Source organism: Equus quagga, chromosome 15 (assembly GCF_021613505.1).
Source record: "Equus quagga isolate Etosha38 chromosome 15, UCLA_HA_Equagga_1.0, whole genome shotgun sequence".
Classification (NCBI taxonomy): Eukaryota; Metazoa; Chordata; class Mammalia; order Perissodactyla; family Equidae; genus Equus; species Equus quagga.
Genome location: NC_060281.1, coordinates 7644172 through 7788350, shown reverse-complemented (window position 1 = coordinate 7788350; position 144179 = coordinate 7644172). Strand labels below are relative to the sequence as shown.

At 39.3% G+C, this 144179-nt stretch overlaps 1 protein-coding gene across 1 annotated transcript; it reads right to left on the bottom strand.

Moving 5' to 3' along the window:
- Nucleotides 1-33593: 33593 nt before the first annotated feature.
- On the bottom strand, nt 33594-118575 carry LGSN (lengsin, lens protein with glutamine synthetase domain). Its single transcript, XM_046639783.1, has 7 exons — nt 118525-118575; nt 113140-113244; nt 105005-105136; nt 46912-47041; nt 45995-46192; nt 40121-40287; nt 33594-35768 (listed from the first exon to the last, which is right to left on the bottom strand). Exons 1-7 carry the CDS (start codon nt 118573-118575, stop codon nt 34569-34571), a joined length of 1983 nt encoding a protein of 660 aa, XP_046495739.1. The 3' UTR covers nt 33594-34568.
- Nucleotides 118576-144179: the final 25604 nt, after the last annotated feature.

Below are 144179 nucleotides of genomic sequence, written 5' to 3'. Positions count from 1 at the left end.
AAGAAGTATGAGTTAGTAATAGAGAAGGAATACTAACTAGGTGCTAAATTCCTCAATGAATGTGGGTATGCTCGCATTCAAACGATGGCAGTGATGGTTCATGGTGATACACACAGAAGGCATGAGACTTGCCAGGGCCAGTGCAAATCTCCTGTCACATTTCCACTAAGGCAAAGTGGCAACAGATAAATAAGCAGAACACCTCCCAGTATGACTGACATGGAACATGGAGAATGAGTAGCTTACATTCAAGGGAACCACAAAGAATTACTCTCTTCAAGAGAATGCCACTTTCTAGTTAAAGTAAATACGTGACAGATGAAAGGATATGTGTGTATAATGGAACTGGGACCACACAGAACCTATTCACTCTATTATTAATTTTTTCAATGAATATGTTTTGATTACTGTGCCAAACATAAAGGGAATTGTTGGGAGAGGACAGAAGATGACTCATGGTAGGGAAAGTACCAGGAGTCTGAGAACAAGAGTCATGCTAGGAATCAAGGAAATATAAGGAGTCTACCTTTTGTGTGATGTCTGAGAATAATAGAGAGGAAATGGTGAAACTCACGTATGTAGTAGTTTCCTGAAGGCACGGGCTGTGGTAACTGGTGTTGCCAGAGACCTAAGGTTATGGGACAGACACCAGAGGCGCTCTACTAGAATTCATTTTCACTTGCTTCCAGAGTTGTGGGATTGTAGCAGACACGTGTATCACTCAATGCCTTTACAGTTAACTTTGTGACTTAAATTTCGTCCAGTGGAACATGAGCAGAAACAGTGTGTGTGCCTTCTGGGCCAGGACTCGTAGGAGAGCAAAAGTGCTTCCTCCACACTTTCCCCTCACTTCCAGCTGGTTCTCTTTACCAATCCAACTGCAAAAAATGACCTGCTCTAGGGGATGGTGGAGCTTCACGATGAAAACAGCCTAGATCTCTGAATGACCACAGGGAGGAGAAGCACCCTACTCAGTTAATCGCCCAATCTGGACTGTTACATGAGCAAGAAATTAACCTACATGGCACCATAGCATAATACATTTTGCAAGGTATTTATTACAGCATTTTGGTCTGTGCCAACTAATAGACACAAAAAGAATATTGTTTAAAAAACGTTTTTGTGAACTTGAATAGATTTCTTTCCTTGGGAGCTAAGAAGTGAATATCCTTGACCTCTGAAGATGTTCTCTCCTTGCTGAAGCCAACTGTTTTCTGAAATGTTTTTGAGGGCCAGGCCTCAGCTGATGAAACTCCAAGCAGCTTCTCTTGGCTTAAAAGAACGGCATCTCTAAAGAAACCTTTCAGTAGTTGACAGTAAGAAATTAGCTCACTCCAAAAATCCTTCAGATTTCCTGTTCTGCAGAAAAAGATTTAATTATTTTCTGCCTGTGAAATAGGAATGTGAGAAACTGCCTTTTTCATCCATAATGGAAATTATTATTTCATAATATTCGTGTGAAGAAAGAATAACCTGCTCATTTTAAAATAGGAGCTAGGGCCATAGGGGACTATTACCAATTCACATCTTTACTGATCAATGTTTATTCAGCAACCGCTGTGTGCTAGGCCCTGTACTGCCCACAGGATCCCTGTCCACGTAGAACTGGGAGCTGGCAGTGGATGACGGTATGTGAATAGATAAACACAGTATAGAGTGACGAGGGCTGGGATGGGAAGAACAGAAGCTAAGGGAGCACAAAGTCAGGACACCCAGCCTGGACTGGAGATTCCAGTAGGACTTAGAGGAAGCTTCATACAAGCTGAGAATAGAAGGACAAGTATCAACAAGCTACTTGGAGTCAAGGAAGGATCAGAATGTTCCAAGAAGAGGGAAGCGGTGCCAAGACCTGAAAGCATCAAAAATGAGGGACTTACCAAATCTTCAAGATGATGGGGATGGATGCCAGACACTTATTTCATCATGTGACGTGTGGAACTATTTTTTTGCCTAGAAAGTTGCTTTAAAAAGTTATTTTCTTACTTGACATTTCTTTAACTACACACTCGGCATCACTATTAATAAGGCAAAAAATTATGAATGAAATTCAAGCCCTGTGTTGAATGGGCATGTGAAGGACTAAGAAGAGGTGTGATATTGATGGGCTGAAGGGGCCAGAGAAAGGCGATAGTGGACAGAGCTTTCGTCTCTGCTGGGATCATTTGTAGGACAGATTTTGGTGAATCTCAGAGACTCTTGTTAGAAGGAGCTTTCTTCTATTCTGCTTCAGGTACCAGCGACAGCCTCCAAGGGGTGAGTCTGCTGACTTTGAGACTATCTGAAGCTCACTCTACATGGTTCTTCCAAAGGCCAACACCAAAGGAGCCAGCACAGTCCATCTGGGGCCACTGCAGATCCTGAAGTGTCCTTTTCACAAGGAAATTTTATATTCCGTTTACCTTCTCTGGCTGTGTGATCCTTTCAAACTCACTCTCCTTATAGGGCTTGCCGATGTAGCAAATTAAAGGACACCCTCCCTAAATTTGAATTTCAGACAAACAACAATCATTTTTTAGTATAATTATGGCCCCAATTTCTGGAACTCTACTCCCTAGGGTTGGGAGATATCCCGGCAGGAAGTCTGGAAGATTGTCATAAATTAGTATTTTTCCCAGCCCTTAATGTGTGCTTGAACCCTCATTTCATGGTTGCCGTGAAACTGCATGCCTTGTTCCCATCCCTTATAGGACTGGGAACATCAGGCTGTCTGCCATCACGACTCACGGAAGTGCCCTAGTGGAAGTGCTGGGGCAGAGAGAAACAGGCAGGAGGAGCTCAGCTCTGAGCACTGTTGAAAGCCCTGTTGACCCAGCTGATTACATCTAATTGGTCGGGACAAAGGAGATGCATGAAGTTCCTCAGAGATAGGCTGTCACACAAAAGTCTCTATTCATCTTTAAAGGGATAAAGTACTCATCTGCAGATCGGGATGCTAGAGTAATGCTCACAGGGTCGTATGTGGCGGAAGGAAGGCATATCCTCCCCTTTGAGGCATAGCTCAACTTTTAGTAAGAACAATACAGATAATAGCAAACATCTAATTGTTCTTGCTATCGACTTGACACTGTTCTAAGCACCAAACACACACAGTATCTTTCTGAATCTTCACAACCCTCAAGTACGAGCCTACATGAGGAAACCAGCCACAGAGGGTGAATAATCGACCCAATTCACGCATGACAGTTTAGGGCCTAGGTTATCAGGCTCCTGAGCCTGTGGGGTTTTGTTTTTTTCTTTGCCTCATATCTACATTTTATTAAAAATATTGTACTTAAAAATTATCGTAAATCAGAATTACAGTAAGATTCGTGTTTCGAGATATAAACATGAAGCAAAACCACACAATCATAAGTACTATTGGGAAAGAACACTTTGAGTGGTTCTGCTAACAATTTGTCATCCTGTGGGAGTCACCGTCATCCTTACCATCAGTAGGACCCAAATGCCACAGACCTGGTAGCCAACACTATCTTCAGCTCTTTTCTATCCACACTTGAAAAAGACAATGAGACACTTTGCTGGAAAATAATAAAAGCACACTTATATTTGATTAATTTAGTCTATATATATCCTTTTCTTTTTTTAGTAGAATCTTTTTTGTTCAGAAAAGAAAACACCAAAAAACAAGAAAGGTTTTCAATCACACACAGGATTAGGTGGGGGAGGTGTCTGTCTATCCGGGCCTGGCCCCCAGCCCATGTGGTTTTGGCAGCAAGAAAGGGTGTGTAGGGAAAAAGCCCCCAAAATAAAAATGGTACATGTGTGTACGCAAAGGAGAAGTGCACAAAGGCCGTGGGGAGTGGTGGGTGGACGGGACAGACGAGGTCAGTACTGGGATGCCACAGGCAGGAGCCCATCTCATATCACTTGTTGTCGATCATACCACCATGGACACTTGCATTGCCCATCAGCAGGGCTGACGTCTTGGCAGTCCTGGTGACAGTGATAGTGAAGTGGAGGCTCCGCCCGTGCTCCTGGTAGGAAGATGGAGGGTAAATTCCCCGCCCTGCGGCAGCGAGCCCCACATCACATAATATTTCTGGCCCCCAAGTGTCAGCCCATTCACGGGAACGCTTGACCAGTCTTTGCCAACCAGGACGCCAACCTCAGCTGGCGTGATGTTGATGAAGGTTTTGCCTGGACGATGGCCCAGACCAGAGGTTGAGTCCTTATAGCCCAGAATAGTCTTGTCCTGACAGATCCCATAATACTCTGCTGTGAAGTTGTGATTTAAAGGAGCAGCATCTCCTCCTGAAGAAGCTAATGAGAAAACCAAAATTTCTGTTCAGATTCAACATGAATCTCTCTTTTCTATCTGTACTGATGTCACTTTCAGTTTAGTGTGTAATATCAATATTCTAACGTTGTGCCACTCTGATCTGGGCAGTTTTTGGAATTTTATACTTCAAATCCTCAACACTCAATGCTTCTTTAAACAGTGACTTTCATTTAGTCGGGTCTATTGAGGATTTGCTGGATGTCCAATATGCTCCACTCCACACTGCCTTCTGTCAGTCAGGAAAGGACTGTGGGATTCCCTTTGCTGAATCTGTGTTCTTAACTACACACCATGCACCTCTCGTATCAAAAGCTCATTTTGAAAGTCACCAAATATAGACAGAAACCTGCGGTACCAGACATGCCCTTTCACAGCCATTTTTTGCCACTTTCCTAGTGGTGACTTGGAGTATTTAGGTCATCTCTGGAATATTCCAGGAATCCAGAAATACTTAGGATTACTTTAGGCTCTTGAAAGCTGGCAATCCCAAATATGCATTACATTATTTGTGATGTTAGGTATTTTATACATTTAATTCTCATGATCTATGAGAATTTATTATTTATCTCTCTTTTAAACAACAAAACTGATTATGAGAAAGTTTAAATAAATGACCACAGGGTGCCAACCTGGTGGTGTAGTGGTTAAGTTCACACTCTCTGCTTCGGCAGCCCAGCGTTCACAGATTCGGATCCCAGGCGTGGCCCTATACACCTCTCATCAGCCATGCTGTGGCAGCATCCCACATACAAAATAGAGGAAGATTGGCACAGATGTTAGCTCAGTGACAATCTTCCTCAATCAAAAAGAAGAAGATAGGCAACAGATATTAGCTCAGGGCCAATCTTCCCCACGAAAAAAATAAAATAAAATAAATAACCACTTACCAAGTGAAATAACTAGCAGTTGAGCCCCCAGACTCATGCCCCAACACCTCTGGGAAATTCCTCTAGAAATACGTTACATTTACACTTACATTTAGAAGGTTTTAGTGCTCAGAATGAGCTGTGGCTTTTTGAGAATTTATACTCAATGACTATAATATGTATGCTGTGAATCCCTATTCAGATATTTTCTTTAAAAAATTGACAAGCCCTTTTCTCTTCCAATTAAAGCAGGTGTGCAATTTGAAAATAGACTATTTCCTCTATCTGTCGTATCTTGTTTTAGTCATGTCTGACATTTATTGGCATTGCATAAAGCAGCATAATTTAAAGAGATGAGCACATTTTAAAGGTAATATGCATAGATTATTCTTATTTATCTAAACAGCAGGTGTACTCTCTAAGGCCGTATTTTCACAGACAGACCGATTTCACTAAATTTTGTTTAAAAAAATAAAAAATACTTGAATTTCAATTACCCCATGTATATTCATGTACGTACACATGTATACATAAATACACATTCAGAAGCTGACAGCTCACCCTGCTCTAACGCTATGAATGCGTTCTCAAGGAATCTCAACTGAATAAAAATCTCGTCTACTTATCCTATAATATAAAAAGCTGAGTCCTTATGGAGGAAAGAAGGTAGAGGCTAGGAATGTTAGACTTTCCTAACAAAATTTTTTTTCCTACAAGAAGTCAATAATATTGGGGGTTTTTTACACAAGAATTACATGAACATATTATCTGTAAAACTCCAAACAATATACACAAAAACAAAGAGCAAGTATAGTTCAAGTCCCCTCCTTTCCTTCCGCCATATGCCCCTTTGCCAGTTACAACTCTTAACTATCTGGTGTGTATCCTTCCACATATTTTTCTGTGCATCTATATGCGTATATACATTTATCATGTGATCCAACCATTCTGCTGCTAGGTATTTATCCAAGAGAAATTAAAGTAGCCTATGTCCATACAAAAATCATATGAAAATGTTCATAGCTGCTTTATAAGCCATTGCCAAAAATTTAAAACAACCTAAAAGTCCATCAACGAGTGAATAAACGATTGTAGGCTATCCATACTGTGGAACACTACCCCACAATAACGAGGGATGAACTATTGTTATATGAAGCCATCTTTTGAATTTCAAAATAATTATGCTGAGTAAAAGAAGCCAAACAAGAAAATACATACTGTATGATCCATTTATATAAAATTCTAGAAGGGGCAAACTAAGCCCTACGGACAGAAAGCAAGTCAATGGTCACCTGGGGAGCGGCATTGGAAAGGGAAGGGAGAAGAGAAAGAACACGTGGACTAAAAAAACAAACTTCTTGAGTCATGAAATTGTCCATTATCTTGATTATGGTGATGGTTTCATGGGTATATACAAATATAAAACTTTATCAACTCTACGCTTTAAAAATGTGCAGTTTATTGTCTGTCAATTTTACGTACACACACACTTACACAGTTGTATGAAGAACAGACCAAGAGATCCCCTGTGAGTTGGAATTCCAAATGTTCTGTGCCATCCTATCCACAAGAAGACTACAAAAGCAATACAAAGTAATTACACCCGGGAATTAGGAATAAGAATGGAAAGACTTTATTTTTCATATCAGAAACTTCATTTGATTTTTTTTTTTTTTTGCTATGGAGGTGTTTGTCTTATTTCAAAACAATACTTTTAAATGGTCAGAAAATTTACAGAAAAGAAATTCCGCAAAAATATTTACAGTTAATGTCGCTGGTGTGAGGAATTGTGGGTAACTTTTTTCGTTTTTCTATATTTCTAAGTTTTCTTGCAAACTTTAATGATTTTCTAAATACTGATTTTCAAACTGCTTCTTAGCAGTAGCACTCTTTGTTCAAATAAAACTTTTCAAGATTTCCAATCTATAAAACAGATAAAAGTTAAGTAATTCGGGCCTTTGTCACTTTTGTTCTCGTCTCAAGTCTCAGTATCTTGCAATCCAGCCTTGATTCTGATGCCAGAAAGATATTTCTAAATTTACCCCCTACATACACTCTTATAGTGCAGCAGTCCTCAACTTTATCAGACCCAACATCTTATTTTTACAAGTATTTTGTTACTTGCTTTTACCATCTGAAATGAAATTTATAATGTTACCTGTGTGTACATATATACAGTGTGTGTGTATATAGTATATAAATATATGTAGTGTATATGTTTGATATATATGTCTAAAGTATATATTTCTAAGTAAATCCACATTTTTATCTCTAAAGAAGTTATATTTTTAAAAACATATATATTTCTGAATAAGTTTCACTATGATCTCATCTAATATTTCGGTGGACTACTAGAATATTGGCACCAAAAACAATAAAGAAGTTAAGATGGAAAAAATATTTTTTTCTTTATTGTGATCAAAGCAGAGGATAATGGGTCAAGCACGGCTTCAGACACACGATTTCATAATTTCTCTTAGTTTCTCAAACTTTTCCTCTTTCATCCCTTCACTGACCAAAGCTACAGTCCTTGGACAAGGAGTTTAAAGTCTTGCACTCTGAAGAGATTGTTGTGGCCTGGAGGCAGCTTCCATCATGTAAGTGAAATTTTAACAGGGCCTTGAGGAAGGAATAGGATTTAGGTAGAATATTAACAGAGAAGGCATATGTTTAGGTCAACTTTGATTTCCCTTCCTGAATAAAAAGTTAGTAAAGCATTAGGATGAGGATGGAAAGGGATTTTTTTAAATTTGGCTGTTTGCAAGTAACTGAAACTGATAGAGAAAAGGACCCATTTCTCCAACTTAATTTTCTAATGAGCCTCAAAACCCTGCTCTCTAGCAAGACTGATTGATTTCTACAAATGCCTTACACATGTTTTTGAAAATTGTAATATAACTTAAGTAGTGGCGCAATATAAACACGTTCTTATCTGCACTAAATAATCCATATTTTAAAGCGACACAAAGCCTGATTGCTTTCTCAACTGAGACTGTGTGTTGTGGGTGAGATTTCAGAAGGGGAGCAACAGACCCACGTTAACATGATAGAAACACTTCGACACAGATGAGGAATGAGGACAATGGCCTTTAAATGCTCAACTGCAACGTACTGTTAGTCCAATCAGTTGGTACACAATTTTTAGTTGATAATAATAATAGCTTATTCCATGCACCACGAACACTTGGCTGCAGTAATGGTATTGTTTGCTCACAACGATTTATCCTCTTGCCAATTTAGCCATACAGAGTTTCATTTCCTGGCCCGCAGATTTGAGGCTTGTCACGTGACAGGCTTTGGCCACTCGGATGTGAGTGGACATAACATTGGCCATATCTGAGCAGAAGCTTCAAATACGATTGTATTGTTTGGATTGGTCTTTCTTGCTCCTGTGCCCCTGGACAGGAAACAGGCCTGTCCCAGAGAGAAGCTGCTGTTCCCATCTTTCTTTCTTTTTTTTTTTGTAATTTTGTAACATTTATTTTATATAAAACAATTTTCAAAGAATACATTTAAGAACCATCTAGATATTGACTTTACTGCATTACAAAAAAAATTGAGAGGCACAGCTGAAGTATTCAAAGAAATTGTGAAGGGTGGAAGTGGGGGTCTAAGATGGGGCCATCTCAGTCCCAAAATGAATACTGAACCTGCCTTACAGCCTCGACCCTGATCCAGCTCAGGACAACCCACAGCCGAACTCTAAGCCCTCACGTATGTGAACAACAGAAAAAATTATTATTGTAAACCAGGGAAGTATTGGGATTTGTTATTACAGCAGAAGCTGACAGTTAAAATTACATTTCCTATTATTTTTGCATTTTTTTACTAAAAAAACTGAGAATGATCAGCTATTTCTAAACATAATAACAAAATAGATATTTTTCACCTTTCTTAATATTGAAAAATATTCGTGTCTTTTATTTATACTACATGTTAAAAATATCAGCTGAAATTTCAGTTTCTTTCTGTTGCTTTTTATCACAGCATCATAATTTCTGCCAGTCAATGTCTTTTGATGTTGATTTTATATAGAGAGAGAGTTTGATTTTGTGTATATATGAATATATATGTATACCAGTTTAAAAAATTCTAATATGCCATATTAATTTGTAGGATTCTAAATGTTTAGTAATTTTTTTATCTACAAATATCTAGTCCATGATCTCCTAAATGAATTTTTTATGCTTTGGTTCATTATCCAAAAAATGTTAGTTTTGCTACCTACCCTGATTAGGTGTGACCTATTTCTTACCCGAGCAGTTTTAAGTGGGAATATGTCTCAAAACTATGGAACATAGATTTTTATTAATCAATTCTTTATAAATGCAATCAAATAGATCTCAAAATACCAACTCTTTTTAAAGACTCAGCTGTTGGAGAATAGTCTCTTAATTCTTTTAATAGGACATTCACGATATTATAGGCTTAAAAGTACAAACTAGGCCTTGGATATTTAAAGTGCATCGGGAAAATGTAATAAAATGATATATACCTCCTTAATGAGCAAGTATATCATCAACCATTATTTCTAATTGAATAGTATAGTTATCGAGAACAGCAAAGTGTTTGAAATTATTCCCTACTTCAAAGACAACAATTTCATGGATGCTATCAATGTGAGAGGAAGAGAACTTTATCACTCACAGCCCATCGAGCTTTCTGCACCTAAGCATAATTGCATTGGCTTCCTTTGCCCCTGAGTCCCACAGAGGGAATGCAAATGGTCCCAGATTGGTGCTTGTGAGCGTAGTGGTTTGCACTACAGGAGAGAAACTCTGAGTTTAGGGAACCTTAATATTTTATAATCTTCAGCAGGCATGCCTGCCCTTTGCTATGGAGAGAGCCACTATGTCTGTCTTCCAATGCAAACATCCTTGAAAAGAGAGTGTGAAACAAAAGGTAGTTATTGCGTCTCATGTAACGTGTGCAGAATCGTGAAAGATTTGTGGAGGATTGTCTACCAACACACTTCCAAACACATTCTAAGTGGACTCAAGCCAATATAAAATAAATCAATAAAACCAATCACTTAAAATCCAAATTTCCAAGCTACAAGAAAATGTAAATGAATATTTATCTAATATCTGGAGGGAAGAGCTTTCTAAGACTAAAAATAATAAAAGAAGTTACAACAGAAAAGATTGATGGATTGAACTACATAAAATTTGAATTTCAACACAGCAAAACCACATAAATGGAAAAAAAGACAAATGAGGGACTGGGAAAATATTTGCAATAAATATGATAGATAAGTAGTTAGTATCATTATTATATAAACAGATCAAAAACACTCGAAAAAAATTGATCTTCCCATCCCTAATAATGAACAACACATAAGTCACAAAAGAAGTTCAAATAAACAATGAAAACAATTAATTCTCAACAATAATCAAAGAAACAGTGTTATTAATCAATAACGAGTTACCATTTTTTTCCTATCAAATTAACAAAGCATTTTTAAATAATATTCAGTTTTTCAGTGGTGTAATGAAATAAGGGCATTCATAACCCTGCTGATGAGAGATGCGAATGTTACAAGTTTTCTGTAAAGCAAAGAAGCATTATGTATCATTTTTTTAAATGCATTATGTATCTTCTGTAAATGTTCAAAACCTATGATTTAGTAATCCCTCCTAAAGAAAAAACTACAAAGATAAATGAAATTCCATTCATAAAGAAGCCACGGCAGTGTTATTCATAGCAGTAAAAAATAGGCATCAATCTAAATGTCTAAAATAGACAAAGAGCTGAGTAAATTATGGCAAATCTATTAAGAAGAATGGATATATATTATTTATATGCCCCCAAAGTCTTTAATTCAGTCTTTATCAAAATTAAAGTTTATTCTTTTCACAGAAAGCTTCGGAGAATGAGAAATTGCTGACATGAGGACTTTTGAGAATATAGAGCAAAGTATTATGCATTCGTTTTTATTTAGGTAGCTAAGAAAGAGTTGGAAAATGTTCACCTCACATATACAACAAAATCTAAACCAAACTATTCTTATTCTCCGTCTCTTCTAAATTCATTTATTTAAAAGGTCAAAATATCTTATTATAATATTGAACACTTCTTAACGTTGTCATGAACTCTTGGCATTTTTCATTAACACTGTAAATGCTAAAGAAAACCCTATTTGTTAAATTCTTTGTTAGAGAAAATTGGGTTTGTTGGCTGAAGGTTGTAAGCTTTAAAATTGATTTTCTTCACTAACTTAGTAATAATTAATATGACTACCATGATCTAGGCCCGCTTAACTTAACATGTATGCAAGGATTTTCAGATCTTAGAAATAAAAATATATCTAAAGGTTTTCCTCCTGTCAAAACAATTAATTAAATATGACCCTTCGTTAAGAAAACAGTGAAGAATTTGACTTCTCCATTATAGCAGAATACTTATGAATTCTCACTGGCATGCAAAAATATTCATGACATAACGTTAAGTGAAAAAAAGCAAGATTAAAAATATAAACTCTAGCATGAGATATATTTAAAAGAATACCTGAAATGATATCAGAAAAAAGCCACTGTTATTAGCAATTATTAATATAATTTCTTATTATAAAAATACTTATTTTCATGTACTTACCTATATTGTAAATTTTCACTATATTGAGAAAAAAATTATTGTTGAAAAATTTTAAAAATTCAAAATATATCAACTTCAAATTTATATTCTATGCAAAGTATGGTAAGATACCAGACCCTCCCAGTGGAGTAACAGTTGATTCCGTGTGTTCTGCTTTGGTGGTCCCAGGTTTGCAGGTTCAGATCCCTGGTGCTGTGGCAGGCATTCCACATATAAAGCAGAAGAGGATGGGCATGGATGTTAGCTCAGGACCAGTCTTCCTCAGCAAAAAGAGAAGGATTGGCGACAGATGTTATCTCAGGGCTAATCTTCCTCAAAAAAAAAGTATGGTGAGATACCATCACATCTTGCAATTTGAGAACTCCTCCTCACCCCCCAGCCTCACTCAATATCTCTTCCAGAAACATGTCATGATGCCTAACAGTCTCCCATTGGTGTTTTCTTCCCTTGGGTTTTTTTTGAAATATATGAATATCTCTCCAAAAAGATAAGTATCTCTGGTTATATTCCACAAGTTAAACTGAGCCATAATAATAATAATTTACCAGATGTTTTACTTTTGATGGGTGGAACATAAGGCAGAGGTAAGAATCAGATGGAGGAAGCACCACTGATGATAGAAGACCCCAGAAAGGTGTAGCAGTGGACATCAACAATGAGTTTTGCTTCTTTCCAATTTTCTTTTCATGAGGAAGATTGGCCCTGAGCTAACATCTGTTACCAATCTTCCTCTTTTTGCTTGAGGAAGATTGGCCCTGAGCTAACATATGTGCCAGTCTTCCTCTATTCTGTATGTGGGATGCCACCACAGCATGGCTTAAAGAGAGGTGTGTAAGTCCGCACCCAGGATCCAAACGTGCAAATCCCGGGCCTCCAAATCAGAGTGTGCTGACTTAACCACTATGCAACCTGGCCAGCCCCTGCTTCTTTCCAATTTTAATTACAGCTATCTCCGACATCTTGTTTAAACATAACCTCCAGGATAACCTAAGAGATTGCTTAACTGTTGACTATAACTGTAATCATGTATTCAAAAAGATTTTTTGAATAGTCCTCAGCTCTGCATTTATATTAATTACATAAAAACAAAACTGAATGCTATTTCTTACTCTGTTTTTTCGTACTATCAAATATATTGAACATACATATTGGTATGTTATTAACTTTTTGAAATGTAGATTTGTTTTAATTATATGGCTATGCATTCATTGTTTCCTACTGCTGCTGTGACTAATTACCATAAATTTAGTAATTTAAAACAACACAAATATATTTTATTACAAGTCTGGAGGTCAGAAATCCAAAATCAGCCTCACTGGACTAAAGTCAAGGTGTGCCCAGGGCTGGTTCCTTCTGGACACTCTTGGCCGGGAATCTGTTTCTTGCCTCTTACAGCTTCTGGAGGCTGCCAACACTCCTTGGTTTGAGGTCACATCACACCAACCTGGTTCACCCAGATAATCCAGGATAATCTTACCACGTCCTGATCCACAGCTTAATCTCATTTGCAAAGTCCCTCTTGTGATGTAAGGGAACATCACAGGTCGCAGGGATTAGGATGTGGGCATCTTTGGAGGACCATTATTCTGTCTACCATGGTGTAGTATAAGTATTACCAAACAACTTACTAGTATTTATTTCTTTGAAACTAATTACAGAGATACAAACAAGATTATAACTATGTTGACAACGGAGTAAAATCTAACGTTCTTTTCACTAAAGCAAATACATTGTCAATATTTTTAAATAGCACAAAATAAGTTTTAGAGAAGCCTGTCAATTGATGGACCTACGATGTGTCAATAAAGTGCATTAAATGATTTTAAAGATAAAGGTATTTAAACCTTTCTTTTGTGAGCATTTTCTAAATTTGTCAAGGGCTTTTTCCTTTTCAATTTTTAAAGATAATTTGAAGACTAACTGTCTGTGCATGTCCGTAAGTTATTCAGCAAAGAATGTCATTTAATTAAATTGTAGCTAGTATAGCTGTTGTGACCGTACCCTCAGGACCCTTTGAAAATAAGAAAAGAACGATTCAAATTCTTTCTTCTGATTAGAGGTAAGGAAGTTGCTGGGAGAGAGTAGAGAAGAAAATTAAAAGCTCTGTGAAGGTTCCAACTGAATCGGATTTCTTTTTCTGATGGTGACGAGCAGCAGGGGTAACAGAGAGGCCTGGGTTAGTGGTTTGAGCTAAAGGAACACGCAGTGCAGCGGAGCCCCAAACAACACCATAAGCACCGTGAAATCACTTCAGTGACTAGAGAATGAAAAGTCTGTCTTGTCATTTCTGCCAGATATGGGTCAGAAAAATGCGTCCTCACAGAAAAAGAGTATTATTTTTAAGAAAAATAAAATGCTTTAAATTCTCCAAAAATTTCTCATGAGTTTCCAGGGCACTTAAGAAGAGAAGACAGGAAATTGTATACTGACTTTTATAAAAGCCAGGGTTTGTTCACTTTCTAAGCACCAACTCTTTGGAAAATACAAATCCAAATATTTCATGAATAATATTCAGTCAACCTAGACGGTTGGCAATAAGCTGACAGAAATTCCCTTTTCACTGTTTTATTTTGTTGGCCACATTGGCATACTAGAGATGCAACCAAAATTTTACTCCCGTTAAAGGAAATCATAAATAATCATTTAAAAATATGACTTTCAATTCATAAGCACCATCAGATGTGCATTGGGTGTCCTCTGTGTTCTATGCACTAAATGTGAATAAAACAGAAGTCAGACCATGTCGTCTTTGCTCAAATTCTGCATCGACACCCAGTCTGACCCAGAGGAAAAGCTGAAATATCCAGGGGGCTACAAGGCCTGGAATGTTCTGCCGTCCGGCCCTCTTATTTCTCTGACTTCATCTGCTGCTCATCTCCCCTCCCCCTCACCTAAGGACAGCCTCACCAGAGAACCCTCCAGGCTGGCTGCTGCCTGAGGACATTGACCAACCCTGGAAGCCTCTTCCTCCAGGTCCCCACTTAGATACCTCCCTCACCTCCTCCAAATCTTTGCTTCCATGTCGCTGTCACAGGTGGCCTCCTCAAACCACCCTCTTCTGCACTGTGATATGGCCCCTGCCTCAGCACCCCCACGGTCCCAATCCCCTCCCCTGCCTTTCTTTTTTCTTTCCATGGCCCTGGTGGCTTTCCAACCTCCTCTAAAACTGCCTGACCGGTGGATTGATTGGCTGGTTAATTTTATTTTTGTTTATTGTTTTCATCTCTTGCATTATAATACAAGTTCTGTGATGGCAGGAATTTTTGTCTATTCTATTTACTGAGGTATCCAAGATGATAAAACTATGCCTGAGACAGAGCAGGCCTTCATTAACGGTATATGGAATAAATGAATACAAACTAACAGTTTATATTCATTCAAACAGTTACTAAACGACCAAGCCGAAACTCAACTCGAAACCTTAAACGTTTTCCAACATACCACACAGCAAAACCAGTTTTCATTCTTCAAGTCAATAATTATTTCCTGAGTGCTGAGGCCGTACGAAGCATCATGCTGCAGGAATGATACAGGAGAACGAACGGTGGAACTGGTGCTCAAGGAGCTTGCTGCCTGATGGATTTGCAAAGAGAACGCTCAGAGTGGGATAGAATCCGTCTGGTCATCCAGCTAAACACGCCGAGCCCTTAAGCTTTACCCTGGCCAGCTCGTCTCAGCTCCTTTTGTGCTTCCGGGTTAGAAGTTTTTAGAATAAATAACATCTTCTCTGACGTCCTACATCTTGTCATCTGAGAAAATGACAGGCCCTCTGAATTCTGTTTGGTCCTGAAATACTTTACCCCCTATAATGAGAGGATAGTCAGGTGGTCAGAAGTGCTTCCGTCACTCTTATCCCATTGTTCTGCACAGTTTCTGTAAGATGGGCTCTCATTTTCCTTTGATCTTTGGATTGTGGATGTGAGGAGAATAAATAACCACTTAAGTAGGATAGTTCAGGCCAGGATCTCAGATATTCTCCAAAGTATCTAGAACTTATACTGGAAACTAGGCAAGTGCGAATATAAGACAAGTGTCATGGACTGAATGATTGTGTCCTTTTGAAATTTCATATGTTGAAGCCCTACTCCCAAATGTGACGGTATTTGAAGTTGGGGCCTTTGGGAGGTAATTAGGTTTACACGAGGTCATGAGGGTGGCACACTCATGGTGGGATTAGTGCCTTTATGAGAGGAGGAAGAGAGAGTGCTCGCTCTCCCTGCTGGTGCGCCCCCAGAGGAGGTCATGTGATCGCTCAGTGAGATGGCTGCCCTCTGCAAGTCAGGAAGGGAGCTCTTACCAAGAACCCAATCTGCTGGCACCTTGATTTTGGACTTCCCACTGTTGTTTAATGCATGCCTGTCGGTTAAGCCACCCAGTCTACGGCATTTTATTATAGCAGCTTGAGCTGACTGAGACAATAAGACATTAAGAAATAGCAGCACCGGCTCAGCCCCGTGGCCGACTGGTTAAGTTCGCACACTCTGCTTCCGCAGCCCAGGGTTTCGATGGTTCGGATCCTGGGGGTGGACATGGCACAGCTTGTCAGGCCATGGCTGAGGCGGCATCCCACATGCCACAACTAGAAGGACCCACAACTAAAAATACACAGCTGTGTACCGGGGGCTTTGGGGAGAAGAAGGAAAATTAAAATCTTTAAAAACACGAGATGAAACACCTGAGGAGATCTATCAAAGCCTCCTCCATCTGCATCCCCTGACTCTGAATACCCGACCTTCTCACAACCAGGATTCAGGTTTCCCTGCTGTGGGAGGGGAGCCGAACCAGTAAATCTTTTAGAAAAGACCCTGTGGCCACTGGCATGGGAATCGTCCATATGAGGTGTGGGAGGATGTCTCCTCCTTTGGGTCTGGATGTCACACTGATTACTCATGAGGTCCTGGTTGGGTTTGTGAGGTCCATAAAGTCTTCTCCTAATGTGCAAGGCAGACCAGGTGTTAAAAGAAAAAAGTATTTTCAATTTAGGGTGTGGCTTGAAAGAAATAAGAAATGGGGTGGAGAAGACTGTTGGAGCTAGCTTGTGAGGGAGAGAAGATTTGGGCAGACAGTGACGCGAATCATTAGCAGTTTAGGTAAAAGGAACGCCAAGAGCAAAAGTAGGCACAGTGGTGCGAAAATACCAAGTGAAAACAGGAATTGTGAACAGTTCAGTTTCTGGGGCTATGGGGTCTCCAGGGGAGCGCAGACTGTGGATAAAGCTAAGGAGCATGAATATTGGTCTACAGGCAGCTGCGAACCACTAACGTTCTTTGTTCAGGGGGGTGACCATATCCGAACTATGTTTCAAAAAGATTCATCTATGTGTAAGAAGGATTAACTATCCATATTAGTAGCAGAAAAAGTAGTGAAAAAAAATATATTCTGTGTATAAGATGTCAACACATAAACACATCAAACTCATTATAAGATGTATACTTCTTTTGGCATCCAAGAACCAAAACAGGGAACACAGGACTGGACTTGTGGACAGGTTGCCTGAATTACCGCTTCTTTTCAAGAAGAATGACCAGATGTGTGCCACCCTGCCAGACGTCAAATGTTAATACGTTTTTGAATTATTCATTATTCTGCCAGAAAAATTCTCTGGAGAACCCACCCACTGAGAAGACCTGAATTCTCCAGCCCAGAAGAATCAGTCTTTTTGTTAATTATGTGAGTCCAGTCCTCAGAGATATCACTGTTTTGTGTGAATAATGGAAAGCATGTATAATAATGGAAAGCTCCTACCAACACCTGCTATTCGGATACTGAGAAGAAGGTCTGGGCCTCTTAGCGAATCATAATGCCTAATTGCTCTGGTCCAGCCCACTCTGGTCTCTAGTGTGAGCCAGTGGAGAAGAAGCCACATATTTGGCTAATTATTCTACAGTTCTGATCAAATACAAACTACTTTTAGTAAGCTATTCCCCATCAGCTTTATAAGGTCATGAACCCGATAAATTTCCTCATTATAGAAGTCTATTGGAAGTCTACATTCCTCCTTATCTTTGAAACCGTTAGTTTCCTATGTTTGCTTTGCAGTGTCTCTTGAAACTCGAAGCTCTCATCCCACGACATTAAGCTATTGTGTGAATTCCATGTCTTTCGTCCTTTCTCCTACTGGAGTTACTCACCTTGAGAATATATGTCATGGTTCCCACATCCCTATTACCATTGGGCCTTGGCAGACTTCTTTCTCTGTTAATTCTTCTTTTGTGCTTTTCTGGGCCTGTGGTAGTTACCAATGATACTTTTGGAATAGGTCACAATGCTAGATTTTTTATAAAGGGATAACTGTATCATGACTCATTTACAGGTCTTGGGCATTGTATGTGGGGTTCATAGTAAGAAAGGACGGAACTCCTGCACTAAGAATATACCTTCCCTATTCTCTCTCTCTTTGAAGCTAGGCTACAGGGATAGTAGACGGCATGATTTTCTATTGCCAGATCAGAAGATCTTTTAAGTCTTGCAAATGCTTTACCAATGAAGCAAAAAAAAAAAAAAAATGTAGCCAGCCTGTTGCTCATATTCACATAGTCTACATTTTCTGTAAATATAGATTATTCAGAGGTTTGAGTATATTAAAATTGATATATCATATCAAATAGATACCCCGTTTAATAAATATCTGAGTCGTATCGACTTATTATGTTTTCCTATAATTTAAGAAATAGCATTTTGGGGAAGAGAAAAGAAAACTCAACATAATGAAACAAAAGTTGATATTGTAGGCTATTTTTGCATATCTAAGATAGAAAAATAATTCTGTGGATGATTATAATACTGGTGATAATAGGAAATGTTCTTGGATGATTAAATAGAAGACACTAATGATCTTAAAAGGAAATCTTTCAAAATAAAATTGCATTCATGAGACCACTTACATTGTTTAAAGCAATATAATAAGTAAGACTAAAATAAAAAAAACCTTGAAATTTTTGTTTTTCTTAATAGATGGCAATTAAGTTTTACGATTGTTCCAGGCTTGATATGCTTCTGCTTAATTATCCTTCTCTCCTTGTCATCCTCTCTACATGTATTATGGCTCAGAAAAACTTTATGTATATACTATAAAAATAATGGTTGCCTCTTACAGAATATCTTCCCCATCAAGACTCTACCAGGCACCTTACATACGTTGTTTCACAATAACCCCACAAAACAAGTGGTCTTATATCCATTTCATAGCTGAAAACACAGGTCTCTTGAGTTTACACAATCGTAAGTGTCAGCTCCACGCTGCAAATCCAGCTCTTTCTGTGTCATTAGAGAGTCACTTGGCTGATTTATACTTAAGCCAAGATAGGCTTAGCAATAAATGGCATTAAACTTGCACAAAAATTCTCTCCTGCTTTTCTATATTTCCTCCTATTCTTCTTCCCACTTGGATGGTGTTTTCAGCGCAACTTCCGCTTCTCTGCGAACCCCCCTGGCCTCCTCAGCTGTGACTAGTACCGTCAGCAGAAGTTCTGTGGAACGCTAAGGACATGAGCCAATAGAAATTATTTAGCAATTGTCAGAGCAGATAAATAATTCTCTGTTTCTCAGTTAGCTGGCTGCATAAAATATCACTGAAGCGATGTTTTCTTAAAAGCAGATTTTTCGGACCCACCCTTAAATAATTCTGTGTAGCTGAGCTGGGACGAGCCTAGGAATCTGTGTCTTTGACAGCCTCCCATGGTGATTCTCATTTGCAGGTAGGTTTGAGAACTACTGGCTAAAGCAAAAGCAGAATTGGTAGTCAATAATTCCCCAGGGGCCAGCTCCGTGGCCGAGTGGTTAAGTTCTCGCGCTCCACTGTGGCGGCCCAAGGTTTGGATCCTGGGCGCGGACATGGCACCGCTCATCAGGCCACGTTGAGGCGGCGTCCCACATCCCACAACTAGAAGGACCTGCAACTAAGATATACAACTGTGTACAGGTGGGGTTTGGGGAGATAAAGCAGAAAAAAAAAAAAAAAGAAGATTGGCAACAGTTGTTAGCTCAGGTGCCAATCTTTAAAAAAAAAGTAAATAATTCCTTCAGGCCAAGGTTGAGAACAACTCAGCTGCACACAAGGATCACCTCGGGAGATTTTTAAATCCTGATGCTCAGGCACCACCCCAGACTAGTCACATCAGGATTAAAGCCCCCAGGGAACTCCAGTGTGCAGCCAAGGCTGAGAACCACTGCTCTGAGGGGTGGAATAAGCAGTCAGAGTTTGTTCTGTTTTGTTTTTCCTGGGTTCACCTCGCTCTGTTCCTTTTTCCACTCGCTGGGCTGCAGTGTAAGCTGTCCCCCTGAATGTGATAACATGTGAACATCTGTCTGCAGCTGGAGTACCGTTCCAACAAGGAGCAGAAAACTTGGCCAGCAGCTTCAACTTGGCCTGTCTTCCACTAGGTCAAAATATCTAAGTGTCCAAAACTGAAATGTGAAAGAAACTGTGTCCTAGTTTCGTTCATTTACGCTACAGATCTTTAAGCTGCATGTAAGCGTTACCTTTCACTCATTTAAAGAAATGTGCATGAGGTTCTGTTTCTAACTTGCTTAACCACATCGACACACAAACTCTGACACGCACACACACATACCTACTCATGTAATCTGCATTGCAAACTCTTCCTTAGAACTTTGTGCCCTTGTGTGTTTCCAGGCTGTGACAGACAGAAAGAAAAGCAGAGGTGCCAGGAGCTCCACGCTCGTGTGCAAGACTGGACACAGAGAAGATCAAATCTCAAAGATTATGGAAGGTGAGAGGTGAAGGTACAGAAAACAGAACCCATGTGTTTACAGAGCATTTCGCTGCCACTCCAGGGCCCGAAGGGCATTGTTGGTGAAAGCTGTGAGTTGAGTCGGGGGATCATTCAGATTCCTGAGAGAAAAGAGGAAGCCAGCCACTGCCATTGACGTAGCTGTGAGCACACAGGGTCAGGCACTCAAAAACTAGTGAGGTCACCACGGACTGGAGGACCATGAGTCATCAACACCTGCTGGCTTTGTCTCTGGAATAGGCTCGAATACACTTTTGTCTAAAATCTACTGTCACTCCTTTTTTTTTCCCCTTAATGTGTTTGAATCTGGTCCAAGGGACTCTAAAATCACCTCAAGGGTTGAGATGCTTTCATCAGTTTTTGTCATAAGAATGTAAAACAGGACAGCAAGAGTCTGACTGATGATTGGGAAGTAGAGAAAAATTGGAAATTATCTCCAGTTTATGTCCAAGTCCATTTAAATAAGGGGATGGGCTCAAACTTAAGCAGGACAAGCTCATAGTTTTATGAGCCAATTCAAAATGAGTTTAAAACAAATTTAGAACCCAAAAGGCAATTTAATTCCAAATTCCTCTAGGCGGAAAACCAATAGGACTTTAAAACATGGTAAAATGCAAATAAAAGGGCAGACTCAAGGGTAAAAATATTTTACAAGTTCCAGTGACACCACAAAAAGTCTATTTAAATATGAGATAGTAGGAAGCTGACATTGTAAAGCATTAAAAACAAACCAAAAAAAGGCACTAGACTGGAAATTAGCAGATCCTGATACTGTTTTGGCTCTGCCAGTAACTAACAGCCCTGGGCAAGTCGTAGAACATTTTCCGGGCCTTAATTTCCTTATCCTTGAAAGAAAGATGAGGAATAATTGGTATCTTTCACATCCCCAAAATGCTTGATTCTGTGTCTTCTTGGAAACCTCACCCTTTGGATTGTCTGAAAGGTCTACACTATTTGATTATCTCATGAGTGAAATTAAAATTAAATTTGATGCTTACAATTCTTTCTCCCTACAACAGACTAAAACCTAATCTGAGGGGCCAGCCATGTGGCCAAGTGGTTAAGTTCATGTACTCTGCTTCAGTAGCCCTGGGTTGGCCAGTTCAGATCCTGGCCACAGACCTACGCACCGCTCATCACGCCATGCTGTGGCGGCGTCCCACATAGAAGAACTAGGATGACTTACAGCTAGGATATACAACTGTGTACTCAGGTTTTGGGGAGAAAGAAAACGAGAGAAAGAATGGCAAGAGATGTTAGCTCAGGGACCATCTTCTTCACCAAGAAAAAGCAAACAAACAAACGAAAAGCAATCTAACCCGAACTCACCCTACTTAAATTTAGTTTATAGAAAATGAATTGTGTTGTATTGAAAAGGCAAGAAGTTTCCAGAATTGAGAAAATATTTTGAAGTTGGTAAAATATTTCCCTAGAAATTGATTTTCTTTAATCCCAAAATGTTATAATTAAAATAGATCATGGAATCAAGTAACTATTTCTCTCTGACAAGAAAGAAAGAATTTTTTTACTAAGTGATGGGTGGGGTTTTTCAATCAATGCTTGGCCAGCATCCCATCCTCTTCCCTCCTACAACTTCCTCATTCTCTCTGTGTCCTTTTTCCCACCATCGTCTTGCCTCCTACCAACAGAAAGACTGCTCTTAGCCCACAGTTTCTTCCTGAGTTTGTGGTTCCAAAAATTGTCTTGTCCCTTGCCGTAAGTTTTGCTTCTTTCCTCCAAGTGACTCTAATATTTGACATGATAGAAGCTATTACCTCTATTCGTGAGAAAGTCGTTAGCTATCTTAAGGCAAGTCTTTAAAAACAGGACTTCGTTCTTCTTAGAAATGGTATGCCTATAGCTTTATTGAATAATGTGATGGCAACTATCCAGCTTTAAAATAAATAAAGACACTTGATTTACCATACAATTCATAGGCTAAAAGGTGGATCCTATTATGAATAGCCATTGATTTCAAGCAAAGCACAGGGAAGCTTACCATGTAATTCTGCTATAAAATGCTATTGATTTACTCTACAATATATGGAAAATCATGGTGTAGCTTTACTGGGGGACTCTTGTTCATCGTGCAGCAGCATGAAACCAACTGAGTCACCTGGTGGTGACTCTCTCTGATTTAACATGTATCTCAGAGGATTTTATTGTGTCCATCTATGGCAACAGAACTTGAAATTTCATTCATTCATTGTGAATTTCTCAGTAGAAGCCCTTCTGTAGCCTGAGATGCAGCTCTGACCAGCCATGAACACTGGCAAGCACGGTCTTCCTGTATGGGATTCACGAGAAAGCCACCTCAGGAGAACAGCTTCTGGCACAAGAAAGGTGTGTTACTAATCTTTCTCTTAATAAAAAGGGTGAAAGATTTTACCCTCGCCAAAAAATCATTAAACCAAAGATCATAGAATAAATATGCCAAATTTGACAGGAGAAATCACAACATAACAATCTTTAGTGTCCCTTAATTTTAAGATTAGTTAGCCACATTTTATAAGTACTTTGAGATTGCTTGTGAATATCTAAATTTGCCCACATTTTATTTTCTGTTTAGAAAAGTCTGTTAATCATTATTTGAACTACATAGAACTAAACAAAGAAACACAGCATAAAGTATATTATTATTCTGGGATGATTTTTTAAATCTTCAGAAAAAAAGTCTTGCAAGGTTTTCAGATTTTAAAGTGATATGGAAGAAGCCATAAAATGAGTAAAATTGTATGATGTTTCTTGTTCTAAATATCGTTATCAATTTACAATATTTTCTTTCTAAATTTAACTAGAGATATTCCTCATTAGGAAAGAATTTTTGTTTAAAAGGTTATCATAAAACTGTTACTCTTTAGAATAAGCTTACTGTCCTTGAAATCTAATAAAATGAGTTCTTTTCAGAAGAAACCCCAGTGTCAAACATCATTTTCTGTATATGTTAGGTTTTTGTCCTTTATATAAATTATTCTAATCTGCCTGTCTTAACCCTGCATATTTCTTCTTTGACTTAACATGAAAAATATGCTTAGTGCTAAGAAAATGAGTGACTAGTCCTACATTTCAGTCCTTTGTATTGTTCAAGAACCACATTGTGATTTGGCATGCTAGAAAGACTCCTTCCAACTTCACAGGCAGATGAAAATCCATGCTACATGAGATTTCTTCCAGAAAGTTCCACTTGCGAACGTTCTCTTCTTCTTACATGTGTATAGAATGTAACTATGAAGAATGACACTTGAGGGACTGCTTGAATCTGATATGCTATTATATTTTCTGTCAGTCAAAGACTAACTACCTCTGAAGTGTATTATAAGTTATAAAGTAAATTTTTAAAAATCATACACGCTCAAAAAGGAAGCAAGTGCCCCTGATCCTGTCCATACCAATAAGAATTATTTGTGATGAGAAGAAGGAAAACAAACCTGGAGGCCAGAAGACATCAGGATTAAATGCCTAAAACTGGTCCTTCCAGTTGCTTCCTCTATTCACTCTCCACCATAAAATTCTCCAGAGGACCTCCTTTTTTAAGCAACATCCCCATGCTGGGGAGGTCTCAAACCATATGGACAGGATAAAAGGAAATCTCTGTTTTCTCTTGTCACAAAAAATAAATGATACTGTAGTTGCCTTGCAAATATCTACTGCAAGCTTAACCGATAGGTACTATTTGGGGGGCTTTCCATGCCTTAACTAATTTAATCTTCACATTGACTTCCAAGGTTTTATTATGAAGCTCACTTTACAGATGCAGAAGTTGAGCACTGAAAGTCGACAAAACCTTCCTGAGGACGCAGAGCTGGGACTCCAACCCGCGTGGTCTAACTGCAGAGCCTGTGCTGTGTAAGGCTCCACGCTGGCCTGCCCCAACAGGCATAATGACTATGCTTTTTCAAATTGTACAGTTGTGTGTGTTTTTATGTTTAGATCTATTGTGGGTAAATACAATGTTTCTCTTTCCCATTACCGTGTGTGTGTGTGTGTGCGTCAATCTGATATAAATAATGCGTTCCAGAATCCTTTACAGGAATATGGACAATGTTTTCCTATTGTGAATATATATCCTGACATAGCTGTTTCTGTCCTGTAAAAAAATGAGCTTATTATTCGAGAGAATTAGAGGTATTAAAAGACTCGAGAGGCATTGCATAACCCCACCCAGTACCGAACAAAAACCACGTGACTTCTTGATTATGCAAAAACTTTGCCTCCTGGGAATATCAGGTAACTCAATAAGGTTAAATGTGCTGCCAAAATTGTATTCTTAAAAATATCCCAAACCCAGTAAGTTGGAAGCCATTTAACCAGAGACTATTCTTTATAGAGTCTCTCTCCTTCCTTAGAGGAGTAAGTGATGGAGTGAAGTGAGATCATTCACATGTCAAGAAGATTTTCACTGTCTTAGCTGCAAACTTGATTAATAGTCATCACATTCCACCTAATAGCACAGCAGATAACGTCCTTTTCTGAAGCGTGTAAAAGCCTTCCTTGGGTATTAAGAAGATACCCTAGGTGTGTGAACAGCTGTTTGGCTTCTGTAGCGGTTTAGAATAGCAAATGTTAGCCCCAGGGGCACAAGAAACTCGAAGCATGGAAGGAGCATGTTGAAAGCAGCAGAAGCCTTTGTGAATTTTTTTCCCTTACATTTGGGGCTTATGGAAATCTCTGAGAACTATTGGACACGGCTGGATCTTGCAGGGCAGTGCTTCTCAAACTTAAGCATGCAGAGGAATCGCCTAGAGCACTTGTGAAAACTCACATTCCTGGGCCGGAGAGTTTGCATTCTGAGAAGCTCAGAGAGGATGCTTGAGCGGCTTGAAGCAGCGCATCCTTGCAACCACAGTGATTCCAGAAGCTGCCTCACTTTCTCACTATTTTTCTTTCTTCTCTCATACCAGTGAGACAGAGAAACAGCTCTGGCAACCACAGATCATGCAAAAGCAACTACTGTCCCCTGACCAGAAAACAAAACAAACTGTAAGACCACCGTGCAGCGTGGGGCTTCCTCAACTGGGTACATGAGTATGAAAAATAGGTACCCCTGAAGTGGGGGAACCATTTATCCTGCCCTCTCCATGAGCTTCCGGTGTGTCAGGTGACCTTGCCAATGGAATCCTTAGTGTGTTGTTTCATACTCTACAGAGAAGCCAAGAGGATTTGAAGTAGACTGTACATGTGTCCAATTCAGATGCTCCCTGAAGATTTCAGTCAAGACATTTCTTTATTCTCCATTCGGCTTTAGGTTTCTGTTAATCCAACTGATAGCAAAGTTTTCAGTAACTGTTAGATGATGAAATCATACAACTGGGGCTGGGCCAGTGGCTGAGCGGTTAAGTTCACACACTCCGCTTCGGCGGCCCAGGGTTTCGCCAGTTTGGATCCTGGGCGCAGACATGGCACTGCTCATCAAGCCATGCTGAGGCGGCATCTCACATGCCACAACTAGAAGGACCTACAACTAGAATATACAACTATGATACTGAGGGGCATTGGGGAGAGGAAGAAAAGAAAATTGGCAACAGTTGTTAGCTCAGGTGCCAATCTTAAAAAAAAATCATACAATCATTCATTTAGTGTCACGTTTTTAAAAGAATGTCCAGAGGATCTTACCACAATATATTGGTGAGACTTCTTAGCAATGTGATCTAACTTTATGTGTAGCATTCTTAGGTTAAAAAAGGGGGGAGGGAGGAATTATCGTAAGAGTTTTGCTGCTGTGGATAAGGATGTGCTCATTTTATCAATAGAGGAATTGTGGCTCAAAGAAATTAGGTTGCTTGCCCAAGATCACGTGCCAGGAGCATAGAGAGAGACAGCAGGCCTGCTGTGGGCCTCAGTGTGTGAGGTGAGGTGAAGCCATAGCTGAAGCTGCCCACTGAAACATGTAGGTCCTTCAGAGAATACAGGACACAGCTGAGACTCAGAGGACCTATCAGGCCAGAAAGAGCCGAAGCAGGACTGAATCAGCAGGTGAGAGAGATCTGGGGGATGCCATGACTATGTGAAGACAGGAGACCACGAGTCCCATCCGCCCTCCTGGGCTTGAACAATGGATGGCGGCAGAAGACCAGTGACCAGGCATGACAAGGGACTTCTCCTAGAGGGAAGCCAGTGAAGACTTAAAAAAAGAGCAGGAAACCAATCTGTAGATTTTGAGGCCAAAGGTCATGAGTTAAACACGGATGTATTGAGTTTGAGATGCCTGGGGGACATTCAAGTGGGGGTGCATTTTGAGAAATCAATTTGGCAATCAGCTGCTTGTAGCTGGAAAATGATGGGAATTACCAGGAACACTCACTGGGTTTCATGTCACCGCACAAAGATTCTCCTTCTCCGTCCCATCCACATGAGAATGGAGAAAGGAGCCATGAGTGCACAATGTGGCTTCTCCCTTCCGGGCCACAGCAAACTGGATAAGGAGTGGGTACAATGCCCAAGGTGAACCAGGCAATTTGGAATTAGAACTAGGAAAGTCCTGCTTCAGACAGGTTGCTTATCGAACATAAAAGATAGAAATTTGATCTGTTTCAGCAGCCATTTTCCATTGTATAGAGAAAGAAACAGAAAGCCAGTCTGCAGCTGTAGAGAAAGTATAATGCTAGCATGAAGAGAAACACAGAGATGAGAACAAAGAGATAAGATGTTCTGGTTTAATCTACAGTGCTTTTGGTCCCTGGTTAGATACAGTCCTGAAACCTAGCTGCATCATTACCAAAAAAAACCTTTCATTTTGTTTAATCAAGTTCAATTTGATTTCATGACTCCAAATCAAGAGTTTGAATTAATGAAAAGTAATATTAATGATAGATAAGATGTTATGGGGACACTTTTAAGAATGAGGAAAGGACTTTTCAGAGAGAAAAGAAGGATCTTGAATAAGAAGCAGCATAAAATATCAGACAGAAGAGAGGAGTTCACATGAGATTGAGAAGTGGCCAGAGAGAGAAGAAAACCTACAGCCTATAGTATCTTACAAGGCAAGAGAAACCCATTTCAACAAAGAGGCAGAGGTCAGCTGTGTCAAATGCTGGCCTGTCCAGTAGTCATGAAACATAAAGGATGAGACATGGCCAGTGGATTTACCAAGAAGGAGGGCACTGTTAACCTTCGTGAGAGCAGTTGGAGTGGATTGGTGCAGAGCTGCAAGGACTAAATAGTAAAAGGAAGTAGAAAGAACAAGGATGTGTAACCCAACCAATAAACTGGATTTTAAAGAGAAGGAGAGAGAGTGTGAAGGGTATTTGGGATTAATACAGGTTTTCTCTTCCTCTCAGGATGTGTGTGTATATTACACACAGTGGAAACATGTCAACATGTTTAAATTCTGATGGGAAAGAAGCATCAGGAGAGAGACATGCTGGAGCTACAGTAGAGAGGAGGTGATTGGTAGCATTCCAGCCTGAGAAGGCCAGAAGGGTGTAATCCTGAGAACACCTGAGTGACGCCTCTTGCATTGCAAGTGGCCATGATGAGGCAGAGCTAAGATGCCAGCTCACTGTCAGGGAATTAAGCAAGTGGGACTGACTGCTACTGTTGGTTGTCTTCTCTCCTTCCTGCCTTCACTTCTCTTCCTTCCCCGAGTCTTGGAGACACGGGGTCTGATACCCCTGCCTCCCTGGGGGAAATGAGGTTGGAGCCCAGGAAGTCTGTGATACAGACATGACCTTAGTATTATTTGATCAAGTTGTCCTCCTGTATGCTGTTTTGTTCTCTTCCACAACACATATGTGCTCCTCATTCCATAGACGTTTATAAATATACCTTATTCCCACGATTAAATTGAAAGCTCTTTGTGGAAGAGAAATATGTATTGTCCAGTATTGTACCTTCCTGAATCTTCAGTAACTTACAGACAAATGGCTTTCATAACCAATTATTTAGTACATTGAATAAAATGCTACTTGGTATCTAATATCAATAACAATTTAATATCCAACCATTCTTTTTCACTTCGGACACCAACATATCATAATTTCTGATTACCCCAAAAAAACTGAGTTGGCATATATATTTTCTAGTGATCTCAGGAAGAAAACTAGCACTTTGTAGAATTTATTTAATTTGTAGATGTTTTAGAGGCTTTTACAATGCAATTCATTTAAATGAACCTCCAAATAAATAACAAATTATAGCTATATTTTTTATCATTCCTTTCATACTTTATTAAATATTAAACATTTCTCCTTTAGTCCTTTTCACAACTATTTATTCCAAATCCACTGCAGAGTCATCCAGAATTTTTAAAACGTGGATTAATTTCAGGCATCACATAATGCAGCTAATGTTTCCATGGTTTCCTATTTCTAATGGCTCTGGAACATATACTTCAGTATCAGTAATATTGTATCCCTCCAACGCTCCTCTCTCCTTTTCCCCACAATATTGAGCCTGCACTTAATATCTGTTCACCTCAATATATTCAAATGTAAGTCATGTGATTGGAAATGCATTTCTACTCTTAGTATTTCTAATACATTTTTTTCAATTTTCATTCATTTAAGATCTGGTTATTTTCATGTTAAATATTCGGTTTTGTGATGAATTCTGAGTTTCCAATCCTGACTGTTTCATGGTACGCTGCTGCCCTCTAGCTTACGTTTGAAAATTTCTCTACAATGTAACAAGTTATTCAAAAAATCTCTTGTATACGCCCAATAAATCGTTATCCATTCATTTTCAATGAATCATATATTGGTAGTTCTACAACAATTAAATTCGTATGGTTATTAATTAAAGTTACACATTTCTTTCCTTTCCAGATAGTCAACTGATCATATTAATCTTAAAAGGAAAAAGCCTAAAAAGGAAAGAAAAAGCGGTATTATCTCATTGTGTGCCAAGTTCTAAACTGATTCTCTTTTCGCCTTGCTGTATACCTTTCCCCTTCATGTGGGCTCACTGTTCTAAAAAATCAATGTGCTTTCTTATCTGTTATTCCTTAAGCAGCCAGAGAGAAGTATCAAGTCTTTTATGCTCTTGGTGAATGCTGAGTACTTGTCAAAGGATATTTCTGGAGATGGAACAAAATAATTTCAGTTCAAATTCCAAGGACTGTCAGAAATTTCAAGCAGGTGTTTTTTACGTTCAAAAAAATTATAAAACTGTTTAAGGCTTGAATTGCTATTTTTCTCCGAGAGCACATCTGAAATGAGTGCCGTTATGGCATATACTCCTTCGTGATGAGATTTTTTGGCCTGAATGGAGTTATCAGGCGGGGGGCTGTGACCTGAAAAATTCCACGTCCGGTTGGCTGAGATTTATTTGTAGTCAAACATATTGACTAAAATTCAATGAAATACATTAAATTGAACTGCATATTAACAAAAAGGAAAGGTCCAATTATTTAACTATCTGCCTGCATTCTGGTGCTCAGATGTCTTAAAATTGAAATATAACGAGCAGCACAATTTGCAGCATTGTCCTCCGCTGAGCTGGGTCGTGAGCTGCATGTTGGTGTAGCCTGGAGAGCAGGAGACGCAGAGCGCGCAAACCTGGATTGGATTCTCAGTTCTCTCAACGCTTGACCTCTCTTACTTTTAAAACAATGAGCATGCCCTTGTCATGAAATCGTAGAGGGTCTCAAATAAGGCAATGAATGAGACAGCTCCAGCAGGATACATGCTCTTTATAAGGAGCTTAAGAACCTTGCTTAATCTAAATCTAATTTAAACATTCAATCATGCTTACATTTCTGATCAAGGAGTACTCCCTGCCTTTCTTTCTCCCTTCCTCTTCGTAAATTTCTCTTGCTCCTTTTGTGTCCTTTTATATACTGTTTTTTGGTTGGGCTTCTCTTTGCAAATTCTAACTAGAATGAACTTATTAAATGACATTTAATAAATTTATTAAAAGATATTAGGTAATTCACGGAACCTGGGAGGGTCAGAAAATCAGGTTTGGAAGCTACACCTGACTACTCCAGAGAGAATCTAAGCCACTGCCATGGGGCAACAGTACCACCATCGCCACCCCAGGATGCTACCACTGGGATACTGCTGCCTCCCTCGGGCTTACCCAGGGCGGAGTCCGTGAGGGTTGAATGATGGCAGTGGATTGGCAGAGTCTGCACCATGGCTATAAGAGAAACTGGAACGGTAAGGTTCTGACTTCTACCTTGGGAGATAGGAGGCAAAAGCAGGGGGATTCCATGAAAATAAGAAAGCTACTGAAGGGTTCCATGCAGCCAAAAGTCATGGCCACTCTACCCGGCTCTCAGTTTTTTATGATCCCGATCAAACTGATCAAATTTTGTTTACTCAGGAGTTTCTAGAAACAGAGAAGCTGAAGACATTAGTCTAATGGCAGAAATTTTAGGGCCAATAACAAGCCAAGAATCATTGATTCTCTCAGTCGTCTGCATCCCTATTTCTCGCTCCCTCTGGGTATGTGAATGCGTGTGAGAGTGTTATACCGCACAAGCGTAGAGTCGCACTATGTTTACACCAATATGCTGATTGCTCAATCAATTGATTGATTAAAGATTTATTCAATCCAGAACATCTGCAAGGAATAAGAAATACAAATGCAAGTATGAATAAGATCTGTGCTTTTCATCTTGGGTCTCACATCCTAATTAGAAATCTGTCATGTAAACCAGTAATTACAGGCAACACGAGAGGAGCTTTACCAGGGAAGAGGCAAGCATGGTGTACGTGTGTAATGTTTAGAGATACAAGTTCCGACACTTGTAATAAGAAATCCAAGATTAGAGGTACTGTCCAATAATACCTATATCACAAACATGTTGGTAAGTCTATTCTGTTAAACAGCTGACTAGAGATATGTCAGTAGACCATTGTACGTTGCTGATAAGTTCAGACTTTACTGTGTGCTTTCAATTTTTATTCATATTAAAGTTTTTATATCTTTCATTGCCTTCAAATCACCATTTCAAACCTCGTTGTTATTCAGACACTGTAAAATGCAATTTTAGATCATAATATGTCCTTGAAAATAGAAACTTCTTACTATGATACTAATGTTTTCGTCTCTAGTCTTAAAACATTATAGTTTTTAATTTACATTTCTTGTGTGTACTCATTTAATAACCAACTTTAAATTCAGTAATCACATTTTCCCCTAAGCTTTGATTAGAACAATTACAGTAAATGAAAATAAGAAAGTAATTTCTGTAAAGACATTCATAAAGCATCCTTTTCAAGCCATAAAGCAGCCTTCTAAGTAGTTTTTTCAACATCAGGCCTACAAACAAAAAGAAAGAAAGAAAGAAAGAAAGAAAACCTTTCTCTTCTGCTTAGGATACACAGATCCAAAATGCGTTCATTGTCTGCTCAACTTCTCTGTTTTGGTCTGGCACAGTGCTACAGCTCCCAGCAAAAGGCTTAGCTTTCTAAGCTTGCCAAATGAATGCTGATGGATGAATGTATGAAAAGGTGCCAAATGAATGCTGATGCATGAATGTATGAAAAGGTGCCAAATGAATGCTGATGCATGAGCGTCTGGCCCTCTTACCTAGACTAAGCAGGGAGAAGCATGAGCTGAATGTCCCCTCAAAAATAGAAAACCTGTGAACAGATGAAAGAAATAGAAAAGAAACAGATAACTGAATTTTTACCTCTACCTCCATTTTTCTGTAGGCCTAAACTCCTTCCGCCAATGCTTACTTTGGGTGCCTTAAAGAACAAGAATCTACACAGCACGCACCTACAGGGAATCTCTGTGAAGATTGCCGCACCGGCTTAGGTTGTATATTGCTTGGTAAGACATGGCTGAATATTTTCTGTCAACTCACTATGCTACACTTAGCATGGAAGACAATATTCCCAGTTCCATAATTCCCTCACACTAGCATTCTGAATACTGCGGTTTTTTAACTTATGCTAATATAATGTGTAAGGAAAAAAAAAATAAAGGCTACAAACCCTGTGATCAGCAGCATTTTTATAACATCTTTTACCCGTTGTGGTAAAACCTTCATGTTTCGTGAAGACCCATGGACTATGAAGGGGTCTACACAGCTCTGCAAAGGTGAGAGAGAAGACAATTTTTTGACTGTGTGGATCCCTCCAATTCAGTCTTCTCTCTAGAAATGGAAATATTGAGGAACTGGTCTTTTCTTGGTTCTTATATCTTTATTCTTTCACCCCTAATTCCCTCAAATGTTCCTCCCAACACACTCAGACACACGCATTCACACACACTCAAAGTCACACTCACATATGCATGAGAAAGAAGGTAAGTTTTGTCACAAGTATCAAAGACCCAAAATCATTGTGCCTTAGAGGAGATCGAAGTTTGTTTTTCTCTAGGGTAAAAACCTGGATGTGGGCAAATCAAGCTGTGCTCCACAAAGTGGAGTTGCCACCTTGCTACTCCTCCCCGTGTGCACCCATTCCCAAGGGCGCGACTCCAGCCACCTTATCTGCAGAGCAGCCAGCAGGAAGGGCACAGGCAGGAGGACGGGGAAAGGGCAGGGAACCAAGCATCTGTCCTCCAAGGAAATTTCCTAGGGCTTCACAAGGCACATCTACTGACGCTCTTGGCCTGAATCTAATAACAAGACCGCGCTCAGCCTCAGTGGAAGCTCAGAAACGTCATTTTGACTTTTCACAGTGTGTTCCCAACTGATACAGTTAGGTGTTATCACTGATAACAGAGGGGAGAATGAATACCAGCAGACAACTAACAAACCGCCATGGGGGGGTCCTCCTACCATCCCTCTGGTGATATAACGTGGGCGGTTCCATTCTCAGAGGTTTCCGGCACATTCCTTTCCTCCTCCTCCCACTCTACAGTACCTTTTCCTCTCCCTCTCAACGCACCCAAAAACCTTATTCTGATGTATCCAAACACAGTTCTCCAGCTCAAAGGAGGAGAGAGGGGAGCAATTAGCGAAGGAGAGACCAACTTTCATTATTGAAGCTGCTGAGTGTTACAGCTTTGAATAGGAGGAACTGAGCCAGATTCTAACCCTCTGCTTGTGTGTTTGTTATATAAACGGAGGCCACAGTTGGCTTTCATTGAACATAAAGTCTCCCACTTGATCCTAAGCAGTAGAATAGAGTTTTCATTTGTTAGTAAGTGGATTTTGGGTTTCTTCCCCAAAGAAGGTAAACGTCAGTGATAGTTACAGTATTATCTCATTCAAACAAAGGTCTGGAATATTTAATATTCTCTGGGGAGATAACAACCTGTGGGGATCGCAGAATCAGTAGTTTAAATACAAATTTGAGCTGCAGACATAGCCTGGGTACATAAGCGGCTGTTCACATCCTTCACAAAGAAGTAGAGGTGGCGTTGAAATCTCTAGTTTCAAAGAACAGAGTGAAGCAGGCAGGGCCCGCCCACCCGCATGCACATCGCCACTTCACCTATATTGTTTGTTTCGAGCTTCCACATGAGGCATTGTTTGAAGAGAGGTTTTGACTGCTATTAAATATCTGACCTCATTGTTCCCAGCCCGAATTCCATGTCTTGTGGGTTTGCTTCTTGGGGACACGACAGCCTTGAAGTTCCTAATCCTTTCAGGAGCTAGTGAAGAAGGAGAAAAAGAGAAGGGACCTATGCGAAAACTTCTGCTGACTTGTCCTCATGGTGTATTTTTGCAAAGCTAGACTTATTTAGAAACGTCACAATAATGATTGCAAAATAGATCCTCAATATATCTTGATTAGTGAGATTATATTAGTAAGTATTTTTGTCTCCCTGGAAGTCACAACCTATGTGAATAAATAAAATTATTTCCTCTTTTTTCCAGTCCTTTAAATTTTGCTTTCTAATTCTTGGCTTTTTTATTGTGTGAATATATTTATTGCCTGAAAAAAGTTGACTGTTTCTATCTAGGTCAACACACACGGAGAAAATGACGACTAACTGACAAGACCTGGTAAGTTTGCATATTACAGCTTCACCACAACTTTATTGTTTGTTTCTGTTATCAGAATCTTCTCTCAGCAGTCGCACTTCATCTGTCAAATATTCTACAGGGGCAAAAAAGAGCAAAAGCGTTGATAGTCTTGTAGTTGTTAATTACAGAAGTCCAATCTTTTCTTTCTGGTAGATTAGCTACTTAAGTAAAAATCACATCTCTAGAGGAATATTAAGGATTCCATTCTAAATAAAATACTCTAAGAATTTATTCCTCTCAGCATCTGTTTCTTCATTTTCCAACTCATATTTCTTCATGGCAACAAAATACCGAATGAAAGTTTCTCCTAGAGCCTCTCTCAGACACTCATCTTCCTCCAGTGCCACAAGGGCATCTTCCAGTTTCAAAGGGATCTCAGAAGGATGTGACTGAGAAAGGTCTGTGCTGTCATCTGGACCCACCAAGACATCATCACTGCTTTGAAGTCCATCCAAGCCGGCCGCAACGGTGGCGGCCAGCACCAGGTAAGGATTTGCTGTGGCTGAGCCCAGTTTATTTTCTATCCGGGCGCCTTTCTCGCCATGACACTTGATATTAAACGCACAGCTGTTATTGTTGTAGCCCCACGTGGTGGGCACGCTCTCCTTCAGGTCTTTGCTCTCCTTGGAATAGCGCTTTCGGCAGCTAACAGCGGGAGCCATCAGGCAACTGAGGGCAGCAGAGTGCTTCAGGAGCCCCGCCAGCCATTTTTTCCCAGTGATGGTGAGCTGCTCAACTCCAGAACTGCTGCAAAACATGTTTGTCTTCCCACAGACATCCCAGAGACTATGAGACAAAATTCCTGAATTGCAGACTCCAGTCTCAATGAAAAAGCTGGCGATGTAATTATATTTCCTTGCCACTTCTTTGACACCTGTTCTCAGGGTAAATGCATTATCGGCTGAATTGATGCCAAATTCGGGCAGAAAACAGATTTCCATCTGACCAGGCCTGGTGGAGGAGGAAAAGCTCTCGACATTGGCTCCAGTGTGATACAAACCATCTACGAGTTCCTGGATGAAGGGCTGGTCATGATTATTTAGCAGTGTTGAAGCAGGAAAAGATATGGTCTTTGAATTGATAATTTCGGGCACACCAAAAATGCAAAAATCGTAGATGAAGGCGGAGAGCAGGGAGAAGCCTGCGTCCTTCAGCTGGTTCAGCTGTGTCTTTGCGATGTACCTCGGAGAAGTCAACAGAGGCTCGCCGGTCACAGTGAATGTGTCACAAATCACTCTCGCAGTTCTCTCAGCCCAGGGCAAAACTCTAAAGGTTGATAGCTCAGGCATCAGGACTATGTCACTATTGAAACATGTGGCTCTTATGTGATCCACTTCATTGTCCTTAGGATTCGGTATCAATTCAAGATAACCTCGGGGCATGCAAACCCCATGGATCACTTTTTCCTAAAGAAGTTAAAGGAAAGAGCAATCAGATTTTGAAACTTGAAAATAAACTAAAGGTGGGGGAGAGGGCCTTGCTAGAGAGAAAAAAATGTGTTTAACATCTGTTGGTTAACACTAGCTTAATATCAGATCAATTTTAAATATTTTCAAATAAAACCCCAAATGCACTTTTATAAACAATGCTTAATATTTTTAGTCTTGAAGCCTTTATACGCTCTTGGATCTGAAAGTAGCAGTTGTAAATAAAAGGTATAATGATAAAGAAAATGGCTTTAGAGCAAATGACAAGGTAACCCCTTACGGAATTATTTGAAGTGATCATAACAGAAGGACTTTTTAAAGCATATCTTATTATATGGCATAGTTGCTAATCCTTCAGATAAGGCTTTCTTTTGGCCTATTTCTATTGTAATCCCCATAGTTAAGTGACTTTCAAAAGCGTACAGGAAAGAATCCTCAGTCCTTCTCAGAGAGCTGACTGTGGTCAGTCCTACGACATAGACACAGCAGACACAACAGTCATCCTAGCACCAGAGGAGCCAGGTGAGCTGACGGCCGCTCTCCTCTCTTCATTTACTTCTACAACCCACCTAAGAATGAACTACCTCACTGTCTCACAAAGTCCCAGAAACCTGGCCTGGGACTGTGGGCCTATACCTCCAAAGTTATAGTTTCCAAAATATTGTAGCTGCAAGTCAGCATGAACTGGGCATCACCAAATCGGACTTCTAGTCCTGGCTCTTTCCTTAATTTCTTGTGTGAAGGTAGGCAAGACGCTGGACTATGTGCCTTGGCTCCCATGTCTGTGAAACGAAAGTATTAGACTAAATGACTAATCCACGCTTCCTAGCCGTGTAGCTCTGGGTTCAGTGGATTTGCTCATCTGTTTGACTGTTGCTCTGTGCCAGACAACGAGGAAGTGGTGAGGTTATAAAATTGAACAGACACATTAAACCATTTTTAGAAGTTGTGTAAAGGGAATATCAACAAGGCTTCATGTGTTAAAGTTTACGTTAACAAGTGGAGAAAAAACTGACTGTAAAGTTTGGTTCCCATGATGTCAGTGAGCGTTATGAGGTTAATAAAACATACTAACATTCTACAAGCCAGATTATTTCCTATATTACTTCCAAATCCCAAACAGCATGGCTGCAAAGAGGGGCTGGTGCTGGCAGAGGCAATCTACGAGGCCACTCTTCTGCCTTTGACCGTGGCCACTGCCTCCTTCACCCTCCACCCCCTACACGTATTTTCAAAGGCCATTCAACTTGGCTGGTCCAAATTTGCCAGTAATAAAGTTGAGTAAGTTGGACACTATTCAGTGCCTGCTTAATTTTTCTATTCACTCAAAGACCTCTTTATATAAACTTTATGCAAACACACACATTGTGAGATTTTAAGGTCCTTTAGTATGAAATCCTTTAATTTGAATTTTCACCGTGAGGAATAATGTTATTTCTCTACTTGTCAATTTTTTAGTTTGCAAATCTGTATGCTAGCTCTGTATGTATCTAAAATGAGAGGTAATGTATTTTATTCATGAGACTTCCAAGAGTTCCTGCAATTTCAATCTGTGTTTATATTCAATTGGTTGGCAACAATAGAGAACAGCTTTTTACATTTCACTCCAATAGTCCTTCAAGAATTTAAAGAATAGTAAAAAGTCACACTTTATTCTTCAGGCTATTTAATCTGTATTTTTCTGAGCACTTCTTTCTAAGACTGTCATTTTCTTTATTCTTTTTTGGACATTCTGAATTCAAACTACTCTTTATTAGTAGTGGGAAATATATAAATATATGTAAACATATCTCGTTTCTGGCAACAAATTAAGTTATCTTAAACTGTGTTTATAAATACAAGTACTAGGACAACTTCACTCTCCAATATAGATCACCAGGGACTCAATAAAAATTCTTGCAAAATAGTTCAATCTCTACGATAACTAAAATTTGGACCACAGTAAAGGTCACTTTTTGAAATAACCAAAGAATTAGTTATGAGTTCTATAACAATATATCATGTTTTGATTAGATCAAAGATAGAAAGAACTCACATTATCTGCATACAGTTTAAGTAAAAACCTGTCCTTTGATAGAACAGAGACAGTATAAGTTGGTCGTCAGGTTTAAAGAAAATAATGTCTGTAAGGCCTTCAGCACAGGGCCAGGCACACAGTAAGTTCTCTAAAAAGAAGGAGGTACAATCATTTCAGAGGCTCCCCATTTGACCTTTTCCAATTATATAACAGTCTTTTCCTCTATTCCTAGTAGATGCTTGTTTTTAAAAAATCAATATTTTTTTAGATTTAATAAGAAAGAATATTTAGCTCAAATGAAGGATAAAAAGAAATCTAAAAGCTGAGCTGGAGGCAGCAGGTGCAGTTAAAAAAAGCACTGGGATTGGAAGTGAGGAATCACAGACCGATCCTCGCTCTGCCAGGAGCTGTGGGTACCATTTTAAGAAAGCCTTCCTTAACCTCTCTGAGACTCAGCCTCCTCATCTAGAAGGGAAGAAGATGGATTATATTATCTCTTATATCCCTTTGTAGTTTATCAATAATTTTCATGTTGATAGTTTATTTTCCACAAATACAAAAATGGTTTAAAAATTATTTTATAAAGATTGAAATTACCTTTCACTATGCTATAGGCAAATTCGTATTATTGACTCCACTCTGTCTAATGAATTTCCCATATGGAGTTGTGTGTGTGTATACATGTACACACAAACATGCATTGCTGAAATTGTTTTGCATAGATGAACCTATTTTTAATGTCTATTCACAATAAATTTTCCAAAATGAATTATTTAATCTGAAATTGCAAATACTCATTACTATTTATACCTTTACAAATTCCAAAATGAATTTAGTATTTTGTTAAAAAATATATAAATATAAATACTGTATGACCACTAAATAATAATAAAATAACAATAAGTAGGTAAGGAAATGGGTGGGAAATGTACTAGAAAATGGGCTAAGAATAAATACAGCAATTAAGAGGAAGTACGATGAGTTATACTAAAATTCTCATGATAGATAAACTTTTTCCCAGCTAAACTCCAGGAAAAAAAAAAGTGGTACTTATATGTGGGACCTTGACCAAGATAATGGAAAATATTTTCAATAGTGTTTTTTAAAAAAAAAAAAAACCAATGCACGTTTTCTCTTTACGCTAGTTACATCAAGTCTCAGTAAACATAGGGAGCATATTAAATTATATTTTTGTAAAGGAGTTCCATTGAGGAAGAGAGTAATGTTTTAACTATGTAGCTTTCAGATGCCATTAGTGAAATAAATTATTAGCATTTGGCAAAAACTGACTAGCAAACAGTTTTATATTGAGGTCTCTGGCAAGTGCCTGAAGTGCCAGTTATGTTTCTTATTGACTGAAATAAATTCACGTGAATTAGATTCTGGGCTTGTCCACAGTAAATTCCACATATTGTTATCACAATTAACCAGCGTGTGTTCCTGCCTGGATAAAGCGGGAACAATATCTGTAGGCAGACCTGAAGAATTTCCTACGAGACAAATTTTGAGTCCGTTGGAATTCTTTTAAGAAGTCTTTTGAAGATGCCCAGTTTTTCTCAACATAAAGCAAACAAGAAAAATCACAATTTGATATTCAAGTGATAAAAGTAAGATATATTCAAAAAATAAACTCAGAGGATATTTAATTTTTATACTTTCATATTTAATACTGACTGATGTTTGTTCCTAAGAAATGATGTTTCAGTAACGTAATAAATCAGTCATTAAAATAAATACATCACATAAACTGAAAAAAAATCACAGAAAGTCTCAAAACATGTCCAAAAATACAGTATTTCTTGATATCACTACTTTCAAGAACTTAATAATATTCATTAAGTTATCCAACAACAATAGGGTATTTTCTTATCAGAATTAAAGACTGAAAGGAGTGTGCTTTTTATCTAGCAAATTCTTTCTGTTTAATCATTTTTTCTCCTATTTGCTGTTGGGTCTTCAGTTGCAATTGTCTCATGTCAAGCAAAATATAATCTTCATAATTGCAGTAAGAGAGAAAAGATAATTCTGTGGAGGGAAATTATTCAAGGCAGAAGGACTAAAATTCCCGGTCTTAATTAGTTTTATATTTCTATTGGGTAAAGGAATAGCTGTTGGGGAGCCGAAAGCATATGTCCAGCTCCTTGGGGGGCAATAATGTGTTTGGGGAAGGACAAGGGAAGAAACAAAAGGAATTATTGCTTTCGGCTTGAATTGCTGTATGGATTACAATAAAATGTGGAAGAGTAATGGGGACTATTGGCTTGTTAAGGGTCATGAAATTACATTCAGTCATAACTCTACTTGTAAAACTCACTTGGAAAAAGTGTGCCGGGATGCTCTTAGACCTGGACACACCATGGAGGTCTGTGGCTTCAAATCGCACAAACTGAAGGTGATTTTTAGCCATCTCTTGTTTAATGTGCTTCATTCTAGAGGAGAGTTGAGGTGCGGTCAGAATTTCAGTGCTGTCCTTGGTGTTATCTGTAAAATAAAGGGTGGTTCAAAATCAATAGATCATGATGAACTGAGAGGCGAAAGGAGGCTAGAGAGTAGGGAATTGCACATTCTGATTATTAACAAAAGCATCTTCTTCTATTCATGTCATTGACTCAGGATTGGAGATTTTACCCTTCTTGCCCCGCCTTTACCATATTCCCAAGGACATCGTCTCTAAACAGCCTAAGAGATTGTTTAATCACTTGGGACTAGGTGAAAGTTGACATTATTTACATAAGTGTATAGCAATATTATATGTAAGTACTTACTGAAAGTGCCTTTGCTTATGGAAATTAGAATATATTTGCATAGCTGGACAGCCTTGCACCATATAAGTCTGTATATAGATGACTATCATTGAAAAGATTTTGAGTTTCTCTCAGTGGTAATCCCCAAGTTAAAAGTTCCTGTATGATTAAAGGTAAAATTGTTTGTTTATTTTGGTTTATTTTCTGTGGATTTGCTTTTTTTGTTTTTAGTTTTGTTTTGTTTGCCAAAGGGCTTTATACCTTTGTAATGTCATCTGAATCTAAGACATCTACATCTCTCTGTCAAATTTAAAATTTGTAGAAATAAGCAAACAAAAGAGTTTTTTTCAAGAATGAGAGTGTAGGAGATGAAAAATCTAGACTGAGTACTCAATTTTAAAATTAGAAATCTAAAAAAAATGTGTTCTTTTCAAGACTTTTAAGATAGTCTACAAATTCTAACACGTTAGAGTTAGAAGAGACTTTGGAGGTAAATCATCTACTCCAACCACTCACCAGCTTGGTCCCAGAGAAGTACAGTGAGGTCCCCCGTCACAGTCTCAGTTCACTGCCAAAACCGAAACCAGCTTCAGGGCATTTTGATTCTCGGTGGTGGCTCATTACCGTACAACGACTGAATATGTCTAAGGCATGTGGAAGGGTCAGGCACAGAATGCATATCATAAATGTCAGCTGTTGTCCAAACTTTCAGGAGAGACAACAGACTGCAATGATAACACTGAAGCCCATCTGTCTCCCTCCAACTCCTGCCTTGGCCGTGGTGATTATCTTACCCTCTCTGTGCCTCAGCTTCCTCGTTGATACTCTATTTCCTACTTCATAAACTTGTTCGGCGGTATAAACTTGTATGGCGATTAAACAAGTTATTTAACAGTTCCTGGCAGACAGTAAGCACCATATAAGTGCTTCTTAAATGCATAAAGTGAGCACAATTACTCTACCACGGTAATGGTAATGGTACCATGATCATGTCTGAGTCTGAACAGCCGTCAATCTGTCACATCACTGATGGTGAGCAGCTATAATTTTAAAATGATACCTGAGTGTCCTTTTTCAAGATATAATTAGGCTTTAAAAACAAGCATAAAGATTGACAGTTTAAAAACATAGATGAAGTAGATTTTAAGTCCATGAAGCATGAGGAAGACAAATGACTGGTTCCACCTATGCAAATATATTAGAGAAAATGTCCCGTCAGTGATCCATTTGGCTGCTCTGAGACTCCTGCGGCTGTATAACGACCTTCTACCTCACACAAAGAGTTCAGCTGTAGCAATTACAATGTTTTGGGCTAAGTTAGCAGTTGCTGAGTTGCAACCTATTCTGAACTGTTGGGTGTTCTGCCCAAGCTGAATAATTCTCCTTAAAGAAAATAAAATGTATAAGCATTTTAAAATATGGAAAATGTTAGATAATCAGTATTCTAAACATAATAAGCAATTATATATAAGCTATCAACATTTTAACAACATAAAAAAAAAATCAGAAAGCATCTCCTACTAAAGGAGTAAGGTCATTTTATTGGTTCATCAGTAATATGACCACAGGTAATCTTATTAGTTCTTTGCCTTACCTGTATCTTCTAAAGTTTCTATGGTAAATATGTGTTATTCTAAAGTAAGAAAAATATTTATCCACTCAAGATAGATTTTTTTTTTAGTTACCACATACTATTTATACTGGACATATATCTAGAAAGCAGCCAGAAAAAGCCCTGCCCTCAAAGACCTTTATGTTATTGAGTGAAGGGTCTATAGACAATAAACATGCCATCAAATGCAAAGGTGGGATAATTTACCATGGTGAAAAGTGCTGAAAAAAAAATAAAACATAATCACCTGGCGTATTAATTCTATGAGATTCAACCACAATGGGGACAGGCCTAACCACCGACTCTTTAAGATCATCAAGTTGCATCATGGCTGGACAGTGAGTATACGTATGCGTTTGCTAGGGCTGCCATAGCAAATACCACAGACCAGGTGGCTTCAACAGAAATTAATTTTCTTACAGGGGAGGAAGATGGAAGTCCAAGATCAAGGTATCAGCAGGTTTGGTTTCTTCTGAGACGCCTCTCCTTGGCTTGTAGACAGACATCTTCTTCACAAGGTCTTCCCTCTGTGTGTGTGTCCTAGTCTCTTCTTATGAAGACACCAGTCCTATTGGATTAGGGCCCACCCTACAGAACTCATTCAACATTAATGACCTCTTTTAAAATCCCATGTCCAAATGCAGTCACATTGTGAGGTACTAGGGGTTAGGACTTCAATATATGAATTTTGACGAGACACAGTTCAGCCCATAACGGTATATCATCCTGTTTCCGTTTTCTTCAGAGTCCTTGCTGCCCTCTGCCATACTATATGATCACATGTGTGCTCTGTGTCTTTCCCACTTGCACGTCAGCTCCAGGGAGCAGGTGCTCAGCTCTATTTGCTTCTGTATCCCAGTACCTGCAGCAGTACAGGCGTTCAGAGGTTCCCACTGACTCTTCCTTCAATAAGTGGGTGTGTGATCTAATTAATTAGTTAATACAGCCTGTGTGACTTGACCTTGTCTAATTAACATGGAAAAGTTGGCGCCACATATTTTGGTATATTTCCTAAGTATCAATTTGTTATTTAAAAGGTCTGTTCTCTCACCAAACATGAGAACCCTATCTAATCTAATTTCATTTTCAAGGCATCAACTGATCTTGTGCATCATTGTCTGAACTTCTTTTCTTCAAATAGATCGCCCTGGTTAGTTACAGTTAAACCTCTTGGTCAGCCCGTCCCAGATGCGCATGATGAACAGCAGGCAGACAATTGCCAGTTCAGGGGCTTATTTGTTTTTCTTACAGTGTGGTTCCTGGGAGGTGTTCTCCTTTCCCATCCACTCAGAGGACTAATAAATTAAATCAATGTGCTTTTATAGAGGACGTTTTACTGCTCTGAGTGTTTAGGGGAAAAAATAAGAAAACTGAAAAAGAAAAACCCTCAAAGCACCACAGCAACTCGAAGACTTTGGAGAAATGTTGTCTGTGTTCATTCAGTGACAATGAGGATATATTTCAGTTATAGAGAACAAGCCATGATTACTTACAAAAGGCAGATTGAATAGGCATTTGGGATCTCAGAAATATCAATTCACAGAGGGCAAAGCACATTGGAGAGTACACTGTGTAACACGTTCAGCTTAAGGGATGCAGGCATGATCTGTCACACTCCTTTCCCAGGCCTGCCCTCCGTCATCCACATGGCCACTCTGAGAACCACCCTGTTATCACAAAGGCGACCCAAGCCTCCGTCCACATCACGTTAGCCCAGTGGGGTTGGCAAGCCCAGGAGGCAGAGCGACTTGATACAAAAAAGGGACGAAAGAAAAACAATAAAAGGAGAGAAAGGAGCTTTGCTTTGAAAAAGTATATTATTTTTAAAATATATATATTATTTTATTAAGAATAAAAAAATTATTTTAAAAAATATATTCTTTTTCTTCTCACAGAGAAGAAAATACCATGTTGAAATTCCTTACACATATTTTGGGGGTTGATTTTTGTATTTATTTTTAAATTAAGTGTGGGTGGTTTGTTTGGTTGTAAACTTTTTGGTCCTTAGGGTCTGGAAGACTTGACTAGCCCTGGGCCACAGAGGGAGCTTCTGAATTAACCAAGCTGAGTCAATAATGGTACCCGCACTCCTAGGCATAGTTTACTGGTACAAACAGAGCTCATAACACAAGTTGTTTCCTTAGATTTTTTGACTCAACACTAAGAAATGGTAAATTCTGTCTTTCTTTCATGGCTAAAACTGTATAAAACAAAGGTCATAAGCGGTTTGTGGAAAAGCCAATGTAGCCAGCAGCTGTTTCCTTATTAGTCTTGCCAGTGTTTGGACCTGAAGAAGGGATGCTGTCTTGAATTATCCAGGTGAGCCCTTAAAAACAGAGAACTTTCTCTAGCTGTAGGCGGAAAAGAGGTGTGGAAGAAGGGGAATTTGGAGATTCCAAACATGAGAAGAACTTGAAACACTGCTGACTCTGAGATACAGAATCAGAGAGGATTCTGGGAGACAAGGGTCACCCTGGCTGACTGCCAGCAAGGAAATAGGAACCTCAGCCCTACAAACACAAGGAACTGGATCCTCCCAACAAACTAAATGCACTGGGAAGCGCATTGTTGCCTAGAGTCTTTGGCTAAGAACCCAGATGGCCAACACCTTCATTTTGGCCTTGCAGAACCTGAAGCAGAGAAATAAGCTAAGCCAACCCAGACTCTGGCAAACAGAACTGTGAGAGAATGGGTTGTGTTCTTTTATGATGCTAAGTTTGTGGTAATGTATCATGGTGGCAATAGAAAACTCATACCTATGGAGTCCCAATAGTGTTCATGTCCGGGCTCTACTTCCTCCTTAGGCCTGTGTATAGTGAAGAATTTAACCTTGACCAAGGAGAGTTCTGGCCTTTACCTTTGGGCCCTGGGAGGTAATCTCTAAGCCCTTGGAACATCCTACCTGAGAAGAGTGTCTTTATTTACCTGGGGCCTCTGGCCACACTAGTAAGTCTAGCAATGTCATTTATTGTTGAGTCATGTGGTATCAGCTTGATCGCCAGCAGGGCTGGAGACTGAGGTCAACAATGTGACCAGTTGACTGTGGAGACCCTATAAAGACTCTGGACAACAAGACTTGGGTGAGCTTCCCTGGTTGGTAATACTCCATTCATATTGTCACACATCGTTGCCAAGAGAATAGTGCAGTCTTTGACTCCACTGAGGGAAGACGAGAGGAAGCTCTATGCTTAGAACTTGCCAGGACTCTCCATCATGAGTCTCTTCCCTTGGTTGATTTTAATCTGTATTCCTTCACTGTAGTGAACCATAACCTTGAGTATAATAGTTTTCACTAGTGAGTTTGGTGAATGCTTATAGCTAATTATTAAAATTGAAGTTAGTCTTGGGAACTCTCAAACTTGCAATTGGTGTCAGAAGTGAGAGTAGCCTGAGGGATGCTGTCCCTCTACCTTCACACCCGGCTATATTTCCAAACCTTGTTTGTTCAACTCTTTCATCACGGATTCCCTCATGGAATAAATATCTCTTTTTAAGTATTTCTTATCACTTGGATCCCAGAGACTTTTAACCAATACATTCAAAGACCATACTAGCTATATCACTATTAATAAGCCATAAATTTAGAATAACAGAATTTCACTTTAGAAAAGACTTGAGAGACCATCCGTTGCAGCCCCTCCACTTTCCAGATAGCAGCCTAGTGGGCAAAAAAAACTGTAAAGCACTTTATACATGATAGGTGCACAAATTCCTTTAAGTATCCTGACTCCCAAGCTAGTATTCCTCAACCAACATCACCTTATCTCTAATTCAAATATAAATTTGGAATTAGTGGCCAGAACCATGTGCCAATTTGTCCCAGAGTCCTTACCAGTGTAGCTGGAGTCTGAGTTAAAATCGCCACCAGAAGCGTTGGCTGGTGTTTTGAGGTGCGATGGTTTTACCACTATTGTCTGATCTTGGGAGTCTGGGTCATCTTGTGGCAGATGAGTTTCAGCAGAATCATGTCCCACAACTAGTCTGCTCATATCTGCCAATTTCTGGCACACCATTTGATTTCTGATCCTTTCTGGAGTAATAAAGAAAAATGTTAAAACATTTTGCCATTGCTTTCAACTGTCTTTCCACACTGTATGGAAAGGAGTACTTGAGAAAATAACTTATGCCTAGGCAGTGACATACAAAATAAGGGGCAATGGATGTAGTCTGCACTGATTGCAGGCCATAGAAAATTTAAAAACAATAATAAAATCTACAAAAGTTCTGATTGCTTTTTATTGTTGCCGTGCACTGGCCATTCCCACTGCCCCTGCCTTGGAATACTACTGTTCCTAGGCCTGAGCCTGTCGTCTAGAATAACTCTTAGCTTCAACACTGTTTCAGGTTCCCTGGAGTCTAGTTAGAATTCCAACATCTGATATGAAGACTTGCCCCACAGCTTTATCATGGCTGTCCCAAATCCTACTAATGATCTTTGTGCTCATTCTCAGAGCAGAAACGGACTTCTCCTCTTACTCGTATGTTTCTTCTCTTGTCCTCTTTCTTTTTTCCCACCACTATCCTCTTAGCTCTACCCCCTTTAAATTCTGAACGTTTTGATTGATTATTTTTATATATTTACTTTGTAAGCCTGAATTGGCCATCTTTCATGTTGCCTGTGTAGGAATAAATTTTATTTCTATGTTTTTGCTTCTCCCATAGAAGAAAAGAAAATGCTTTATGAAAAGGAAGACCAAATAGAGATTGTCATTGACCACATATTCTTGAGGGATCATAGTAGCAAGATACCTTTTGAGTTAGATATATCCATTTCTCCTATTTCAGTTGGAAAAGCATGTGTTTTAGTGACTTTCTTTCTGGTCCTTCTTAATTTACTCATCTTGCTGGCTTCCGTATCATTACCTTCATCTCTTGCATCCTGTAATAATTAACAAACAAAAAGCCAAATAGCAGATCATGCATACAACTGAATTTGGATGTCAAGAAGGTATGATGATTGGATAGGTATATTTTAAAATGAGTATGGCAAACTCTTATAATGAGGTAAATTTTGTCATTTCCACATTCACGTGAATAATTTAAAATTAAGAAGCCCAACGTTCTGCTGATAGACTGGATTCACTGAATCTTCTTTTATATGTGGCACAGAAAATATCATGAAATAATTTAACATCTTGTCCAACTAGTCAAGATTTCTATCTTTATTTTTTTACTCTGGGATATTTTATATTATTTATTTGTAAATATTTTTTCCAAACTCACTTCAGCTAGAAAGTCTTCTTTTTATGATTTCTTTCATTTTTGACCAGAGGCATAAGTACCTGAGGAATTAGATTCTCTCCTCTCTTTTTCCTAACCCTCATCCCTATTGCATCAATATTTACTTTAAGAAATCACTTGCATTCATAAAATGTTTCATGACTGTGTTTTATATGTGCAAAACCAACATCATAGGCAAGCTGCTTTATAGCTTGGGAAAACCTAAAGAAAAACATTTTAAAACAAAATAAGCTGACTTCTACACTTTAGTTCTAATCTTTGACATGAGCCCTAGATGGAGCTTCCCAGCAGGCAGCTGGGCAGTGAGGCAGGGCTGGGGCTGGAGAGATGGGGAGTCCGCACCGATGGTGGACAGAATCCCCCTGCACTCCCAGAGCTAACACTGAGAAAACAAAAATGTCCAGAAAAAAACACTGACACTGGTATTTTTCACTGTTTTTACAAACTTCTCATTATGGTTTGAGGGAAGAGGAAAATAGCAGGGTCAGTGTCAAAAACTACATTTAAAATGTTCTGAGCCATTGTCCTTTTCAAGAGCCAGCTCTGAGAGCTGCCGTATCTGGCAACAAGTTATATAAATACATGTCCAGAGTGGGTGCTGGGGAACAGATCTACTCATGGTCAATAACACCAGTTTAGCCTCCAAAGGCTAAAAGAAGAAACAAAGAATTTCACTTTTTTGCACTTATACGTAATTATGATACATTGTTATTATTGATGCTATATTAACAGAGATATATTTCACAGGATTAAGACTTTTTTGTTACTTTAAAGTTTCACTTAGAAAATTGTGGTGTCTTTCACTCCAGATAATCTTTTTTTTTTAAGATTTTATTTTTCCTTTTTCTCCCCAAAGTCCCCAGGTACATAGTTGTGCAATTTTTTTAGTTGTGGGTCCTTCTAGTTGTAGCATGTGGGATGCCTCCTCAGCGTGGCTTGATGAGCAGTGCCATGTCCACGCCCAGGATCCAAACAGGTGAAACCCTGGGCCGCCGAAGCAGAGTGCGCGAACTTAAACACTCGGCCATGGGGCCGGCCCCCCAACTCCAGATAATCTTATATTTGAATCATATGATATTTATTGTGAGATAGAGTAGTTTATTTTTTTCTAGTAGTTTATGATTTTATTCAAATATTTGAGTAAATTTTCCCAACACATTTCTGATAGAATTCTGACAGTGATATACTAGCCTTATTTTACATACCCACCATTTCTAAAATTGCATTGTCAGAAATATACATTATATGATTGTATTTTTGGTAAATGTTTTTATATGTACACGTCTCTGTTTTTTCCTAAAGAAATCTCACTTAGAAAAGGAAATACTTGGCCAGGCATATTAATATCAAGGGAAATGAAGCAGACTAACATTGGTAGTAGGTTGACCTATTAGGGATTTCCTCATCTGCAGATTGAAGGAAATCAATTGAGATGAATTTAAGATTTCTTCTAGGTTCAAACTCTAACTTGCATTTGAATAACAATGTGCTAAAACTGAGCTCTTTGTCAGGCACATTTCTTCAGCATAACTCTTAAGGTAGGAGAATCTCCATTTTACAAACAGAAAAGTGAGACCCAAAATAACTGGCCCAAGACCACAAGAGGGAATGAAAGACACAGTTTACAAACGGGTCCTCTGATGTCCAAAATGCCATTCTGCTTCCTAAACACCAGAGACTCAAGCCCAGAGAAAGTTCATTTTAGTAACATTCACCTGTCTTCATATAAAGCAGACCAAAAGGGAAAGTTTCTTAAGAAAAAAACAGACAATTCACCTATGTACTAACCTGAGAATTTCACCAATAAAAGCCCAAGAACTAAGTCTACAACCTGCCTCTGACTCCATAATAGAGGCTCAAAAAACATTTTTTTATGAAGAATACATTTAGCTCAATTCTTTCATTTTCTTTTATACACTAGGGTGATCAGACTATAGACAGAGCTATAATAGCCGAAACAAATTAGTAGCCCCCTGGTTTATTCCACCTTCAGTAGAGTATTTCTATTCTCCTTAATCCTTCAATTACGTTTAGTTACAATGCAAATGATGTTTCATTAAAAAAGCTACTAGCCAAGATTCACACGATTTGGGTTCTAATTCTGACTTCTCCACTAAGTAGCAAGTCCTTGTGGAGCCTTGGGATTTTCACCTGTAAAAACTACTATAAATATAATCATTCCCAGCAAGTATATTAACATTTTACAGGCATGTTCATCACCACACAATATTTTATATCTCATTTCATATTCACAACATCCAGGGGACATTTATTATTACCTACATTTTTGCCAAGTAAGAAATAGGTCCACAAGGGTTAAATGCTTTATTCAAGGTCGTATGACTGCCCAGGAAGAGCAGTATCTGCGGAGCTTCCCACATCACCACAGCCAGACAGTTGAATGGGATGGAATTCACTTCCCTTATATAATGTTATTTGTGTGACTCATAAAACTTGTTCACTCAACTTCCTCAATTATACATTCTTTCACAGTTTTATGTTTTCTTATAACTGTTGCCTGTGAAAGGGTTAAAACCATCTTAGGTCAAGTCACCACCAGTTTAAACTTCATCAGTCCGAACAGTGAGGACTGTGGGTAACCTCCTGTGAGTCAGGCAAAGTCAAAGACATAAAAACAAACGCAATGTGGTCCCTTTCATAAAGAATCTTACGGTCTAGTACACGCAACAAAGTGTTGTTGTGGAAGTTGAAGGCTTCTATGTTGTAGAGAAAGAGACATGGTTAGGTCACCCTAGTTCAGAGACAGCAAACTCAAATAGCAGGCAGATAACAAAGAGATGCAGTGGACTGGATGGTGGACACCAGAGTTGATACTCCTGCCCAGGAAGGAGACAACACAGGGCTCCAGCTGATCATCGCCGTGACAAAATGTGACCCCAGTGTCGCCAGTTTTCCAAATATCCAAGGAATGCCAGAAATCTGGATTTTTATGTACAATTTTATGATTTTTAAATGTTGGCAATTAATTTAAAGTGTAGGGTAAGGAGCAAAGAAGGCAAGAAAGTTTCTTAACTACCACAGAGCCAGCTCTCCAAAAGACTGGAATGCTGTTTGGAATATGGAGCAATTCTAGAGGGCCCCGGGGCACAGTGAAGGCAGCAGTGCCCACCCATCTTGTCCCCAGCAGCGGTAGTTAGTGTGGTACTGAGAGGTGATGGTCAAAACATTTAACTGTTAGTACAGCTAATGAAAATAACAAACATTTTTATTGTACCTACTACGTGTCATGCATCTTCTAAATGCATTGCATGTGTTAATTCATTTAGTCTCAAAACAACCCCTTGAGATAAATACTTTATCATCCTAAATTTAGAGATGAGGAAGACTGAGTCAAAGAACGACTAATTAACTAGCTCAAAATCACACATCTTGTAAGTGGTGGAGCTAAGTTTTGAACTCAGGCAATTGGGCTCCAGAGGGTTAGTACTTAATGCAACTCTAGTGAATACCATCGACCAGAATGCCCCTGCAGGTCAGATGCTGACTCTTTAGTTGATGGATTGTGGAGAGTTCCACAGGCCCCAGGGGAACAGTAGGACAGCAACGGAAGTTTGGAGGGTTGGGGGGGACCACTAAGGAACTCTTGTCAACAGCTGTTTACCAACCAGTTTAGAAAATTTTCACTATTTATCAAGCAGCCAGCAATATAGTTTCAACCGACAAATCTCCTAGTTGCATCATTATGATAGGCAAGCAGTGCCTGATGCATAGTTAAGTACTAAATAGGTGTCAGTCATGATTATTATCCAGGTGCCATGCATTACTGGGGTTCTCTGTTGGGAAAATGCCTCATTCTAGGTTACCTCATGGGAGATGGCTCTCACTGACTCAGGCTCTAATCCCTAATCTAAGCAGCTCTAGATTCTGAACACGATAAACCAGGGGAACCTCTCGGAGAGGTCAGAGTATGTCAAACAGTCTGAGGGTTCTCAGAGGGGGCGCTGTGACCAATATACTCGTGCTTGGACTTTACTAAACAGGCAGAATATTTTATAGTAGAGTCTTCAGACAGCCAGGGAAACTAAGCCAAACTTAAACAGAAGAGGGAACATTTGAGCTGAAGATAGAGAGGGGTGAAGCAGGCAAGGTTGGAAGAACCATGAGCATGAGCACAGATATGCAATTTCATTTTGATGGCATGGCATAAATATGCAAATCTAATTCATGCTTAATTTAGACAATCTCAAAATTCTACTGCAACAGGTTGATTCTGATTTCTTTTGACATTTCCACCAGAGAAGCTTTCCCCACTTCAGAAAATTTTCTGCTATCATTTCATCAGATGGCACCCTTGTCTCAGACACAGGAATGGCCTTAAAGACTGTTTTATATTAAAAGATATTTTCATAATTCATGTTTTTCTCATTACAGTGTTTCTTTTGAAAGCTGTTTTTATGGCTTAATATAAGTTTGTCATTTTGCATTTCAACTCAGTGGCTTGAACGAATTAACTAAAAGAGGCTTAACCTAAAGGCATTCCGCCAAGCATTAAATTTCGACCCTAATTTGACCTAATAAGTTTCCTTCCAATATATTAATCAGTGTTATTTAGAGTGTAAATATCACTGATTTTATTCATTTACTTTTAATTATCTCTAACAGTTACTTTTCTAATGTCAGTATTTTAAAAACATTTGTTTTGACCCATGTGTACTGGTTATAGTCTGAGGTATAATTGTTAATGCATTTACCAAACACTCTGATTTCGTTAATGATGTTGATGCACAAAAAAGAAAGCAAGCCCAAAAGATCTCATCAAATTTTAGCCTCTGTTAGAAATGATGGGAAAAAAGGATCAATTATTATCAAATTTAAAAGAATATGTCACAGAGAAAAGAAGGTACCTTCAGTTTCCTTAAAGTGTGTTCCTTAAAGAAAAAGAGAAGAAAATGTACTCAAAATATTTACAGAAGAGATATTTCAAAGAACACATCACAAACTTGCATCAACTAATCTAAACATATCAATACCCATTCACCACTATTCCTACTTCTGGCAAAGTGGTCTAAGAAAATGACCCAAAATACATAAAGTTAGATGCATGCCCATTGCCGCCTTTGCTATAACAGTGAAAACTTGAAAGCAGAATAGATTCAAGTAGGAAGAGTTAAATACATTGCAGTAACTCTGTTCAATGAATTCACCATTTAAAAAGAGCATCCATTTCCCACCTTTTGTCACATGGGCCACCACAATCCTTACCAAACTGTTGTCCCTGCTTTCTGTGTTTCCATTCTCCCACCCACCCTGCAGACTACTGCCCATGGTACTTCCTTAAATCACAATTTTGGTCTTATTGCTCTGCATAGGATACTTACACAATTTCCCATCACCTTCAGGAAAAGTTCAGTTAGCATCCTCTGAGGCCCTGCATAATCCAGGGTCACCCACCTCTGCAGGCTCCGTAGCTGGCCATTTGCACACACAAACCGTATCTCCATCTGTACAAAACTAGTTTTATCATTCTTCTGGCCCACGTTGCTTCCTTCTCCCAGAGTTCTTATTGATTATCTAGCCTATCCCAGTGAGACAGTTATCTACTCTTCTGGTCACAGCTCAAAATTAACCCCCTGGACAATTAGCTGTAGTGACCCCACTCAAAGATGATTCATTTTTTTAAATCTCTATGAAAGTCGATGCCTTATTAAACCTTGTAACCTCTTCAAAAAACTCATAATTATTGTCTTCTTCATCACAATTGGCAGACTGTCTTGTTTCCTCTTAGAGATCTCACTTCATGCTTCATGTAAAATACTTCTCATGTATCATTAAAGTAGTTTTCTTTCAGTTACATACTTTTTTCCCCAAACCAAAAGCAACGATTAGTTTAGCCCAAATATTGTGATTCCTTAAGTGCCAAGTATATATTTAGGTGCCCTTTCTAGAATTAAGAACCACCACAGCCATGAAACAAAGAACTACATAAACCCCCAGTACCCACTTGGACAATCTAGGGTAGAGATTATACTGATCTGAACTAGGACAATGGCTGTGGGGATTGGAAAAAATGAGCGTACTATAGACATATTTGGGAGGTAGATTTCGCAGTTTGGTGATTGACTGGATATAGGAGGTAAAGGAGAAAGAAGGGTCGAAGATAACAGTCAGGTTTATCACTAGGAAACCTGGAATAAGGAGGAGGCCTGACAGGGGAGTTGCTGGGTTCTGTTTTATGCCAATGGAATCTAAGCTAACTGTGTCATCTGGAGGCATCCAGCAAGCATTGGTCATATGAGTCTGAATCCAAATGATAAAATGGAGGGGAAAAGCATAGCCCTGACAGTGGTTGGAATCATTAAGGAAAGAGCAGAGGCTAAGAAAACAAGAGGACTAAGATAGAACTGAGAAACAACAATATTTAATGAGTAAACAAAGGAACAGAATCCTAGAGAGTAGTCAGAGAAGAAATGACCAAATGACCAGAAGGTGAAAGAAAAAGCTGGGACAGAGTGGTTTCATTGAAACCAAGAGATACAAGCTGTGTTAACAGAAGAGAGGACCAATAGGCCATGCTACTGAAATGATAAATAAGGTTGGTATTAAGACTTGTCCATTGTATTTTGCAACCCAGGTCACTAGTGACCTTGGTAAAAGCAGTTTCCATGGAAAAATGTGAGCCAGAATGCAGTGAGTTGAGGAAGAACGAGAGATGCTTTGCCCAAGAAGCACATCAGAAGTGTCCTTTATTATCAAGTGGAGACAGTCTGTATATACAACTCAAAAGTACGAAGAGAAGAAGACAGAGAGGATGGCCACTGGGGGAGTACACAGAGGTCCAAGAAAAGTTTATGTTGCTTTTAGGAACAAAAGACTCACACTTATTTAAATGTTTAATGAAAGTTGCCAATAAAGAAGATGTTGAAGAGAGGAGAAAAAAGATCAATCAAGGTCCCTGAAAGGGCAGAAAGAAGGGAAACTAGAGTTGAAATAAAGGGATTAACTTCAGTATATCTTCCTCTCTAAGAGGAAGAAAAGAAGACAGAATGTTAGAAGAAAGAGGAGAGGAGAGGGAAAATAGGAGGAAGAGGAAAATTAGGAGGAGGAGAGGAGGAAAGGAATCATTAACATTTAATGAGTGCTTTTCAGATGACGTAGACTCAGGAAGATTAAGTTCTCCCAATAAGTGGTAGAATCTGGTAACAAGATGCTCTGCAATGACTCTATCTCTTTACCCCATTATTCTCTCCCTTCCTTCACGATTTTTTCACTATATTTATCGTCAAAACCACATCTTATCTTTAAGATTATGATCACTCCCTTTGTGACATGGACAAATTCTTATTTCCTATGCTTCCTCATAACATAGCAAAAAATGCTGATATTTCAAAAGAATTTTCTAAACATTAAGAAACAATACAAAAGAAAATAAAGAAAACTCAGAGACATTAAAAGGAACCAAAATTACATAATATTTACTGTCTATAGTCCTGGTAGTTAACTACATTTGTACACTCTGTTCTATTCCGTGTCTTACCCAAGACTCTGCCCAAAGTATTCTCCTTGTAGTTATCTGGGTCACCAACCACATAAATAAGCATCATTTGGAGCTTATTTGAAAACTTGATAATCCTCATTGCAAAAATTCAAAGGTACAGACACTCATAAAGTAAAATGGAAAACTAAAAAAACAATAAAAGTCCTTTGTTTTTCCCTAGCCTTTAGATTTTTAACAAGTAAATATTTTCAGAACAAGCTTGTTACTACAAATTATTCTTGTAATGGCTCATTTTCTATTATAAGTTCTTTAATAATTGTCTCTGGTAAAGATTTAATGTGTCAATACTGATTGGAACTAGACAAATTTTGAAATATACTGAAAATAGAAGTTGAGGAGAATAGCTATGGTATATTCATACCCCTTGTTAACAAGTGGCCACTCTGCTTTGTGTGAAATTCATTACTTTATTCAACAAGTACTTAGAGAATACCTAGAATAGGCCAGTCATAAGTCTAGAAGTTCCAGGAGCAATAAATTATTTCTTGTTCCATGGAACATAAATTAATCCAGGATAAAAAAGCGTATGAGGACACGTGTTAGATGAATGAGGAAGGTACTACTGGCACCATTTTCCTGATGAGGCACCTGAGTCTCTGGAAGACGTAGTAACCCAGTTGACTTCACACCTAGAAAGTAGCAAAATCCGAATGTGCGGTTTGAAACTCTTCCTTCATTTCTTTGTGCTGCTTACAAACTTTACAGGCAACAAAATATTGAAAACTAAAAATATGTCATCTTTAAAAATACTAAATGCTAGGGCTGGCCCCGTGGCCCAGTAAAGTTCCTTGGGCTCTGCTTCAGCAGCCCGGGTTTGCGGGTTCAGATCCTGGTCGTGCACCTTCTCCACTCATCAGCCATGCCGTGGAGGCATCCCACATGCAAAACGGATGAAGATTGATACAGATCTTAGCTCAGGGCTCAAGCAAAAAAGCAAAAAAAAAAATAGGAAGATTGGCAATGGATGTCAGCTCAAGGCTAATCTTCCTCATCAAATAAATAAAAATACTAAATGCTGAACAATTTTATATAAAAAGTAGCAGGAAATTCAAGGCTTTTTTTTAAACTTCTCATTTCAACTTAGAGTTCAGTAGCGTCCCTGTCCTTTGAGGTAACTAAGCACAGAAGAAAAATGTAGATAAGTTTCTTGAAAGTTACAGAGAATCAGAATTTTACCTCAAATAACCGGCAAAAAAATGGGATGGGCTATTTGGGAAAGTATCGGCTTTCTCATCCTCAGGCACATTTGTGGAGGGTTAGATAGTCAAATGTCAGGGATGACGTAGAGAGTTTCCGGTTCTACCACCGAAGATGCTCACCACTTTTGCAAGCAAAGAATTAGATCCACGTTGGCAGTTTAGGTGGAACAGAGTTCCACCACCTATATATCCACATCCACCCAGAATCATAGAGACACTGTCGCTGTGGAAAGCCTCTGCGTGAAAGAAGTGTCACACCGGAAAAACACGCAGCTGCTCCCCCTGTGAAGATTTGGGATCTCGCTTCCATTCCCAACAAGATGGCGAAATACACAACAGCAGCACCAAACCCAGAGCAAACTCACCTGAGGACAGGGGAATGCAAAGTCTGGAACAGAACATTCTATATGAGAAACGCATGCCTAACCGATAGCTTCTGAGAAGAGAACAAATGCTTTCATAAAGGTCTAACACCATGTTATTTTCATAATAGGAAGCTAAAATAAGAAAGGAAGCTAAAATAATAAAGGAAACCAAAAGTTGGGTCAATTACCTGAGCTTGGTGCTAGTCCTGGTCTTACTTTACATTTTCATAAGTGAACTGAAAAAGAAATCTTCATATTTTCCAGGGAAATTAAGATTTTGCATCTAAAAATATATTTATCTGTGTCGATAGGATCAAAGTAATTTTTGAAGGCTTTGTGGATGGGCTGGAAAGCAACAAAATGCTTCAAAGGTAAGAAGACCTTTGTAGACTTGTAGAAAACTTTAAATATACATATAGTTTATAATATATATTTATGATAGTGGGTTCTGTAATCCAGTGTAAAATAAGATCTAGCAATGTCATAGAGCTGTCGGTGAAGATACCAACAAAGAGGCTGCTGCAGATAAAAATCCTGGGCCTCATCAAAAAGAATATTTTAAATATGACCGGAGAAGGTATTCTATCTTTTAAAAATATATAATGTGCCTGTAACTAGAATACTAACTATGGTTCTTGTTACTGTACCTCGGGAAAGCCTCAATGGGCTGGAAGTGAGTAGATATGTGTTTATTTATATAAGTGTATACCACATATAATTGCTATTATTATCATAAAGAAAGGCAAATAAATTCTACCGTGAAAAGGGAAAAGTGTAAGTAAAACTTTTCAAGGCTGTAAAAATGAAAACTCAGGGGAGATATTACTGGTCAGCCTACAACATAATAAAGTACCTCTTATGAAGAAGTCCTTTTTAAGGAGTACTCACCCTGTTTTAAGCACTATTCTAAGCACTTAACACATAGGAACTCACTCTCTTCACAAAATCTCTTCCAGTTGGTACTATTTAATGTCCAAAGGAAGCACAGAGAAGTCTAATAATTTGCAAATGTCACACAGCTGGTGAGCAGCAGAGCCAGGATTAAAACACGGCATTCTGGTTCCAGGGCGCGTGCTCCTACCCACTGCCCGTGAAACACAAACCTCACTTTTAGTCTTGAGAGAGGCGTTGAATGAACTGGAAAGAGGTCGATTTGAAGCAAATAAAAATAAATATAAAATGAACTATAAACTTTGAAATCTGAAAGTGAAACTCCTGCATCCTAAGAGACAAAACCCATTTAAAATATGTAAAGAGAACCAGGAGGTCTTTACAGAGTTGCACAGAGGATGGCAGACAGCAGAGAAAGTAGGGTAAATTGGGGTAGGTCATCTCTAGCCTGAGTTCTGTCCTGGAAGGTCAGGCACAGCCTCCCTCAGAGCGGCACTTAGGGCCCGATACACACACACACACACACACACACACACACACAGACACGGGCTGCAGAGCAGGACGACCTTGGTCCCAAGCCAGAGGGCGTCATTCCTTCCTTGAGGTGGACAGGTCAGCCCTTCGTGGCCACCTGCGCAGGCGTCTTCTGCGTTGGGTCGCAGCACCTACAGGGCAGCGACTAACTCTTCCCCGCCTCACCTGGGTACCACCCAGCTCAGTCCCACACACAGACTCTTAATACATAGATTTTAGTTTTCACGATGTGCTGTCATTTCCCCCAATTTCACAGCTTCAGACACCCATAGGGTCTACTTTGGGGAATAAGAATGTGTTTTTGATCTAGTTTCTGTTCACTGCTAAGGATTTGGCTGAACGCCTGACTTTATGACATTGTTTTGAATAGGGAAGCTCAGTAAAACGTTCTTTAGGGAAATACCAAATCTGAGATGAGTGACGGCATTTTTACTGGAGATCCTGCCGAAGCGTGGACTCGGTGGGGCAGTGGCCTGCGGGGGCTCGTCACACGCACTCCGCCCTCCGAAGCCGCCAGCCCGGGCTCAGCGCCACGTGACTGCAGTTAACCTCAGGCGGCCGCTGCTCCTGTCACCACAGCATCTGGGGTGGAACACAGTCACTGGACTCTTCCAGACATTAGTTAACTGGAAAAGGAATGTCACAAGCCGCCTCCCTCCCTCGTCCCTTATTCTTTCTCTTCCTGAGAATATGACTCCACAAGGGAGAGCACCCGGGGGGTCACTCAGTGGAGAGTGGGGTCAAGTGGAGCCAAGGCTCGGCTTTATTACATCCGTTAAACACGATGTTCCCTCCTAGTCATCAAGGAACTTTTTCCCAAAGGCCAGAGGATGATGCTTGCTGTGAAAATTGGGTACTTTAAAATCTTATTGTTGGTTTTTCTCTTCTCCTGAGTCAACAATCACTGTTTGGTCTAGACTGGTCTTAGGGATTTTTACCAAAGCTGTGTCACCAGGAATCCTTGGCTAAAAATGCGGGAGGTGGAGGAGAAAACGCAGTTCTGCCATGGGCTCAGGAGTAGTAAAATCTAGTCCAAGAAGTTAAAGAGTTAGAAATCAGAATTTCAAAAAACTAATGAGGCACATACTAATTACCTTTACTCTCCCTAAGCCATCATTTGCAGCTACAAATTAGCTTTCAAATAAATTTGTTCTCTTACACAAACACGTCCATCATTTGATGGCTCTGACAATGACAGGGCAGTACTGGATAAGCCGCAGCTACTCCTCGGTGAATTCCTTCTTCACCGAGCATTACCTAGTTTCCTGGTGGAAAGTACACTTGTTCTCGTCTCCACCCCAAAGCACACTGTTTGTGCTCCTGATGCATAGCAGTGACGCCATTTGTCCTTAGATTTTTAGCTGTCTTGTGCTCTAGGTGGAGGAGTGGGGATCAGACCTATTCTCTACATGCCACTATTCCAAACACAATGAACTGGTCTACCACTCTGTCTTGCACACATAGTAGGTATGCTTCCTGCATTTTATCTTCTTAACTTCACTTGAGGAAAACCTACATCCTCCCAGACTTGACCGCAGCATGCCTCCCACTCCACATTTTCAGTCTTTCGGAATGGGCTATCAGAAATACAGGAGTAGAAGTTGGATACATACACATGAAGAACTAATGAGAAATGCTGTCTGCTGACAACCGAGTATTTTAATATATTCCAGTGCAGATGAATGGCAGTCACTATTTAAAATGCCGTGCATTTCAAACATAACTTGAAAATGGGTTCTCACCTTCAGTCATTTAACCTCAAAGCATTTTTATAAAAATGAGACAAAAGCTTTGAGAAAAACAAACATTGTGCTGTCAATAACCACCAAAATAGGCATAAAAATTTTTATAGCATCCTTACGCTTCTGAAACTCAGTGCTTAATGAAATTATTTTAAATGATTATTCATACTAAATGAACTTTCCTAATGCAATTTCTGAATTTAGTTTTTATTATATTTATAAACTTAACGTGTAGCAGAGAATTTCCTCACAAACTTCTCCAAAGCAGACATAAAAAAAATATAATCCTGCTGCCCCTATTCATACTGGCACTCAAATAGTTGACATAGGATAAGAAGAAGATTTGCTGTCAGTATTTTGGTAAATAATGTTTTAATTATTAACTTCATACCTCCTCCGGAAGGTCCCCTTCATCATTCATCTCACACTTTTTTATTTGTCAGCTTGGGAAACCACAATATCCCCAATAAATTCTTCAACGTGTATTTATATGTGTACCGGAAACAAAGCGGCAGAGGCTGAATTCCATGGAGGTTCTTTCCAGAGGGCTCTGGCAGGTAATAAAAGGTAAACACCAGAGTCTGATGTGTCATGCCCAAGGCACAGTATGCCAGCAGCGCGCTAGAAGAGTCGAATGACAAATGCTCATTTATGCCTGACTCCCTACGAACAAAGGACATACAAAGCTTAAAACTGTTGATTGACTTTTTCTCCGACCTACTGAATTTTGTTAGATACAATTGTATTCTAGAATGAAATCTATTGTGATGCTCAGACGATGACACATTTATTAGACAACAATGCTATCAAAGTCCACAGACAGAAAGACAAATGGAAAAATACAGCTGTAAGTGACCCAGATTTTTACCACTGGCAAAGATGCATTCATTTGTAATTCCCATTTTTATTTTCTTTTCTAGGGTCCCTTCTGGCCTCTAAATTAATACTGGTCCTTCGTTATATAACTACAGCCGTCTTTCTTTAGCCTTTCCAATTCTCTAAACGTCAGTCTCCGACAAACCCCAGCCCATCTCAGCTGTCCACAATGAACATGGAATCATCTACAGGCCGCCCCACGTAGTCCCAGGATGCTCCTAACTCAGAGGAAGTGAGGAATGCCTTCTCAGAGGGAGTTCACTGCCTTCAGTTGTGATTTCAAGTCCAGCTGGTGGGGCATGGAAGGTGCTTTTTCTGAATCAAACCAAACCCTCTCTAAGCATTTTCCATGTGTGAGTGCACAGTCCCCATAGCTGATCGCTGCTATCTGGGAATCCAGGCGAGAGGAAGCCCAGGCCCACACTTCACCCTATCAGCCAGGCCTGACTCTCTTGTTCTGTTTCTGCAGCGGCATAGTCATTATTTCACGTTTGCTGTAGTGACTCTGCTTTTTCGTTTGTTTCTTTGTTTATCTTTCCACCTGTCTCTCTTTTCTACCTTATGAATTTCAGTATCTTGTCAGTTTACCCTCTTTGTCTCTTTCTAATCAAACCATAGTATTGAATTCTAACATATTGTTTCTAACAGTTGCTATATGGCTGACAAATTTTGTTCTCTGTTCTTAATTACAAAACTTAGTATCTGAAGAGTTTTCCGTTTCTCTCTTAAAATTCCACAAACTAAATTGGGCCTATTTATCTGTTCACTAGATTGATTTTTCATAATTTCCTGGAAGTCCAAACACTGATTCTGTTTATGAACTGTAATAACTCATCTATTTATTTTATAGAATCAAGATGAAATAAAAAATCATAGATGAACTTTCCAGATAATCAATATTATTTATATAAACACAACAATTTAAATGCTGTTTGCATCCATAGCCACACCCTCTTTCCTTAACCCTCCAAATTAATAGTTAATCTTAATTCTAATGTTCAAGATAAAATGGAAAAATTGTATCGTAAAACATGGAGTTGGTACATTTCTGACAAATAAATTAGATAAACAATTACATCTTACCTTTATATCTTTTTAAGTCTTCTTTTATAAGAGTTTTTGGGGGCCAGCCCCGTGGCCGAGTGGTTAAGTTTGCACACTCCGCTTCAGTGGCCCAGGGTTTTGCCGGTTCGGATCCTGGGCGTGGACATGGCACCACTCATCAGGTCACGGCGAGGCGGCAGCCCATATGCCACAACTAGAAGGACCCACAACTAAAACGTACAACTATGTACTGATGGGATTTGGGGAGAAAAGGGCAGTAAAAAAAAAGAAAAAAGAAGATTGGCAACATTTGTTGGCTCAGGTGCCAATCTTTAAAAAAAAAAAGAGTTTTTGTGTCACATGCAGAGCAGTGTTATCTGCACAATAGTGTCACAAGCTGTACATCATAAGTCAGACAGATCTTAATTCAGAGATTCGCATTTCCAGTGATAACCCCCACTGAGCATCTTTCCAACTCTGTGGTACTCGTTGGGGCTGTAACCCATCATTTCTAACCTCCCAGTCAAATTGTCTTTAGCCCCCTCCTCATTATAACTGGACTCCTGCTTCACTCTAAACCTCGAGATTAGCTATTTTAACAAGTCCCCCCCAAATTTTTCTCCCATCAGTCTAGTTGTATACTTACTAAAAATCAATTGTAGTTATTTTCAAAATTGTTTTATCCTACTTGCACAGATTATTGCACATATGCTGTTTAATTAAATATTATGTGAACCAATACAAATAAAGATATTTAATATTTCTTAAAAACTAAGCTGAATGTTTTAGGAAAACTTGAAAACGATATATGTTTTAGCTCAGGCTGCTGTAGCAAAATACCGTGGACTGGCTTATAAACAATGGAAATTTACTTCTCATAGTTCTGGAGGCTGGGAAGTTCAAGATCAAGGTGCAGCAGATTTGGGGTCTTATGAGGGCCTCCTTCCTGGTTCGTAGATGACTGTCTTCTAGCTGTACCTTCACATGGCGGAAGGGGCAAGGGAGCTCTCTGGGGCCTCTTTCATAAGGGCCCTCCCGACCTAACCACTTCCCAAAGGCCCCACCTCTAAACAGCATCACACTGAAACTTAGATTTCAATATATGAATGTTGGGAGGGCACATTCAGTCTGTAGCAGTACCTGTCTCATAAAAATTTCTGTAGAACTTGGTTCAGGTGATAGAGCTATAAAAAATTAAGAAAATTTTTTGAAGTTTAGAATTTCCTTTTAGATTGTCTTATAATGGTCTTTTTAAAGATCTTGTGTCATGAAAAAATGAAAATTGTTTTTTTTTAATGATGAGGGTTTTTTTTTTCTTTCTTTCTTTTTTTTCCCTTTTTCTCCCCAAAGACTCCCGGTACATAGTTGTATATTCTTAGTTGTGGGTCCTTCTAGTTGTGGCATGTGGGATGCTGCCTAAGCGTGGCCTGATGAGCAGTGCCATGTCCACGCCCAGGATTCAAACCAATGAAACACTGGGCCGCCTGCAGCGGAGCACTCGAACTTGACCACTCGGCCACGGGGCCAGCCCCGAAAATCTTATATTATTGTTATATAATGCACTACAATAATATTTTATGCAAGAAAGACAATGGATTCAAATCAATGGATATATACATACACAAAAAAGGCACAGTTCCAAAATCAATACATTGGCTAATAAATTATATACAATGTAATTATATGACTTATTTTAAAATAATGTTTAAAGTATGTATACTTTTTTATGATTCCTTATTTCAGAAGACTTCCATGATTAACCAATCAATTTTTTACCTGATTGTTTAGGATAAAAGAGCTCCTTTATCTTTATAGACTTTTCTTTAAAAGTACATGAGGGCTTTGGGGAGAGATGTTAGATTTAATAAAAGCACTTACTTTTGCCTGATCAAAAAAAAAATCTAACTAAAGACATAAGCAAAAAAGGAGAAAATAAAATGAAAATGGGACAACAGAAAAAAGAATTGGATGGTACAAAGCTAATTCTAAATAGTCGATGAGGAAAACCGAAAACCAATCCAGTGTACATCACAGAACTTTCCAGAAATAAGAGAAACAAGAGAACGAAATGGAAAATAGGATAGAAGAGATTTTAAAAAAATGAGAGATGGCAATCCAGGAGGTCCAACATGTGAATAATAGGGGTTTCAGAAAAAGATAAGAGAGAAAATAGAAGGGAGGAATGCTTCAAGAATATTAATTTCCCAGAATTGAAGGGCATGAGTTTCCAGAATGAAAGGGTACACTGAATGCCTAGCTAAATGGATTAAAATTGATACACATCAAGACTCACCATCATAAAATTTAAAAACACTACCATACACAAAGGATGAGGAATCAGAATAAACTCAGACTTCTTAATGGCAACACTGGAAGCTGGAAGACAATGGAGAAGTTTTCAAAATCCTGTGGGAAAATATCTAACCCGTAGTTCCATACTGAATCAAAACTATCAGGTGAAAAGCAAAATGAAGACATGTTTCACATGCCACTCTTATACCCTTTCTCAGAAAACTAATGAAGGATATGTTTCTCCAAACAAGGAAACCAATGCAGAGGAAAACCAGAAATCCAAGTAACAGGATATCCAACATGGAGGAGAGTAAAGGGAATCCCGGGAAGTGATAAAGTGAGATCTCAGAATGACAGCTGAATCTCAAGAGAAAAGTATTATCAGATATTTTCAGGACAAAGGCCAAGAAACAATTTTAAAGAAGAATAAATTAACAAAATACCTCATGTCTGAATGTTTTGGGAATAATTGATATTGAATTTCTAATTTAGCCATAGGATACTAAGCAGCTAAAACAAAGAGACAATTATTAACTCCATGGAAAAGAAAAAGCTATATGGGCAAGGAAAAATAATCATATAATAATAATACATGGCTCAACTGTGAATAGCTTTACATAATCATAACAATGGAAATACTAAATGTTGATCCTACTAAAGTTGCAATATTATTTTATTGAGATGATTGGGGGAATTGAAAGTGTGCACGTGTGTTCAGTAAGGAGGGAGGAAAGAGGGATAAATTCTCATTTATCCAAGGAGAGAAGTCAATAGCTAATGCCAAAAACTTAAAGCATAGTAATATAAGTACAATTTTTAGAGATTATGAGTTAAACCAAAAAGATCCAGCTATAGAAATTGAGAATGGATGTCTTGGAAGGGGAAACAGAAGTGGGGTGAAGAACTATTTGAGTTTTTAAACCATGGGCATATATAACTTTAATAAACATGAAAATTGGGGGATGGAAATGAATGAATTGTTGATATTCTTTCTCAAAAAGCAGCTCTTTCAATTGTTGTATTTACTTGATTTTTCTTTCCTTTTTTTTTGGATGAGAGGTCTTATTTATCGATAGTTAGTCACTCTATCTTGTGACTCTCACATAGCTTTATATAGTGCTTACCATGTCTTACTGTATTTTACCTGTCTTTATATCTCCCACCTACACTGTGAATTCTTAGAGCGTTTGCATTCTATTTTGTGACTTGGGTACCTGGAATACTGCCTATTTCATAATAAGAGATTAATATACTTTTGTTAAATAAATGAAATGATGTATGAGGGAGATCGAATTTATTATCTAGACAAAAATGCCAAATTTCTATGATGAGAATTAAGTATGTTTTGCCAAAGATCAAATCGTCTCTTATGCCATGCTATATCAACTTTTTATGATGACTTAGATTCAAGTGATAGCCTCTGTGGTCCAGTCAATCACCACAGCCACTGACGTGATCATAAGTGCTTTCTTTTATTAGGAAAAGGACTGAAAGCATCTATTGTCGGACATCTTCACCAATAGGTAACAATTTATATTTATGATTATTTTTTAGGTAAAGTCAGAGCCCTTCACACATTTACATGATTCACAAACAGAACACAATATTCCCAGCACATTGCCTCCTAGATGGTAGACAGAATTAGAGGTAAGTTGTATCTTCTACCCATATCTAGATGACTTAGGAATAATTTTTTCAGCAGAACAAATCATTGTAATCTAAACACAAAATTTACAGAAACATAAAGACGCTATACTCTGAAGTAATAGAGTCCAAGTCCATTTGAAAAATTTGGTTTCCATAGCGTACTGGCTATCATGCAGGATGGTGGGTGATAACCTAAATAGCACATAACGCATGTCCATTGGTATGTCTTATGTTATATCACAAATACATAAATTTCTAATGGATCAAAAATTTTAAAGTAATATGTTTTTAATTAAGTAAACATACTTTAGAGAAAGAAACAAATAAAGAAACCTTCCAAAAATACCTCTTTCCTTGGCTCATTAATCGAGCTTCTTCAGTGAAAGCCCATGTGCCTAAGGTGTGTATCAACCTCTTTACTTCGAGACTGGGACCCAGATGAAGCTGAAGTGTCCACACTGCTTCCTCTACTCCAGTTGTGAAAGTGTGTGATTACAACAAAAGTTTTAGGAATTTTACAAGTATCTGGCACTGCTACATTATGGTAGTAGATAAAATAGGATACACTTACAGTTCTGAGTGTGTACAAGTGAACTTCTAAGTGCCTTACAGACACAAACTCATTTAATCTCCCCACAACCAAGAAGGTACTACTCTTACTACTCCTGTTTTACAGATGAGCTAACTGAGGGACAGAAACCTGAAGCATCTTGCAGAAGCCCCACAGCTAGTAAGTGGCATAACCAGAATCGGAACACCAATAACTTGGCCCCAGAGTCCACTCTCTCAACCAGGAGGGCAAGATGGGAAGGAATTCAGGCTTTAAAAACAAATGCAGCACCGAAAAGAAGCTTAAATATATGCATAAATATATGGATGAGGCAATTTCACTAACCCTTGTTCCTTTGCCTTAGTGAGAGCCTATCGGGTGACACACAATTAAAGGAAACTCTATTGATATCATTTCTTAGCCTAAAATTGCCTGATCTGAGTAGGAAGTTTATTTGATGACTTGCAGCAAAAATCAGATTATCAGTCTGTTTTAGGAGGGCACCAGTGATTTTTAGTTTTTAGGAGTGATGTTTGCTATCATATATTTATCATTCCTAAATACTGAAGACTTCAGATGGAAGAAATAGATGGTTCTCCCATCCATAGACAGTTGATCTTTTGAGAAAAAAGGAAAAAAATTTAAATGGCATTTGTAGAGAATTTGAAATGAAGATATATTTCACATATTTGTGTCTCTCCTTTTTCAGAAATTGCTAATTTAATTTTTTTTTCAATTTTGTAAAGAGAAAAAAAATCCTTGAGGGCAAAGGAATGCTTAAAAGAAACCATTTAAAGATAATTAACGTGCACATGTGAATTTAAAGAATAAACCTGGGTTCTTAACCAATAACGGGGATCAACAAGCTTTTTTTTGTATAGCCCAGACAGTAAGCATTTTAAGTTTTGTGGGCCTCAAGGTCTGTATCTCGAGTATTTAACTTTGCTGTTATAGGATGACAGCAGTCGTAGACAATATGTAAACAAATGACCACAGTCGGGTTTCAATGAAACTTTATTTACAAAAACAGCCAGTGGCCAGTTTGCCAACCCCTGATAGAGAGGATTTGATCAACAAATATACACATTTATACTTCACAATATCCCTTAAGAGACTTTGTTTTCATTTTGTTATATAAAAAGAAAGTATGTAATAATATATCCTATACATATTATATGCCATTTTGAAACTAAATGTAAAACATTTAGAGAAAACACATGAACAAAAATAATCTTAGTTTTCAAAAATCGCCTTTCGTCAAGGTCTGTATTCCTGGTAGAATTCTTACTTGGGAGATTGCCTCATATTCTGTTTAGAGTCAGCAAAAGCAAGAATAAATGCTATTTGCTTAATGCAGTTTTCTTTCTTCTGATATGCTTTGCGTCTTTTATGAAGCATATACATCTTTCTCCTCAGATTGATTTATGATTTGTTTTTTAAAATATTGATTGAAAAACGTACTATTTAAGGTCCAAGAAATCAAATAAATTTTCTGGAATAATTGTAATTTTAATGAGGGAATTTTATTATATTAAGAATTTATGAAATATTAAACTTCACTCAAACTAGAAAGTATTGAAGAATAAACAAGTTGCATGAATAAGAGAGTCAATTATTTTACTTATTTATATACATATACATATATTTTATGTCTTACTGGAAAATTCTTGGTGCTTTGCTGGTTCATTCATTCATTCCTTTATCCATATTGCCAGTCCAGTACACACATGGCTAATAGCTGCATCACAGGCTAACTATGCGGGCAGCCACCATAATCACTTGTTGTGTTTGGACATATGGTATGTAATCAAATCCATGATATTAGTATGAGATCCATTAAAAGTCTTACTGCTACTTAAAATCAGTTTTCATGAAATCAAATGTTAGTAAAGGTCTTAGGAGATAAATGGGAAAAAATAATAAATTGTCAGTATGTCGATATTCAACACTTTTCATTCACAAGCATTTGTTCAATGCCTCCTACGTTCAGAGGGCTGTATCAGTCAGAGTGATCGTAGCTGTTGAGCCATGAGTGGAAGATTCAAGTCTGCCTAGCAGTCTCTGAGACAGCACACAGGAAGACTGTTCAACCCAGGGACTTCTCTTGCCAGAAAGATGTAATCTAATTGAACGGATCCAGAGAAGAGTGACTAAAATGATTAAAGGAATGCTGGGATTCATTTTATGAGAACAGATTGCAGAAACTAAAGTTTACTAACTACCAACAGGGGGAAACAGTATGTTGTTTACCACTAAGTTACTGCCTTCTGATGAATTATTTAACGGGACTAGAGGAGCGAAAGATGCAAATTAAGGAAAAGATTAACCCTCTTCTTTCCCTGTTGGAGAAACAGCAGCAGTAAATTGTATCACAAGGATTCTGGTTTTATATCCTGTTTATCTAGGTTATATGTAACAAAACAATGTATGAGACACAAAGTTCTTGCCTTCCCAAAGAAATAAGTGAACACAGCGAATGGGACTAAGGGAGAACTGATTTGTGAAAAGAATAGATGAGGCCAGAGAATAGTTTGTCTCACCACTTCCGTCAGTCACCGGAACGTGGTTTCGGGCCAGCACAAGACCAGGACAACAGTGACAGAAGGATGCTTCCACTTTATCTTTCTCCAGATTTGTGGTTGTTCTAGAAGCTGCATGGGTTTGCTCCTCTTACATGTGCATCCAATTATGACACAGACAACCAGAAGACTGCCAGGGACACTCTTCACCAAAGAGAATGTGGCGCAAAAGTTGTAAAGAGTAATACTGGGACTTTCCCCGTAGCTCTCGAACCCCTGATCACCAAAGTTCCTGGAAGCCCCTCCATTCACCCAGGCCCCACCTCTTTCCAGCTCTGCCTCAAACAGCTCATTTTCTAGGGAAACAGTAGATCTGTTTACAGGATTGAGATTTAAAACCCATCATTATAAAAAATATAGTTTGGGTGCAGCTGAATAGAGGATCATTGAATTCATGGATGAGCACAAATACACATGGGTGGGGACAGAACACGAGAGATTTTTTGTCCTTTTCATTTGCTCTGGAAAGGGAATTTCTTCTGTCATCTGCCCCTTCTATAAACCTAATTAAGCAACATGTAGAAAACAATGCCCCTGAAAAAAGTCAAAGACAATTATGTAGTACTGATACGATAAAAAACGGGTTCAAAGCGTTTTAATCTAGCATTTTCAATTATTGGCATATATCCACAAGCATTCATATATTTAGCACAAACTTCATAAAGTTAAATGAAGTCAATCGTGAATGTGGAAGCATGAAATTCTGAGTTCCAAGGCACATAAGGAGCTTGCAATCACATATAATGAGTTAAAAATTATCTGAAACAGCCAGAGCTATATTTAGGAAAAGATAAGGAGTGACACAGAATACATTTTCATAACACTGTTAATTTAACTGATCTGATAGTTGCTGTTGTCCTTGCTTCCTTCTCTTACTAGGGACATCATTCTAATTACTGGGAGGGTGCTTAAAAATTATTGAGAACCCCAAAACCTTTCATTTGTGTGGGCTATGTCAATCAATATTTGCCATATTTAAAAATAGAATGATAATGAAAATAGTACATTATTATAAATAACATATTTTTTAAGAAAAATGACTATATTTTCAAAAACATTAAAAAGTATAATACAAGTATGACTAAATTTTTGCAAATCTTTTTAATATCTAGCTTAATAACAGAACCACTGGAATCTCATGTCTGCTTTAGCATTTATCCTGTTAGAATACCACATGTCATGCAGCCTCCAGAAAACTCCATTGTACGCTCATGAAAGAAGGAAAGAGAAAAAGGCAAATAACATCTCAGTATTATTATGAAAACAATTTTGACCTCACAGTCTCGTCAAACTGTCTTGGGGTCCCCAGACCACACTGAAAACTGCTGCTATCGTGAAACAGCCAACAGCTTAAAGACTTGAGCTCTGGACAAAACCTCATTCCTCAAAGGCACATCATGTAATTTTCTTGATCTCGGTTCTCTTAGGGGCAAGATGAGGTTTGGGACCAAATGATCTCTCAGGTTCCTCCTAATTCTAATATTCTGTGATTCTGTGAGATATGAATGAAAGGGAGACCCACCGGCAGTCTCCTACACTTATTTATGCCCCCTGTGGTTTTCCAAGTTGTACGTGCCCCCTTCACTCCCACACTGTAACTGTCATAACAGGAAATTGACTTTATAAATTAATTCCAGCCAAGCACCTAGCATGACTAGCCCAGGCAAGAAGGGTGAAGTTTCTCTGTGTAACTCTACACACGATCTGCAATGATAAGAAATGACAGCATTCCTAAATGAAGGTGGGATCTGAAACAGAAAAAGGACATCAGTGGAGAAAACTGGTGCAATACAAATCAATTCTCCAATTGTACTGTGGGGGATTGGGATTGGCCATCCAAGTATGCCTCTTTGGCATGAGGATTTTGGTCTGATTACTTTGAAAAACTGCAGACATGAGAGAAACTCTGAAAAGCAGAAGTTACCCTTTGTAAGAGATATTTACATTTATAAGGGAAACCTCTATCTGTAAAGGTGTCTCCCTCTCTGTACAGGAAGAAGGGGCGATGACCTTATCTCTAGAAACTCTTATCAATGCAGAAGGCAAGGACTTAAATCTGCATGATAACCTTACTCTTGTTTACTGTGCTTTTCTGGTAATCTCTCATAACCGACTCCCCCCCGCTGCCAACATCCCCCTTTGTAGCTGAAGATGGTATTTAAGATGAGAAGCTCCGCCATTTTGGCAAGCTGTTCAGTTTTCCTGAGTCTCTCCCGTGTATACATGTTATAAAGCTTTGTTTAATTTTCTCCTGTTATTCTGTCTCATGTGAATATGTCTAAGAAATAAATATTAGACCTTATGCGTATGTATATACATAGGTATATGTATATGTAATAAAGTATATGTATTTTTTTAATTCAACCAATTGAACTTGAATGTCAGTGGCCAAGAAATACTAAAGAGAAAATCGCTCAATAATTTCATTTTATTCTGGTCCATGAGATCTCATTAAAGGCATTAAAGTATTATCATATACAGGGAAGTTTGATAATCAGATTTTTAAAATATCACTCGAGAAATAACAGGAATTAATACTGTCTTTTTTTTACATAGATCAGAAGCAACCACACACTGAGAATAGATACAATACTCGCCTCCCAGATCCCGGTGCAGGCCTCTATCAGCCTGATTGCGCCAATCGGCAGGAATCCGTCCTTCACCCCGCGTGCTTCTCACAGCGACACTAACAAACGAGTTCATCTCTCCCGCCTCCATCCTCTCAGGCTTATTCAGCCTTCTTTTGAGCTGAAAGTTTTTCCTAGTTTGATCAAAATATTGCTCTCTCAAACATATAAGAGGCCTTTTCAGATTCACATCTTGATTTTGATAATATAATAAGATTCATTTAATATAAAAGGCTTCAAATTTCTTATACTTTAATTGTAATAATGCCTTGCCTATTCATATCATAGTTGGAAATATAATAAATTAACAGTGTTAATTATGACGTCATGCCAATAGAACAGTTGAAAGAAAACGGTCTGTAAGCTAACTCATTATGAACAGTGACATAATTTTAATTGTCTTATTCACATTTTTACCTGAATCTCTATAAAAAGGTTAAGCATTCAGTTACATATTTATTATTTTCTACTTACTTTAATCAGTCTGAGATATGACCTGGCATTTAACAGTTCATATCACTTTGAATTTTATGTTTATAAAAAAGAACAGTCAAAAGTATATAACTTGAATAAACGCTTATGTCACAAAATGGATTACCCAGCTCACAATTCCTCGATTTACAAATGACCCTGTCACTCGCCATGGAATCTGTAACGGAAAGCTTGGCTCTGGCAGTAGTGACTTGGAACTGGCAGATGACCATAAACAAGGGAGGAGAGTATTCCCTGAAAAAGCAGCAGAGGAGAGAATCAGAATTTCCAGGAGGGGGAGGGCTCTTTTGCAAAGTACACACGGTTACTGTGGTATGCAGAATTCTAAAGATGGGCCCCCCCAGATTTCCATTCTCTGGTTATTCAATCAAACACAAATCTAGGTACTGCTATGAAGGGATTTTGTTAATGCAATGAAAATCCTGAATCACAGATTTTAAGATACTGGGATAGTGGAGGTGCGTCTAATCTAATCCCGGCAGCCCTTTAAAAGCTGAGTGTTTTCTCTGGCTGGCGGCAGAAGGAAAAGTCAGAAATGGAAAGCACGAGAAGGATCCAGTGCACCATTGCTGGCTTGAAGATAGAGGAGGTCACGTGACAAACAATGTGAGCAGCCCCCAGCTGACCAGTAGCAAGAGAGTGGGGCCCTGAATCTCACAAATGAAGGCCAAATTGGGCCAAATTTAGAAAGAGCTCGGAAATGAATTCCCCAAAGGCTTCATATGAGGGCCCAGCCTGGCTGAGACATTGATTTGGCCTTTTGGGACCCTAAAAGCAGAGAGTCCAGTCAAACTCATTCTGACTTCTGACTTACACAATTGTGAGATAATTAATAGGTATGATGTTTTTCTTTTTCTTTTTTTTTTTTTTTGAGGAAGATCAGCCCTGAGCTAACATCTGCCAATCCTCCTCTTTTTGCTGAGGAAGACTAGCCCTGAGCTAACATCCGTGCCCACCTTCCTCTGCTTTTTTATATGTGGGACGCCTGCCGTGCCATGGTTTGATGAGCAGTGCCATGTCCGCACCTGGGATCCTGACCGGCAGACCCCAGGCCACCGAGGCGGAACGTGAACACTTAGCCACTGCACCACCAGGCCGGCCCCTAATAGATATTATTTTAAGTCTCTAAATTTGTGGTAATTTGGTACACAGCAGTAGGAAATGAATACAGTCACAAAGAAAGGATTAAGAGTCAGAGTGGCTTGGACCTCTCAACAGCAAAGCTATAATGTAGAAGAAAATAGAACAGTGCTTTTGAAATTCTGAGGGAAAGCAGTCTAAAATCATCTACCCAGTCAAACCATCCAGAAAGTTAGATGATATACTAAGATATTCAAACAATATGGCATCCTTTATTATCATCCTTCTCTCAGGAAGCTAGTAGAGCATGTGCTCCAACGCAATGAAAGCAAACAAAAAAATAAGAACATAGTTCAGGAAACAAGGGATCCTACTCATAGGCAAGGTGAAGAGAAATCCCAGGAGGACAACTGTACCCAAGGCCCACAGGGAAACCATTCCAGGCCAAAGCAGATCTGAAGGCCTGGGAGACGTTCTTCAAACTGATGGGCCTTGTAAGAATAGCTGGTGAGTCTGAAAATATTAAGAAGATATTTAGATGACTGATTGAGAATTTAGGGTCAAATTGATGAATAGTACATAGAAAGACAAGCAAATCAAGAAAACTGGCATTAACCCCAAGGGAAACAAAAACTGGTAGTAAAGGGAAAATATTCAGAGTATAATATTTGGCTGAGCAATAAATAGCATTTATATTCATGATAACATAAACACGTATAATACTGTAAACTTAACAATGTGATTGTATTAGAAAAATAGGGGACTGGAAAAGCAATATTCTGATTCAAAGTTCTGTATGTTCGTCAGAACCTACCATTGTCCTCTGTAGCACTGGCTCCTAGGGAACCAAGCATCATCCATAACTTTATTTCTATGGGAAAATATATTCTAGGTCCTAATCAAGAAACTTACAAATGAACCAACACCATTATCCCACAAAAATAAACGGACATCCCTTTAAAGAATTATTATGTTAGCAGTGGAGAGATGAAACCTAGGCTCAGAAATATATGCCGTCAGCTTGGGGATTCTTTCTGTCCTCTCTAACAGGTTTTCATAAGGTAGTTTCTTTTTTATTTCTTCTCTTTTTATTTTTTTGTAAACTTTAAATTTATTTTTTTAAATGCATAACCAGTAGCCTTACATCAGTGTTAGCTAGGAAGGAGTTCATCTAGGGATAACAGAAAATCCAAAATAATAGAAGCTTAAACAAAATAGAATTTTATTTTCCTCCAAAAATAATATTTAAAGAATAGGCAAGCCAGGGTTCGTAGTGTGAGGGATCCCTGTTCCTTCTACCTTATCACTCCACCAACCACACGGCTGCTTTTTCCACAGGGCCCAGGACTGCTTTAAGACAGCAGATACTGTGTCCTTGTCTCAGCCAGCAGGAAGGATGAAGGGTAAGGGTGGTCACGCCCTTCCCTTTAACATCACAGCACAACCCCCATGCTTACATCTCATTGATCTGGAATTAATCACAGGGCCACCTTTCTGCAAGGGAGGTTGGGAAGTATTGTCACTACTGTGGGCAACCATATTCCCACCTGGAAATCAAGGTTCTGTAACTACGGAAGCCGAGAAGAACGAGCCAACTAGCAATCTCAGGCCCAAAATCTTTTACTTAATTATTTCCCCCACTTAATGAAAGACCATCCTTTTCATAAACGGAAGTTCCAAAATAAATGGTCTGTTTCTGAATTCCATATTTCAACCTGTTGACTTATTTGTTGACTCGAATACTAATACTGCACTATTTTATTTACCAAAAATTTAAAGTATAGTTTAGATATCCAGGCGGCAAATCTTCCTTCATTGTTTCTTTTTAAAAGTTTGTTGAATAGTTTTGTGGCTTTTCCCTTACAGATAACTTTCAAAGCCAGTCTTCTTAAAGCAAAACAAAACCTATTTGATACTTTGAATTTGCATCAATTTCTAGAATATTTGGGGAAAATGGACATCTTTACAATTCAGAGTGTTCTCTCGGGCCTCCTTTGTGGTCTTTAGTTAAGTTGCGAGGTTTTGATTATTGTTCAGACATGTAATTTTAAAGCCCATTCCTTCTCTGCTTCAGTTTATTTTATAATCCATCATTATTCCAAAAGTTCATCCACTTTTTCATTCATTCACTTTCTTCTGAAATGACTTATTCCAGTATGCCCTAAAGGCTAGAGGAGTCTCTAAGATAAGGTACTGTTTTCACAGCAAAAAGACACATGCTTCGTGAAATAAAATTAGATACTAAGGCCAAAGCCCTGTGAAGATTCAGAAAGTTCCCAAGTAAATATCTGTTCTGTTCTTTTCAGTCACTATCTGGAAATGTACAAGCTGAACCTCACAATGAGTAATCCTGTTTCCGAAGCCTGCTTAAATAAATGACAACTCATTAAAAATCCAGAATAATTGTTGAGTCATACATGAATCATACAGCAGAGTCCACTAGTCGGGAAAAACTTGTAAGGAAATATTCCTAATAATAGAAAAAAGGTAACTTTGTGAATGAGAAAATAAGAAGCCTAAGTCTGTCTCCAGCTTTTGAAAGTTTTGGTAAATGTGAGCAGAAAACATTTTTCTCCAAGAAATAAAAAACAAACAAAAATATTTATTTATCATAGAAGAAAACATAAATGAGTTGGTCATCCAATATTGGCTAAGCCATGAAGAAGATGCTCTAACTTAATGACTGAAGCTCTGGAGTCAATGACCTTGAAAAAGACTATCACCCTCAACTGCAAAGGATGTGGAAATGCAATTATGCATTCAACATGAAGACCTGTGAACTCTTGGCACGTTCGGGTTTCTATTTTGATTTTTAGTTAATGGCTCAACAAATATTCTGGGACATATAATCTCTTCAAGGTATTCTCAAGGGTTGTAGAGAAACAAGGATGAACCAAATCCAGATCTGGCCTAGAAGAATCTGCCATTCGGTGGAGCACCCAGGCTTCTCTTAATTACCTAACCCAAGGGGGAGTGCCAACTACACTAGACACACAGATTTTTAAAACAAAATAAGACAAAAGCACTGACAGGGGAAGCAGGTTAATACAAAGCTGTTTGGAGGAGTCACCGTTGGAATGCAGCCTTGAAACAGAATTTGGGGTTTGTCCTTTTGAAGATGAGGGTGAGGAAGAGAGGGGAAGCCGAAGCTCTGAGCTCGCTGTGCACAGGACACAGGCTGATTCTCAGTCTAGCGAGGCATGAAGGGAGGTAGACAGAAACAGAGAGTTCAGATCTTGGTTTTCAGAGAACTTCCTACCTGAGAGGTCTTCCAAACATTGAGCATTTTGCTGTTTTCGATTGAAGCAAAATGTTAAATTTAATCAGAACTGGGCTTTAGAAAGATTGATTGAGGGCCCAATTTGTAATGTGAATTTATGGGAGTATTAAGGCAGAGAATGGAGTCTAGGGGCCAAATTAGAAAAGGCCTGTAGCTGCCCAGATGACAAGCATGGCCAGCAGAATTCTAAGAAGGCCCCCAAAGTGCCAGCCCTTGGCATACACACACCTTCCCCCAGTTATTCAGTCCAACACTCTTCTAGGTGTTGTGTGAAGGGATTTTGTGATGTAATTCAGGTCCCAAATCACTTGGTTTTAAGGAAGAGAAGTCATCCAGGAGTACCTGACCTCATCACTTTGAATCTGTGCCCAGAAGTCATGGACAGGGAAGTTAGAGTCAAAGCATGAGAGGGGTTCCACAAGGGAAAACTTTCCCATTACTGACTTTGAAGATGGAGAACAGGAAACGTGACCTCTGGGAACTGAGAAGGGCCCCCGGTCAAGAGTGAGCAAGGGAATGGGCACCTCAGTCTTACAGTGAAAACCGCAGCTCACTTCTGCCCACACCCTGAATAAGTTTACCAGTGGACTGTGCCCCAGGGTCTCCACACAAGAACTCAGCCTGGCCCACACCTCGTTTCCGACTCAGGACACCTCGAGCACAGAACTAATCATGTCATGCCATGATGTCTGACCTACAGAAGCTGAGATATCATAAATTTGTGTTATTTTAAGCCTCTGGGTTTGTGGTAATTTGTTAGCAGTAATAGAAATAGTGATAGTAATGAAAAGTAGTACTTTATACCATTTTAAAGTCCCTGCTCTTTACTAAACCATTTATTCAGGACACGCTCAGAGAAGCCAGCATTTGGGAACCTGTTTGTCCACTCGGCTTCTGAGAATGAGAATACATTTCAGTGAATTTCAGTTGTTAGAGACCTGCCCAAAGATTTAGAGGTGAATGACCTGATTATTTTTAAACACTTTAAAATTATTCACTCAACAAACAAAAGTTGAAAAAGAGTTGAGTAACTATCATGTAAGTTAATTAACTCGTTGGGAATAATAAAAGTGAATAAGCTTTGCAGTTAAGATCACTGCATTTGCAGAGTCGCTTTGGTGTCATATTCAACAAGTACCTTGATTTCTTTCCGTCGCACTTTCCTTCTCTGTAGTATAGAAACGATTACTGCACTAATTACTTCACAGTATTGTTACTGGGACCACATTCACTAAAATATACAAAGGAATCTATAAGCTGTGAAACATTTCACAGATTTTAATTATAATTGTTACTGGCTCTAGCCATAGTTATTTGTCTGCAGATCACAGATTGTCTCAATGCACTTAAACTAGCCTAAAATATGGTTGTGAAGATTTTACAAATTTTATTTTATTTCTAGTTTGAATCAACAGCATACTTAAAATAGTGCCACATGCACATCTCAGAACCACAAAGTAAACAATTCAGGAGACCAGTTGGTAAGTAAAGTAATTGGTATTTTATCCTAAGAAAAATAACGTGACGCTCAGTCACCAACGCCTAGATATATTTACAGAGGGAAAAAAAGCAGACATTTGTCTTATAAATATCTTGAATTTGAATCTTAAAATTAACCGCAATCCAGTAATCTTGACCTCTAAATCTGATTGGAGACAAACGTACTTTTAAAATGGAGCTTCAATTACACATACTGTATGTCTTTTCAAACCTGAAACTGATTTCAACATATTGGAGAAGATTGAAGGAAAAATAGGTCACTTCATCAGGATTTTCCAATATGTCGGAGGAAGAATTCCTCGTCATGACCTTTTAGGTAAAGCACTTAAGAGTAAGTAAGCAAACAAATTTGAAAGAAGAAGGAATTGAGACAAAAATGGCCCTCACAGGAAAAGAATTGCAGTTAGAGAGGAGCGTATTGTCACATACAGTGAATTATACCAGGATGCTTCCAGGCAAACAGTAGGTGGCAACATCCACACAGTCTTGTTTTTGCAATAAGACTGTTGTATAACATTGAGATCAAACAGGCTAATAAATCATGAAACACGGGACTTTCCACCACTCACGTATTAGAAGGGATTTTTATGCGCGAACACATTCTTTGTTTTCGTTCTTTCTATTTTAGAGTATTATGCTATGCCTTATCTGAAGGACTTCACTAAGATCATTAATCTTAAAAATGTTTTATTCGTGAGTCATATAAAATTGTTCATCTAAACGAAGGGACAGAATATTTTCTCCTCACATGAGCTGGCCAGATGAGGCGGTTGAATTAGATAAGGATGAGAATTAATGGGACTATGGATACTTTTTTTTAACTTAAAAAAAAAGCCCTAGTCTGACCTCAATAAGTAGAGTTTGCTCCAAGCTGCTCAGGAGGCACATCCGGTGGTCCAGAGAAGGAAGAAGATGCGTGAAATTTTCTTCTCTCTTTTGAGCACATACAGCCCACTCTGCTTGTCCCCATAACGCTGAAGCTGAGGACATGGGACCCTGAGTGCAGGGCTCTAAACTCAGACGCCACGTTAGGATTTAAATGCTGGAAGTCTCTGTGGCCTTTGAAGCCCGGGTTTATTTTATTTTCCAGGATGATGAGATTTGTCACTGAATGTTTTCCTGGCTGGAAGTGAGACAGCAGCTCTGGAGGCGAGCAGAGGTTCTGCTCGGTCACCTCAGAGGTCAGCGCAGCAAAGGGGAAGGAAATGGGGCAATCCGGCCAGACCTCGCTGTCGCTTTCCGTGCGTTACACAAGCAACAGGCAGGAGGCTGGCACACACACAGGGCAACCTAATCCTGCGCACCCAGCCGGGTCTCCTGGAGAGGCAGTGGCTCCATCCCTGTCACAGTGCCTCTCTGGATATGCTCAGAGATGTTTAAGACCCTCCCTGCCAGAGAATTAGTCTCTACGAAAGAGTACTTTTTAGGGAACCATTCAAAGTGAAATTTTCTGCTGTACTCTTTACAATTATTGAAATTTTTTCCTACCTCACTGATCTTGGACTTGGATTTACCTTTAGAAAGAATGAATAGCTGCAAAGAAAAGAATGGGGAAAAATAAAGTATTTTATCCCTACATTCTTTCAGCAAATGTAAATTGAGTGCCAGACAGGGTTCTAAGTACTTGGGGTACAAAAGTAAATGAAATACATCGTGTCCCTTTCCTCGTGGAACTTAGAGCCTGGTAGGGGCAGGCAGAAATTAAACAAATAAGTGGTACATCCTCTGTCACATGGTGTACTCCTTTCCTAGAGCTGCTACGACGAAGAGCCACAAATTGCATGACTTAAAACAAGAGAAATTTATGGTCTCAGTTTTGGAGCCTAGAAATGCAAACTCAAGGAGTCTGCAGCCCACGCTCCCCCCTGAAACCTGTAGGGGAACTTGCTTGCCTTTCCCTGGCTTCTGGTGGTTTGCCCCAGTCGCTGGCCTTCCTTGCCTTGTAGATGCATCACCCCAATCTTCCATCTTCACACACACTGTCCCTGTGTCTCTTCACATACTCTTCCCCTGTACATGTCTACGTCTGTGTCCAAATGTCCTCCGCCCCACACTGGGGCCCGGGTATGGTTTGGGGTCAGACACAAGTGCCCTGCTTGTCAGGTCACAGGGCAGGGCCCTGGGCTCCTGTGACAGTTTTCACTTGCCCTGAAAGACACCCCATACCACAGGGAGCAAGTTACTAAATAGAAAATACACAAGACTATGACAGGTAGAAAAAGAAACCTGGGAAAGAGGGAAAAGCATTCTTCCTGCTTTTTGAGCCTGCATTTTCATTTTTCATTGAGCCCTGCAAATTACACAGCTGGGCCTGCTTGTGAGACAGATTTTTATCACACATAATTTTTGTGCATACATCAGAAAGAAAATATGAGACAAATAGATGGGTTCTGTCAGAGTGGACCGCCTAGCCAGTTTCTCAAAAAATGTTAGTTTGGGGGCTGACCAAGTGGCACAGTGGTAAGGTTTGTACACTCTGCTTAGGCAGCCCAGGGTTTGCCGGTTCAGATCCCAGGTGCGGACTTACACACCACTTATCAAGCCATGCTGTGGCAGCGTCCCACATATAAAATAAATAGAGGAAGATGGGCACAGATGTTAGCTCAGGGCCAATCTTACTCAGCACAAGAGGAGGATTGGTGGCAGATGTTAGCTCAGGGCTAATCTTCCTTAAAAAAACAATGTTAGTTCATTCTCTTCAATTCCATCAATGTGTTGTTCTCTTTCAACAGTGCAAGTTGTTAAGCTACAAATGGGCGCATCTCTATCCGACTTATCTAAGAAATTAGAGAACATACCTTGGATGCTTTTCTTCCAATAATTTCCCATTTCTAGATGCTTTGGAGCAGATCTAAGGTGGGTCCCTGACACAGCAATTAAAGTCATACAAGGCCTTGTCGTACAAGATCAAACAACATCTGTAAACCACTGAACCAAGAGATTTGATTTGTAAATCAATGGAAATGACATTTCCCCCTAAGGAGACTCGTATCCAGAACAATGAGAAGTTTCTACTCTGGAAATGATTTGAGACTTCGAGCTACCTTAAATTCTTTTTAGAAATAAGGCATAAATAAAAAATCAATGTAATCTCCTTTAAAGCCATCTGGTGTTGATTTTTCTGCTGTACCTCCTGAGAACTTAAAAGAGCCAAAAAGGGAAGGAAGCAATAATTCTCTGTTCACTGCAGCTGCCTAAGTAGTCACTAAAGTTTTTTCTACATTCACCTGTAAATGAGAACCAGCATTCAAAACCATGCATGTTTTATTAGTGTAAAGACGTGTTAGCCAAATATGGAATGATTTATGTTGCTATGATCCAAGGCTGATGACTTTTGGTCCTTTTAAGTTGCTGTAATTGAGCAATGAAATTTCTCATGTCCAGGGTGATGGTGGTGGTGCGAGGAAAATAGAGGCCCAAGAGTAGTTTTGTTAAAAAATTGCTTATTCCTAGTTCATATTTTTACAGCACCAAACACATTTTTCTCTTAATCTTTCCTTTTGCGGAGTAAATATAGTATTCCCAAATCTTTCCATTTTTCATGACAAAGTCCTGTACCCTAAGCTGTTTGTGGTCACTGATGTCCGCAGAATCTTCTTCAGCTTGCATCTCCTTGAGGTGTTGGCTCCACGTGTGTGTAACTCATGAAGATGGATAGGCAAGTCTTAGACTGAAAGTCTATGGTTATGCTACTACTCCTGGGACATTTATAGTGCAAAAGAGCTGCTGTGACTACAACAGAGCCCTCTGGGGTCACCACATCTAGGGGACTCCAGGAAGGCAGCCCTCAGTCCCAGGCAGAGTAGGCAGTTGACTATGTGGCAAAATCAGGAAAATCTTCCCAGCTCTCTGAAAATAATACCCACCAAGACGTGAGAAAGTCTTCAGTGAGGCTTCACGTCTTTGGTCAAGCTGACCGAGGGCTCTGTCCCCACAAAAAGGCAAATATGCTGAGAGAGGCACTGTCTTCTCCTAACCTAACTCACTTTAAATGAGTTGATCAGGTTTTTTTTCCTAAGAGCAGTTTTATCTCAAGTGTTGGGGAGTAAGTGATAAACAGAGAAGTCAGAGAAATGGTTGGGCACGACCCAGGGTAAATTCAGGTTGAGTATAGCAAATAATTGACCCTACTTCACAGTTTTAACTAGAGCTCCTCATGCTGATGGTAAAATGTAAGTTATTTTCACCTGAGTTTCTTTTAGGACATATAAGAATATAACAGAGAGAGGAATAACAGTAAGAATTAAATAGAAACACTAGATAAGCACAGGATCTTGTAATTTCACAGCTTCTGCTATATGGTATCTAAGGCACCATGAATTACAAAACATACCCTATGTACTAATAAGAAGGAAAAGAAAAAAAGGGGCCAGCCCCATGGCGTAGTGGTTAAGTTCGCACACTCTGTTTCAGTGGCCCAGGGTTTGCTGGTTCAGATCCTGGGGGATGGAGGTACACACCACTTATCAAGCCATGCCATTATGGTGTCCCATATACAAAAAATAGAGGAAGATTGGCACAGATGTTAGCTCAGGGCCAATATTCCCCACCAGAAAAAAAGAAAGAAAGGCAACCTCTGCCAATTAAACAATGACAGAAGGCCTTCTAACACTAAAAATATTTATTTACACACATTAAAAGAGCTCTTTTCAGGGCTGGCCCCATGGCCAAGTGGTTAGGTTTGCACATTCTGCTTCTGCGGCCCAGGGTTCACCAGTTCAGATCCTGGACCTGGACCTACACACTGCTCATCAGGCCATGCTGTGGCGGCGTCCCACATGGAAGAGCTAGAATGACTGACAACTAGGATATACAGCTATGTACTGGGCTCTGGGGAGAAAAAAAAAGAGGAAGATGGGCAACAGATGTCAGCTCAGGGTCAGTCTTTCTCAACAACAACAACGACAACAAAAAGCTCAGGATGGATCCTCTTAAAAAAAGAAAAAAAAAGAGCTCTTTTGGATTTTATTTCTATACAGAGTTTTATTATACATCTCTTCTGTGCATACACCAAAAGGAAAACACAAGACAAACCAATTGGTTATGTTTTTTCCTGCAAATTCTCTACATTCAAAGTCCACTTTTACTTTTGGGCTTAGACTCACCAATTTCCATGTTTTAGTTTTTCTCTACATAATATCAGCCTCTTTTCCATCAACTGCATTGGTGATGCAGCAGTTCATGAAATAATCCACCAGAGATCCAAACACCCTTGGCACGAGCTGTGCACAGACCTGAGCTGACGCAGGGCTGGCGTGCCTTCCACTCCTATTCCAAGAGGGTAGCAACCACACGTGACCCACCGCCCTCCACACCTCTTCCCCACAACGATTTGTTCTGATGGTTTAGAAGACTGCTCTGTGGAGAAATTACAATGAGAGTGGATATTTACATCATCACAAAATTTCTTCCTCCGTGATACGTGTTAATTACAAAGGGGAAAATAGTGGAGGGGCCTGGTGACAGCACCTTAACTACGTGATCAATGTTAACATGAGTAATGACACAAAATGACGTCGTGTAACTCCTGTGATACACTGAGGAGAAATATCTGTGATGTTCCTGCCCAGAAAGAAAATGTATAGCCTGAATCTAATCATGAAGAAACATCAGAACTAACTCAAATTAAGGTACATTCTACAAAGTAACTGGCCTGTAATCTTCAAAAATGCCAGGTTATGGACGACAAGGAAAGACTAAAGAATTTTTCAGATTAGAGCAAACTAAGGAGACGAGAGACAATACCATTAAGTACAATATGTGACACGGGCTTGGATCCTGAACCAGATTATGCTTTCTTTTGCTGTAAAGGACATCAGGGAACAATTGAAAAATATGAACGTCTTTAGAGTATTTTATCAATGCTAGTTGACTTATTGTGGTAGTTATCGTATAGTTGTGTAAGAGAATGACCTTGTTTTTAGGATGTACACGCTGAGGATTATTGAGATATAAAGAGCATCATGTAGCATCTGCAGTTTAGCCTCGAATTGTTTGGAAAAAAATGTATTATATATATTATCTCTAAACAACAGAAATTATCTCTAAATTATATACATATATATGACATAGAGATAGAATGGTAAAACACATATGATAAAATGTTAGCCTTTGTGGAATTAGGGTCAAGGTTATATGGAAATTCTTTGTACTATTTTTCTGAAAGTCTGAAATTATTTCAAAATAAAATTGTTTTAATAGAGCCCCACTATTTTCTCTGGCATTTTCTTTCGAATAGTCAAGACCCAAGTTTTATTGATGATGCCCTCAGGTTCCCACAGGAGTGACAAGGCCACTACAGCCCCTTTGCTGCCTGACTGACAGCCGCTGTAAGATGTGATTGATGTTGAGACGCATCCCGACTTCCAAGATGTGAAAATGGAGCAGACATGCGTCTTGGAGCCACGAGCATATTTCAGTCGGAATAGCTAAATAGGGAGTCAGATTTAAGCAAATGATGGCTCTGCCACTTAGTACCTGTCTCAGTTTCCTGTTGCTGCTTTAGCAAATTACCACAAACTTAGTGTCTTAAAACAACATAAATTTATTATCTTACAGATCTGGAAGTCAGAAGTTCAAATGAGTCCATGGCTGCATTCTTTCCGGAGGCTGGCTATAGGGGAGAATGGTTTTCCTCACATTGCCCAGTTTCTGGTAGCCGCCTACATCCCTCTGCTTGTGGCCTCTTTCCATTGCTCTTCCTACCACAGTCTCCCTGACTCAGGACCCACACAGGGCTTGGGTATTATCTGTGTTCTTCCTCGACTTCTCAATCTCTGGTTTAAAAAAATATTGCTGCACAAATGTATGATCTTGTAATAAGAAGAACTTGTGGCTGGAAATGAGAAAAAATAAATTGCTGGTGAAAAAAATGTTCGGAAAACCTGATCTCTCAAGGAAGACAATATGATGCTTTGAACAAATACTTTTTTTTCTTTTTTTCCTGAGGAAGATTAGCCCTGAGCTAACATCTGCCACCAATCCTCCTCTTTTTTGCTGAGGAAGATTGGCCCTGACCTAACATCGGTGCCCATCTTCCTCTACTTTACATGTGAGACGCCTCCCTCAGCATGGCTTGACAAGCCGTAGTAGGTCCATGCCTGGGACCTGAACCGGCAAGCCCTGGGCTGCCCAAGCAGAGTGCGCGATCTTAACTGCTGCACCACTGGATGGGCCCCTGAACAAATATTTCTTAATGACCATGGGAGCTCTGCTTAGTTATGAGGATCTGTTGTCATTATTGATGTTATTGATGATTTTCCGGGACAATCAGGAGACATGTTACTAAGAAACAATAATTCAGGTTTTTTTCCTAACTATTGAGGTTGTGGGGACCTAGAATTGGCCACCCCAAGATATGTCTCTTTGGCATCAGGATTATTTGAGGCTGATTGCTTTTGATAAACTGGGACAGGGAAGGAGGCTCTGAGGAATGGAACTTGCCCTTTGCTAGGACACGTTTACATTTGTAAGGTAAATCTATCTGTAAAGGTGCCTCCCTCTCTGTACCAGGAAGAAGAAAGGAGATGACCTTCTCTCTAAAAACTCTTAATCAATACCAAAGGCAAGGACTTAAAATCTGCATTTTATTGTGCTAGTCTGGTAACCTCCTGTAACTGACTTCCCTCCCCCTCCCAACGTTGGCATTTCTTAAAGATTAAGCTTCTTTCTTTAGGCTAGGAACTGATTGCTGAGCTCACCTGTGACCGCCCAGCTCCAGACAATCGACTTGCCTCCGGCTACGCCCTCCGAGACAGCAGACCACTACCTGCTGTGTCCATCAAGCCCTGTGCTGACGGGGCAATCTTGTGACTGTTGTGGGAGGGACATTTCAATCACATGTGAAACACCCTGTTTGGCGGTATATAACCACTGTGTGCACCCCACTTCTTCGGTGCCCTTTCTTCCTTCGGGAAGAAAGGCCCCGGGCCATGGTTCCTCATAAAGCTTTGTTTAATTTTCTCTTGCTATTCTGTCTCATGTGAATTTAATTCGTTCTCCAGCCAGACGAACCCCCATTTGGGGAGAGGACATGTCCTCCTCCCCTACAAGGTGATCCAAGGATACGAATGCTAGTAATTAAAGAGTTCTAGAAAAAAAATGTTTAATTGGGTTAAATGTATCCAAAGGGAATAAAAAGCACTGTGGAGTGGCTAGAAAAAAATACATTGTTGGTGGTCCTCATGATCAGGATAGACTTTCTGTAATTGTGTTAAGTGAACACTCACACACACACACACACACACATATGTATATGTTAAGAACAACACGTGGCAACAACTATATAGATATTAGGTATTATTACTAATACATTTACATTTATATTATTATATAGCAACCATTACAATCTTTCTTTGCCAATATTATTGCTAGTTCCCATTAAAATCACAAGAAAACCTGGATAGTAGATAGATTTTTATTCAGACTCTTTAGATTGAAACATGAACCGAAATAGACACTCATTTGTGCGGATACGTGTCGATAGTCTGTAGATAGGACCTACTCTATCAGTTGTTGGGAAGATTAAGTAAGGAATGCATTTAAGGCGCTCTGCACTTGGCTGGTACATTATTTTAATAAAAATGCATATTATTATTAATCAACTTTGATAAATTTTGAAAGGGTCCAGAAAATGCTGAGTTTAGAAATGAGCTAAGAAAAAGAAGAAAGAAGAGAGAAGGACAGCATTGGGGGAAGTGGGTAGAAAATTACCTCCTCTGAGGCAATTCCCTGATCAACACCATAGCCTGTGGTATTAATGATAGCATTTTCTGAGCATGTACTATGTTCTAAGTATCATGAAAATCACTTTCTCTCTACTCTGTTAAGGTCTCATTTCATCCTGAGAACCAAATGAGGTGAACGTAGTACTATCCCCATCTCGCCTAGAGGTTAAGTAACTTTCCTCAAGTCGCACATCTGATATAAATAGCAATAACGGGATTCGAACACAAGCAGTCCAAAGCCCACATTCTAATATGCTGCTCCATGCTCTCTCCACAGGATGTGACTCCTTATTCCATAGACCCTACTTTACGCCACTTTTCCTGCCCGAGTTCCCCTGTTGCTTTCTAATTGTGCTTGGATTTTTCTGGGCATTGTCTCTAATCATTCCTCTATTTCTCAAGGGAAAAGAAGAAGCTTTCTCTTTCTTTTTCACTTACCCAAAGGGCTTATGATTGAGGGCAGACCACAGAGCACTTCTGAAGAGACACCCTGGGGGCTCTCAGCAGAGAGCAATGCAAATAGCATCCGCCCCAGAGCACCATGTGAGACCTGAGAAACGTCAAAAATATCCCCCTTTCTCACTTCTCTTAATCAGTACTTTCTATTTATTCAGGGCCAAGCTTCTGAAGGGTGAAGATTGCCTTGATGAAGAGCAAGCCCTGTGGCTGCTAATGCTGACGTCTAGAAAAATCACGAGGCTTGGATTCAATATTCTGCGCTCTGACTCCCTAATAGACTCAGCGAACGGCGATGGTACACTCAGCCTTTTCTGAGCTTCTAACAACATCTCTCCATTGCATTTCTCTTTAATTTCTTTTCTAATTATCTGACTGTCTCTTACTCGAGCCCGACAGAATTTTAAACATTAGAAAGAAACCGTTAGAGAATAGGCTTAAAATGAAGGAGAAAGTGGGAAACTGGTATTTTACTTGATTTTTGTTTTATCAACCCATCCACTTTCAGCGTTTGAACCAGTTTGCTTGCTGGAACAAGATTTCTAGGTGAATAACTTTCATTAAACTATACAGGGTGCATTTTAACAATGGCGTACGTTCACAAATGGCCACTATTTTTATCCTGTCACTCAGCAGAGGGAAATGGTGTTCCTGGATTGTCAAACTCAGAAGAAAACAGAACAAAAGAAAAATATATTCTCTGTGGGGTGCCTTCTTTCAGCTTGTCTAATCTGGAATAGGCTGCTCCCATTTTGAGAAAAGTACTTGGAGTACAAAGGCTACGTCAAAAAGCAGACAGAAAGGCATTGATTCTCCTTGACATTATAGCAATCAAATTTTCGATTAATTTCCTCTTACATAGAAGCAAAATATTGCTAAAGGAACAGCCTCTCTTCATCCGGCTTATAGTAAACATTCGCCACTTAGTGTTCAGAAGCCAGTTGGATTCTGGGATCTTTGGCAATAGGTACTAACATATCTTTGACAAATTATGGCAAGCCAACCCAGAGAGAGCGATGGCGGGAGGGCGCAGGAGGCCCAGCAATCAAGCAGGAGGTAGAGTGGAGATGGAGAACCATCGTCTGTGTGCCCTGAAGGCAAATTTTCAGCTGCCTTCCCATCGCAGCCATGTGCTCCCTCATTCTGTCTTGTGCCTTAGCTCTCCCAGTCAGCTTGGTGAACTTGCTCATTCAATCATTCATTCAACAAATATTTATTGAGAACTTACCATGTGGCTGGTACTATTCTCCATGTTAGGAAGATAATGGTGGACAATATAGATATGGTGTCTGTCCATACTTGCTTATAGCCCAAGGGACCACAAGGATAACTAAGCAGGGAATTACTTCATTCTGTGACGGCACAGGGGAAACTCAAGTTGCTATAGGAAGGGCATCTAATGTAGACTTAGAAGGTCATAAAAGTTGCCTGGAGGAAGTGATGCCCCGACTGAGAAAAAGAGGGTGAAAAGGTAGACAAATGGAGAAGAACTGGAAAAGCAATCTAGAAAAGGAACAGCATGTGCAGAGGATCAGAGGTAGGCACGTTCAAGGAACTTGAAATTCAGTGTGGCTGCAGTCTCAAGTGTAAGGAAAACAGCAGCAAGAGTTGAAGTGAGAAGGCTAGGCAAGTTCTGCGTATTAATCAGGATCATCTAGGTTATACCCAACTAGCAAGTAAACACCAAAATATACCAGTGATTTGACACAGTAATAGTTACCTCTCACTCAAGACGCGTATCCAATGTAAGTTGGAGGCATGCTGTTCATAGTGGGGTGCACACAGCCACGTAAGGATCTAGGATGATGGACACTCACCATCTCATACCTGGAACACCAGGAACATCTGTCTTTCTGGATTATCTCCGCAGAGAGAGAGACATCTGGATGTCTTTTATATATTTCAGCCTAGAAGTGACACATCACTTATACTCACAGCTCATTGGCTAGCACTAGTTACATGATCCCACCTCCCGCCCCCCAACAACTGCAAGGACCTAAAACTGTAGGGGAGCAGATGGAATGTTAATGTGCACTGCTGTCTCTGGTGTAGGCACGATATGGATGACCTCTGAGAGCCATGTTTAAGTAGTTTGTGCTTTATTCTGAGGGCAATGAGGAGTCAAGGAAGAATTGTAGGTGAGATCATTAAAAGACCAGATTTTTTTTTTTTTTCTGCCCCATTTGCCCGTCTTCCTCTCACCTCCCCTCTAATTGGCTGGGGTGGTTCAGAATAGAAAGCATGAAAATAATGCTGAAAAGGAATGAGAAATGGTTAAGATCAATAGGAGAATGACTGATTGCCCCCCATCCCTCATTTAAAAACACGTGCTCTTTGAGTGCCTCATAGAGTAAATGCCCCAATGAAGACGGAAGTCCTCCTTACAATGTAGCAGCCTTGGGGAAGATGGATCAGCCGGGCACGGACATGCTTTGGTAAATAGAACTGAGGGAAGGAGGCACCGTGAGTCCTGAGCTCTGAACATGAGGAGAAACTACTGTTACTGCGTGTCCATAGACACGAGCCTCAGTAGACATCCCGTCATCCCACCACAGTTAAAGAAGGGCCTTAGCACGGCATCCAGAGTCCACCACAGCCCCCTGGGGGTGAATGCTTGCATGTGGGAGGAAAACAGGGTGGTTGATGCCTTTTCTTTCTGTATGTATATTGCCAATAAAATTGCCTTTTTAGTCTTTCTCAATGACTGATATTGAGAGATGTCTGTGTAATGTGGGTGTGTCAAAGCAGATTACAGCAGGAACTCTTGGCCTCCTTTTGTCCACTGGTCAGCATCTAGATAGTCACCAGAAGCTCCTCAGAAGCTTTTTAAAATACAGAGTCCTCAGTCATGCACTCAGTTTACTGAATCAAATTCTCAGAGTAGGACCCACGAAGTTGTCTTTTTTTTAATTTGCCAGGCTTGGAAAATGTTCCTCTAGTTAATACAGGAGGAATCTGCCATGAAATTATTTTCTGTCTAAAGATCTACTATGACTTTTAGTGTTTAGCAGTTTTTCTCATTATTTAAACATGTCTCAACTCATCGCTCTGTGCCACATTACACATTGGTAGGCGCTCAGTTGACATCTCAAAAATGCAGAATAGAAAGCAGTAAAATCAAATTGAATTGGTATTCTGGGTAGAGATGAGTCTGCAGACACAATATCACAAGGAAAGAAACAGCATCCTCCCCAGGGCCCAAGATGCCTTTCCAGTCAGAGCTGCTCTCTTTTGGTAGACAGTGCCATCAACACCAGCAGGCTAAATCTGCTGTGTTTGACAGGTAGAGTCTTTTGTGATTGACTCGAGAAGATTCACTTTCGAGACACATTTTTCTCAGTTCTCATAAGAAAGTTAAGGAGGGAGCATTTTTATTTGTCATGTTGCAAGCTGGTCAACAAGGTAAAATTGTGTGTCACCAAGATGAAAAATAGTTGTTTTCTCTTTTTCCCTAAATATGTGTGCCCTTTATCCTCATTCTAGATGTCACAAGTTTTATTTGCCTTATGCATGTATGTTTTTTGCTCTGCATTTGATACAGGTTTAAATATTTTCAGTAGCTTTATGTCAACACAGAAACCTTATCTGGAATTGGATCTCATTTTGCAGAAGGAAAGTACGGAAAATTCTTTTCCACTTGAGAACCAAGCAAGTACTGTAGCTATCAAAAGTGATGGTTATTAAGCTGTGTAATAACGTTGAAACTTCCTAACATAAAATTTTATTTTTTTTTCCCAATCACAAAGATAATATATGCTCAATGCTGAAAAACTTAGCAAACATCAAATTATAAAGGATGAAATTAAAACCAGCTTTTGGGTCCACTATGGCAGATTGGTTCACAACTCCATTCCGGTCCCCTGGAGCTGCCCTCTGGCATTTTGGAGGATGGAGAGCTGAAGACTAGACTCACTGAGCTCAGTGCCCATGTACTGTACGTCCCAGCTCCCACCAAGCAGATGTGCCCACACACATTTGGAAGATGGAAAGAGGTTGTGTCTGCACTTCTGGTTTTTGCTGTCAAGCACCATCCTGCTGACATTAGTTTTTCTGGCACAGTGGTAACAGAGATAACAGTGTCTGTTCCCAGTCACTGCAGCATTTTGCTGGTGTGGATCTCAGCTGAGTTTACTTGGTCCTGGAGCCAACGATCATGGAGGAAGCTTCCAGATCGTGGCAGAGGAAACAGCCAGCTTGCCAAGTCTGGGAGTCATTTCTGGAAGCTCAGTCAAGATCCTGCTTCTCTAACCCTTCCAATGATTTTGTAAGTATATAATTCTTTTGTCAATTTCCTTTCTAGAATATCTTTTGTTACCTGCAACTGAACCCAAATTGTTTTAAAGATTACCTTGTAACCCAGAGGCCATCACTATTAACTTTTCATTGTCTCTCTTCAGAGTTAGATCTGTAAACATGTGCATACATGTAGTTTGTTTTAATGGAATGGTATAGAAATATACTGTTTTTTAGCCCAAAATTTCCCTGAGCTGCAGACCATGAACATTTTTCTTAATCAATATACTCACTTCTACAACATAATTTTACCAGCTAAATGTCACTCTATTGTGTAGTTTTACCACAATTTATTTACCTAATCTTCTATCTTTGGACCACTATGTTTATGCCCAACTTTCAGTGTTATAAAACACTGATGAATATTCTCAATATTCATGAAGATGATAACATCTTTGATTTCCTCCGGAATTTTTCTTGGCATGGTAGTGCTAACCCAGAGTATGAGCATGTGAAATCTTCTGTGATATATTCTCAATGTTCCCTTTAGAAATTAGGTTTTATTCACACTGGCAGAGCAGGTGCAAGTTTCCTTAGCTGGAAAAGATAAGGCTAAACAGTTATATGTACAATATGGTTGCAATCATTCAAATATAAACAGCAGACAGGGAAAATAACTGGAGGGAAATACCCAAAAGAGTCACAGCGATTTTATCGGTGTTGCAGGTTTATACATGATTTTCTATTTCCTAATGTTTCTATAATATCCCTTTTATCATGTAAAACGCATGTAATAATTATTATAATGCATCTGAGTTAGCCTTATTTAAATGTGTGTCCTTCGGTCACTGGGGCAGATTGAAATACGCCATGCAGTCGTAATATGCCATGTAGTTGTATGAGAGGGTAAAACCTCTAAAAATTACTTGCAACTTGAGAGAAAAGTTTATCATGGAAAATAAACAGGTGGATGTAAATTGATTTAAACTCACATGTAATCTATGTGCCAGTGTCACAGGAAAATTGGTTGAAGCAGAGCATAGAGTAGTAAATAGGTGGTCACGATACACTGTAGGCTGCTCGCCAAGGAAGTACTTTCCTCTGTTTAAAATGTAGCCGCCACCTTTAAATTTCATCTTTAGGTATCTGACCTCAGTCCCTAAAGAAGATGTTTGTACCAAGACAAATTTTCACTTCTTCTCTAGACCCCACTCTTCTGGGAAATAACTTCTTCCAAAAAGTAATGTCAAACAGACTAGCATTTCCTCAGTAAAAGTCACCCAAAAGAAAGCATTTTCAATACAATTTTTGATGCTATTCGAAATTGTGGTTCCTAAAAGCCAAAGGTTGCTACAACTTCCCTTATAATCTCTACAGGTGTGCAAGGTAGTTCACTCATCTAGAAAAATTGTAAGTTGTATCGACATATGGCCATGATAACTATAATTACAGTAAGAAATCATATTAAAATGCAGGTGATCGGTTGATAATACCAGTCCATCTTGTCCTAACCTAGACAAGAAAGCAATGGTGCTAAGGCGTTGCCCCCAGAGTATGGCATTGTGCCAGAGAGCAGGGTGTCATCTAGGGAGACAGAAATGTCTCTCTCTGCCGTTACTCGAATGTCAACAAAAAGTCACTAAGAGATAATATTACTTCTGTAATTCTAAGGAAGATGTTCCTTCCTTACTATGTGGCAGCTCTTGGTTAAATATTACATCATGTTTTCACACCTCTGCTGGACTTACCAGGACATATATTAAATTGTCTGGTAACTAAACTAAAGGCAATTACCCAAATGCCATTCTTTTTCAATCATTACTATTCCTCTTAATTTTCAAGAGGAAAAGGAAAGCACAAACTACGACCCATGAATATTGTATTTCCTCTGCAAAATCTATTAAATTGGGTATGTAAGAATTTTAAAGTATGTAGAATGCCATCCACATTGTGGAGAGCTTCGTATTTTTAAATGCATGCATATAAAATACCTCTCCACCATAAATATTTACCAATAATAATAATTATTTCAACTGTGAAACTCTAGTTATCCAAAGTTATTTGCCTGGATATACAAACACACTCACACACATACCCACAGTGTATCGGCTATGTCTTCTGCACCCTTTCAGACTCTCTTCCCCTCACCTGTCTTTTATTCCATCCACGGGTGAGGCAACCAGTCTGCACACATTCAAACACTTCACTGCAGGTAGCCCTTGACAGTGCCTTTGCCTCGGACCAGTCCCAGGAGCCTCTCACCTTCTGCCCACAGGTTCTTCATTGACCCCGCTGTGTGGGATGAAACAGAAGCATGCTGTGCAGCCATGTGTGTGCTACCCAGGAAGGCAAGGCCAATTATTTGACCAACAGCAGGTCAAATAGGTCCCATCTCAGAAGGACAGTTGTAAGACACTTCTTACATGACTGAAGTGCTGGAGTGCCTAGTTATCTGTGGAGACAGCCACTTGACACTGGATTCTCATTTTGCATCTCTCTCCTTTCCTGCTTTGCTCCATCTATCACTCACCTTTGCTCCCTAGGCTCATATTCCTCAATAAAGTGTTTGAAAACAAGGCTTTGTCTCAAGCTCTGCTTCCTGGAGAACCCAAGCTAAGTTATAACTGTACCACACACAGTTACATGTAGGAATTACAATAGCCAAATACTATTGGGTTTCAACAGTTCAAGGATGGGTAAAAATCAACATCACTACCATCATTATTAGCCTTGCAAAAACACAAGAAGTTATTTGAGTTAATGATCTTCATGAGTTGGAATAAGATCCACATTCTAATTAATGCAATAGCTGCAGGCGTATATATTTCAAATTTGAAAGACGGCTTAATTCTGCCTGCTTTTGACTGCTTTAGGTTTAAAACTTTAAGTACCTTTAAAAGGATGGATTTTTTAAAATTCCTTTTCCCCAGAGACAGAAGAGGAATCAATCAACTTACAGGTCCATGCTCAGAAAAAGAAACACTTAGACCTGGCTTCACCATCACACACACACACACCCAGGGTAACACTGCATATTCATCAGCAATAGGTGTACACCAGAACAGACTACACTAAAACTTAGGCATCAACATTTTGAACAGGGCTTTTTTTAATCCAGATAGCCCACCTTATCTGATGATTGTAGTGCAAATTATGTCCTCATGAATAAAAACAAGACACATAGATTATATTAATTCTGCTAAATCTTTACTGGACTAAGTTCCTCTCTCAAATTTTGCTGGACACACACAAGCCAAAAGTACTAGAATAAATATTCTAATTATACATATAATAACTTCTAATATCTGTATAGTACTTTACAGTGTAATAACTCCTTTCACCTAAGTTGTCTTATTTCGTCCTCCATATGTATGAAATAATTGATTTTACTATCCCCATAAATAAAGAAATAAAGTTCTGAGAGGGTAAATGACTCATTTAGGGTGCCGTATATTACTCATACTGTAAGGTCAGGATTTGTGGAACTATTTTCTGAGCCACCGTTTCGAACTCTCTTTGCCTCATTTTATCTCTGGTTGTCCATTACCATCCTCTCCCATTCACCAGCTTCTCTCTTAACTACTCCTTCTAACTTGACATTCCAAAAAGCACCCTGGCTTGGTTTCCTAGACACCACTAGTGCATAGTGTATTCGTAGTCTTCTCTGCTGCCAACCCTTTAGATGAGCGTAAATCACCCATAAACCACAGCCTATGATTATCATGGACACAGATGGGCTGCCTTCCTAACAGCCCTCTCCAGCTACTTCCTTGCTTAAAGGGCCTTGAATTCATTTGGTGTCCACCTCTTCCTACCATATAAGTCAAGGAGACGTTACCCCATACTCAGTTCCAAACATAAATCCTGATAGGCCTGTGCCAATAATTATGACCCCATTTCTTTTGCCAGGGATTAATTTAAGCATGGTCACATAATTCTGCCCAATGAGACAAGAGGGGAGAGTGTACAGGAGAAACTTATGGGAAGATTTTCCACCATTGTGTGGACTGAATTGTGTCCTCTCCAAATTCATGTGTTGAAGCTCTAACTCCCAGTGCCTCAAAGTGTGACTGTGTTTAGAGACGGGGCCTTTAAAGAGGTGATTGAGGTTAAACGAGGTCATATGGGTGGGCCCGAATCTAATCTGACTGGTGTCTTTATCATAAGAGGAAGTTTGGACACACACAGAGACACCAGGGATGCATGCACACGGAGGAAAGACTATGTGACGACACAGGGAGAAGGTGGTGACACCATCTGCAAGTCAAGAAGAGAGGCCTCAGGAGAAACCAAACCTGCCAACACCTTGATCTGGAACTTCCAGCCTCCAGAACTTTGAGGAAATACATTTCTGTTGCTTAAGCTGCTCCATTTGTGGTATTTTCTTATGGCAGCCCAGCGATCCGATACAACCATTAAAAAATGATGTAAGATGGAAGACAAACCAACACACGGACAAAAGGAACAGGTTAGTGGTTACCAGAGAGGAAGGGGGTTGGGAGTTGGGCATAAGGGGTGAAGAGGCTCATTTATGTGGTGACCGACAAATAATAATTTACAACTGAAATTTCACAATGTTATAAACTATTATGACCTCAATAAAATAAAAAATAAAAATAAATAAAAAATGACATGAGAAAGAACCCTTTCCATCACTGGATGTTTTCATATCTTGATATGAACAGGGGAACCGCTGTAGCCATCTTACACATCTTAGCTGTGCAGAGAATCCATCTGAGAACAGGTTTCCATGGTGAATACAGAGCAAAAAGCAGACCAAACCTATTTACTGGATGATGCCATTGAGCCGCTGAATTGATTTAACGTGGATCACTCCACCTCCAAATTTCCTCTTACGTGAGAAGTTTAGTTTCCCGATTTCTTTAAGCTGTGGTTTTTAAATAAATTACAGCCAAAATCATCCCACTGATACTATCACTTGACTAGTTTAGTTATTGACACGCCAAGGCTGTTTCAGCAATTACTCCAGACCTTCCTCATTCCTGACCAGTCCTTAATCTTATTCTGTTTCCAACTAATTCCAAACTCTTGGCTCTTAAACTTTGCCTCCAACCTGTCTCTAACCTTTTAGCTTGTTATCTATAATTAGTTTCTCCAGCATTTGACCTTTAATTGTCCCCTGTAGACGCTTACTTAGTCTTTCTTAGGGGGGGAATTACAATCCTGAATCCATCTACTTGTAATGAAGTCCAAGACCAGTTCTGAAATCTGGGTAAATTCAGAAAGATAATAACCTATTTTTCAGTGAACATGTCCAACCCCCACCCCCCCCAACACACACCTGTGTTATGCCCTGTTTATAAATAATGGCAAATTGCTGAAAGCTGACACCCAAAATTACTCAGGCAGAAAGTCTGAAGCTTCAACCTTGGTCTTGTGACACAAAATACTTTGCTATCCCCATTATTCTACACAATAAATAAACAAATTAGATGTTTGTATTTTGGGACCAGAGAGTATTCACTCAACAGTTTTGAAAGAGTTAAAAGGTAAAATTACAGAAATACATACAATTTATAATCAATTTTACAAATAGCCAGAGTTTAAGGATTTATAATTTATTAAAAGGCACCTTGGAATTACAGACTCCTATCTCCCTACTTGGAAGTTTGAGAGAATCTTTTAAAAAGACTCTACAATGGACCCTTCATGAATATGGGAAGACTGGACGCGTGAAGCTTAATCTATGAGGCAAAATTAAATGAAAGAAAACATGTCATCAGGTACATTTTTCCTTCTTGCAGCGTAGCTGGCAAACATATTCACTCTAATCTCGCCATTGACAATGAACATCAGTGACTTCCAGAGGGTTTTTGGGTTTTGTTTTTGTTAGTTTGTTTGGCTGACTCTCCTCATCTGATTTCCTGACCCTGTGTTGGCAACATTCCTTATATACTTCCAACCTCCTTTCCTGCTTGTTGCACCCATTTTTTATCAAGTATTGATTTCTGTTTCTAGCCATAACCGGTTAACCTAAATGTCATTCTTGAAAATTCTCTATACCTGATAACTCAATGTTTATGGTCTTGGTGCTGCATGATACCATGACAATAAACCCAGCCATGAAATTCAGCAAAAGATCCCAAGTCCCTTCTCTGACTCAATAAATATTTAAAGAGAGTAATCCACTGGAAAAAGAGTAACGTGGTTTCTGTAAGGGACATCACAGTTGTCTGCCAGGATTCTTTAAAAGGGTAAATTAATAGATGAAAAGGGACATTGAGCCCTTTCAATCAAAGATTATCTTAAAGGTAAATCGCTATTGGACTGTATTCATGGAAAATATTTTCTCATGGATAAAGAACTGCCTTAGTGCCAAAATTCAGAGCATGGAAATGGAGAAATACAACCATTGAGGGAGATGGCATGGAGATTAGTATTGAGATCAATTTCAATCAATAATTTTAGAAACAGAAGAGGAGTACAGCATATAATTTCACAAATTCAAAATAACTCTACCGGGTGATGTTACAAATTTCAGGGAAAAGTTCAAGAAATTTCATAAGCTAAGAAGTTGGTCAGAAAACTGAGATATAAGTTTCTTGGTAAGCAAGTTAAGGTCCTATTATGAGCTGAATTGTCTGCTCAAAATTCATATGCTGTAGCCCTAAGCCCCAGGACCTCAGGATGTGACTGTATATGAAGAGAGAGTCTTTAGTGGTAATTGAGTTAAAATGAGGTCATGTAGGGTGAGTGGTGTCCTTATGAGAAGAGAAAATTAGGACACAGACGTGTCCAACAGGAAGACAATGTGAAGACATAGGGAGAAGATGGCCATCAACAAGCCAAGGAGAGAGGCCTCAGAAGAAACCACCCCTGCTGACACCTTGATCTCAAATTCTAGCCTCCTAAACTGTGAGAACATAAATTTCTGACACAGCCACAAGACACACAAAGTCTGTCGTACTTTGTCATGGCTGCCCTAACAAACTAACGCAGGTCCTAGAGCTAGAATAAGTGACATAAATAATGGTCAGGGAGTTGCCTCTGGAAAAATAAGAGGGAGACCTTGTGCTCAGTCTAATGTGGTTCTAACAGTCCAAAAGGCCACCAGGTCATTGAGCAGCATAAGGCAATGAGAAGAAAGCAGAAGAGATGTTCTCATCCTTGGTGCAAACATGTACATTCACTCAAAAGTCGACTCAGGATGCACGTACTTAAGCACAATGCACAGGAAGTAGTGACTCCTACTTAGTTTACAAGGATGAAATACAAATAGGATGAAGAAGAAAAGGAAGAGAAGGAGGAGGAAGGACGGGAAGAGCTAAGCCTTACAAGTGGTAATTCATTTATTTCCTAAAATCGCCCTATGAGTACCTAAATTTAACATTATTGTCCCCATTTTGCAAAGGAGGAAACCGAATCACGGAGAGGTTAAGTAAACTGCCTGGAGTCACACAGTAAGTGGAAGAGCTAGGATAAATAATAGACCCATGAGAAAGAATCACAGAAAATAGAATTAAAAACCTCTGTTTTTTAGTAGTACTCTCACATTTTGTTACTAACAGGATAGAGGAGAACTTTACCTTACTTTACATTTTCAGATAGAGTGGGAAGGAAATTGGCTCTGGTTCATTTCTTATCTTCTTGTGTGCCCACGTGTTCATTTTCAACAAGCAAATGTAACATTCACTCAACTTAGAACATACCAGCCTTATTCTGGCAAAACAACCCATTGTCTTCTGCTTCTACCCTTGACCCCATGGCAAAATCAACACAATCTGATATAATGAAGAGAGAGACAGGAATGGGAAAATTTGAACGAACTGTGTGGTTTAACCTTAATGAAAGCATGGCTTATGTTTTGAACAATGATTCTTTGTGGTTCCCCCAAATCTTGTTTGTGTACAGAACTCTTGGTTGCTACTATGTGTCGTGAAACTGCTACATGGTTGCATTTCAATGTTAAGCACGTAAGCCGGTGAACAAACCACAATATTTTGTGAATCTATCTTTACCAATGGAAAAGATCACGTCAGTATTATTACTGCAATACAGGAATACTCAAAGGTGGTGTATACAGAAATAAATTGTCAAAGATCACAAAATGCAATTATTTTAAAGTTATTTTTGGCAGTAGAAAAAGTAATAATTTGGTCAGTGCTCTCTGGAAATAAAGTGCATTACCTTAACGACAAGCACATGCTTCAAAGTTTAACTCCTTTTTCCATCCTTCCCCCTCCCCAAAAAAAGTGGGAGAAACTTTTCTAGGTTGAAATTCATCTGGCCTGAAGGGAAGGTACTGTCTGTGCATGCTAAGTAGGGAGACTGTGGGAAAAGGAAGGAAAAAGACCCTCAGGGTCTCCAAGCTGCATAGCGATAAAGAAGAATTCTACAGCTGAGGGATTTGGGCCCCTTGCTGTGAATAAACCTCTTCAGACTTTGCTTACGTATTATTTATTGAGCTCCTGACTGTGTTTGCTGAAGGTGGGTTCTTTTAAAAAAGAAGCAGAAAAATCTAAAATTTAAAAAACTGGATTTAGAATAGTTGAAAAGAGCAAGAAAAAGATCCTATACATATGGATTGATTGTTATCTCCTTAACGCCCATGATTTATTGCCCAATTTGCCATATCAATGTCAGTTACCCTTTTTTTATTAATAGGGAGCATATTATTACAGACAAATTGAGTTTGTTTTACTGAAAATCAGAATTGCATGAGTTCAGATAATATCCTTGAACTTTCTAAATTCACTCCATTCCCTTTCAGTTATTTGAGTTGTAGCCATGTGAATTGGAGAATACGCACTGCTTTTACTTTCTTTTTGGATTAGAGGTAATTTGAAATAAATTGATAGCCTCAGTTAAATAGGCGACATTACTAAATATTGTCAGATCTCAAATATTGCTAATAGAAAGGGTATTTAGATAGGTAAAACTCATTTAGAGTCATCTAAAAACATGGTAATAGAGACATATTTGGCTCTTATAAAAATTTTGTTTGCAATATATAGATGCTCTTAGTGGTCAAGCCTATTTGGGTTTCAAAAAACCGTAACATTTTCAAGTTATCTTAGTTGGTGTAGGTTTCAAGATACATCAAGGAAGCAAGGACCAAGAGGTTGTATCTTAGCAACTCCTCGGCCAGGCAGCTGAAACCATAGTTCATTCAGGACATACAATATCCCTAGTTCTGGCAGGCCAATAAGTTTGTGGTGATTTGTTATGTAGCGATAGATAATTAATACAATTACGAATAAATGCATGCCCATAAATTTGATGACTTAGATAAAATGGACAATTTCATTGCAAAATACAAATTACCAAACCTCCCCCAAGAAGAAATAGATGATATATAGAATCTACAAAGAAGATTCTAGAACTAATATGCAATCTTAGCAAGATTTCAGGATATATGATCAATAAACAAAAAATAAGTTGTATTTCTATATATTAGCAATCAATAATCAGGAATTGGATTTTTTAAAAATGTCTTCTATAATATCATGGAAAATATTAAATACTTAGGGCAGGTATATCTGACAAAAGACATTAAATGTCTCTGTAGATTAATGTAAGCTTTCCTTAGATACATTAATGTCTGTCAAATGTTATCTGATCAGTTTTCTCAGGCTTTTAAAAATTGTTTTCCATGTGTTTAAACTTCTCGATCAAGTATTCATTTTACACAACTGTCAGAAACAACCAATTTATCTTTTGCTAAGTTCTAACTATCTCCAACCATTATGATATTCTGACCCACTAGGCTTTGAGATCAGATGATGTTTTAAATTCTAGCTCTGACAGTTCACAGTTGCATAATCTGAGGTAAAAGTTCTAATATTCTGTACCTCAATTTGCTAATTTATAGAACTGGGATAAAAATACTTAATGGCTCCGGGACTGGATGCCTGTGGTTTGATACCAGCCCTGTCACTTTCTCACTATATGATTTTGGATATTTTAAATAATATTTCCTGTCTTCAGTATTACCTCATCTGTAAAATAAGATGCCAATAATACCTACCTCATAACGTGGTTATGAAAATTAAATGCCATAAAATGTCTAAAATGATTTGTATTAGTACCTGGCACACAGTAAGTGTTACCCTTTATAACGTCCGTAAAGGCTGGTCCAGCCTCAACACATACAAAGTCTCGTAATGCTGGTGGCTCTAACTCTTTTTTCCTATTATCTATAATTAGGCCATTCCAAAACTCAGTAAAGAATAAATATTTGTCAAAATGTTTTGATTTTTTTATAGGCAGTCATCTAGTGAAAAGCAGCACTTCATAATTTTATAAAATTGAAAAATGGCCTGATGGAATGAATGTACGAATATTTGGTACGACTCTGAAACAAGAGATAACTGAGACCATTAATTTTTTAAACTTTTTTTAGTTAGGAGCAGACCCATTTTTAAAATAACATCTTACTTGGATGATCAATATATAAATATATACATCAAGTATATAACGCAAATAAAAAAGGAAGTTGCTTAGTTGAACAAGCCCACAGGCTACGTTTGTTGGGCATTTATCATCCAACCAGTGCAATTCTAAAATTATAGCAACCTCTCTGGTGGCTCTGGGGCTTCTTCTTGGAACACTAAAGTGCAATGAACACAGTTTAAAATCTGCTTCTTTGGAATTGTAAGCCACTCAAGGACAAGAACCCTATGATGCATATTTTAACCAAATATGTAGTACAGTGTCGGGCTCTTAGGGAGTGTTGAGTAAATATTGTTGGGTTTGGGTGGCACAGAAGAATCTAATGAAATCTTGGAGTCATCCCAAACACAAGTAGGTGGCAGGTGCCTCATGCTCCAAACACACCACTTCCTCTGGGTAAAACGAGTCCCTTTCTAAGTCCCAGGCAATGAGCTTTACAATAAATCTAGGTCAAAAAACTCAGTCCAGTCTATGTCCTGGGGATGTTTGGAAGCACAGACTAGACCAGTTACTGAATTAGTATGAAACTTAAATTGTGCCCAGAGTTATCCTGAGTGTTTCTCAGGACATACAACAATAGTCCATCTCTGAATGGCCTCAGGACACTAGAATGACTCCAGGGACCTCTTCCTGAAATTGACTAGAAATGTGGCCAGCTCTCCAAGAAATAATATTGAGTGTCCCAAGATCTCCAAAGTTTTCTTGGTCAAAGTCTATGCTCCCAAGCACCAGTCATAATGGTGTGAGCTAATATTTACACAGGCTTTCTCCCAGTTATTTTCAGTTTTCAGTTTCAAGTTAGATATCAAGTAAGGGGACAGCAGGTGAGGGCAAAGCAGCAAAGGCATCAGAAATAAGATACACCAGGCCCCAGCCTTGGCTTGTGTACTCTCTCCTTCCTAAATGCCACATCTCTCCATTACTGCATTTCAAGATCTACTCCTGAGGGCAGAGGCTTTGATCTATAATTCTACTGCATTGCTCATGCTACTAATGATAATAATAAGTAAAATGACTTTTAATAGTAATAATAAAATAATATTTCTAATATTTCTTTTCTAATAACAATAAAATGACTTTTTATTGAAGCTCTATGAGGCTCTCAATACTGTGCTAAAATACTTATCAGGCACTATTAAACGTGCAAGCACTCAATTTATATCTGGCAATTAAAAACTCTAAAATAAAAGGGAAGCAAAGAAAATAGGTAAGAATAAACTGAATTTTTATTGTAACTTAATAGCAAAGGCAAAGAGAAAAACTAAAAATAGTGATTTTTCAGGATTTTTTTTAAGAGCCTTAAAATGAGGGTTAGTTAGGAGGAAGAAGAATTGATTAGAAATTCATTTTCCGGCTTCAGTCAATGGAGTAAGAATAGAAAAATTTGCAGGGCATTATAATCCCCATAAACCATTATAAAAATTCTGAAAAGGTAAAGACAGTTTCTGAATTAAAATACTAGTGTTGCACATGCACATTAATAAAATATAAAGAAACATCATATATCACAAAGGTTACGCATTAGCATGATATAATTAATATTACATAACTATATTATTTTGTTATAATTAATAACAATCTTTAATTCTTTGGCATCTAATCCTATAAAACATCTTTGGGCCTTTAAAAAGTGAACTCTAATGCAATTTCTATATCTCAACAAGGGCAACTGATAATAAAGAATAGTTATACATTTTCCTAAATGTATAAAACCTTTCTTTTAAGAAATAGAGGATATAAAATTAGTTCCCAAAACAAAGCATTAGTTAACAATTATTACATAAATGATTGTTTCTCCTAACATCTAATTTTTACTCCTTTCTTACTTAACTAGATTTATTTGTGGCGAATGACATTGCTTTGTGAATAGCGTGAGCCCTATTTGAACTAAGTGGATCATTGGACTAGAAATAGAGATTCCTGTGCTATATTTCTAGCTCTGAGTAGTTCTGTCACCTTAGGCAACCTTCTCAGCATGAATCTCAAATCATCCCAATCAAAATGAAAATGTCATTTTCCATCTACAGGATGTATTGCATAAGAGTTGTTAAATGATTATCCTCCTTTATATAAATAATATGAGCTACTCCAAATAAAAGTAAAATGTCATGAAATTATTTCTACATTAATGTCATATTTAATAACCTGTAACGATTTAGCTTTAAGGATAAGATAATAAGTTCAAACAGAAGAATAGAATTTTGATTACCCTCTAAAGTTAGTAATTCTTATGAAAATAGGTAGTAGTTTTCATGTGTGCACATAGAATTCATTTATATTTAGCTAAATGATTATGATTACCTTGAATATTAGAGGCAAGAGGATTCACTGGTCTTGGCGGCTGTCATTAGTCTTGGTGGTTGTACTTACTACCAGGCGGGCCATCGAGAAGAGTGGGCATTGGAATGACAAACCCCGCCCCACCTCCAGCGTGCACTGCTTCTGCACTGTGGTTGAGTTACAACATCTCAAGCCTCAGGAAATGAGGATAACAATACTACCTCAGTTTTATGCACACGAAATGCCTGAAAAATGTTGTTTGATATTCTTTCAAGCAATCCTATGAGATCCTTGACCTTTTTGTCATCACACATACCTTCAAAATACCTTCCCACTTCTCAAGATAGCTAGAGTGCCTCCCTGCACCCGGAAGTCAAAAGGGCTTTCCTAATACATCATGCTCTGTTACTTCATGAAATTCTAAACTCTCGATGGATTTCACTTTCCATATTTTCATCCTATACTACCGTGGATGTTGGTTAGGCAGCGTTGTGTGAACTCTCTCTTTAGGTTTCACCTGAGCATTTATTATTCTTCTATCTAATTTCATCGAATACATGGAGAATACATACATTGGGAGGAAGGCCATTTATTTGATCTAACATAAAATGAAACATCCAAAATGAAACAAATTGTTCTCATTTCCTATTTTCCTAATCATTGAGGGAAGAAGAAAGCTTATAAACCTAGATCCTTTCACCTCTATTTCACATTTCATCTTCCCCGTCCATTTCCAAATATGTTGCAATTAAAAAAAAAAAAAGCAGAGTTTAGCAAAGGTTGGCTTTCTTGCCTCATCTCTGAAAAATTACCGAGAGGCAACATGATTCATTGCCACTGTCTCAAGGGCTCCTAAGAGAATCTTCTGCCCACACTGGAATACATGTTTGTATTAAAAGAATTCAGCATTCCCTAGAGGGCAGGCAAGCAGTCAGTGGCCCGAGGAAACTTATAAAATGATATTGAGGGACAAACTGAGAAGTACTGAATCTCTATCTCTGATTCACTATATCCTGTCCTCTCTCAGATAACTCAATCCTGCTTTATACCTCTCCTTACCCCCTTTGGGCTGCCACTTAAATGAAATTTAAAATTCTTCTATTAGCCGAATATGATTGAAAGAGAACTGAGTCTGCTCATAAATAGGGTGATTTCAGTACTTTGTACCCATGATCTATGAAACCAAAATATACTTTAAGGGAAAGCTGAACTCATGGAAAAGAAATAAAATGCACAGTCCTTATCAAAAACATACATCAAACTACATAAAAATAATCACCAAGTGACAGCTAGTGCCGGTTCTGAAGTTAGTGTCTCTCGGCTCGAAATCACCCTCTATGCTCTGCTTTATGATGCTGGAGCTGGGACTCTGCAGGCCACATTTTGCTTTTTCAGCTGACTCTTGGAGGCACTGGAGAGAGACGACAAGGTCAGAGGACGTAGAAGAGATTCACTTCTTCCTGTCTGTTCCCCTTTCCTAGAAGCATCACCCCATTGATGCTTCTTTGCCTTGGCAGCAGCAGCTCCTTCCCACGGCTGCAGCTGACTCTGCTTTGCGGTTTTTCCAACATTCGCAGAACCAAATCTCAGCACCCCGCACCCTCCAGCACAGAGCATCAGCACTGCCGGGGCCGCGCCCCGCACTGAAGTCTGCGTCTCAGCCTTCCGGGACCTCTCCCCTCAGTTTCTAAGTTTTAATAATTCCAATAGCTTCTCTTTGCTCTCCCAATCCTAAGAGCGGTAGCTGCTTCCTATAATTGCCACCTCCTTAATGACTAGAATTCATTTTTTTACCCTTTCATTTACCTGGTTAACAAATTTATATTTAGTTAACAATTCTTCAGATTCTCTCTGTTCACATGGCAGGTGCGATTTCTGTCTCCTAACTGGACCTTGACTCACATACAACTTAACACGTATAAAGTGGTGTTACATAAGTTGAGGACGCTGAGATTGCTTTAAAATAAAACTGTGGGTAAAGTGGGGCAGAGAAGAGGATGAAGTAAATGTGTGGCTGTCAGAGGTTGTCAGATGGAGAGGGGAGAAAAATGGTGGAGGAAAGGAAGGGAGGGCTAATATTTCTTCTTACAAACGGGAAGACAAGAAATCCTGTCCATGGGAGATCCAGTAACAGAGGTGAGAGCATAATTTGAAGCTGTGTAGGTGACCTGTCGAAGAGCTAGGATTAATGACATATGACAACCAAATTAAGAGAAGAGAGAAGGACAGTGCGAGCAAGTTAAGTGATTTTATATGGCAGGATGATGTTTAGAGACAATAAATTAAAAAGCACATTGTTTAACTCTGTGGAGGTGAACCCAAAAAGAATTAGAAACAAATAACTGAAGTGCTTATCTCTGAGGGACAATACTGGAGACGTGCAGGAGGGAGGCAAAGGGTAGTCGTCTTTCCCATAGTCCTTCCACTTAATTTTTAATATTTTATTAATTTGATTGTTTGTATCTAAATTTTAAAAGTGTAAGGAAAGTAACTTTCACTTCTGGGATGAGGGAGTAAATTACTTTCCCTAGTCTTCCCACTAATGACAAAGAAACACCCTAAACATTATACATAAAACAAACATAAGAAAGCTCCGGAAGGTGGAGAGAAGAAAGCGGACTGGCTAGGAACGTCGGGACTTAAGGAACAACACATTGATGAGATCCCTGAGGTTTCTTTTTGCCTCATCCATTCCAGAGGTAGGAGTGAAGAAGCCAGCAACTAGGAAACACCAAACAGAACGGACTACAAAACCCCAACAAAAGCCTACTCTTTCCAGCCAAAGAACCAGGAGAGGGGCAAGAAGAAAGCTTATAGACAAGAGCTGTCCTACTCCAACCAAACCGCACAGTGAACACTGCCCTACCCCACCCGTCCAGCAAAGGAAGATAGACTTCCGCCCTCACAGTATGAGCAAGCACACAAGGGAGGTCTGAACTTCCACCCAGCAGTAATGGTGCTCCCTTCCTTTTCCCCACTTAGGTGGTGCCAAGAGAGGCCCAGTGAAGAGTCAGAACTTTCACCACCGCCCAGAGGTAATGAGGCCACTTCCCATCCCATGGTGTCAGTTGAGATGACATGAGAATCAGTAATAAGGCACTGAAGATTCTGGCTCCAGGACAAAATACTATGTGTGATTGTTCAGGCCCAACCCTAAGCAATCACAGATGCTTTACCTGGCAGGGCTCAGCAGGGAAAGCTGCCCTCCTCTCACCAGACTTGGGGCACAGCCAATGCACTGCAAACTCTGAGGGGAGTTAAGCCAAGGGCTCAGGCCCAGTGCCTGGTCTTGCTCCTTTGCACATATGCATCCTTAGCCCAGGCACCTCCATTTTCAAGTTTGTCTTTACTGGAAACACTTGAAAACACATTTCTCCACTCTGGCTCAGGACTCAGTATTTTTCCACTCCTAGAAAAGCACTTCCCCTCTCCTCCCCTCCCAAACCCCTGACCCCTGGGTCCATAAAATGGCAGTAGCCTTTGTTCAGGACTCCCTCAACAATAAGATGATACCCAGACTCCTACATCTGTGTTGATCCACCCAACCCTCAACTGGCACCCCATTCCATGGGGTAGAACAGGAAAGAGGGGAGCCAGCACTTTCTCCAGTTTAGCCTCTAGCTTATACTATCACAGTAAGTGATTAAAATCTTGACTGTTACTTTCATTTTGCCTCATTGCTTTAATGGGCTACTCCAACAACTGGCAGCTCAGCTCCCTCCAGCTTGGCTAGTACCCCTTCCACTGGGGGAGGTATCACTGGAGGCCTAGTTTGGAGCCAGAACTCCTACACCACCTGGCACTAGCAAGGTGGTGTCCCCTTCCTCTGCTGGTGTGGTATCAGAGAAAGTCAGCTAAAACAGAAAGTTCAAATAAAATCCAGAGTCTCATAATATAACACTCAAAATGTCCAAGTTTTCATCGAAAATCACTCATCATACCAAGAATCAGGAAGCTCTCAAACTGTAGGATAAAAATATGTCAGAAATGATAGAATTACCTGACAAAGATTTCAAAGCAGTCTTCATAAAAATGTTTCAATGGGCAATTATGAACACACTTGAAACAAATTTTTAAAAAGGAAAATCTCAGCAAAGAAGTCAAAAGACTCAGCAAAGAAATACACGTTATAGAGAAGAATCAAATGAAAATTTTAGAACTGAAAAATATAATAACAAATAAAAAGTTCAGTGGGTGGACTCAAGAGCAGAATGGAGGGAACATAATCAGTGAACTGGAACATAAAACAGTAGAAATTATTCACTCTGAACAACAGAGAGAAGGTAGAGTGAAACAAAAGTGCACAGATCCTCAGATTTTGAGACTACAAAATTTCAAACTTTCTTGTTATCAGAGTCCCAGAGGGAGATGAGAATGATGATGTGACTGAAAAAGTACTAAAGAAAAAAAGAGCTGAAAATTTCCCAAATTTGGCCAAAGACATAAACCTACAGATTCAAGAAGCTGAGGGAGTTCCAAATAGTATAAACCAAAGAAATCCACACCAAGACACATCATAGTCAAACTTCTGAAAATTAAAGACCAAGAAGAAATTTTTTTAAAAAAAATGATGAGATGTAGCAAATGTACTACTCTGATGTGGGATATTGATAGTGAGGGAAGCTGAGTCTGTATATATGGGGTATATGGGAACAGGGAGTATATGGGATCTCTGTACTTTTTGCCCAATTTTGCTGTGAACCTAAACCTGCTCTAAAAAATAAAGTCTATTTACAAAATGAAAGAGAAATGCCACCTTACATATGGGGCAAACAGTTCCAATGACAATAGATTTCTTATAAAAACCCTAGAGTCAGAAGAAAGTAGTACAATATTTATCAAGTGCTGGGAAAAAAGAACTGTCAATAGAAAATTCTATATCCAGTGAAAATACCCTTTAAGATTGAGAGGAAACCAAGATTTTCTCAGATGAAGGAAAACAGAGAACTTGCTGCCAGTAGACCTACCCTAAAAGAATGACGGAAGGAAATTCTATAAAGAGAAAGAAAACAATTAAGAAAGATTCTTGTTATATCAGGAAGGAAGAAAGAAAACCTATAGGTCAATACAATAGATTTTCCTTCTCCTCTTGAGTTTTCTAAATTATGTTTGAAAGTTGAAGCAAAAATTATAACACTGCCTGATGTGGTTCTCAATGAGGAGAGTAAAGGAACATAAAGGAGAGTAAGGTTTCTATACTTTACTCAAACTGGCAAAAGGACAACATCAGTGGGCTGTGATAAGTTATATATGCAGGATAATGCTTAAAGCAACCACTCACAGGTCAATAAAAGAGTTACACCCAAAAATACTATAGGTAAATCAAAATAGAATTCTAAAAATTCTTCAGGTAAGCTCCAAGAAAGCAGGGAAAATAAAATAGAGAAAAAACAGAGAATACAAAAAGAAAACAAAAAATAAAATGGCAGACTTAAGCCCTGATATGTCAACAATTGTATTAATGTAATTGGTCTAAATACACCAATTAAAAGACAGAGATTGGCAGAATGGATTAAGAAAACATGACTCAACTGTATGCTATCTACAAGAAATTCATTTCAAATAGACAGTTTGAGATTAAATCGGTGGAAAAGAGATGTATCATGCAAGCATTAATCAAAAGAAAACAAGAGTGGCTAAACTGATATCAGTTAACATGGACTTCAGAGAAAAGCAAACAATCAGACAAAGAAAGAAACTTTATATAACAACAAAAGGATAATCCACCCAAAAGAAATAATAATCCTAAATGTGAGTACCTCAAACAACAGAGCTGCAAAATACACGAAGGAAAAACAACTAGACAGAAAACCAGCAAGGATATTAAAGAACTCAACAACTCCATCGATAGGATCTAATTGACATTTATAGAACACTCTACCCAATAACAGAAGAATACACATTCTTTTCAAGCACCCATGGAACATATACCAAGATAGACCATATCCTGAGCCATAAAACAAACTTATACAAATTTAAAAGAATAGAAATTATATAGTGTGTTCTCCAGCCACAACAGAACCAAACTAAAAATCAATGACAAAAAGACAATAGGAAATCTCCATACACTTGGAAATTGACCAACGTACTTCTAAGTAATCCATGGGTCAAAAAGAAGACTCAAAGGTAATTTAAAAAATACTTTGAGCAGAATGAAAATGAATACACAACATATCAAAACTTTGTGGTACACAGTTAAAGCAGTGCTGAGCAAGAAATATATAGCACAAAACGCATAAATCAGAAAAGAGAAAAAGTCTCAAATCAGTTATCTAAGTTCCCTCCTCAAGAACCTAGAAAAAGACGAGCAAAATAAACCCAAAGAAAGCACAAGGAAGTAAATAACAAAAATACAAGCAGACATTAATGAAATTGAAAGGAGAAAAACGTTAGAAATAATCAATGAAACAAAAACCCAGTTCTTTGAAAAACTAAATAAAATTGACAAACCTCTAGTAAGACCGAGAAAAAAATAAAGACACAAATTATCGATATCAGGAATGAAATAGGGGCTATCACTATAGACACAGTAGACTCAAAAGGACAATACAACAAACAACTCTACATGTATACATTTGAAAACTTAGATGAAATGGACCAATTCCTTAAAAAACAAAAAAAAACGCCACAAACTGTCGTAACTGACCCAATAAGAAATGGATTATTTCATGCTGTAACTATTAAGGAAAGTGAATTTATAATTTTAAAACTCTCAAAAAAGTAATCTCTGGGCCACATGGCTTCATGGGAACATTCTATCACATGTTTAAAGGAGAATTAACACTAATTCTACCCAATCTCTTCTAGAAAGCAGAAATGCGAGGAACACTTCCCAATTCATTTTATAAAGCTAGTATTACTCTGATACCAAAACCAGATGCAATGCAGAAAAAGAAACTATAAACCAATATTTGCAGAGCATGTATCCAACAAAAGACTAATATCTAGAACATAAAAATAACTCTCAAAACTCACTAGTAAAAAAACAAACAATTCAATTAGAAAACGGGCAAAAGATGTGAAAAGACATTTTACTGATGGCTTAAGCACATGAAAAGATGTTCAAGAGAATTAACAACTGGGGAATTGCAAATTAAAACCACAATGAGGTATCACTACACACCTAGCAGAATGGCTACAATAAAATACAATGACACTAAGTTTCACTTGTTAACAAATATATGGAGAAACTGAATCAGTCACAGATTGCTGATGGGAACGTAAAATGGTGCGGCCACCCTGGGAAGCATATTGGCAGTTTCTTAAAAAGCTAAACATGTAATTAATACACAATCCAGTAATTGCAGTCCTAGGCATTTGTCTCAGAGAAATGAAAACTTAGGGTCGCACAAAAACCTATATATAAATGTTTATAGCAGCTTTACTCATAAAAGCCCAAAATGGGAAACAACGTAGATATTCGTCACTGGGTGAATGATCAAACAAACTATGGAATAACCATATCATAGAATACTGATCTGTAGTAAAAACATGTGGACCTTCGATACCGCCACGCCTTGGACGAATCTCCAGATAATAACACTTAGTTATTAAAAAAGCCAATCCCAAAAGGTTAATACTGATTCCATTCTTGAAATGAGAAAATTGTAGAGATAGAAAGCAGATGAGTAGTTAGAGGTTGAAAAGGAAGCAGGAGGAGAAGAGACGTGGATATCTATTTTGCAACTATAGTTTTCCTTCTTAGGGGAGACTGGTAAAGAGCACGCAAGATCTCTTTGTATTATTCCTTACAACTTTATGTGAATCTACAATTACCGCAAATTGAAAATTTAATTTTAAAAGATTTTAATTATTTATTTTTTAATGCAAAGGAAAAGACGACAATTCTCAGCAAGTTGACACGACAAGGAAATACCCGGAAAGAAGGTGGCAGTGCCTTCAGGTCATTGACTATGATACCACACTTTTTCTCGAAATACAAAGAGTGGTTATTTTACATTGCATCTCATAAAACATATTAACTAGCTAGCATCCAATTTTTATGATCCACAGAGATTTGGTTCTCTCTTCCAAATTCTGCAATTCTAATACAAATTACATTTAAGCCGATCCAACTGGGAGTTGCTAAACCCCATAAAAGCAATTACAGTCATAAAGAGATGTTGTAAAATTGATATTAGAACTACGCAATCCACAGCCGTCTCCCGCCCCTCCACCTCCTTCACACACACACAGGCAAGGTGCTTGCCTTTCACGCATGCGCTGGGAGTGCATCCCAGGTAACCGCAGGCTGCCAAAGGCATTGATTTTAAATTCTCGTTCGTTAGTATAAGTCAAGAACAAACCATTACTTTGACTTTCTGAATAACGGCAGCATAAAACAGCTCATGCAACCACATGCCTTGTTTTGCCATCTTTCACAGTTTTGGACACTGTCCTTTTATATTCAGATGAGGATTCAAAGCTAAGAAATAGTCACCAGAAGAGGAACATTCAGGAATTTACAGTCCTTTCTTTTTTCCCACAGTGACTTCTTTTCCTTTTCTCTTTTCCAAGATAATAACATCACGGCCATTGTTCTGCTCCAAACTTGTATTTTTCCTCACCCAAGTGTGAGAGAGTGAAAATATAAGCAGAGGCAGATTATAGGGAGAAAATAGGCTATTCCTGATCTGCTTTCACAATTGAAACTGTCTCAACACAGGTTCTCAATTTTTTAGTGTGCTAATTTGGAATGTTTGGAAAACAAACACACAGTGCATGGAAACAGTTCAGAGTAGTTTGCTAGTCAAATCAGTCCTCTTCAATTTTACACTCTCTAATCCTTTTCCTAGCAGTTCAGAGTTTTTGTAGTTACTAAATCATTATAGATGTGTTTTTCTTTTTGTGGATAGCTTGGTTAAAAACAAGATTATGAAAAGGGACACAGTCTTCTCGTGACCACATCATAGAGAACTGTTATCATAATCAAATTACCTAAATGTTAAAAATACTCTCGCTCCCTCAAAACTCTGCTCCCATCTAAAATCAATCTGAAATAGAATGAATAGATAAAATCTACACCAATCAGTTCAAATAAATTGCAGCCTACACTAGAGACTTGTTTTGTTCAAGTTATTGATTTAAAAAGCTATTAACATGTACCTAATTATCTTGGTATCTCAGCATTCAACAAGAAAGCACAATAAATACTAGCGTAATCATTTTTCATTCAATATGTAATTGAATCCATACGACAGAACATAAATTATAGTATTTAGATTATGTTGTTTTCATAACAAAAGTAAGCCATTAAAAAACATAAGATAGCTGTTTATGTGATTTTCTTCCCCACGCTTAGACCAACATTCCGGTTGCTCTAGTGTTTATTTTTTTGGTAACCAAACATCCCTATTAATAACACCTCAGTACAAAAATAAAAAGTGTTCACAATGAAGCAGGTCCCCCACCCACCTTCTTCACCAATAAAATGCTGCCTGTGTTCCAGTTTGCATCCTCCTCCTTAAGTAAATCTGCCTTTAGTTTTGCGGCTTGGATGTGAGGTGTTTGTCTACAGGGCTGGACAAACAAATGAATAGATTTTTTTAAATAAACAGCACATTCTAGCACAGCCTGCACTACAACTTCTAGACACTCAGTCTTGTGACCCAGAACTATCTGCAAATTTCTGCGCCTGTTCACTCACTCACATGCAAGGGAATGTCCCCAAATATTCATGATGGCAGAGAAATCAGCCTCGGATGTTTCAACTCTTACAAGTTGAAAGCCTGTCTGAGAAGCTGTGACTGAGAAAATTTTTCATCTAAGAAAAGTATAGCAAATTCTTGACCTCAGCAAAGGTCAAGAAAAGCAGAGAAAAGTCTCTTTTTGACTTAGTTCTGGACACTTTCGATCTAAGTCAGCATCTAGTCCCTGGGAGCATACTCTTTGTTAGGCACTATATGAGGCCCCAGGAACAAATGGTCAGCAAGACAGGCGTGGTCCCCACAGCACGGCGTCTGCAGTCTCATCAAAGGCAATTATCAAGCAGGTATTACTGGTGGGGAAGGTGTAACTAAAGTATTAAACATATGCTGTTGGATGCAAATTTGGCTTTGTGAATCTGGGGACTACATAAACCCAGATGCCATGTTTTCACTTCCTCGATCATGAGAATCCTTTACCCTCACTACTTTGGGCTGTTTTTTAATAAGACAGATTTTATTGCATCCCCTTGGACCAACTGTAAATAAGATCTATGAATGGAATATGCTATATCAGTACAACTTGGACCAGATGAAAGTAAAGAGACTCAAAAATCACTTACGAAACAAGAAGTCTGAAGAGAGTGATGGCAGAAGTTGACTCAACTCTTTGACAATGCCACCAGAGACCAGGCAGGCTCCTCCTGTCGTCTTGCTCCCATCCTGGGCACGTTGTCCTATTCACATCTGTTGCCTCATGACTGAAAGATGATTGCTGCCCTTTGGTCTTCATCTCTTCATTTGAGGAAGGAAGGAAAGGAGGAATAAAGGGAACTGCCATCCATGCCTGAGGCCTTTTATCAGGAAAGCCGAGTTTTCCCAGAAATGACTCCAACAGACTTCCCCTTACATCTTATTGAACAGAATGAAGTCACACGATGAGCTCCTTTGCCTTCTGGTTCCTGATGAGGTTGGGCAGATGAGAGACATGAGCAAAGATTGGAGGCTGTGAGAGTTGAAAGAGGTTGGGGAATTCCTTCCCTCTTCCTCCCCCTCATCTCCTTTCATCACTTGCAGCTCTAGCACTGGCCATGCCCTCCCACAACTACAGCTCCTTCTGGCACCCTCCTCCATGGCTCCCGCTCTGGGCTCTGGTACCAACACTCCATCTCTTGCCCTTTCAGGCGTTGGGGTGTTAAGAGCCCCTCACTGTGGCTGGTTTCTGGGTGCCTTATTGATACATTTAACCCTACCCACATCTCTATAAACGGATTCATCATTAAAATATTTTTGGTTGACCATCTAAGTAAAATTCTGTTCCAAGCCAGAACTCCAACTGATACTCATAGAACTTTAACTCAAAGGAAGCTGGAAAAGCAGGGAGCAGGTGAGCCATAGAGACTCAGATCAATCATAATCCATTGCCTGGGGTGGGGCACATGCCACCCTGGGCAAATGTATAATTAGGCTAACAAAGAAAAAGCAGAGATACGGGGATTTGATAGGTGCCTAACATGGTCTGCTCTCTATGATTTACTGTTAGGGATAGTTTAAAAAGCAACCTGAGTGATCATGTCTTTTTGATTTTTTTATTGCCCTCAACTAACTCAGTGCCTGGCAAAGGACGTGTCTGCTACTGAGTAAATAATAGTCCCTTACTTTTATAGAAAGCTTTGCAGTCTACAATGTGCCTTCACACCTATTATACCATTTGATCCTCACAAATAGCCCTGTGAGTAAGGCAAGACAGGCATTTCTTTCCCCATTTCATAGATGAATAATCAGAAGTTCAGAGAGAATAACCACCTTGCCTTAGGTCACACAATTAGTAAGCTGTGGAATAAAAAGCAAAGTCAGGTTTTCTGACTCCAAAATCAGGCCTCTAGAGCTACGCCCTAGCCAGTGTGCCAGGCTGTGGGTTCAAGGCAGCAAACCTAAGCCTGAGTGTTGGGTGGGGCCACGCAGAAGAGAAACAGCCGCGTCTTCCACAACGTGTCAGATTCTCAGATGCTGACCTCCACCAGCAGAGAGAATGGAGGACTCGTAGCAGTTTCCCTTTAAAAACATAGGTTCCAGGGCCAGCCCTGTGGCCAAGAAGTTAGGCCCGCGCCCTCCACTTTGTGGCCCAGGGTCTCGCTGGTTCAGATCCTGGGTGCAGACATGGCACCGCTCATCAGACCGCGCTGAGGCGGCGTCCCACATGCCACAACCAGAGGCACTCACAACTAGAATATACAATTATGTACCCGGGGGCTTTGGGGAGAAGAAGAAGAAGAAAAAAAAGAAAAGATTGGCAACAGGTGTTAGCTCAGCTGCCAATCTTAAAAAAAAAAAAAAAAAACACAGATTCTGCTTCATACCGCATCAGTAAAGAGCATGAGTTTTGAAGGCATATACGCATGCATGGACTCATGGCTCTGCCACTTACTGGTGTATAACTTTGAGGTGAGCTGCTTCCCCTCCAGGAGCTTTATTTTCCTGTTCTATAAAGTGGCGATATTAAGTACCCAACTTATAACATTGCCATGAAGTCTAAATTGAATCATTTGTGTAAAGTGATTAGCTTCAACTTAATAAATGTGACTATTTAGATTCATAATTATTATGATTGTAAGTTGTCTTGGCTTCTATAAGAAACTTTCAGAAGTTTTGCGTTTCACTAAGAAACAGCATTAATGTGGAAGTACCAAGCGAGCGAAGAGATTTATCCAACAGCTCTCAGATGGGAACAGACCTCGGAAGTTACCGCACGATTTCCACTGCTTCTGACCAGCTGCAGGATCCTGAGAGCTGATGCTGATAGCGGTTCACTATGTGCCAGGTGTCAGGAAGTAAATGTTTAATGTTTCTAAACAGTTGGGGCTTTCTGGAAAAGTTTTACATGGATTAGGTTAAAGAACAAACCTTGAAATCTAAAAGATTATTGAACAGATAGCAGAAGATTTTCCTCCCCAGGGGTGTGTGTTTACACTTCTGGGGTCAGATGAGACCCAAAGCCATAGAGACATTCCAGGAGCTGTAAACCTAGGAACACTTGTCTTATCTTTTCCAGGAAACACTCACAGTTATCCCTCAGCATGCATGGGGGGGACTGGCTCCAGGACCCCCCGTACCAAAATCTGCTCAAGTCCCTTATATGAAATGGTGTAGTATTTGCACATAACCTACGCACATTCTCCCGTATACTCTAAATCATCTCTGGATTACTTATAATACCTGATACAATGCAAAAGCTATGTAAACACTTGTTATACTATATTGTTTAGGGAATAAATACAAGAAAAAACACTGAATATGTGCAGATGCAACCATTGTAGGCCTTTCAATCCACGGTTGGTTGGATCCACATAATGGAACTCACTAATGTGGGGGGCCAACTATTTATATTCCAAAGGGTAAAAACCCAGGATTCTTCCCCTCCTCTTCCCAAGGAGAATTTGTTCACAGTAGGGGGCAAAAGTATCTCTCCTTTTCCTGAAAAATGAGGTGACAGCCACCCCTCTCCTATATAAGCTCTAGATTCATATTTTGGGGGTTCCTCTCCTACAGTACAACACACACCCCATGTAGGCCTGTCCATTGGCTCTTATTGCATCATTCCAGATGGAGGAAGAAATGAGGGGAAAGGCAACAAATAAGGTTATTTCTGTAAGTAATAATAATCTGTCCTTGTCCCAGCAACGTCATGTCTACTTTCAGGATAACACAAAGAAATAGAATTATTAAACATATGTCACCAGGCACTATCTTAAGTGCTCTACGTGAATTCACTCATTGATTCCTCATAACAGTACTATGAATCAGCTCCTCCTGTTTTTCCTCTGTTAAGATAGGACCCTGAAGCACAGTGACATGAAGTAACGTGGCCAAAGCTTCCCAACTGGAAGATAGCAGAGGCAGGGTTTGAACCCGGAGAGTCTAGTTCCAGAAGCTGTGCCCTAAATACCATGTTATGCCACTTCTAACCAATCATCTTTCTCCCTGAATGTTTGGATTCACACTGACCCAGTATTCACGGCGTCTCACAACTAGCAGTCTCTCATTCAATCATAACCAGCTACTTCCTTTCCCAGTGGAAAGGAATTTTATAAGGAAATTTTCCTTCTGCCTAGACTTTGTGGATCCTCAAAGCATACATGTAGCTGTTTAATGCTTAATCTAAACACTCTTTCCTCAAAATAATTCTGCAGGGGCTGGCCCCGTGGTGGAGTGGTTAAGTTCATGCACTCCGCTTGTGCGGCCCAGGGTTTCACCAGTTTGAATCCTGGGCGCGGACATGGCACCACTCATCAGGCCACACTGAGGTGGCATCCTACATGCCACAACTAGAAAGACTCACAACTAAAAAGACACAACTGTGTACTGGGGGGCTTTGGGAGAAAAAAGAAAAATAAAGTCTTTAAAAATAAATAAATAAATAACTGCCAATTCTGCTTCAAATGGCTACATACGGGCCTAAGTATTCGTGTGTCATGGCCACGGGCTAAACTGATAGGTGAATTTGTGAGTTCCCTTTTTTGTCACTTCAAGATAAAATTGTCTCGGATATGCAAATGGCGTTAAGTATTTTTCTGTACAAGAGTTTTATACTTTCCCACTCAGCCACTCCTGAAGAGAAAACTCTGCATATTCAGTTATGAGACTGGCAGGAAACAGGACAACTGAAGAGAATGTAATAAAGCCTTTACTTACAGAGGAGGAGGCAGTGTTAAGAGGAACCCACAAAAGCTGCTGCAGCTCCCCAGGACCAGGAACAATTAGGAGCCTTTATCACCCTTTGGTCTGAAGGGTGAGAGAAGGTTACTAGAACCCAGAGAGAGAAGATATAGTTGTAACAGAGGGCTGCCCGCAGGAGTCGTGACCTTTAGTAGAGGGACAAAAGCAATCAATGGTAACTCAGCAAAAAGGAAGCTGGCGGAACAAATATCCAAAACCTGTTCCCTTCCCATTTTCAGATCTCCACTGGGGTCTCCTGTTAGCCAAACCCAACCTAAAACCAGAGGGGGACGGAGCCCGTGGTGTGGTCCGTAATAGTCAGCCTCCCAGGACATGAAGCAGAGCAAGGAAGGAGGAGGGAAAGCCAGTCTAAGAAAGAAACAGGAAACACCAAAGCGCGTTCTGGGATAAAACAGCCTCCACGTAAACTTTTCCCTACCTGTTCTTTGCAAAGGATCTTTTCTCCGTAGAAAAGCAGTTTCTCATTCATTAGCTACATGTGTTAAAGGGCAAGATGTACACAATTAAGGGCTGCTCTGCAATCAGCAGCAACAACAAAAGTTATCATGTGCCTCGAGCCACTTACAGGGACAGAAAGCCTGCTCCACCGTGGAGAATCCAGCTGAGTCAGAGGACACTGGCTGTGCAGGTGGAGATCCCGGAAGATAAGTGTGGCCCCAAAGGAACACAGCCCGAGGCCAACCAAGATGGAACAACCAAATGAGATTTGTGGAGAAGTTGGACTGTGTTCCAGATAAATCTTGTTTAGCCAAGGAGAAGATTTGATTAAGACTGAAGGATAGAGAAAACTAAAGTTTACTGACCACCAATTCTGCCAGGTTTTCATTTGAAGACACAAACTATGAAACTTCTGTTTAAAAGCTGGCTGTTATTTACCTATTTTTAGCATATCTGATGAAGGAAGTTTGATGAATACTAATAGTGATAAATAAATAAAGTTATAGCAAAGTTATAGGACTGAATGCACAGGTCTCCCAGCTTCGGCATTCCCCCACCCACGAAGTCTGTTACCCATACAACGGCCCAAGTAATTCTTTTGAAATATGTCAGATCATGTTACTTTTCTACTCAAAATTCTCTAATGCTTCCCCATTTCATTTAAAATAAAATCCAAACCTTACCAAGTCAACAGGCCCTATCAGAATTTTCCAAACCACGCGTCATGGTTCATTAACAGGTCATGAAATAGGGTTCCCCAGAAACCCCACAAGCAAGGTCATCCTTTATTTTCCTTAAGTTCAAATGTCATGTGCCCAGAGAGGACTTTCCTGACAACCCTGTGTAAAGTAGCGCCACCACCATCTTCACTCTCTTTTTCCTTGCCATACTTTGTTTTTCTCCAAGGTTTTTATCATTAAATGAAACATCATGTATTTATTTGTTTGTTTTTTCTCTCTCTTTACTAGAATTTAAACTCTATAAGAAAAGGAACCTCATTGTGTTCACTACTGTATCCCCATGCCTAGAAGAATAGGGGCTCAGAAACGTTGTTGATGAGTCTACTGGATGGATGAATGGATGGAGGGAGGGAGGGAGGGAGGGATGAAGTAATAGGATGACCAGGAGGAAATAATATGCAAGAGGACCCTGGAGCTAACAGAGGACCCGGTTTCCTTCTGGAAGAATCACCTTCCCCTCTCACCTCCCCCTGCTGTATAGCTCCCCGTCTCAACCCAAACACACACACACATACAGATGTGCACACACATGTGCACACATACACACACACCTCTCACTGCCACCTTCAGGGCTCTGCCTACTGCTAACAACATTGAGAGAGCTTGTTGGCTAGGTGAGGCTCCAGCCAGGTAGTGGTTGGGAGGAGTCTGGAGTCTCTGTGTATCTGCCTTAACTGCCTAGATTGAAGGCTTAAAGAAACCCCAAGAAGCAGGATTATTTACAGACCTCAGCATCCCACTTGAAAGCCAATAGCCAACTAAGGGCTTCACTGTGATCAGCAAGAACCCCCGGCTACCTCAGACCCTTGGCACCAAACTTCATCTCTTACGATTCTCAGATTCTTACTTCAGCCTACCTTGTCCAAAACTCCAACCTTATTCCAAACATTCCTACTACAGAAATCCAGTTAATAATACTGATTAAACATGCAGAAATTTTTAATAACTCATCAACCAGAAAACAATTAATTTCATAGTATATGCAATTTGTTCCAAGTCTTAAGAAAGAGAAAAAAAATGTTTATTTCTTAAAGCAACCATAGAGCATTAGTTATTAATAAGACATTACATCAAAACCAATTGTTTTCAAAATAAATGGATTAGTCCATTTGCAAATGTGCTGGCCCTGTGAGCAAGGACCCTCTAAGCCCCAGGTTTTGCTGCCCCTTCAACCAGATTGGTCTTCTTGGGATCCTGCCTGTGCTTAAAAGGAAGGAGGCAATGACCACCATTCCCTAGACAGCAAGGTGAGCATTTACACAGAAAGCCAGAGGGAGGATTGTCCCAGAGCACACTTACTGGGACTAGAGGTCCAGGAACCCCACAGAGTTTTGAAGAACAGGAAGACATTCTTAGGAAAAACAAGGACTTATTCATTCATTCAACAAATATTTATTTGCCAACTATTAGTGGCCTAACATGTGCCAGTCACAGTTCAAAGCACTGGGGATAAAATGATGACCAAGATAGACAAGGTATCTGCCTTCACCAAGCTTACATTCTAGTGGCAGGATAAGGAAAATAAATAAGTAAACAAAAGACAACTAAACCCATAATAAAAGAGAATCCTGTTAGAGAGTGAAAAGCCCATGAAGAAAATCAAATGAGATAAGGAGGTAGAGAGTGAATGAGCTGCTGAGACTGGGAGTGAGTGGGGTGGGAGGAACTATAGCGAAGGAGATCGTGGAAGGCATTTGTGAGTATACTCAGGGGGCCTCATAACAACATTTCTGACCAACAACAGAGCACATATGCCAGGGTGGTCCCACAAGATTAGCAGTGCATAGCCTAGGTGTGTAGTAGGCTATCCCATCTAGGTTTGTGTAAGTGCACTCTATTATGTTCGCGTAAGGACGAAATCACCTAATGATGCATTTCTCAGAAGGTACCACCATCGTTAAGTGACGCATGGCTGTGGTGACATCTCAGTGAGTGATGAGAAGGAGCCGACCATGCAGAGGTCTGGGGAGGAAATCTCCTGGCCACAGGAAAAGCAAATGCACAGGCCCTGGAGTAGAACACTTGGAGCAGTTGAAGAAAAGAAAAAAAGACAAGGATGGCTAGAGCCTGGCGAGCAAAGGAAAACAGCCGATTGCGAAAAATTTACAGAGAAGTTAATAAAATGAAGAAGGGCATGTGTCATTTTCAAGTAATTACGAAAAGTAAAGCCAAATAAATCTCCATTCATTTAGAAAGAGAAAAGACAGAGCTCGAAAGAAACGGACAGAAATAAGACCAAACATCAGTGACCACAGTAAATGACTAGTGGGTCAAAAACCAACTGTTATTAATAACAGGCAGGCATAATTTAAAATTATAAAGAAATATTAATAATGAATGTAAGGCATTGAACAGGACAAAATAAGATAATACGTTGATTTATTGAGTAGTTCAAACAAAGAATAACTTTCACGAAAAGATATCACAAATAGCATAACATTATAATAAATACATAAGTAACTATTAGAATCGTATGGTAATGTAGGAATCCAAACTAAAACGACAATGAAATTTCAGATGAGTGCAGAGAAGATGGATTTGTGGACAAACAGTGTTGAGCTAACTGGGTAACCACTAGGAAAAAATAAGTTAGATCAAAGTAGACTCCAAATAGGTTAATGAAATCATAAAAACATCAAAACATGGAAGCATTTTGTATAAGTTTGAGGCGTCCGATGCCATTCCGAATACAACACCAAACTCAGAAGCCACAATAGAAACAGTGGATGCATTTTGGTTATATTTAAAAATACTGAATAAGGAAACTGCAAAAAAAGGCCGATGACAGACTGGGGAAAATATAGCAATCGATAACACGAACACCCACGTTCCTTCATATATAATCAGTAAGAAAAGATCAATAATCCAACACAAAATAGGGTGAGCCTAGAACAGAGCTCCCAGCAAGTAGCTTAGAAATATGAAGTTTCATCCACCCGCTCACACAAAGAAGTTGAAACTGCACTGAAGACCTTTTTGGGTTTTGTTTTGGGTTTTTTTTTTTTACAGTCAGATAGTCAAAGATCTAAACATTTGATAACTCTCTCTTCAAAGCTGAGCCTATATCTCTCTTCCGCGAGATGGGGAGCTTCTTGTTCTGTCTTACTCTGCCTCCCCAAAGTACATGAAGCATCCCAGGACCTCCACAAATATTTCTTGAGTTGACTCACTAAACAGAGTTCGAAAATGATTGATGGAGTTAACATTATTTGTTGAAATTCCAGAAACCCTGAAAGCATTTTCCTCTCCTAAGAATTAGTACAATAGCCCACTGTCCCCCTAAATCTAGTCCCTCTCTCATTAATCTCTGTCCACACTACTATGAGAATGACCTTTTAAAATCTCAGAGATCATTAGGGCTATGTTGTGCTAATGAATATTTCATATTGTTTAAATAATATGAGTATATGTTTATATAATTCAATAGAAACTATTTTTGTTTTCATTTCATGCCTCTAGGATAAAATCCAAAGTGTATGGGACAGGAGGTCATTTTACATGCGGGTTCCAGACAACCTTTTCAGCTTCATCTCCTGTCACACCCTCTGGACCACTCTTGTCCTCCACCAGGCTCACTCAGGTCCACCCACCCCAGACAACTTCCTACTCTCCAGATTGAATACTTACTTTCACATCTCTGATCCTTGGAAGTCCCTCTTCTAGAAAGGCTCTCCCTTGGAGCCCCACCCCACTGACCAATTGTCAAAATTCTAGTCTTCCAGATCCAATTCAGATGCTGAGTCTTCAGTCTCCAAACACGTGGTCCAATACCCTGGTCAGAATTTATTGCCCTTCTGCATTTCCCTAGCCCTTGATTTATTCCTCTTTTCCAGTCTTTTTGTTCATTGTGATTACTTTTCATTTATTCAACATGTATTTCTTCATTCAAAAAATATTTATTGTGTGCTTACTACCATATTCCAGGTACTGGTATCATTAAAAAACAAAGACAAAGACAAGCATAGACTAAAAAATCAAAGTCCCCTAAGTCCTCGACGAGCTTGGGTTCAGTCGTGAGCAGGTTTTGTGTGCCTTGGGTGTCACTGTCGCTTTCCCCAGCACCAAACTCAAGGTCCTTCCTGTGTAGGGCAGGGACTCTCAAGCTGTGCCTGCCTGTCCCCCTCTCCATAGATAACTTTCTCTGCAGTTAACAAAAAGCTTTGTTGACTGAAACATGCCCGTAGAGTGTAGAGATTGACTAACTATTTTGAAGGACTCTAACTAATAAACGGTAAATTACCACTGTCCTAACAATTAGCAGTTAACCCACCCATGACAGTGGTCACCTGGAGTGTTTCTTTAGCATATAGGAACAGCAATTTGTCTCATCATCAAATGATGATGCTATTGGAGTCTTTACTCCGTACCAGGTACCGGCTGAGGGATCTCTGTATGCTCTGTACCTATCTAATCTCCCAACAACTCTAAGAGGTCTTGTTATCTCTTTTTTACAGATGTGGAAACTCTCAGGTGAAATCTCTGCCCAAACTCACATGGCTGGTTAGGGACTGAGCTGGCTCCCGAGTGTGTCCTCATCCAATACATCTGAAGGATGGAGAAGGTGAAAATCTTTTTCAAGATTCGATAGCCTAAACTGATCTACAGATGATTATGAATGCAAGGAGACTGCTACCCTGGTGATTATAATTTCTGTTAGGCTCTTTTGTTTGTAAGAAATAGATATTTATTCAATTTACCTGAAACAGTGTAAGATGAGGAGGGATGGTAATAGAAGTTCACACATGCATGAAAACCCCAGAAAAGCAGGAACCATTTAGAATCAGCCTCATAGGGCCAGAAGCTAGACTGTCTTTCCAATTCCTAAGCTTCCTGGGGACATGGGGAGCAGGACTTCCCTAATGACCTTAATTCTAATTGTTCCACTGTTAACCTATCTGCTCCTGTGTGTCCTCTTCTCTTTCTATTATCAGCTTGTTTTCTTTTCATTCTTCTCAGTTAAATTCCTGAGAAGGATCTAGTCGAATCCACTCAAAGCTCTTCAGAGAGAGCCTTTTGTCCCAGGCCCACTCCTGGAGGCTGGCGTGCTGTGGACAGCTGCCCGGAGTCCAGTTCTCTCTCCAATCAACCAAGGGTAGGCTGGAGGGAGGGGGAGCAGGAGGTCACTTCATTCACAACACTTGAGCTAAGGCAAAGCCCAAGCATGGGCAGCTTCCCTGCAAAAGTGCTGTGTATGTGGCAGACACTCCCGCTTCCTGTAAGAATTAAGAACACGTGGTGATTACGCTTAACAAGTAACACGGACAAATCAAGAGCGCTGACAGTGGCCTAAAGATGCACACGGTCAGACGCCCCTTCCCCTCTCCCTGAGACTGCATCTCCGCCCCTTCCCTCTGCCCAGCAAACGGCCTTGTCACTGTTTCTCCATCACACCAAGCACACTCCTAGCCCAGAGTCTGCACTGGCCATTTCTTCAGCTGGCATACTATCCCCAGAGAGCCCCACCTCTTCCAGTCTTCGCGTAAATCGCACCATCTCAGCAAGGCCCAGCCTGGCCACCCTTCTGAAAACTGCAATCACCCCCATGCCTCCAGCTTCCCTTGCCCTGCTGTATCTTTTTTCCGATAATACCTACTGGCTTCTGACACACTTTATCATTCGTTAACTTATTATGTTTATTATCTGCCTCTAATAGAATATAAGTTCCACAAAGTCAGGGATTTTGTCTTCTTGTTCAAAACTGTGTCTTCTTCACTGAAATAGTACCTAGCACTTAGAGTAATGACCCAATGAAACGTTTGTTGAATCAATGAATGAAATTGCCGTGAATTATGTAGGGTGTCATCCATCTATTTCCTATACCTAGAGTTTTGATACATTTCTAACATAACCTTGAGCTTTCAGTTAATACTGGATTTTAAATCAATGTGGGGTGAGGATTTTATTTGACCCAAGAAAAACTCAATATAGTTTGAGAAAGTGAAGTTTGACGAGAATCACTTTTTTTTGGGGGTGATGAAGATTGGCCCTGAGCCAGCATCTGGGCCAATCTTCCTCTGTTTTGTATGTGGGACACCGCCACAGCATGGTTTGATGAGTGGTGTGTAGGTCCATGCCCAGGATCCAAACATGTGAACCCTGGGCTGCCAAAGCACAACACACGAACTTAACCACTACGCCACCAGGCTGGCCCCAAGAATCACTTTTCCATTTAATAATAGTTAGCAAAACAGATTTGTTTGTTCATTTGGGGAAATCTTTCTAAAATAGTCAGACTCTGCTGTCAGTGTGTCTTACTGATAACGGCCTGTCTTTTTTAATAAACAGAGTAGAATTGAATATCTACTAAATGTGAGAGCTGGCATGGCTCTACCACAAAGAAAGTGCCAGCTTTTTGACATCTGTTGTGACCACTCAGAGGCTTTTTTTGTTTGTGTTCAGGTTCTCAGCTGCCGGTTTGGGTTGGGATTGCCAGAAGTCTGCCTACCAAATAAGTACTGTCACTATTTTTAGAATTTAAATGGTAGTCTAAAAAACAGAATATCTGGTTTTGCTACCTTACTTGGTTCTATCTTCTTAGGATTCATTTGGGATTTAAAAAATTTGAGACATGTATATGAAATTCTTGGTACAATCTTAGGTTTTTATTACTTTGGAAACTATAAATATTGTAAACACTTTAATAATTTTTATGTTCAACCTTTTTATTTATTTATGCCTCCAACCTTGGGCAGTCATCATGCAAGTCCACATTTGAGTTAGTTTTCGACGCTGATTTCAGGTGGGAGAGTGCTAGAGGGCATATTTTTGATAATTAAATGATGGCACTTATCTCCAGCTCAAGGTAAGAAATTCAGCCATGCTGCCCAGTAGAATCTAGATGTCATCCGACAAAGAAATGCAAGGTCCTAGTGAGCTGTGATCATCGAAAATGCTTGTCAGCAACAGTCATCTGACTCTCAGAGTTCCCCAAAAGTATGCTTCTTTCATTAAAACATTATTTTGTAGAGCTGTGCCTCCTAAGATAATAATATTTCATCTTAGAATGAGATGCTTTTAATTTGAGAACAAAACAATCTCTTCTTCAAGTTATAAAGTACTTGGCAAACCTTCAGGATAAAAGGTACTGTGCAAATATAGAACATTACTATCTCTCCATGCTATTTCACAATGTGCTAAATACTTTTTTGTTGTACTAGGAAAAAAATTAAACTTGGAACATACTCACCAACTGCAAGGAGGAGATCTGGACATCTTAAATTCCTACATCAGAGAATCGGCAACTCAGATTTGTTTGAAAAACTAAAAATTAGTGTATACCTGTAACTCCCATGACGTCATCCTCATTTACTGAATGTTCTGTGGGGATTAAGTATCTTCAAGCATGAATCAAAGGAAGAGCTTTCTAGGGTATTTCAAACCAAAGCTATGAAAAGTTAATAAATTTGGTCCAGAAATATTGAATGCACATTTTTATCTTCACTCTTACCCCAAATACCTATAAAATGAAGCTACAAAATGTTAAATGAATAAACCCACAGGGACAGCAGAGAACAGGAGCTCCAGCATAAGACAGTAAGGGAAGGGGATAGGGGACGTAAAAGGAAAGAAAAGAAAAAGAGAGAGATGGGAAAGTAATATCTAGGATGACAGTGAATAGAAATCCCAAGATGACAGGTGTTTAAAATTCCTAGAAAGCAACCAGTCCAAACTGGATCAAGAAGACAGAAGAAAGGGTATTACCCAGAAAGAAAAAGAACATCTGATGTGTGAGCTATTCAGAAGAGATTTTTTTCAGTCTATAGGTAGAATTTGGGGATAAATTCGTGGTTGAATCACAGAAAAAAAAACAGAAACAAAACACTAATTTTGAACAATACCAACTCCTGGAAATACAGACATTGAACAAGAGGTGTAAGCCTAGCGCAGCATGTAGCTTAGCTGTAAATAACAGTCACATAGTAATTTAAATACAGGTTACTGATTGAGCTAAAAAAAGTAATATTACACTTTCTAGGGGATGTGAGACAGGGAGAAGTATGTGTCTGAATGTATGAGTGTGTGTGTGTGTGAGAGAGAGAACAAAATCATCCTCCTCTTTAGTAGAAAAGCAATAGATAATATCTAAAACTAAAAAATAAAAGCCTTAAGAAGCACGTTATCAGGGCCAGCCCCCCTGGCCTAGAGGTTAAGTTCAGTGTTCTCTGCCTTGGCAGTTGGGGTTTGGTTCCCAGGGGTGGACCTACACCACTCGTCTGTCAATGGCCTCACTGTGGTGGTGGCTCACATACAAAACAGAGGAAGATTGGCAGAGGATGTTAGCTCATGACAAATCTTCCTCAACAACAAAAACAGAAGCATGTTATCTACAGACGTGAAGGTAAATACCACAAGAAACAGCTAAAAGATTTGCATGATTGTTTCAGGAAAGCAAAAATCAAAAGTGAAAAAAAAAATCAAAACAGAAGGAGACTGTCTTTTTATATAAGTCTGGTAATATCATTTGAAAAATAATCATCAATTAATATAAGTTTAAAATTTTAAAAAAACGAAGCTAAGTGAAAAAAGTGACATACGGAGAAATATATATGCATATGGTTTTTGCCTCTATTGAAATGATGTGTGATTTTTAGTCTGTTGAGATTATATTGGTTGGTATTATGTTGATTGATTTTCAAATTGTAAACTAAGCTTGAATTCCTGTGATAAACTCATTTGATCATGACACATTCTGCTTTACGTATCACTGAATTCAATTTTCTAATACTTTGTTAAGGATTTTTGCATTGCATCTATATTTATGAGGAATATTGGAGTTTTGTTTTGTTTTCTTTTCTTTTCTTTTAATGTCTTTATCAGAGTAATGCTGACCTCATAAAATGAGTTGGGACAAATTCGCTCCTCCTTGATGTTCTGGAAGAGCTTGTGTAGAATTAGTATTCTTTCAGCCTTAAATCAAATAGTAGGTAGAATTCACCAACAAAGCCACCTGGGCCTGGAGTTTCCCTAATAGAACAGTTTTTCACTGTAACTTCTACGGCTTTTAATAAATATTGCAACTATTGCAATTTTCTGTTTCTTTTTGCATGAAATTTGGTAGTTTTTAACTTCAAGAGAATTTGCCTAGTTCATCTAACTTTCCAAATTTATTGGTACAAAATTAATCATAATATTTCCTTATTATCTTTTTTAAACTATCTGAGGAACTGTAATGATATCTCTTATCTCATTCCTAATATTGGTAAGTAATGTTCTCTCTCTCTCTTTCTTTTTTCTTGTTAGTCTGGCTACAGATTTATCAGTTTTATTGAGCTTTGCAAAGAATAAGTGTTGCACTCTATTGATTTTTCTATATATTGTTCTGCTTTCTATTTCACTAATTCCTTCTATTATTTTTATTATTTGCTTCCGTATGCTTACTTTGGACTTAATTTTCTCCTTTTTTCTAGTTTCTTAAGATTTAAGCTTGGATCATTGATTTGAGATCTTTCTTCTTTTCTAATATAAGCATTTGATACTAGAATTTTCCCACAAAGTACTTTTTTGGCTACATCCGCAGACCTTGATGTGTTATATTTTCGTTTAATTTAGTCCAAAATACTTCGTAATCTCAATTGTGATATCTTGTTTGATCCATGTTTTATTTAGAGTATAGTGTTTAATTTTCATATATTTGGGGATTTTCTATATCTTTCTGTTATTGATTTTATTTTAATTTCATTGTAGCCGGAGAACAGACTTTGTATTATTTTATTTCAATCCAATTAAATTTATTTTATTTATTACTTATTTATTTTGAGGAAGATTGGCCCTGAGCCAACATCCGTGCCCACCTTCCTCTACTTTATATGTCGGACACCTACCACAGCATGGCTTGACAAGCAGCGCATAGTTCTGCACCCAGGATCCAAACCAGGGTACCCCGGGCCACTGAAGCGGAGTGTGCAAACTTAACCACTGCGCCACCGGGCTGGCTGCAATCCAGTTAAATTTATTGAGATTTGTGTTGTGGCCTAGAATGTGTCTGTCTTGGTGAAAGCCACACGCACACTTAAAAAGAATATGCATTCTGCTGCTTTTCCATGGAGTTTTCCATAAACATTAAATAGGTCAAGTTGATTGATTGCGTCGTTCAAGTCTTCTGTATCTTTACTGATTTTCTATCTATTCGTTCTATTAATTGCTAAGAGAGGAGAGCTGAAATCTCCAGCTAGAATGGATTTATATAGTTCTCCTTTCAGTTCTATCAGTGTTTTGCTTCAGGTATCTAAAAACCCTGTTTTCAGGTGCATCTACATTTAGGATTGTTAGGTCTTCTTAATGAATTAACCCCCTTATCATTATGTATTGCCCTTCTTTATCCCTAGTAATATTCTTTCTCATAATGTCTACCTTACCTGTTAATATAACCGTCCCAGGTTTTTTGCTTTGTTTTGATTGTTTTGTTAGTATTTGCATGGAATATTGTTCTCTGTCCTTTTACTTTTAACCAACATATGTCGTTATGTTTAATCTCCAAAAGAACTCTATAAACTAGGTGCTCTTATCATCCCCAACCGACATGTGAGAAAGCTGAGATAGTGCCTTCCATTCTACCCACTGCCTCTCCACCCCGCCCGTTTCCAGAGCACTTAGTCTTCTCTTCATGCTGCTTCTCAAATATATTTCAGATCATGTATCTCAGACCATAATATTTTCCAGGCCAATTTTTTTCATTTGCATTCCAATATAAATAAAATACCCAAATAATGTGTACTTCTTTCATCACCACCAGGGCACCCAGTAAGACTATTAGCATTTTGCATGAGGAAAATAAAAACGTGAATCGAAACATTTTTGATTTCCCTCTATTGGTTCTGGGGCCAAAAAAGAAAAGTGGTAAGTTTCCTTACTACTTGTCTATAGATACCTACTGGAACCTCACTTCTCTTTCTGTTGCCTGTCAACTAATTTCTGTTTAAGTTAACTAATAGTTTGTTTATTGATGGATAACAGGCTTAAGGGCAAGATCTATACTAGAAGTTTTTACATTTTATTTGAGGGACTAAGCCACAGCATCCTGACCAAAAGCCCCATCTGGATCTCAGTTATTGGTTGATGTCTCAGAAGGGAGTGACGCTGTGAGTAGAGCTCCCTGGGACAGGCCACACTTCCACACAACCAATGGAACATCCTCATCCTGCAGGAGCTCCTGGGAGCTTGCGCTCCAGTCTGTCACTGCACCTTGCCTCTGCTCCTAAGAAACTGAAAATACAATGAGGAGCCGTCAGCTCCGATGCTGGCCAAAGAGCAGGGTCTGGAAGTTGTTCTACAGAATCCCCTGCTTCAAAGCAGAGAAGAGAAGAAATCATTACTTTGCCGGAGGTCAGGCCCCCAGTGCATTGTTGCTGGCTTCTCGGAATGACTTAGAGAGGAATTCTGTAGGCTTTACCCTGAGGATAAATTTCCAGTAAAGAAGAGCTCCTTTACCACTACCCAGGGCATCATACTGCTTCTCCACCTCAATATGAGGAGAACAACCTTCACTGTAGGTGTTTATTCACCAATCAAATGCCTCAGCCTATTGGGAATGCTACTCAGACCTTGGTCCTCCCCTCGCTCTCATCTCCATCAGGGGACCACCGATGCTGTAACTGCCTGGAAGGTGGTGGCTTAGTCCACACTACACCAAACTCCTGATTTAACTGATTTTTTTTTCTCAGACTAATTCACTTGTCATCTTGTAGATATATTTATACTTTCCAAAAAATATATGCTGGCAATTAAATAATCCGGGTGTTTTTCTACCTAGAATTTTTATTTTTCTTAGACCCAATCAGATTTAACTAACACTGTTACATGCTGACCACATGCCAGGCACTAAGTTGGGAACATTTGTTTGATGTCATAGTAGTAAAACGTCAAGGTAATAATCTCAACGATTCTTTCTATAGAGACTATCATTTAATTTTAGGAAGTGACCACATGTAACAGCATTGGACACAAATGCCTGTGCTGACAATTTTCTAAATTTCTTCCCTTCGGTTTCTACAACTCTGACAAGATTACTGTGTTTCTATATACCTTCCTTCAGAAAAAAGGGTGAACAGGAATCCTCCTTACTATCTTCAGAAGAGCACTGACTTGGGAACCTGAAGGTCTTGGTCCTAGGAGTCAGCTAAGATTGGATGGAGGATTTTGTGAAAGTCACTCAAATATTCTTGGTCTCATTCCACCACCTATGGCATTAAAATCTCAGCCTAGGTGCTCACCAGGGACCTCTCTAATTCTAAGAATGTAAAAATCCTTCAGAGAAAAAGTGTACTTTGGAAACAACTAACCAGGTATACGCTTTTTGAAGTGTTAATGATTGATAGGTTGTGACACTGAAATCAGTAAAACATGCATCAAATATTTACACATACCTCCCATGCAGTGTATTTTCCATTATGGGAAGGTATTGGGCAATGGAAAATTTCTCAAATATTTTTACTGGAAGGACTAATTAGGCTCAGTTTTTTGTTACTATTATGTAAAGTTCATACTACAGCAATAATGATATGCGAAACCTTCTGTTTATTCATAGACTAAAATATCACACTAAGAATTATTTAGCACGTTGCTCTCAGAATAAGAGGCTTATGATTTGCACAAGAATAGGCTGCTTTTCATTATATAAGATGGTGATTTCACCTAAAAGACCAAATCTATCATTGTTAATATTATGAGCAATTATAATTCAAAATATCAACAAGTTCTCATTAATTATAGGCACTGTTCCCTGAAGTTGTCCTAAAATGGAAGCCACAAATCAGGGTTCATATTTTTAATTCAGCCACTGACCTATGAGACAGTAAAATGTCAAACCTTTTCAATTCCCTCGAAGATGGAAAACATACCATTCAACCAAGGACCCCAGTTCTGTCCATGGACAGGTAGAGATGGTGTTAATTGTTCTCCGTGTGTAAATATAGAAAGCTTTGAAAAACTCCCCAGCTGCCTGAATGTTTACTGAAGTTTATTACAAACTGGTAATCATGCCATTCTAAATTTTAAATTTTCTATTTAAATTTTCAAACTGTTCATTCTTTCAGGATGAAGTCCACACGTGTATCTCCATTTTTAAAAGTAATAGACTTTCCCTTTATTAGTCCTGAAATAGCTTTTTTGAAGCCTCAGTGATTACCTAATAATGCTGGAATCTAGGAATTGGATGACCCAATCTGCATTCCCCCATCCACACCCTTCATTGTGCAATGCACTTTGATCCTATCTCCTTCTGGGCCTTTTCCACATCAGAATCCTAATCTTTCAAATCTGCTTCTACAGGGAAGTTTGCCATTCCCTAATTTTATTACCCGTCTGCTACTGACCTTTATTTATTTTTAGCTCTATTGCCTTCCTTGGCGGCTTGCCCAAAAACACACCATGGTTTTTTGAGTAAAAGAAAACTATTCTTTCTTTCATCATTATAAGTTTCTTAATAATATCTAATATTTCACTTTTATTAAAACAACACATTAATTAAATGAAAATCTCTATTCTTGAATTCAGATTGACATCTCAGAATTTTTAACCTTGAAATGATACTCCCTATCATTCATTACTGGCTGCTGACCATTATTACACTTGCCTATGCTAAATATTATTTGCCACTTTCTTGTTCATCTCTATTATTAGGAGAAATTTTCTAGTTCCTTCTCTTCCCCTATTACTTAAGTGGAAACTGTTTCCCAAAACACATTAGCCCAAGGGAAAACAATAACCACAATGGCATTCAGCCATCTGGATTTTTCTGGTTCTGTCCCAGCATGCTCGGCAGAAAAATTATCTTCCCCCAAATTAAGAATGTGTTCTTCTGCATCGCCCATTGGCTGCTGTCTTCTGCCCCAGCTCACTGAAGTGATGCTCCTGTGGCCCTTGACATCCAATGCAGTAGCCAGGAGGACAACATCTACTGAGGAGGTCTGTGCTGCCCCACACTGCAGCAGGCACACTGCTCCAGCCCACTGAAGTCTGCACCGAATACCTAGTATTGGGGGAGCCAAGTGTGCCCCAGGAGAGCTTGTACTGAAGCCCAGTACCTGAGGGTTACTGTAGATATTCAGTAAGGTTACCTTTCAACCTTGTTACGAATAGAAGTTAATCTTAATGTCAATTTGCTGTTTTCTCATTTAACCCGAGGGATAACTCAAGGGTCTCAAGGATTTATGAGCTTATTTTACAGAAGAAAAAGTATGCCTTCTTTTTTATCACCAGATAACCAGCCCCCAGCTGCCTCTGATGCCCAGAAGTCAGATTGCCCAGGGGCTTATCTGGAGTGAAAGAAACAGGATTGCCCCTTTGTCTCTCCAAAATTCCTCCTGCCAAGCCCCTTAGCTCTATAAAACCTGCTGCTTTCTTCTCTTGTGAAGGCAGATTTGAGAGAATCCATGCTTCTGCCTTCTAGTTTTGGCCAATTTAGATAAACCTTTCTCCATCTCCAAGCACTGATGTCTCAGTGTTTGGCTTACTGTACATCAGGCACACGGACTTCAGATTAAGAGGTTCCGTATCAGTATCTTCAGTAGCTACAGACTTCCCTGTCATTGCCATCATGAATGTTAGACATCTTTGCTCTTTTGATTTTTACTTGTTTTTTATTTGACTCCCTCCCTGGGATTTGGTCCTGAGTGCAAGGAGCCTAAACTCAGGGATAATTCCGCCCCCCAAACACTGGCTGATCATTCTTAAACCAAACCTTTCCCATCAAGGTTGTGAACTTTCTCTTCCCACATGACAACTTATTTCCCATGATGTTCTTGTCGCCAAAATGTGTTCTACATATACAAGATCTAATTTCATCCTTATGACCACCACCAAAAGAGGTGGTGCCACCCATTCTATAGATGAAAATACTGACAAATAGAACTGGCAAGCAATAGTATATATTGGAGTACATGAGGAAGCCATTTGGTGTAAACCTAATTTGGCCTGACTTTTTTTTTCCAAAAGAGCCTGACCGTGGCTGTTGAGCATGCATTGTATATCTGCTTTAAACATTTCTTCTGGCAAGAACAAATGGCCTTAAGATAAAGGTGCAACTTCTCCGCCACGTTGGCATTTCCTTAAGGATAAGAATCTTTCCTTAGGCTAGAAACTGATTGCTGTGTGTGCTCACCTGTGACCACCCAGCTAGAGACAACAGACCTGCCACACTGCTGTGGCCACCGAGACAGCTGTACGGGTCTGGCATTGGCCACCCCAACATATGTCTCTTTGGCATCAGGATTATTTGAGGCTGATTGCCTTTGATAAACTGGGACAGGGAAGGAGGCTCTGAGGAATGGAACTTGCCCTTTGTTAGGACACATTTACATTTGTAAGGTAAATCTCTATCTGTAAAAGGTGCCTCCCTCTCTGTACCAGGAAGAAGAAAGGAGATGACCCTCTCTCTAGAAACTCTTAATCAATACCAAAGGCAAGGACTTAAATCTGCATTTTATTGTGCTTCTCTGGTAGCCTCCTGTAACTGACTTCCCTCCCCCTCGCAATATTGGCATTTCCTTCAGGATTAAGCATCTTTGCTTAGGCTAGGAACTGATTGCTGAGCTCACCTGTGACCACCCAGCTCAAGACAATAGACTTGCCTCCTGCTACGCCCTCTGAGATAGCAGACCACTACCTGCTGTGTCCATCAAGCGCTGTGCTGACACGGCAACCTTGTGACTATTGTGGGAGGGACATTTCAATCATATGTGAAATATCCTGTTTGGGGGTATGTAACCACTCTGTGCACCCCACTTCTTCAGTGCCCTTTCTTCCTTCGGGAAGAGAGGCCCTGGGCCATGGTTCCTCATAAAGCTTTGTTTAATTTTCTGTTGCTATTCTGTCTCATGTGAATTTAATTCATTCTCTGGCCAGATGAACCCACATTTAGGTAGAGGAAAAGTCTTCCTCCCTACACAGCAGACCTGCTGTGTTCATCAAGTGCTGTGCCAACAGAGCAGTCTCGTGACTATTGTAAAAGGGACATTTTAATCATATGTGAAACATCCTCTTTGGGGGTATATAACCACTCTGTACACCTCACTTCTTTGGTGCCCTTTCTTCCTTGGGGAAGAAAGGCCCCGGGCCATGGTCCTCAGATTTTAGCTCAGAATAAATTCACCCAAATTTTCATTTATAGATTGGTTATGGATTATTTTCATCAAAAATACAAAGGCATCAAGAAATTAACTTAATTACCCCACATCACATAGTTGACAAGAGACAGAACCTGGAATTAAATCTGGTCCCCAGACCTCAAAACCCTGTAGTATAATATGCAGACTTCTCCACTTTCTAGTGATTTGTATTCTAAATATGCTGCTTCCCGAACATCATTTTATACTGCTGAATGTCAGGGCATCTCGCTGGCCCCATGCCACTTCTTTGTAGGACATGCCCAGACATGATAGAATCCTAAAGCAAACACAAATCTAGCTCCAACCCCAATTCTTACCTGTAAAAGTGTTAGGATGTAGTCAAAGGAGCTTGGGCTGTGGAGAGAGGGAGACCTGGACGTGCGTACACGTTGTGTACATACTGGAATAGACCCCTGTGCCTCAGGTTTCCTCCTCGGTGCAGCTGGCTAATAACTCTTCTCAAAGATTCACAAGAGCCTATTAGGCTTCCCCCTTCCTTCTCTTCCACAAGCTTCAAAGTCCTCTCTCTCTCTCTTTCAGATCTTTTCTGAAAGTCCTAAATAAGCCTTCTCTGATTCTCCCAGGCAGAGCATGAGCTCACCTTACCCTGTAAACTTACCTTCTTCTGCAAACCTCTCTCACCTCCATATCACACGGCATTACAATCTGCGGGTCTGTCCTTCCCAGTCAGCTGGGAGACCCTTGTGAAGAAAGACTGCATCTTACTCAGGACGTGCCCCTAGTGACAGGAAACAAGAACTCCTCGAAAACCCCGTGGCTAATACTCGCTGTCTACAACTGTGTGCCCCTAGATTTTGTTTTATGTTCTCTAAGCCTCATTCCCTAAGCAGTTTATTTCAAACTTCTCCCTTACATGTCTGACAGCAGAAGAGTGTGTCCGGAGAGTCCAGAGGCCTCACTCTACACAAACGTACTCAGCATAAGTGGAAATTCTGATGTCTTGATTATCAATTTGTTTCCATTTTGCTGCAGTCTACTCCATAAAGCAATGTGTCCAAGATCATGACAGATGAGAACATCAGGAATAAAATGCATATAAATACACTTCTTTTTACTTCAGTAAATATGAATTTACTTTCAAGTGTGTCTTAGTAGAAAATATGACCAGCTGACCAAACAGTTGATTTCATGAATATTTTTTTCACAAATAAGAATTACGTAGGGGGTTGAGGGGAAATGGGTGAAGGTGGTCAACAAGGTACAAACAACAAATCCTGGAGATGTAATGTATAGCACGGTGACCACAGATAAAATATGGTACTGTATATCTGAAGGTTGCTGGGAGAGATCTTAAAAAGCCTCAGCACAAGAAAAAAAAATGTAACTCTGTGTAGTGATAGATGTTAAGTTATTGTGGTAACATTTTGCAATATATACATATAACAAATTATTATGTTGTATACCTAAAACCAATACAATGTAATATGTATTATATATATATTTTAAAAAAAAGAATTATAAAGGGAGACTTGAATCACTAGATGTTTGGAACACATTGCTAGTGTTGATTCCTTTTTCTTTTGAGAGGAGAGAGAGCGTGATGGCAGAAGCACAGATTCTGTAGCCGGACACCTGAGTTTAAATCATGGCTTCCCCACTGCTTGTTGTGTGAGGATGGCAAATTTCCTAACCTCTTGTGCCTCCGTTTCCCCATCTTTCAGATGGAGATGATAATTGTACCTACCTCTAGAGTTGTTGTGATGATTAAATGAGTTAATATGTTAAGCATTTAGAACAGCTCCTGACACATATTAAGGACTACGTAAGTTGATTTTAACAAACATTTTGTAAATAAATTCAATAAATTTGCTAGCAATAAAAAAGAACTATGTAAGTGTATGTTGATATTATTTTTGTCACTATTATTGTTACTATTGTTATTTATGGTAGAGGAAAACTGAGGCTCCACTAACTTGCCAGATCTTGTCACCTCGCCTTGTCCATCTGTCTTCCTATTCTATGTTGTCACCTGCATTTAGAAATGCTCACACCTCTAGTGGAGAAGCACATTGTGATACATTCTTGTAAATATTTATAATCTTCAACAATTCCTCTTTACTGCAATATAAAAGTAATATTTTGTTTTCTCTTAAGTTTTACAGTCTTGCAAGGGTTTCTATGTTCCCTGTGATGCCGACTTTCTGGCATATTTATGAGGCATGACATTATTTAAGAACCCACATTGCTGGGGGAAAGCAGGTCATGTCCGCATTTTCTCAACCAAAGTAAGCTTTGATGTCAAGCCTCTATGTGTGTCAATAGCACAATGTGGGTAGTGACAGATGATTGAAAACCCAAACTTTACACAGTGTTTCTCGTTTAACAGAGAGTTTTAAATATTTTGTCTCATTTAGTACTCAAACAAATCTGATAAAAATTATCATATCCATTTTGCAGGGGCGGAGGACTTTGTTTCAGAAAAATTAAGTAACTGAACAACAAACACCAGGCCAAAACTGGACAATACCAAATTTCCAACGAAAATGTGGCTTAATATTTATCTTTTAGAGATAAACATTGAAATATTAATAAAATGATTTGGATTTTCTTCGAAATAGTCTAACTGGAGAAGGGAGTATAGATGAAAAGAAATTGGCCAGGAGTTGATAAATGTTGATGTTGGATGATGGATATATGGGGTTCATTATCCCACACCATCTACTTTGGTGACTTCTTTTAAATTTTTCAGTAATTAAAAAAAACAACAACATTGTTTCCGGAACCAAAACATCAGAGTGTGAATCCAGGCTGCGTTCGTTAGCTGCTATCTGTCATTGGGCAAGTCTGTGCCCAGCTTCCTCATCTGTGAAATGGTAATAACAACAATAGCTCCCTCATAGGGAGGCTGAAGCACAGATGAGCTGCACGGAGCTGTTGCAGGCAGCAGCTGTAGCAGAGTATTATTCCAGCTCCCAGTTGACCGCTTTTTCCATAACAGGCTAATATCCATTTTGAACAAAATATTAGTAAGCTCGTTCATTTCTTCAGTAAATAAGCACCTAACTGATGTGCGGGGCATGTTCTAAGCACTGCAGATACAGCGGTAAACGAAATAAGGAAAGTACCTAGGCTCACTTAGCTTAAATTCTAATGGGAAGGGAGAAAGGAAAAGAAAAATATATATACATGTGTATAATGTGTCAAATGCTAGTGGAGGAAAATATAGCAGGAAAAAGGGAATCAAGAGTGACTGGAAGGGACAGCTGTTTGACGTAGGAAGATCAGGGAAGTGGCCAACGCTTGCCAGCCACTGCTGCTATCAGCTGACAAAAGCCAGTTAAGTTTCCAGGAATTTTCTAAGCCAGTTGTAAAACATAGTCCTCACTAAAAGTTAAATTATATCAACTTAAAATTAAATAAATTGTATAAAAACAAAGGCAATAAATGTTTAAAATGCGCTACTTCCTATCATTTTACTACATTTTACAATTATGTATACTGTTGAGGTTCTCCGTGTCTATCGTATCTGTACGGTAGAAATGCCATCTGATGGTGTGCCACTACCACACAGCCAGTCCCAACTCCACCTGCAGTGACATCATTTTAGTAGCTTGAAATTGGCCGTGCTGCGAATATTTACACCAGGAGATTTGACAAATACAAGAATTCAAGGCTTGGTTTATTGTTGTTTGTTGATGGTCACCCTAAAGGTCAGAAAGTGATGAATCAAATGTCAGCAATGCAGATGAAACTTAAAATTGTGTTATAAAGTATGTACAAGCGTACATGTTTTTTTTCAGAGAGCCAGTTGTCGAACATTTACCATCACACCACAGGGTTAACGTTTGTAACAAAGTAGTATTTGATTAGTAAAATGATAAAGAGACTTGGAGATGAGAGTGAGCCTTGAGGGATCCTGGAGAAGTGTTCCAGGCAGAAGTAGCAGCAAGCACAGGCCAGTGTGGCTGTAACCAAGTGTGTGGCAAGCCACGGAGAAATGCGGGACGTCAGAGAGGTAAGCAAGGCCAGCTCCAGCGGCAACTTATAGATCGTTGTAAATTTAATCTGGAGAGATGAAAAGCCCTGCAGGGTTTTGAGCGGAGAAGTAACCTGATCTGATTTACATTTTAACAGAACGCTCTGGCTGCTGTGGACAATAGACCGTAAGAGGGAACACAGAAGCAGAAAGACCACTCAGGAGGCAGTAATCCAAGGGAGGGGTGCTGGTGACCTCACGTTGTTGGTAATGGAGGTGTTAGAAATGGTGGGCTCTTAGACCTATTTTATTGCAAGAGCCAGCAGGGCTTGCTGAAAGATTGGAAATGGGAGATGAGCTAAAGGAGAGTTAAGGATGGCTCCAAAGTTTTGGGCCTAGGCAACTGGAAAGATCGAGTTGGCTCATACTGAGATGGAGAAGACCAAGATGGAGGAGGAAGAGGAGGGGAGAACTCGGAGTTTGGCTTGGCTTTGGGCATAGAGATGCCTATTAAACATTCACATGAAGATATTGAATAGACAGTTGGACATTTGTGTGAGGAGGGTGAAGAAAAGTTTAGGCTAAAGGTATGTACAGCTGGTATTGAAAGCCATGAGACTGACTGGGATCATGCAGGGAGTGTGCTTTCATAGGAAAGAGTTAAAGTCTGAGGGTTCAGCCTCGCAGCCCTCCAGCATTAAAGGGTCGAGGAAATGAAACTGGGGCATAGCAGACTGAGCAGGTGCACCCGTACAACTGGAGAAGAACCCATAACCATAAAGAGTTCATTTCCATTGTTATTTATTTCTTTGTGCCCTGGCTCCTTCCTACAAAGGCTTTGAGGCAGGAAACAATGAAAACAAATAATAAGCTAATAAAATTGAAATAGAAAAAAGCCTGTGTCACAAAAGAAAGACTAAAAATACATGAACTGTGAGAAACAACAGTATAGTTACTACAAACTTCACGTTTGGTTCTGAGTTTCTTAGAACTCACAGCAAAGTGAAAACACAATCAGTGTATTAGTTTGCTGGGACTGCCAGGAGAAAATACCACAAACCGAGAGGCTTAGACAACAGAAGTCTATTTGCTCACAGTTCTGGAGGCTAGAAGTCCAAGGTCAAGGTTGGCAGGTTTGGCTCCTCCTGAGGCCTCTTGCCTTGGCTTGCACGTGGCCGCCCTCTCCCTGTGTCCTCACACGGCCTTTCCTCTGTGCCTGCACACGCCTGCTGTCTCTTCCTCTTCTTGTAAGAACAGTAGTCCTCTTGGATCAGGGCCTCACTCTTATGACCTCATTTAACCTTTATTTATTATTTAATGCATTCACATTGGAAGTTAGGGATTCAATGCATGAATTTGAAGGGAACGCGATTCAGTCCATAACAATCAATGACACTGTTTTGCTTAACAAAATTCTAAAAAATATCCTCAAGTAGGACTGTATACCTCAAATGTTATGTTAATCCTCTTTAAGTCAATGTTATCATAGGATGTTTATTACTTTGACGGGTTTTATTGAATGTACCTGTGAGAAAGTGTCCAGAGGGAAAGTTCCTGAGCTGAGCAGAGGAGCTGTGAGTTCAGGATGCCCCCAGTGTACCTTCTTCAGAAGTGTGAATGTCCTCTCTACAAAATAAAGGCTGCCGTGATTCTGCTTTGATTGCATCTTTAGGCTTTGATGCTGAGAAGCAGGGTAATCAGGCGGGAAAAGTTCCGCATAATCTTCCTAAAAGACAAGTCAGATATTAGGAGACAATGCTGTAAGTATCACTATTGGAAATAAAAGTAAAGATCAAAAGCCCAACAAAAGACTGTGTACCAGGACCACCAAGATTCCAGACATGATGAGGAGTCACATAATATTTTATGAAAGTTGCCTATTGAAAACATAACTTTTTTACATTTTCTAGAAGCTATACAAATACATATTTTTATTTTCACCTGAAAAAATAAATGTTTGAAGATTCTAGAGACTTGTGACTTCCCATGGTTTCCTAAGGCATTTTTATCTCCATCTGTTTCCTTGTTCTGATAAGAAGTAAACCTTAAAAATGAGAGAGTTCGTTTGTTTCTTGGGGGGCATTAAGGAGGGTGTGCTGGGGAGTATAAATAACACCGTAGACTATGCCCACTCTGAGGTCATGCTTAGTAGGAGCACAAGAATGCCAGAGAACATTCCTGAGGGATGACGTAGCTGACAGCACTCCCAGGTAGAAATAAGCACAATGAAAGAGAATTTATCGTAGTTACCTGATGTTACTGACTCTGAATACCAAAACCTGAATGCAGTCCAGAGTCAGCCCTTTCAACCCAGATTTCGATGTGTAATAACAGGAGGGGAGCTTTACTTAGGAATTTGTGGAGGAGAGTGCAACAGTTACTCGAGAATCCCTAACCCAACACAATGGAAAGCGAGTTTCCATTCGTTTTACTGACTACCCTATGTTCCACACGACACTAGTTTCATGAAATGCTCTGTGCAAAAAAGTCTTTCATGTCCAATAAGTTAAGAAAATATTGCAGATTTCATATCGAATATAAATTCACAATTTCCATGAGCATATTTATTGTTCTGAAAAGTACTTTAGTTAAAATTTAAAAAGGCTTTTAACTTTGTGTAAAAGGTCAAATTTACTTGACTAAGGAGCACGTTTTTTTAATGAGATACTTATTAATATCTTGAAGAACTAAAAAGATTTTAGATAGTGACAATTTTTAGCACAACCCACAGTAAAGACATTTTACGTTATAACCCATTGCACTCACCTAAATATAACAAAATCTTCACAAAATAACACTAAACATGTGATTTTTTTCTACTTATTTCTTTTGGTTTTTTAAAAACACGAGTAACAGGCCCACTAAATTGATTTTGTATCCTGTTAAACCATTGTAATTCACCATTTAAAAAGCACCGCTTTTGACGCTGCTGCTCCGTGGTCGAGGTAGGCACAGACTGTGCAATGATGCAATGGTGATGAAGGATGTACAACAAGTTCCCTCCCTGGTCCTGTTGGTCAGCTGATCCACCCATGTGACCAGGCACCTACCGGCCCATTAAAGCCAGCCAGACTGCTCCCTGATGTTCCTCCCGTTGCTTCTCAGACTTTTATCCTTTATAACAGCAAAGGAGAGAGAATATGAATGCAACTTCGAATGGTTGTGGTGTAGCCCGAAGTAGCCCACGGCAAGGGTAAATTGTCTTTGAAGTCTTAGGGTTTCTCTTAAAAATCATGCAAAATTTGCATTTGACTCTATAATGTAGTAAGTAATGCAAGGTAAACTATCGTTAAACACAATTGACTTTCCAAGAAAGTGCTCCAGGATGGTTTTTTCTGCAGATTTTTCTGCCGTGCCCACTAAGAGATTTTGTCACACTGCTCTAAGCAATTGATCATGATCACTCTTATTCTCCCAACTAATCCCACCCCAATTTGATCCAAGATTAGTTTTGTTTCTCTATTTCTCTAATCCTCAAATTCTAACTTCATTTCCTGCCTCTGCAGCCACAGATTTAGCAATCTTTCTGATTCACCACCTTGCATTTTGGATCTTTGTGTTCCTTTATGGTTTTGGGGGGGGTTCCCTCCCCAAAGCCCTGGTACATAGTTGTGTATCCTGGTTGTAAGTCATTCTAATTCTTCTATGTGGGATTCTGCCACAGCATGGCTTGATGAGCAGTGTGTAGGTCTGTGCCTGGGTTCCAAACCATGTACCCTGGGCCACCAAAGTGGAACATGTGAACCCAACCACTCAGCCATAGGGCTGGCCCCTCTTTTATGGTTTTTGATGGTCTGCAATGTTACCAATTCTTGTGTCCAATGAGAAGCCTTATTCTACTTCCCTGTCCAAAAAAACCCCATCCCAATTCCAGCTCTCTAGTCCACGCTTGACTTGATAGCCTTGGCCCTGTCTTGGTTGTGAGTTTATTTAAAAATAGAAACAGGGGGTGGAGAGTGGGTAGGGAAATGTTATCCAGATTCCAAAGTTCCTCAGAACAAAACAGACTGGATCTTAGTGATGCTTGAAGCAATTCAACTCTGGGTGCTTAACATGGGCATTCAAAAGTGCCAGCCTAGTGTGTCAACAGAATCTCCTACCTCTGTGAGCTCCCTAGAAAGATTCAAGGACCAGTCTATGGAGTACCTAAGCTTTCTGATACTAGTGTAGGACTACGTATGTATCTACAACCCGCCGCTTTGGGAGAAGCCTCTTATTCCGTGAAGGCAAAAAGGCAACTCTCTCCTTGAAAATTATGCTCAATTCCAGGCTATTCTTTGAAAGTTTTGGCTTTTCTCCCAATCAGGATGCAGTAAAGGATGGGCTCTCCCAGTTCAGCCAGGGAGAGGTCCTCCAATAAGCTGTGCTCCTTTTTAGAAAAGGAAGTTTGACACACTGTCCTGGGCTCAATTCAGGGAAGGCCACAAGAGACTGCTTCCATCAGAAAGTCTCTTCTGACCCACTCCCAGCTCCGCCCGTGCTCAAGCTCAGTCCTTCGCCGACATCTCAGCTGCACCAGCCCTGCTCTCCTTCTGCCACACCCCCACACATACTTGTCTGGGAGAAATAGACCACAACAGATTTGATACCAATTCTTAGTTCCTCATCACTAGGAAACAGGTGAAATAACTCTTGGTCAATGTGGTTGAGAGAAGAGTCTCTGCTATCGTCCAGACTGGGGCCCAGGTGGTCCTCATTCCGTTCGTTTCCATCTCTATATGCCGCATTGGATTCGTTTCACACGAGGCCTTCTGGGGATGCACTTGTCTGTTTGAGTCTCATTCTGTCTCTAGAAAATTGTCCTTGGTTACACTTGCCCAGTGTTGTAAAGAACAATATGCATCATAATTCTGGA

Coding starts and splice junctions, on each gene's coding strand:
- LGSN (XM_046639783.1), bottom strand. CDS start 118,575: ATGAATGAGAAACTGCTTTTCTACGGAGAAAAGATCCTTTGCAAAGAA. Junction 46,193..46,911: donor GGATATATCTAACTCAAAAG/GTATCTTGCTAC, acceptor TTATTACTCCAG/AAAGGATCAGAAATCAAATG. Junction 35,769..40,120: donor TCCCGGCACACTTTTTCCAA/GTGAGTTTTACA, acceptor TAACTTCTTTAG/GAAAAAGTGATCCATGGGGT.